This window comes from Musca autumnalis, unplaced genomic scaffold (genome assembly GCF_047663935.1).
Source record: "Musca autumnalis isolate F117 unplaced genomic scaffold, ASM4766393v1 scaffold_3, whole genome shotgun sequence".
Classification (NCBI taxonomy): domain Eukaryota; kingdom Metazoa; phylum Arthropoda; class Insecta; order Diptera; family Muscidae; genus Musca; species Musca autumnalis.
This window is the reverse complement of record NW_027411866.1, coordinates 56,617,428-56,761,606: the sequence shown is the minus strand read 5'-3', so window position 1 is coordinate 56,761,606 and position 144,179 is coordinate 56,617,428. Positions and strand designations below refer to the sequence as shown.

General features: G+C 35.7%; 4 protein-coding genes and 2 long non-coding RNA genes across 20 annotated transcripts; 3 read left to right on the top strand and 3 right to left on the bottom strand.

The window, feature by feature from the left end:
- Window positions 1-5,756: 5,756 nt before the first annotated feature.
- On the top strand, window positions 5,757-23,470 carry Rab18 (RAS oncogene family member Rab18). Its single transcript, XM_073978637.1, has 3 exons — window positions 5,757-5,897; window positions 22,620-23,052; window positions 23,126-23,470. The coding sequence occupies exons 1-3, from the start codon at window positions 5,836-5,838 to the stop codon at window positions 23,222-23,224; spliced, it is 594 nt and encodes a 197-aa protein (XP_073834738.1). The 5' UTR covers window positions 5,757-5,835; the 3' UTR covers window positions 23,225-23,470.
- l(3)neo43 (cytochrome c oxidase assembly protein COX16 homolog l(3)neo43) lies at window positions 5,777-21,042 on the top strand. The gene is made up of 4 exons (XM_073978638.1): window positions 5,777-5,897; window positions 11,753-11,925; window positions 11,993-12,200; window positions 12,278-21,042. The coding sequence occupies exons 2-3, from the start codon at window positions 11,807-11,809 to the stop codon at window positions 12,162-12,164; spliced, it is 291 nt and encodes a 96-aa protein (XP_073834739.1). The 5' UTR covers window positions 5,777-5,897; window positions 11,753-11,806; the 3' UTR covers window positions 12,165-12,200; window positions 12,278-21,042.
- Window positions 23,471-33,328: 9,858 nt separating the features above from the next.
- LOC141399593 (RNA-binding protein 25) lies at window positions 33,329-37,351 on the bottom strand. Of its 2 annotated transcripts, none has more exons than XM_073978635.1 (10): window positions 37,186-37,351; window positions 36,866-37,125; window positions 36,670-36,802; window positions 36,503-36,611; window positions 35,521-36,429; window positions 35,286-35,466; window positions 35,116-35,225; window positions 34,342-35,051; window positions 33,812-34,278; window positions 33,329-33,730 (listed from the first exon to the last, which is right to left on the bottom strand). In XM_073978635.1, exons 2-10 carry the CDS (start codon window positions 36,926-36,928, stop codon window positions 33,638-33,640), a joined length of 2,775 nt encoding a protein of 924 aa, XP_073834736.1. In that variant the 5' UTR covers window positions 36,929-37,125; window positions 37,186-37,351; the 3' UTR covers window positions 33,329-33,637. The 2 variants fall into 2 exon arrangements, with proteins under 2 accessions (XP_073834736.1, XP_073834735.1); XM_073978634.1 differs by having other exon boundaries at window positions 36,866-37,128; window positions 37,186-37,325.
- Window positions 37,352-62,068: 24,717 nt separating this feature from the next.
- Window positions 62,069-78,257, bottom strand: sol (calpain 15 small optic lobes). Of its 14 annotated transcripts, none has more exons than XM_073978626.1 (12): window positions 78,179-78,246; window positions 76,059-76,499; window positions 72,520-72,757; window positions 72,228-72,453; window positions 67,867-69,016; window positions 67,308-67,552; window positions 65,031-65,321; window positions 63,424-64,964; window positions 63,163-63,369; window positions 62,834-63,100; window positions 62,625-62,767; window positions 62,069-62,565 (listed from the first exon to the last, which is right to left on the bottom strand). In XM_073978626.1, exons 2-12 carry the CDS (start codon window positions 76,379-76,381, stop codon window positions 62,388-62,390), a joined length of 4,809 nt encoding a protein of 1,602 aa, XP_073834727.1. In that variant the 5' UTR covers window positions 76,382-76,499; window positions 78,179-78,246; the 3' UTR covers window positions 62,069-62,387. The 14 variants fall into 14 exon arrangements, with proteins under 14 accessions (XP_073834727.1, XP_073834732.1, XP_073834734.1 ...); XM_073978631.1 differs by lacking the exons at window positions 76,059-76,499; window positions 78,179-78,246 and adding exons at window positions 72,811-72,882; window positions 75,524-75,785; XM_073978633.1 differs by lacking the exons at window positions 76,059-76,499; window positions 78,179-78,246 and adding exons at window positions 72,811-72,962; window positions 75,555-75,785.
- An 18,687-nt stretch (window positions 78,258-96,944) lies between these two features.
- LOC141397696 (uncharacterized) lies at window positions 96,945-99,534 on the top strand. Its single transcript, XR_012411481.1, has 3 exons — window positions 96,945-97,106; window positions 97,202-97,350; window positions 98,991-99,534. It is a non-coding gene; the product is annotated as an uncharacterized lncRNA (long non-coding RNA).
- Window positions 99,535-112,046: 12,512 nt separating this feature from the next.
- LOC141399591 (uncharacterized) lies at window positions 112,047-118,506 on the bottom strand. Its single transcript, XR_012411878.1, has 3 exons — window positions 117,822-118,506; window positions 113,166-116,743; window positions 112,047-113,113 (listed from the first exon to the last, which is right to left on the bottom strand). It is a non-coding gene; the product is annotated as an uncharacterized lncRNA (long non-coding RNA).
- Between the last annotated feature and the right edge of the window lie 25,673 nt (window positions 118,507-144,179).

The window sequence follows — 144,179 nt, the reverse complement described above, 5'->3', positions numbered from 1 at the left end:
AGAATTTAACTCTAGTTTCTCTTCCATGCCCTTAGAGATTTTTCTAGAGTTCTCTTCTAATTTGTCCTCTAATTTTCTGGAATATTCTTCGCTCATTCGACAATTTTCTGCTTTCATTTTCCATCATAAGTTTGGAGGTTTCTTCGCTCATTCGACAGTTTTCTGCTTTCATTTCCATCACAAGTCTGGAATTTTCTTCGCTCTTTCTGGAATTTTCTTCCATCATTCTAGAATTTTCGTCCATTTTAGCATCTAATTTCTCCATCATTTTGGAATTTTCTTCACTTTTCTTATTCATTTCCTGCATAATCATAGCCAGCATTGATTTCAAATCGTCACCCCTGGCAGCTACCGACGAAACTTCCTCAACAGTGGATTCGCCCTTTGCCGGTAACTCGACTTCCTCCTTACCGTCGAACTCATATTCATCGATGTTCATTCCACGGCGCTCGAACTCTTCCAACAAGCGTTTTTGTAGTTCGGCCTTGTTGCCAGTAGAACACAACTCCAACTTACTTAGCTCCTTCTTCAAGTCTTCCACTCGTAGATCCTTAAACTTCATTGTAGGATGATCGTAATCTCACTTCCTGACACCAATTGTTACGGAATTAGATTTAACTTATCTCCGTGTAGACGTTGTTTTATTCCCCGATACGATTTGTACCAAATAAAACAGGGTTCGTTTTAGATTACGTTTCTACAATGCTTTATTTACTTTATTACACTTATTCAGAACCGACTTTAATTACAAAGCACACAGCAAGTCTCTAGTTAGCACGCAGCTCTTATTTAACCGATCTGTTCAGTTCAACGCTTAAAACACAACTCATTTCGTCATTGCCAGTTCCCCTGTATTTATACCCCAAAGTCTCCTTGGTCTAGAATTATCCAGAAAGTCTGGCAACACCTCGAATCTGTGCAACGAACACACAGACGCACATTCGCACTAAGCGAACAACCATACTCACATACATACATGGGGGGAATACAGGCGGACGACAAGCACAGTAATGACGTAATTACAACAACAAACAGATGCGAGAAATAAAGAAGTGACAAACTAAACAATAATTGCATGACTATGGCAAAACAAAATAAAAGCACATTAATGAAAGGTAAAGTAACATCCAGAATAATGAAGAGAGTTCTACATGGTAGTTGTTGTTGCTTAAATAAAGTAACTGCGTAATAAAAACTTTACGTTACAATTCAAATTTTTAAATTAACGGAAATTAAACTAAACTAACTTAAACCTATCAGTTACATTCGTAACAATATCAACGCTGGACTTTGGTGTCGGCGTCGCCCTGTTGTTGTTTTTTCTCAACGCCCAACAAAAAAACTTTACTCAAACGTCGGATGTGTTTTCAGCTTTAGTGGACGAATATTCAAAGAGAAGTGAAGTACAAAGTAACGAATAAGCTAGGTGTTTCCATGGTACAGTAAAGAGGTAGCCAAGTATGAAAATCGCTGAAAAAAATGTTGTTGCTTAAATAAAGTAACTGCGTAATAAAAACTTTACGTTACAATTCAAATTTTTAAATTAACGGAAATTAAACTAAACTAACTTAAACCTATCAGTTACATTCGTAACAATATCAACGCTGGACTTTGGTGTCGGCGTCGCCCTGTTGTTGTTTTTTCTCAACGCCCAACAAAAAAACTTTACTCAAACGTCGGATGTGTTTTCAGCTTTAGTGGACGAATATTCAAAGAGAAGTGAAGTACAAAGTAACGAATAAGCTAGGTGTTTCCATGGTACAGTAAAGAGGTAGCCAAGTATGAAAATCGCTGAAAAATACAACCCTGCAGCCACGGCTGAAAACGTCAAATGGCATGGTACAATAACAATGGTAGATTTATCTGCATAGCTAGCCCGTTTTACAAAAGCATATGGAACTTAGAACTTCGCTGTTTATGTCAAAAGTACCGAATAGAGTAAAAAATAAAAATTACTTTAACTAGGCTCCACAATATTCTTGCTGGAAAAGTATTCCAAAAAAAGCAAAAGTTGTACCCAAACTTATGACAGTGAACAAATTTACCCCCCGTTTACACATGTAAGTGACAGTTCGAAAAATACCAATACACTCACACATATTCACTGCCGATATTTCCTTGTCAGTAATCAATGTAAAGGCCTGCGTACATAAGCTGCCTTGCCTGATTGCCGAGCAAATTTTGAACTGGGTTGCCTTTTCTTTTTTATTCTTTTATCAGATGCAAGCAAGGTAAGTGCTTTGAAAGTAAAGGCCTGCGTACATAAGCTGCCTTGCCTGATTGCCTTGCATTCCTGCTTCATTTCTGACATAATAAAAATAAAAGAATAAAGAAGGCCGAGAAAATTTCGAACTGGGTTGCCCTTTTCTTTTTTATTCTTTTATCAGAAGCAAGCAAGGTAAGCAGGCAAGGCATCTTATGTACTCACCCCTTAACTTCAATTTTTTCCGAACGTTTACACATGCAAGTGTCAGTTCGAAAAATTGAAGTTTCGACTATATCGTTGGGTTAAAGTTTATAGCGTATGGACCATGGCACAATTACCCAGGTAGTGGTATCGTAAAATCTTGAATATTGTTACGAATGTAACTGATAGGTTTAAGTTAGTTTAGTTTAATTTCCGTTAATTTAAAAATTTGAATTGTAACGTAAAGTTTTTATTACGCAGTTACTTTATTTAAGCAACAACAACTACCATGTAGAACTCTCTTCATCATTCTAGTTGTTACTTTATCTTTTATTAACGTGCTTTTGTCATGTAATTATCGTTTAGTTGCTACTTCTGTTTGTTGTTGTAATTACGTCATTACTGTGTTTGTCGTCCACTTGTATTCCCCCATGAATGTATGTGAGTATGGTTGTTCGCTTAAGGGGTGTTTACACTAACTATGAATGTCATATGAGTTATCAAATTTGCTACCTGTGAATGTTGCACACATAGTGTGACCACTATGAAAATTTCCATCTATCAAAATGATGTGGCAACTCATATGTACATTTTTCATTTAGGGAGCGCTCTATTCGGCCATGTATTTTCGTATCCAGTTGAGAAATGAATTGTTAGAAGAAAACAATTGTAGCAAAAAATTAAGGCAATAGGTAAAGAAAACAAAAATGCGAGTCCGATTAAAGTTTTTAACAATATAAATTGTGTTATTTCCGTGATTTATATTTTGTGGTCATATGAAATTGTATGCTAGTGTGAACACAAAAACTAAAAGTGGTATGGAATTTGACAAACATAAAGGATGTCGAATGGTTAAAAGAAGTGACAGTTCATATGACATTGATAGATAGTATAAACACCCCTTAAAGCTGAAACCACATACAACGTTTGGGTAAAGTTTTGTGTCGTTTTGGCCGTTTTTACACTGTTGGGCATGATGCCGAAAAATTCAAATCCATTTGAAATATATGCCGACAAACAGATAAACGCTGGACTTTGGTGTCGTCGTCGCCCCGTTGTTGTTGTTTTTTTCTCGACGGCCAACGCAAAACTTTAATCAAACGTTGTATCTGTTTTCAGCTTAAGAGGGATTTTGCTCTTTGATACGAAAATAGAGAAAACAGTAAAAAGACAGCATTTAGGGGTAGTTTACACTATATGTAAATGTCATATGACATGAATTTTCCCATCGTTATATATTCGCTAATATGTATAATATTGGAGATTTTCCTTACGCGATTTACTCTGTGCATCCACACCAGCAAAAATGTAAAAAAACTACGTCTCCACATTGCCTCCTTGGGTAGATATGGAATATTTTTATTTCGTGTCATATGACATTTACATATAGTGTAAACTACCCCTTAGTAAACTTTAGCAAAATAACAGTTGATAACCAAAACAAAAACATTGACTCCAAAGCAATAAAAACCTTCAATTTTAAGCAAAATAAATAAAAATAATTAATATGTTAATAAAACAATCAATAAATATAGCTAAATCGTAATATTTATAATATTTTTCCACAAAAATAAGATAAACATTGAGCAGCTGACCATTGGCAGATGATTAAAAAACAGCTGATCGAACTTGCTAAATGTTGCAATTTCTCAGCAAACAACTTTCAAAATTGTTCTCTCACTTCGGTCTCTTTTACTGAACTTTTGTGTAAAAAGACAGCATTTAGTTACATTTCGTAATAATTATTACGAATTATCACGTAAAAAGACACACCTAATGTATTCATGGTACATACAAAGGTAGATGCCTCAGCCCAGCTGATCGAATCTAAAACGTCAAAAAACTTGGAATTCGCCATGAAAAATCAAAACAAAAACCCATGGCACAATTAATTGTATCATGCAAAAACCATATGATTCGGTAAGTAAGAGATAGCATGTCTACTCTTTATAGACAAACTCAAGCGATAAAAAGAGACAACAAGAGACCATTTGGCGAAAATTTGACAGTTTACATTACAAAAAAAGTTGCTTTGTTGTAGCAATTCGCCGATGCATCTACCTTTGTAATTGTACCATGAATGTATCATGGTACAATTACTTAGGTAGATGCCTCAACCCAGCTGATCGAATCTAAAACGTCAAAAAACTAGAAATTCGCCGTGAAAAATCAAAACAAAAACCATATGATTCGGTAAGTAAGAGATAGCATGTGTTCACTTCACTGTACAACATGGTACAATTACTTAGGTAGATGCCTCAGCCCAGCTGATCGAATCTAAAACGTCAAAAAAACTAGGAATTCGCTATGAAAATCAAAACAAAAAACCATATGATTCGGTAAGTAAGAGATAGCATGTGTTCACTTCACTGTACAAACACAAGCGATAAAAAGAGACAACAAGAAACCATTTGGCGAAAATTTTGACAGTTTACATTACAAAAAAGTTGCTTTGTTGTAGCAATTCGCCGATGTTTCTACCTAAGTAATTGTACCATGCTGTACAAACACAAGCGATAAAAAGAGACAACAAGAAACCATTTGGCGAAAATTTTGACAGTTTACATTGCAAAAAAAGTTGCTTTGTTGTAGCAATTCGCCGATGTTTCTACCTAAGCATGGCACAATTAGGAAGGTAGATGCATCAGCCCAGCTGATCGAATCTAAAACGTCAAAAAACTAGGAATTCGCCATGAAAAATCAAAACAAATAACCATATGATTGGGTAAGTAAGAGATAGCATGTCATCACTTTAAAGACAAACACAAGCGATAAAAAGAGACAACAAGAGACCATTCGGCGAAAATTTTGACAGTTTACATTACAAAAAAAGTTGCTTTGTTGTAGCAATTCGCACAATTACACATTTAACACATTTTGAAATTTTTTCCCCGAAATGCGTTCCCGTACACCAAAAAAGTTGCAAAATGTTCACTTCTCTTTGAACAAAAATGGCGCTGAATGGCTTTCTCTTTAGAAACTTTTTACACGACAAATTAGAGCGAGCAAAAAAGTGCAACATGTTTGCGGCTTTCGATTGGCTGACACGCCGACTTGGACATTTGTTCCAGATTTTTTGACGTTTCTGCCATTTTTCCGTTCCCGTACATTATGGAAAAATGTGTGCGTTGAACTCATTTTTGACAGTTTTCTCTTTTGAACATTTTACCTTTAAAAAAGTACTGGAACGAAGCTATTTTTTACGTTTGGCCGTTTTTACATGTTTTTTGTTGACGTTTATAAAAGCGTTTCGAAGACGACTAAAATGGAGGAATCACAAAACCTTGAGGCGAGAATGCTGGAATCAAGGAACTCAGCAGCGAAGATAGCGGGAATGGGGGAATCAAAATCAACTTCTATCCACTGACAAAATCAAAATAAAGTGAATTGATGAATAAATAAGTTAATAAGTTAATTTAAAGCCGAAAATGCTCAGCGACAAAGCAATAAAACTTTTAGTAATTGGTGAAAGTGGTGTGGGCAAATCAAGGTGAGAACAAATTATGAAAAATAAAGAGGAATAACAAAAAGGAAGTTGTCATCCGAACTATTTTGCGTATCTAAATTCAGCAAGTACTATTGTTTTCTAAATATGTACAAAGTTCGTCATCCATACTTCTGACCCATGAAAAGGTGGGAGCCTCTTTTTTTATTCACTTGTACTTGTGGGGGTTTATATTAGAATATTTCGTGGTTTGTTTTACTATTTGACATCACTTCTAATTACCACGTAATCCATAAATGGCACGAGTATCTTCATTTTCTATGTGCGGGTTTGTTGCATTAAAAATAACATTTGGTACATTTAGTAAACTGGCATACAAAAATGATAAAAATAAAAATATAAGCGAGTCAAAAGCTACAAGCGAGAATCACCAATCTTATAGCAATACAGTGAGGATGTTGGTCCCTGTTAGTTGAGGAATGACAATGCCCAGACGAATCAGAATTATTTTGGGCTCCAGAAGTAAAATAAACTAGCATATACAAATATGCCCAACGAATTTTTTGATTCTTTGTCACAAGAGCTATCCCAAAACATGTATCCATATTGACCATTTTAAGCCGACAATTTTGCTAGATCAGATGTGCGCTTTCATTCAACAGGTCGATCTAGCAGAATAAAATACAGAATTGGTGGCACAGCGCATAACTGGAACAGGCTATATGTTGTCTGCAATGCAATATCGCTCTACTTGAATTTTTGAACATTTTATTGTATTTTATTCTGCTAGATCGACCTGTTGAATGAAAGCGCACATCTGATCTAGCAAAATTGTCGGCTTAAGAAAAGTTTATGGACTGATCGCGGATTACTTTGTTATATATGTATACTGGTGGTAGGAATATTCTCCATTCCTACAGACTGTCCTATTGCGTTTTAATCAACTTTCTGAAATTTCACGCGCTCTCGGAAAGCCTCGACTTATACAACATACGCAACATTACCTGCCGTAAAGTGTAGTGGTATCTTCCTCCTCCTCTTCCAGACGATCCCTCGGTGTATCTGTCACATATACGCCCGTTAAATAGAACAGAAATCCAATGATTCTTTTCCCCAGGGATCGTCATACACGAGGATAACTTAAAAGCGGTACCGTAATATGTAGCATACTTCGAATAAGCAACAAAAATTCTATTATTAATAATGGGCATGCAGGGCAGAAAGTTATCTAACAACATATTGCATAAACTTACAAGAAAGTCATATGAACATAAGCCTCGCCGGCTCATATTCTTGCACCGCTTCATTTCTGGTATCCCTGGTGCAATTGTAAACACGCCCGCCTTGCTGTCTGTATGTACGGGGTTCGATTCCTAGGCCGGACAAAAAAAAACAACAAAAATCATAGTTTTCGATGGTGGCAAAATACCCCTCAGCGTAATGTAGGCGACATTTCCTGAGTATTCCAGCCATGAAAAACTTCCCTATAAGTTACGGTGACCAACCATCGTGCTCTCTATATCTTTAACGTACTCTATTTGTCCTCTATTTTCATTGGACGTACTCTATGTCCTCTTTCTGTTCATTTTTAAACTTTGGAGCAAAAAAAAAACATTTTTCATGCATTTTTTACAAGTAATCTACCAAACTTCAACTACGGTTGATGTTTTCAACTACCAAATGAATCATTCATTGAATCGTTCATGTGTTTTGAACTTTTTCGTTTTCTATCTGTTGTTGTGGAATTGAGAACTTTTCGCTATTCGTTTCGTTCGCACTCACGGATGTAAACAAAACGAAACAAAAAACCGAGTTCGGTTTATGTTTCGTTTTGTATTGTTTCCAGCGTACGTAAAAATACTTTATGAAACAATTGCAATAGTTTCGTTTCGTATTTTCCATAGGATTCGTTTGGTGGTTGAAAAACATCCAAGTCTGTTGATGTTAGCTTATAGGGTTGTTAAGCAATCAAATGTGTGTGTGGCTGAGTGTCTGAGTGAGGAATTGATCATTTCGCATAGCAAATGTTTGCCAAAATTTCTTTTTGTTTCGGTGGTGAATGAAACAACTCGGCATATCATAGCCGAAGTACATTTCAGTAATCGTGCGGTTGTTGTCTTTTTGCATTGAAAAGCTTGTGTTTTTGTTTTGTTTTGAGAGCGAAACGATTCAGAGAAACTGAAACGTTTGTGACTTTGTTTGATTGGTACGGGAATCGTTTTGTTTATTTGCGTTCATTGATTGTTCATATGGAAAATACGAAACGAAACCATTGGAAATGTTTCATAAAGTATTTTTACGTACGCTGCGTTAGACAGGCCGTTCGCACTCGGCAATAAAAAGTAGGCCCCATATCATTGATCTAATATGAATCGGCGTGCACTCATTTGCATTTCTTCAAACTGAATTTTTTGAAATGTGACACTCTTTATCTAAATGAGCGATATGTACAGTTCGACAACAAATGTATTTCAAAGCCCAACATTGTAAAATTTTACATAATTACTCTTCGTTAATAGCAACAAATTATGTAAAAACTATACGGATTTTTGTGCAAACCTCTTGCTATTGGTACTCAAAACAATATTCCGTCAAAATATACAAAATTTATTTGCAATTTATAACAAATACGGACTAAAATAAGAATTACCTTCTACTTTTAGGTGACAATAAATGTATTACAAAGGGAAAATTCGTACTATAATACTTAGCATTTCTGTAAATAATGGACTAACAGTATTGAATGTGATAAAGTTTATTGATAAAAATGCCGTTATGAAGGGTCTTGATACAGGTAAAAAGCACTTGAGACCATATTAACAATAAACAATGATGAATCGGCCACAGACAAGTATGCAAATAATGAATATTTGACTCAATATTTGTTGTCGGAAAATGGACCAAAGTAAAACAGTCTGATTTTCGCTTTGAAAACATCCAAATACCTCTGGAAAGTATATAGAAAAATATACCCTCAGTGCAGTATTTTGAAACGACCTACAACAGAGCTCTATTTTCTCTCTCAATAGTATTGGAAGAAATATGGCAATTGAACCTGTTCTTCAAAAGCTGGAGTACCGAATTTTTGTGTAGTATATTCTTTATCAAGCAAAAAAAGTATGCAAAATCGGGTTCACGGACATAATAATGATTGGGAAAACATCCCTACTCGAAAGAAAGCTCGTAAAAAGATCCTCCATCAAAGGATCAAGATTTACTAAAAATTGGGGAGCCAGTATCCTTAGAGAGTGGAACATGTCGACCCTTAATTTTGCCCAAAGTGGATAAACAACTTATTGAGGAACACTTCTTTGGTAATTCTCCAAGAAACTATAGATTTGGCAGTTCTTGCAATTCTTTTATTGTCACCCCAAGTAGTAGATAATGATTTATGTAGTCCGCATTTGTTATAAATCGCAACAAAACTTTCTATATTTCGTCGGAATATTGTTTTGAGGACCAATAGCAAGAGATTTACACAAAAAAACCATATAGTTTTTACCATGGCACAATTACCCAGGTAGTGGTATCGAACATTTTGAATATGTTATGTCAAAACTTTCTTTATCTTGTTGGGGAAATTACAACAAAAATATTTTTTATAAAGGGATTTGACACTTCACATTCGAACAGCTGGTGTGATGCCACTACCTTGGTAATTGTGTGAAGGTTTTTACATAATTTGTTGCCACAACCGAAAATTTTATATTACATTGTTTACAATGTTGGTCTTTGCAATACATTTGTTGTCTAACTGTATGTTTACCATTTTTACCACTTTTACCCTTAAAAAGTAAAGGAACATACCAAATATTTCAAATAGTTTTACTGCAAAGGGTTTGACACTTCATATTTCAGGTCTGTTCGATAACTTCGCAAGTAAAAAGTACTTGCAAGTACTCAGCAAATTCTCAGTAACTTCTCTCAATGAATTTTACTCTCTCGAAGCAAAAAATTTGCAGAATGTTATCGAACAATAATTTGCAATCACTTGCAAGAAGTCAGCTGATTTGACGAAGAAGAACTATTCAACTGCCCCGCCAAGCCTACTCATCTGACTCCAGTGGATCTGTGGTTACATCCCATCGAAGTAGTCAACTTCCTGGAACTGGAGATAGACCCAGAGCCAGATTGAACAGGAGAACGAACATACAAACATAAGCTTCGCTCCAGAACTAAAAAGTTTTTACACATTTTGAACATTTTTTCCCGAAATGCGTTCCCGTACACCAAAAAAGTTGCAAAATGTTCACTTCTCTTTGAACAAAAATGGCGCTGAATGGCTCTCTCTTTAGAAACTTTTTACACGACAAATTTGAGCGAACAAAAATGTGCAACATGTTTGCCGGTTTCCGATTGGCTGACACGCCGACTTTGGCATTTGTTCCACTTTTTTGACGTTTCTGCCATTTTTCCGTTCCCGTACATTTTGGAAAAATGTGTACGTTGAACTCATTTTTGACGGTTCTCTCTTTTGCACATTTTTCCATTAAAAAAGTACTGGAACGGAGCTATAATAATAAAACACTGTTAAAACAACAACAAGAAGAAGTTTGGCGGAAAAGATTTAATTTAACAATTAAAGGTTGTTAACGAAAATTATTTGATTTTCCTAATTTTCAGTGGAACAAAAGGAAAATAGATCTAGTGTGTACTCCAGTTACGTCTACATGGTGTACCTCCAACTCCACGCTTTTGCTGGGATTTGATACCTTTAAAATAAAAAAAATAGTCTTCACAAACTACAAAATAAGTTATTTTATTTACCACCTCGTATTCCATAATTTATTTATTTATTTCTTCCCTTTTCATCTTGAAATTATTTTAATAACCAAATTATTATTTATGTTTTTTGGCAAGAATTGCAAAGTCCGCCACAAAACATTCGAACTTAAATCAGCTGATCAAACTTGCAAATTCTTACAAGGAAAATTTTGCTTGCAAAAACTTGTAAGGGGCCTAATTACGACATTCGATACACCAACGGTACATTTACTAAGGTAGATGCATTAGCAATTTGTTATAACAATGTCAAAAAGTCTTACAAAAATAAATCATTTGGTACAGTTTTCTTGCACAAATTATTATCCATATTAATATTCAACGATTTCAACAAATATTTACATTTTTTCATTAATAATTCTGTTTTTTTTTTTAGTTTTTGCTTTTAAATAAACACATTTTTAATTTTGGTTTTTTTATTCGACCTTTATAAGTGTTTGAAATGAAATAAATTGATCAAGCTCGAGGTCTAGATTTGATAAAATATTTTTATTTATAGATATTTCGCAATTACATTGAATTGCATCATCAGGATTATCAGTTTCGCATAAATACGTAAAAAACTAACAAAAAATATTCACTTAAAACTAGAGTAGCATCACTACCATCGTCATCGGCTGTAAATAAAAAATTGGGTTATCGAACAGACACCACTACCAATATGTAGAGTTGGCAATCTAGTTCCTGAAGCGGATCGTTCTTTCTAGTTCCTTTTCCCAAAAGGAACTAGTTCCTCAATATAGTTCCATAATTCCAAATAGTTCCGAGAGCGATATAGTTCAATGAATCCTCTTTCATCGTTCTTTCTTTCGTTCCAAATAGTTCCGAGGGATGGATGTGATTTACGTTTATTTAAGAATGTGGTCGCATCTGAATGATGAAGGAACCGAACGTGAAAGATTGAAGTAAGTGTGAAATTAAAAAAATAAATTAAACAAATGAAATGAATTATATGCACGGTTGAAACTATATGAGCTAAAGGAACTAAAGTTCCAATAGTTTTTGTCCGGAATAGTCCCTTGGAACTAGTTCATTCCGGAACTACACAACTCTACCAGTATGCCTTGTTTCCAATCGTTCATTCGCGAGAATAGCTTATTTGAACTAGTTCATTTCAGACCTACACATCTCTATTAGTAACTTTATATAAAATATCACATTTTAACAATTGAATGGCTTTAATTCAAAAGTGGAATGCGTTGAAACGCAATAAATCCTTCAAATACGGCATTCCATTTCTAGTCTTAATGGTTGGAGGTTCATTTGGTCTGCAGGAGTTCACAAAGCTAAGGTAAAAAATCGACGTTTTGAAAATGGGTCTGCATTGCTAACCGTACATAACTTTGCTTCGAATGTAGATATCAGTTCTCTAAACAAACGGTCATAACCCCAGATGAGATGGAACAACATGGTGTTAAAATGAAGAAACCAGAAGAAGTCACAATTGAGAAGGTTTATGAAACAGTAAAGGACTTGAATATTGACGATTGGGAGAATAAAAGAGGCCCCAGACCGTGGGAAGAAAAGTGATGAAAATACACAATGAACGTAGTACTAATATTGTTTGTAAATTTTAACGTTGTTTAGAAAAGTGTAATACATCTTTACTACTTAATTCAATGTTTGCTTATTTAATTTTTTAGGTATGTTTACAGCAGAGCCTAAGGGGTCGATTATGGATAGCAGCCCAACTCCAGTTGCGGTGCCGACAGCTAATTTATTTTTTTTTTAAATGAACGTTCCCACCCCTGTCGACCGAGGGGCGACCTCCCTTTCACGTAGGGATCGCGTACACACCATGATTCGTATAATGATGGGGTATGAGAGGGAAATCGAAAACCAGCTACAGAATCTACTTCATCAGCTAGTTAGTTAATTACTACATCATGCGTATACACTATTCATTTAAAAACAAAATTATTTTAGTTTTTATAAGGCTCATGGCAAAGTCTACATTACAGTATATAGAATTAAAATGAACGCACATTTTCGTTAATAGGGTCTCCCATAGAATATTTCGTGCGGTGGAAGTCTATATAAGGGTTGATAGTTTCTACTTGCTCTAAAAGGAACATTTATTCTAATAGTTGAAATTAAATATCCGAAGGAATATAACCATAACCCATTAAATTTTTTAGCACAGGTAATCGAATTAATTTTAGCCTGCTTGTGTATAAAGGCAATACAAAATCGCTGTCCCAGTTTCAACCTCTCAGTGCAAAAAGCAAAGTGTTTCTGCACTGATTCAACTTCATCGAAATAAATTGCGTATTGAGGATCCCATACAACAGAACCGAATTCTAATATAGGTCTAACATGAGATAAATAGCTGTTTTGTTATATAGGAATCTGAAAATTCTTTGGCCCATCTTTTTATAAACCCTAAGACTCCGTGAGCTTTATTAACAATAGAAATTACAGCTTATCTTTCCTTTACCGACCCACCTCAGAAGATTATGAAAAAAATACCACAAATAGTGCTTTTTATCCCGATTCCAACCATGTATAGCTTTTGTTGCGGAAATGTATACATCCCGAGATATGGGCCTCCAAAGTTCCACAAAGGCCCTTGTATAAAATGTTGGCAAACCACCGCATAAAATTATGAAAAAAATACCACAGATAGTGCTTTTTATCCCGATTCCAACCATGTATTGCTTTTGTTGCGGAAATATATACTTCCCGAGATATAGGCCTCCAAAGTTCCACAACGGCCCTAGTCTAAAATTTTGGCAAACCACCGCAGAAAATTATTAAAAAATTACCACAGATAGTACTTTTTACACCGAATCCAATAAAAATATTTAATTTAAAAGAAAATGTTGTTCCCGTTCCCGAGATTTGCACCTGTCCATAGGAGAAAGTCGTAAATCCCGGCCGAAGGCCGGCTATTTAGAGAAAAATATCTAATATAAAATAAGATTTTGTTCCCAATCCCGAGATTTGCACCTGGCCATAGGAGAAAGTCTTAAATCCCGGCCGAAGGCCGGCTATTTAGAGAAAAATAGGTTAGGGCCTTTGTGGATCTTTTGAGGCCCATATTTCGGGAAGTATACATTTCAACAAATGCAATACCTCGTTGGATTCGTGTAAAAGCACTATCTCTGGTAATTTTTTCATAGTTTTCTGCGGTGGTTTGCCAAAATTTTAGACTAGGGCCATTGTGGAACTTTAAAGGCCCATATCTCGGGAAGTATACATTTCCGCAACAAAATCAATACAACGTTGGAATCGGGATAAAAAGCACTATCTGCGGTATTTTTTTTTCATAATTTTCAGCGGTGGGTCGGTAAAGGAAAGGAGTTCCGAAATTACATGATTATAAAAATTTAATTTTTGATCCATCAAAATGCCAAGATCAATAAAAGATTCTAAAGTTGATAATTGTATTGCCTTGTTAAAGAAGAAGATCTGGAATAGCACACATGTTTACATTTATTTAAGTTTAAATCCATACAGTTGATTTTGCACCATTGAAAAATTCTATTTAAATCACTCTGGAGTAGATCGGCTTGCTTTTCCGAATTGTGAGTAATGAATAACTTGACATCATCACCGTACATTAGCAATCTTGATTGTAGTATTGAATTTGGCAAGTCGTTTATAAATAGATGAAAGAGAATCGGTCCGAGGTGACTCCCCTGCTGAACACCCGATGGAACGTTAATCGATTTCGAGAGACATCCATCAAACAAAACTACCTGTGATCTGTTTTGTATGTAAGAAAATATCCATTTTGCTAAATTATACAACAAAAGCTTATGGTTAACCCTATTAAAAGCTTTGCTGAAATCTGTATATATTGTGTCAGTTTGACAACGCTGAATAAATCCTTTTATTACAGTCGATGTAAACTTTATTAGATTTGTTATAGTTGAAAGACACTTCGGAAACCATGCTGATACGGACTTAGAATGGGTTGAATTTTGTGGGAAATTACATTAGTAATCATTTTTTCGAACAAGTTAGGAATAGCACTTAACTTTGCAATTCCTCTATAATTTGATACATTTGTCAGACTACCAGACTTATGTAAAGGTACAATATAAGATATTTTCCAAAATTCGGGGAAATAACCGAATTTAAGGGAAGTGTTGAGTTAAAGGGATTGATAATGTATCAGAACAATGCTTAAGAATTATACTAGGTATCCCATCAGGACCTGGGGCTCAATTCTGTTTCTATAAAAATGTGAAATAGAAACTTTTATAAAGGAAAAAACTGTCAAATGAAAAAAAATTATAAAGGAAATATTTTTCATTTCAAATTTTCATAGAACAAGAATCCAGCCACTGGACTTTTAATGGATTTTAAACATCGCAAACTTTTGGAAACTTCTTGGTAGCGTAAGAAAGGCATATAAATTTCATCAATCTGAGATAACTTATAAAGATATGTATCTCTAATTTGATAAGATGCACTTGAATAAGTTGTAGCAAACAATTTTGCAAAACATTGAATTTTAGTAAAGAGGGCTTAGAAGAGGTTTTTCTTTTCATAGTTTTTCTTTTTCAAAATCATAGAAGGATTTGGTATTGGATTTAAAATTGGATTTACTATATAATCTACGAGATTCTAGCGTATACTTAGACCTAGCAACAGAATAATTGGCGTAGTCAATCGAAGAACCTGATTTATTATATTACCGAAAAAGTTTGTTATTAGAATTTTTTGTGGTTGATAACTCGGGAGTAGTCCATTGCTCCATGGATATTTATTAGAATTCGTAACTTTAATACATAGTTGGAACACATTCCAGCATAAATTTATTTTGTATATCATAGAATTTCTTTATTTTAAGATCAAGATCAAAATTACTGTTACATAGACATACAGATGTCCAGTTAACAGAAGAAAAAAGAGAATTAAGCTTCCGAAAATCTGCCACTTATCTACATATTAAAATCACCTAGAACCAAAATTCGATCAGTTTCATTCATCTTGTCAACGATTGAACTTATTGCTATATATATGCTTTTTATATACATATGTATGTCAAGTTGTGAGGAGGGAGCAATTTATAAATATGTAATTTAAAATTGCTTAATTCAATGGATATACTCAAAAATTCAATATCAGGAATATTATTTAATTCAATTAAATTAGTGGAATAAAAGGAGTCAACTGCAATAAGGACTCCGCCACGCTTTTTAGCAACACGATCTTGATATTTAGGACATAAAATTTCAGTATTTAGTACAGATTTTATTAACCAAGTTTCACATAAAACAATTACATCATAATCAAACCCGAAGCTATCAGTAAATAAGCGAGTTAATTTTGTGTTTAAACCCCTTACATTCTGATAGCAAATGGAAGAGTTATTTAGTTTTTTGAGACTGTTGCTGTTCGAGGAGGCAAATGTGCTAACTTATCGGTTCTTTCCAGAAATTCCTTTACAAAAGCATTTTCAGGCCAAAATTCTCTCGATATAATCTGATTAAATTAAAATATTAGCTGATGAGTAACAATCTTGAGTGAGGATTTACTCTCCGAAAATGCCGAACGAAGTTTGTAACATTTAAGGAAGTAATCGCCTTGAATTCTTGACCTTATATAACTATTAATTTCGTCAGCCGTCGTTGTGGGTTCAAACCTAACCGCAAACACCATTCTCATAGTTGGAGCCATAGATAATGGTCCCTGCACTGGCTGTTGGGCCTACATTAGCAGAGGAGACTCCTGAAGAAGCAATGGACAAAGAAGCTGCCGATTCCCGAATGCCTTGAGCAGATTGTGAAGTCTTCTCACAACTAACACCATCAGTACTCATTAATTCAGGAGTCACTACCGCTTCCCACCAAGACCCCATCAATACATTGGTACATAACTGAGCTCGACCAGGTTCAGTTGTATACGAAATCTGAATATCTGATCGTACTTCAGTATCCCCAGAAACACTAGGTTTACGATTAGGAGCAGTTTTACCTGCACCCTTTTTCGCTGACCTTTTGCGTTTCTGCCCAGTAACCGATGGTTACGATGCGAATTCATCCAAATCCGGTAATTTACTAAAAAAAATTGGAGATTTTATCAAAACGGGAGGAGACTATGGAAAGTTCCTCGTTTATTGAATCTAATTTGGAACGTAAATCCTTTGCAAAATTGTAGAATTCAGCAGAGATTTTTCTACAATTTAGACAGCACCAATGTATTCCGTTATTTTCTCTAATAATGTCAGTAACTATTGTCCTCATACGAGCACACTTGCAGTGCTATTGATTTAGACAGAACCAATAAGTAACACGAACTTCACTATCATCACGAATATTACATATATCATAAGAACAGGTCGTGATTATATTGTTTATTAACGAATTAAAAATTACAGGAGATTTTGTAGCTGGATTTCTTAATCCTTTACTTATAATATAAAAAAACAAATCGTTTCATAATAGAAAATTCCGCTTCTGCATTGAAAGTCATACTTTTTTTCAGTTAAATAGCTGAAGGTTCAAAACGCTGATGTTGAATGAATTTGATAAAAATTTCTGTCGTTTCACTCATTTTAATATTATGATTTTCTAATATGACAATGCAACTACAGTTGAGTTGCAATCCATAATTGACCCATAAAACATCTGTTTTAGGGAAAAGTTTGTCTTGTTTAACAGTTAACCTTCTAAATTATGCATACTCTACTAACCGTTCTTTTATATATAATAATTGGTCCACTTTTTACTCGAAATGCCGAAATGCAGGTCATCATTTTTACTAATTTTGACTGCTTTACTTTAAAAAGTAATGTAACGAACCAAGCCTTAAATATCGCGTTTTGTTTAAACCCACTTGAAGAAAAAACCCTTTGCCATGGTATATTATAGTACGTTGGTACTTTCAAAATCCACTGGATTTCAAAGGTCAATTTCATAGCTATTAATCAAATAAAACCAACTGGATTTAAACGCAATGGGGAATTGCTTACCTTCAGCGGAACCTAGCGGAAATACTTGTCATTGCCCCCACAGGTAGTCCTTTTTGTCCTAATTCCAACAATATATAACTTTCCAGGAAATGTATACTTCCCGAGATATAGGGCTTGTAGTTTCCCAAAAACCCTAAATTTGTCTTATGTGAACATATTTACTAAACTGCAATCGTATCGAAATTTGTTATTGCAGTTAGGCCTCCTCCCCCTGATCACACTATCGGGCATGTTCTGGCATTCACCTCTGCACCTCACGTGTATCGAACACACCTAAAGCTGTTCTGCAACACACTTTACGCCTAGTTGGGGTGTATTCCTCACACTGTAATATTGATGGCGAGAGCTGAGTGAATCCTTATTTTTTAAAGAAACCGATTGAAATTTTCTACAAAAAAACTGCATAGGACTAAAATTTAATGTGTTCTCTATAAGCAATAGAAAAATATTTAATTTATTATTTTGTCCACTTTTTCTCCCATCGGACGCCTCCCCAGGTGGTGGATAGGGGAACGCTCATCAGATATGATGGGTACCGCAAAAATAAAATATGCGGGGCGAAACAAACAAAAAAAAAAAAAACAAATGAAAAAGGCAGCGTCTGACCAAGATTTAGCGGCAGCAAACAGCGTCTGTACTCCATGGGAGCGGCTGAATATGTAGACGGAAAACAATAAACCCTTCAGTAGGCAACGGGAAACTACTGAAGTATTTTCCCTTGAAAATTATACAATATGGAAACAGCAACAGAAAACACACGGCCCTCAGTCTCCGGCTCAAAGAGGGTGTTAAGAATCCCCGGAAGTAAAACAAAACAGAAAATGAAGATAGGAACATGGAATATTAGAAGTCTATACGAAACTGAAAAGCTGAATAACACCATAAGCGAAATGAACATATTAAATATTGATATACTTGGAGTGGGTGAATCATGGTGGACATGATGTGGAGATTTTAAATCAGAAAACACTAGAGTGTTCCATTCTGGAAATAGAGGACATCATAGAAAAGGAGTGGCGATTATAAATAAAAATCATATAGGCGAATGTGTAATGGGATATTATGTTCCGAAGTCAGACAGAACAATGATGATAAAAATCAATGCTAAACCTCTTAATATAAATATAATACAGGTTAACGCACCTACACATGACTCCAGTTCGGACGAAATTGAAGAATTTTACGCTGAAATTGATGAATTAATAAAAATGACCAAACCTCATGAACTAACCATCATACAGGGAGACTTCAATGCAAAAGTTGGGAACGACGAAGTAATAGGAATTACTGGAAAACATGGACTCGGAGTTCGAAACGAAAGAGGTGACAAACTGGTGCAATTCTGCCAAGAACAACATCTTAAAATAACAAATACCCTATTTCACCTGCATCCTAGAAGATTGTACACTTGGAGATCACCGCAAGACAATCGAGAAAATATTGTAAGAAACCAGATTGATTACATACTAATAAATAGACGACGCTATTGTTCATGTGTCACAAAATGCACAACGTATCCTGGAGCGGATGTTCCCTCGGACCACAATCTTTTAGTTCTTAATCTCCTTACAAAATTAGCAGTAATAAGGCGAAAAATTAAGAAATCTAGATTTGATCTGCAAAAAATGAAGGAGCCAAACGTGAAAAGGGATATTAAAGCGCAAATTAATTACAAACTTGATGTAATAAACAGTGATGATCTGGAAAATTTATGGGATAAGCTCGAAACAAACATCACCACCACCACAAAGGAATGTCTAGGAAATACGGATAGAACCTCGAAAGAAGAATGGATCACAAACGAAATAAAGGAACTGCCGATACAAAAATATCAACTACGAAATGTACTGGGAAATAAATAAGGAAATACGAACTGCTACAAGGGCTGCAAAAACCGATATACTTAATAAAAAATGCCAAGAAATTGAATCACTACAGAACCTGCATGATCATTTCAACCTACAAAAAAAACTAAAGGAAGCAGCAGACTTCTACAACAATATTATTTGAAGAAAATAATAAAGCTATTTTTGAGATATCACGTATATGATACTGGAAAATACCCGTTAGGTTGGCTTAAATCAAGGTTCATTACTATACCAAAAAAGACCAACGCCAAAAGATGCGAAGAATTTAGACTAATAAGCATTATGAGTCATGCATTAAAAATATTCCTACGCGTAATACATAGACGTATATATTCCAAGTGTGAACTGTCAATGGGAGCCACTCAGTTCGGTTTTAAGGAAGGAATGGGAACTAGGGAAGCTCTACTAAGCATTCAAATATTAATACAGAAATGCCGAGATGTACATAAGGATGTAAATATGTGTTTCATTGACTATGAAAAAGCCTTTGATACTGTCCTTCATGATAAGCTAATGCACATCATCACAACCAGTGGAATAGATGATAAAGAAATGCGATGTATAAAAAACTTATACTGGAATCAAACGGCATATGTTGACATTGATGGTGAATTGACTGAGGAATTTTCAATTTCAAAGGGCGTCCGACAAGGTTGCATAATCTCTCCGCTACTATTTAATATATATTCCCAGATGATATTTATGGAAGCCATCGAATCGAAGAAAATTGGCATAAGCATATACGGAACACATTAATAACATGCGATATGCAGACGATACAACACTATTAGCTGGTAGCATATCTGGACTTCAGAAATTAATCGACCATCTTAAACATGTAAGTGAAACGTGTGGACTTAAAATCAACACTAGGAAGACTAAATACATTGTAATAAGTCGAAAAAACTTACCTAGCAACTTCAATTTAAGGATTAACTCCGAAATTGAAAAAGTCAAAAACTTTAAATATCTGGGAATCAATATAAACGACAAATGGAATATATCCAATAAAATAAAGTGCCATATAAAGATGGCGAGAGACGCCTTCTATAAATACAAAGTACTAACGAGTCACGACATTGGTATCCAAACAAAACTCAGATTTATAATATGTTACATGTGGTCTGTTCTTTTATATGGCGCAGAAACCTGGACGCTAAAAACAAGCGACATGAATCGAATCCTTTGAGATATGGATATACCGAAAAGTTTTAAAAATACCGAATGAATAATAACGCAGTTTTTAGGAAACTGAATGCGAATAGGGAGCTAATAAGAACTATCAAAAGCAGAAAAGTGTCATATCTGGGACACATCATGAGAAATAACAAATACAAAATACTGCAAAACATTATCAAAGGAGTGATTGAAGGAAGACGAATCAGGGGCAGAAAAAACTCTCCTGGCTGAAAAATATCCATACCTGGACCGGTCTCCAGGCCGAAAGAAGCCTTCTAAATGCTGCAAGAAATATAGATCTTCAATTAATATGAAATGTTCTAAAATATATATTCACTTTATCACTTAAAATTGTAAAAATAATGTATAATCGCATATATCCGAACATCGGATGTGCAAATAAAGAAGAAATAAAGAAGAAGAAGAAACAAAATATGATTTAAAAATGTATTTTTTTTTCTTAAAGTACCAAATTCAACATGTTGCTCTTGTAGACGTTCGTTTGTTTGTTTACGTCTGTTTCGTAAACAATCAAACGAAAAAAGCGTACATACCCACACACGCATGTGTATTCGTTGATGCGCCAACACAAACTGATATTTATACCCTACACCACACTGTGGTAAGGGGTATTATATGTGTGTTCGTTTACTCAAAATTTGTACAAATTGTTACTAGATGTTGTTCGTTTACTCTACAGTACAATGCAAAAGAGCTTAGTCGATTGCAAGAAGTTACTGGACTTTTACAAATTTGTACAAATTATTGAGTAAACGAACACACCTTATGTCTTTGTGCATTTGTATGGAACATACAAAAGGAAACGAAATAGACCCATAGTTCCTTTTGGGGATATACATATAATCACTTTCTGAGTCGATTTATGAATGTCCGTCCGTCTGTCTGTCTGTCTGTCCGTCTGTCCATGTATTTTTGTTCGCAACGTACAGGTCGCTTTTTTCCGATTCAGCTGAAAATTGGGGACTACATGTTTTTTAGCCATAGGAAGAACGCTATTGCTTTTGGTGAAAATCGGTTCAGATTTGGATATAGCTCCCATATATATTTTCGCCCGATTTCACGTATTTGCTGCACCAAACTCGCTATATACTTCCAATTTTGATTAAACTTTAAATGTGTGACTAAATTCGGTCTAGAATCAAGTGTGCCAAAGTATACCGAAATCGGTTCAGATTTGGATAAAGCTCCCATATGTATATATTTTCGGCCGATTTCACGTATTTGCTGCATCAAACAAGCTATATACGTCCGATTTTGATGAAATTTGGAATGTTTGACTCAATTTGGTCTAGAAATAAGTGTGCCAAATTACTTCGAAATCGATTCAGATTTGGATATAGCTCCCATATATATTTTCGGCCGATTTCACGTATTTTCTGTACCAAACACGCTATATATTTCCCATTTCGATGAAATTTGGAATGTGTGACTGAATTCGGTCTAGAAATAAATGTGTCAAATTATATCGAAATCGGTTCAGATTTGGATATAGCTCCTATATACATTTTCGACCGATTTCTCGTATTTGCTGCACCAAACAAGCTACATAACTCCGATTTCAATGATATTTGGAATGTGTGACTTAATTCGGTCTGGAAATAAATGTGCCAAATTATATCGAACTCTGTTAAGATTTGGATATAGCTCCGATTTATATTTTACATATTCGCGGTGGTGTAGGGTATCATTTAGTCGGCCCCGCCCGACTTTGACCCTTTCTTTACTGGTTTTTCATTGTTAATGATAAAGTTTGAAAGCTCTAATAAAGCTTTTCAAAGTTCTTTCGTCAAATATGAAAGCTCTTTTCACGTGAAATACAGAAACGCAATTGCTTTCACAGGTGAAGTGCATGTGTGATGTGAAATGGATGCACGGTCAATTCCAGAACATGCCCGAATAACTTGATTATAAATATAAATAAGTATTATTTTTCGTTTATTTATTTACATATCCCTTTAACAAAAATAAATAAACATTTGTTCTAAATTTTAGCCTTATTCGTCGATTTGTAGAAAATAAATTCGATGAAAGTCATGATGTCACAATTGGTATGGACTTTAAGAGTAAAATTATGAATATTGATGGCGTAGATTATAAACTGGCGCTTTGGGATACAGCTGGCGCAGAAAGATTTCGCAGTTTAACACCCAGCTTCTATCGGAAAGCACTAGGTGCAATTTTGGTGTATGATATTAAAAGCAAAGAATCACTTGTTAAATTGGAATCATGGTTTGATGAACTTGAAAACTACAGTGACAATCCAAATATTGCCACAATTGTTGTTGGGAATAAAATTGACGAAGAACGTGCTGTAAGCCGTGAAGAAGGCCTTAAATTTGCTAGAAAACATCGTTCTTTGTTTTTGGAAACATCGGCTAAAAATGATAAATTTGTTGCCGATGTCTTTCGAGATATAGTAGAAAAGGTATGTTTTATATGAATGACAAGTGTACAATCCGTATATTTTATCATCTTTATTTGTTTTTCCTTGCTTTTAGATTGTCACTTCAGGTAATTACGAACAGTATAATAACGGGGACCGAATTGATGTACGCAATGATGACGATGAAGCAGCAGCATCATCGTGCAGATGTTGATTTTTGATACAATGTTTTCATTATTTTTCAATTGCATTTGTTTGTGTCAGCCTTCTGTATGTTTCTAACGCAATATTGAAAGAATTATTATTAGTAGTCTTAATCATTTTTACAACGTTTGTGTTATTATCGTATTTATATATGAATACTGATAGTGAAATGTAGTATTTATTATGTAATTGTGTACCAGCAGAAAACTATGTCATAAGACTAAATAAATCATCACTATAGGTTTCTACCTAAAAAGTGTACTCGTTTATTTTCAATATTAGAGGGGCATCTATTTTCATTTCATTTATTTCATACATAGTAATGCATTAGCCAAACATAGCCAACATAATTTACATTACAATATACTTAACCATTTAAATAGCAACTACTATAACAATATTAAATTCGCAATACAAAATTAATTATAATCCTAAAAACAATGCAAAAGGCATAAAGAGTGGTTCCCCAAATGCATAAGTAATATCAGAATGATTATTACAAAGAAATAAAAAAATTCAATGAATTTTTTTATATTATAAGAACTACTCTGGAAAAGCTGTTAATCAAACAGCAAATTAAATTCGATTAAGGGCAAATTCAGCATATTTTCTTGCAAATATATGGACAGGAATTGCGAAAGTACGTAATAGCACGGGAAGTTGGTTCCAACGCACCCAGATGCGAACTCTTGGTGGACAAAATCTTCCACCCAGACCCTGCTTCAGCCAAAGACTCAAAAGAGACTGCGGTGACAAGCAAAAAGGTGGAGGTGAAGCCTGTTGCTTCTGGCAGTAGGTTAGGTTTGGGGATGTGTAGTCAATATATATATATATACAGTGTTGGTCACAGAATTAGCACACCCCTTTGGTGCAAAATGATTTCAGTCAGCTAAGAGTTTTGGACAAATTGAAATATTTTCGTAAACAAAATCCTTTTCTATAATGTATTTAACAGATTTAATGATATAAGTGAATAGCATTATCAGTGGTTTTTTGAAAATAAAAGTTTTGTGAAGACGCCCAAATTATCAAGGGGACATTTAATTAGCACACCATAAGATTTTTTAATTTAATTCAGTTAATATACAAAAATTAATTTATATTGATGTTAATTCATATTCAAAACGTATTGAACAAATCATTTTTTGAAAGAAAAAATAATTTATCACCCCGGAATCTCAAAATATATCCCAATAGCGGACCATTTTTTGTAATGTACACTTAAACGTCAGAAAGTCGCCAAAACTTTAAAAACAAATGTACAATTGGATCAGAAATTATTGGAATTGTTAACCGATTACCGAAATTTAAATAAAAAGTGCAAAAACTATTCAAAAAGTGTTTAAGGTCGATGATTCATTCAAGAAAATTTTTGATTTGGAAGGGGTTTATAGAAAGAAGATCAATAAAATGCACCCTTATGTGAAGAAAAATCAACTTATAACACCATTTGTAATTCGAAATTACACGTCTGAATAACACCAAGGACCTATCATTACAAAACTGTCAATTAAGCACTAGATGAACACGTGGCACGTGGGTATGTTTAAAAGTATAACCCCTTTCTGACCATAAGGGATTTTGAGGTTTTGTGAAATTGGTTAAAATCCATGAAAGTAGGCATATACTATTGAAGATAAATGTTTTCTGGATTATTGATTTCAAATTTAATCGTTTTAAGCTCCGGGAAACATATTACCTTGCGTTCTCACTAGACTATCTCCCATTTGCCTTATGTTTAGAAAATTATTAAAATTTGTGTAGGTCCCATAGAGATGAACATAGGTTTATCGTGACATACATCATGACATATCGGTAAAATTCAGTCCAGATGGATAAGTATTTATAAAATCAATAGCTCAACGCATCATATTACAGTTTTTTAATGAAAATTTTTGCGTCAAACGGACTTTACAGATGCACACTGCTGGTAGGTACATCCCACTATTCGCAAATTTACAAAGATGAACATGAATACGATGTTTTATTTGATGTTTCTATGAATTACTTGCCTCAATGAGTTTGTTACATGTGAAAAAATCGATAAAAAACACTAAAAAAACTGACATTTCCATCAGTCCTTGGGACCCAAGGTGTACCCCATATAATTCCCTTCTGGCACTAACATTTCGGAGACTGGAGCAGAGTATAACTAGCAGACTGGAACTTATTCCCAAACGAAAGGGATTTAAAACTGAATATGGACAAAAATATTGAAACTATTCACAATATTAGTGATTCTTTTAAGGTGTGCTAATTACGTGTCCAGTGAATTTAGGACATTTTTTACATTTTTGAAGGTTATTCAAATTGACAATTATGTTTCAGTTTCTGTATTGCGTTGTATTCTTTAAGCATACTACTGAGAATATATTAGCACAAATACTTTATTAAATACAACTAATTTTGAAGGTATTTTTAGGCAAAATAAATGTTGGTAGTGGGGTGTGCTAATTGTGTGACCAACACTGTATATTGACTACGCCACTCGGAGACCTTTCGGTCCATTGTGATCATCCATAAAAAGATGTTCAGAATTACCTGAAAAGACAAGAGAAGAGAAAAGAGAGAAGAATAAAGAAAAGAGGGTGTGGTTTGGAAAGTAGTAATAAATGAATTTTTAAAAAGAAAAAATGAAGATATAATAAAGAAAGAGAGGGTGGTTTATTTGGTGATGGTGGAAAAAACTGTCAGAGAAGTAGTTACGCTTATGGGTCGCGCCGTCCCAGCCAATTCAAATTTTTGATGATGTTGTTTATGATTGTTGGTTCCATGTTTGAGTAGAAGGTTGAGCTTGGAGGAAAGCATATTCCTGTTAATCTATATCGCTTTCGAGTTAACATCGAGCAACGACATTAAATATGGTCAATCGTCTCCGTTTCCTCCTCATCTTAGCAGAGCCTGCAATAGTCCACGCCATCAACCTGCCATTTGCCGATAAAAGCTCGGATGTTGCAATGACCGGTAATGACTCCCGTCAATACCCTGATTTCTGACATACTCAAACTTAAAAGTGAAGTTGTTCTCTTTGTTGAAAGAGTCGGCCAAATGGCCCTTGACACGTTGCACCTTGGTTCATTATGCCATAGTTCCTTGGCTTGTTCTTCAAAGAACGTCTCCACCTTCCGAAAAACGTGACATATGGGTGGTTTGATAGAATCAGTGATAGCTTGACTTGTTGATTGAGATCCATGTCTTGCCAGTTCATCTGTCTTCTCGTTTCCCACAATGTCACAGTGTCCCGGTACCCAGCAGAGTCGGACAGCGTTAGTGAGGTTCGCCAAAGCAGTTCTACACTCAAGAACGGTCTCAAACTTGATATTGGGGGATTTGATGGCTTTAAGAGCCGGCTGACTATCAACGAAGATAGTCACCGGTTCAAAGATTTCAGCATCAAGACTTTTTATCAACTCTTTGATGCTAAGTCTCGTGGGCAAGAGGTTTAGCATCGCATTCAGAGCTGCTTGTGGCGTACTTCTAAAAGCTCCAGTTATCAGGATCGAGGCTGCCCTTTGCACCTTGTCTATGTTGCCAGAGTTCGATTTATGTCGAAGCGCATGCCACCAGACAAGACATCCATAGGATAGGATGGGTCTCACAACAGTATTATACAACCAGTGTATAATAGCTGTATTTAATCCCCAACTTTCCCAATCGAATTCTTACATGAATAGAGTGCGATCATACCTCTCTTCGTCCGTTGCTAGACGTTCCTTTTCCATCTCAATTGAGAATCCAGGATTGTACCTAGGTATTTGGTCTCAGGAGATAGATGTAACTGCACTCCATCCAATGTTGGTGGCATGAAGTCGCCAAGCTTACGCTTTCTGGTGAACCTCTAGTTACTGTCTTCCTTGTTGTCAACTCCCCAATGCTGGAATTAATGATCCTGCTCTCCAGCATTCTCTTTATCCAGCAGATCAGGGTTTCCGGGGTGTTGACCGCTCTAAGCGAGAGATGAATGGATTCAAGTTTTACGTTGTTAAAGGCTCCTTCTATATCCAGGAAAGCCGCCAAGGTAAAGTTTGAATTCTCCATATTTCTCTCAATGAAACCCACGACCTCATGAAGAGCAGTTTCGACAGATTTACCTTTCATGTAGGCATGCTGCGAGTTGCTCAGCGAGGCAGTGTCTACAAAGCTCCTAATCTCCAGATCGATCAGTCGTTCGAGTGTCTTGAGGAGAAAGGAGGATAGGTCTGTAGTCTTTCGGTGCAGAGTGACTGGCTTTCCCCGCTTTGGGGATGTAAGTTACCTTTACCTCTTTCCACAGATCTGGTACGCAGGAAAGAAACAAACAGGCCCTATAGATCTCCTCCAGAATTTGGTATATATGCGGTGCGGCAAAATGAAGCATCGCTGGAATTACTCCATCTGGACCAGGTGACTTATAGGGTTTGAATGTACTTACTTCCCGCTTTATTTTGTTTCTGCTTACAACCTTGCCAATGAGGCTTTCGTCCACTGACTCTTGGACTTGGAAGTTTTCATATTCAATGTGAAGGTTACTGGCGTCCGTGCAGTCAGGGAAGTGGGTCTCAGTTAGAAGGTTTAGAGTCTCAAGACCTGAGAGTGTCCACGTGCCGTCCGGTTTTTTGACACTAGAAATGGATTTGGGGTCCTTCGAGAGTATCTTACGGAATCTGGCAGCGTCGTTTACTCCTTCTACAGACTCACAGAAACAAACCCATGACTTCTTTTTGGCGCGCTTGATTTCACTCTTGTATTTGATGAAACTCGCTTTATACGATTCCCAGTCACTGTCAAGTTTCGTCGAGTGCGCCCTGTTGTACAGCTTTTTGGTGTTTTTCCGCAGTTCGCCAAGATCCTTGTTCCACCACACCGGTTCTATCCTTCCGGAGAGTGTCAGTTGATGCTGCTTCTGGCAGTAAGGTGGAACCCAAAGCTGTTCCGAAGCCGACCCCGGATCAGAAAGGACTGGAAAAGGGTAAGGGGCATAATCCGACACCAAAAGACTCTTGTAAGGGTAGTCAACTGGGGAAGGTGACTGTCCCAAATCCGGATCCTACCCCAACTGACGAGGGTAAAGCAGATGAACATAAGGTTTCTGAGATCCGCGCAAGCCACTCAGGAGTAACGACGGGTGGATCGACTGGGATACCATCGATTTCTGAGAAGGCGAACAAGTCCTCGCAGCCAAAGACTGTGAAGCGGGTTCGCTCTTCAGAAGGCCTTCACCAGACGGTCAACACGGCGGACTCCTATGCTGGTGTTCTTGATCGCAAAGCCAAGGGAAGTCGCACCAGTACTGAGAAGGCGTCCACCTCCTCAGGAAAAGCTGCTACCAAGGCCCGTGATCAAGAGTACCTTAAGAAGCCCGTTAATGGCTTTGACGACCTTTGGGAGGGGGCAAAAATTGCTGCGGTCTCTGTAGCGGAGATTCCATCTAGGAAGGTATTCCCAGCATGGGTTCCCCTACCTCCCGTGGACAAGGAACTTCTCCTGAGGATGCTGGAGCTCCAGAACCCAGGTCTCCTTACTAAGGACTGGACTGTCATAAGTCTAACCCCTTGTAAGGAGAATGGAGGGATGGACGTTAAGATGGCGGTAGACTCCTCAGAAGAGGAGTACCTCAAGCTTCGTGAGGGAAAACTGAATTTTGGTTCAGGATGGGTTCGGTTCCGACTGAGTCCACCTCGCGAAAATCAGTAGGAGTAGGTAGGCGGCAGGTGCTACGCATTTTGCAGATTGTAAAGCAGCTGCCACCGAACTACTCCTGTCCCTCACGAATTCAGAGGTGGACATTGTTCTAGTCCAGGAACCTTGTATATACAAAAATAAGGTCTCTGGACTCAACAATGCCAACTTCGAGGTCTTCGCATCGTCCGAGGGGGACAAGGTGAGGACCTGTGTGGTAGGTAGGAAGAACCTTAATCTAATCTTTCTATCTAATTATAGTAATGGAGACATGTGCACGGTGCGACTGGAGAACGGTAGAGAGAAGGCCACTCTCCTGTCCTCAATCTACATGCCATATGAGGACCCTGATCCACCAAATCAGGGGGTACACAGGCTGCTAAAGGAGAACCTGGGCGTTTGTAACGTAATCCTTGGATGTGACGCCAACGCCCACCATTTCCACTGGGGCAGTAAAGATACAAACCCTAGAGGTGAGTCAATTTTCAATTTTATATTATCTCACAATCTAAGAATATGTAATAAAGGAAATGACCCTACCTTTACAATCAGAGACAGGGAGGAGGTCATTGATCTAACTCTGTCAAATTTAGATGATTCTGTCGTCAAGAACTGGAGAGTATCCAACAAATGCTCCTTTTCGGATCATATGAGGATATACTGGGGTAGGTTCACTGATCTGACGCACCATCAACTGACACTCACCGGAAGGATAGTAACAGTTGCTGAGCTTAACAGTAAGGTGGGCAGTAAGTACATTCAAACCCTATAAGTCAACTGGTCGAGATGGAATAATTCCTGCAATGCTTCATTTTGCCACACCGCAGATATACCTAATTCTGTTGGAGATCTTCAGGGCCTGTTTGTTTCTTTCATGCGTACCAGATCTGTGGAAAGAGGTAAAGGTAACTTACATCCCCAAAGCGGGGAAAGCCAGTCACTAGCCTATCCTCCTTTCTCCTCAAGACACTCGAACGACTGATCGATCTGGAGATTAGGAGCTTTGTAGACACTGCCTCGCTGAGCAACTCGCAGCATGCCTACATGAAAGGTAAATCTGTCGAAACTGCTCTTCATGAGGTCGTGGGTTTCATTGAGAGAAATATGGAGAATTCAAACTTTACCTTGGCGGCTTTCCTGGATATAGAAGGAGCCTTTAACAACGTAAAACTTGAATCCATTCATCTCTCGCTTAGAGCGGTCAACACCCCGGAAACCCTGATCTGCTGTATAAAGAGAATGCTGGAGAGCAGGATCATTAATTCCAGCATTGGGGAGTTGACAACAAGGAAGACAGTAACTAGAGGTACTCCCCAGGGAGGTGTACTCTCACCGCTGCTGTGGCTACTTGTGATAAACAATATTTTGGCGGAATTCGACAATCAGGGCATCAAGGTTGTCGCATACGCGGATGATGTGGTTTTACTAATTACTGGCAAATTCTTGTCCACAATTTCGGAGCTTATGCAAGGAGCCTTATCAAAGCTGTCCCTTTGGGCCCCACAAATGGCCTTGGTGTAAATCCAACGAAAACAGAACTGGTATTGTTCACCAGAAAGCGTAAGCTCGGCGACTTCATGCCACCAACATTGGATGGAGTGCAGTTACATCTATCTCCTGAGACCAAATACCTAGGTACAATCCTGGATTCTCAATTGAGATGGAAAACGAACGTCGAGGAACGGACGAAGTGAGGTATGATCGCACTCTATTCATGTAAGAATTCGATTGGGAAAGTTGGGGATTAAATCCAGCTATTATACACTGGTTGTATAATACTGTTGTGAGACCCATCCTATCCTATGGATGTCTTGTCTGGTGGCATGCGCTTCGACATAAATCGAACTCTGGCAACATAGACAATGTGCAAAGGGCAGCCTCGATCCTGATAACTGGAGCTTTTAGAAGTACACCACAAGCAGCTCTGAATGCGATGCTAAACCTCTTGCCCACGAGACTTAGCATCAAAGGTCAAGCAGCACGTAGTGCCCTAAGACTACATGAATTGAATCGTTGGCGTGACAGCACCTATGGTCATGCATGCATTCTTCGGGAGCTAGGACCAAACCTTAGCTTAAATCTGCAGGGGAAATTCAGCGACTACTTATCACCAATCCAAAGATTTGAAGATTTTGAGGTCGTTATCCCTAGCAGAGATGACTGGATCCGTAGTAACCCTCCTCTGGACGGTCTGGTTTTCTACACAGACGGTTCCAAGATGGAAGAAGGTACCGGAGCTTTGTCTCGAATACTCATATAGGTTGAACAGCGACTGTAGTGTTTTCCAAGCAGAAATCTTGGATGCAGAAATCTTTGAACCGGTGACTATCTTCGATGATAGTCAGCCTGCTCTTAAAGCCATCAAATCCTCCAATATCAAGTCTGCGGCCGTTCTTGAGTGTAGAACTGCTTTGGCGAACCTCGCAAACGCTGTCCGACTCTGTTGGGTACAGGGACACTGTGACATTGTGCGAAATGAGAAGGCAGATGAACTGGCAAGACATGGATCTCAATCAACAAGTCTAGCAATCACTGATTCAATCAAAGCACCCATATGTCACCTTTTTCGGAGAGTGGAGACGTTCTTTGAAGAACGAGCCAAGGAACTACGGCATAATGAACCAAGGTGCAACGTGTCAAGGGCCATTCGGCCGACTCTATCAACAAACAGAACAACTTCACTCTTAAATCTGAACAAGTCAGAAATCAGGGTATTGACGGGAGTCATTACCGATCATTGCAACATCCGAGCTTTTATCGGCAAATGGCAGGTTGATGGCGTGGACTATTGAAGGCTCTGTGAAGATGAGGAGGAAACGGAGACTATTGAGCATATTTTATGTCGTTGCCCGATATTAACTCGAAAGCGATATAGATTAACAGGAGTATGCTTTCCTCCAAGCTTAACCTTCTACTAAAACATGGAACCAACAATCATAAACAACATCATCAAAAATTTGAATTGGCTGGGACGGCGCGACCCATAAGCGTAACTACTTCCCTGACAGTCTACCATCACCAAATAAGCCACCCTCTTTTCCTTATTACATCTTCATCTTAAATAATCTACTATTACTTCCCCAACCCAACCCTCTTTTCTTTACTTTTCTCTTCTTTTGTCTTTTCAGGTAATTCTGAATCTCTTCTTTCTGATTTATGGATGATCACAATGGACCGAAAGGTCTCCGAGTGGCGTAGTCAATATATATTGATGGTGATTGGGATGGCTCTCACGGTAACACCCAAGCAATCACTGCAACGAAAGCATCTCATTGTGTTGCTTTACTGGAAGAATCTTTGCCTCCTCATGTAGATGGTACACTATAGATTTAAGGAGGCACCCTGTTGCTGTTCTCAGGGCTGCGTTCTGACATATTTGAATCTTATCCCACTGCGTGTCACATAAATTCGGGGACCAAACTGGCGCCGCATAGCTTACCACAGACCGACCTATCGCGTTGTATGTGGTCAACAAGATTTCTTTATCTACACCCCAAGTGTTGCCGGCTAGGGACTTGAGACCTTGTTCCTACTTTTCAGTTTGTCGCAGACAGCTGTGGCATGCGCGCACGGCTTGAGAGTAGTGTTGTAGTGTGTGCGTGTTGTAATCAATCCTTGCGCAAAAATAATTGAGACGGCTGTCGATGACGCTACTATAGATGGCGGCATTGACTTAAAGAACTGTATTCTCACTATTTTCCGGCAAAATGTTCGGACTTCATTTGGGTTCCCAGTGACCAAGAAATTTCTCCACCAGAAATTAAGGACATATAAGTCCACGTTTTCTTATAGCCCCCATATGACGGTATCGACCGATTTCAGGTATTTTGACCATTTTAGCTACATTTTCTGGCCGAATTAGCTATAGTTTGACATTTGGGTCATTTTTGGTCAAGTAACTTCTCCGGCTAAAATCGTGGGCATATTTACATTCGAAACAGAAAGGGACTAATAATTCCATTTTATCTCAGAGTATTTCATTGTGGAGGTTATAAAAAAAAGTTCGGGCCGAACTTAACGCTTTTTAACTTATTATTATTATTTTTTTTTTTTTTTTTTTTTTGAAAATTAGTTTCTGCTTTTCTCATGGTATCTCTATGAAATAATGTGTAACTATTGAGAATTGGATTACCCTGAATTGCACATTATTCTCTTCCGGTGGTGGTCTATAGCACTTAACAAGGGAAAAGTTTTAAGGAGTGGATCTTACCTTTGCGCTCACACAATCTCAAAAAAAGGACCAAATATATTGTTTCAAACTTCAATCACACGACAGCGTGTTCTTTTGTACCGGATTGTCCCGAAACCATAGCATTTCGGCCAGCGGCTTTTCATACTGCTACAACAACAACCAAATATATTCTTCCATTCACCAGACAAAAAAAAACTATACATCGCCTGCATTGCCTTAAAAAAGGCAGCCACAACTTTCATTAATTACAAGAAAAAACTACTATTTCTTTTCAAAGGATGGACAAAATACAATCCTTGTTTTATTTTTAGCAATATATTTTGATTTGTATGTATGTTTTTGCATTTGCTAACCGAGTAGCAAATTTGCTACGGGTAAACTAATTTCTATAAGTTTTTTTTTCACAATATTTACGTTCACATACATATTAAGAGCAATCCACATTTGTTTTTTGTTTGTTTCATTAATCTTGTTTGTTACGTTTTTCTTTACTATTATGTTTTATTTTGTTTTTCTTTTGCAAATATGTAATTATTTAATACACAAATTAAAGAATGTTTTAAAAATAAGAAATTATTTACCTAAACCGATCTTTTTTGCATCCACTTCGTAGATGAGAAGTCTCCACATTTTGACAACAAAGACCTCAGCTTCTTCGTCAAGTACCTGCAGTTTTGTTTGGGCGATAAGTAAAAGAGACAAACAGTTAAACAGATGTTTAAACATGATATGACTGTGAACAGTTACCATTTGCACATCATCCAGAATACTTTGAGGTGAACTGCCAGCTAAGACTTTAGAGCATATGAAATCGACCAATGTTGGCTCGGGCTCTCCAATATATTCGATGATCTTCTTGTTTATCCAAGGACGTATTTTGCGTTCCATAAGATTATTATCGATCTCATTGCGATCGAGTTTATAGTTAAATAGATCCTCCTTTTGGGTTGGTATCCTGTCAATAATGCTTTTTATGTGGCGTCGTTTTTCATCGTGTACCTTTGTACCACTACTTTCATCCTTTTTGCTACTTGCTGCTGCTGGAACAGCATTTGTATCATTCTTACCGTGTTTTTTATTTGCCCCTGAACTTCCTCCTCCCTTTTCGACGGTTGATACTGAGGCAGGTCCTGATGTACTATCGTGCCTATCGCTTGTATTCGCTGCCGTTAACCCATGAGAATTCTGTTGTTTCGCCTGATTGTCATCGTAATCTGAAATTACACCAACTATCCTGTCAGTAGTTTGTATTTGATTTTATATTAATTCATATTTACCTAGAGGTACCAATTTCCGTTTTTTCGAATTGGAAACGTCATCATTGTCGTCGTCTGCGCTAAACACACCAGGTGTGTTCTCTATTTTCTTCTTTTTCGCATTGACACCCAAATTCAAACTGATTCCAACTGTGGGCATAATCGGAGGTGTTGACACGGAATCGCTGGTTTGTGCATGTGCAAACCCTTGAGGTGTGGCAGGAGACATTGATTCTATATCATCGGCATTTGTGTAATCTCGAGACTCGGAATCATGCCGGCTATAACGACTGCTGGCATTTGACATAGTTTCATGACCAGATGCATCATCATTAGATATGGAATCGATTGATCTGGCTTTTGATGTGGGTCTTGTCGGTCTACTAACAGCACCAGCTGTCGGTACTGTATTAGCACCTACACCACCATCTTCATTTCGATTGAAAACGTCACGCTTATCGGAAGTACTGATGTGCCTTTCGCGACTTCTTTCCCTCTCCTTTTCCTTCCTTTGCATATTTTCCATATTAACATCTATTATAATTTGAGGTTTGTAGAGTCTTTCATGTTCCTTTTTCGCTCTCTCATATTCTTGTGTTGGATTATCAAATTCTCCACTGAAAATTTTATTTTTTAATTCATCCAATTCCTCTTGTTCTTTGTTACGGTCTTTGGCATCTAGGTCTGCCTCACGTACACGTTCAGCCAAGCGCCGTTGTAGTTCTCTTCCCCTGAAATAGAAATTAACGCCCGTTGTTGTTGTTATTGTAAATAGTTTTTCACTTTTTTACTTACTTGTAGTACTTAACGTCATCTCTTTCATCGTCATAGTCTTCTAGGAACTCTTTAAGGCGCTTTGCTTCCTTTTCGCGCTCTTCTTGCTTGACCTTTTCTTTAAGACGAACCTAATTCATATATATAACTTTATGATGGAATGGAACTATAGATATTTTTCGAAAACAAACCTTTTCATATTCCTTAGCTTTGCGCTTTTCTCTTTGCTCCCAGTTCATTAGCCGCTCCTGATAAGCCTCTTCTTTTTCTCTGGCTTTCTTTTCAGCTTTCTTGCGTTCGCGGATTTCTTCTTCCATTTCTTTTTCTCGCTGAACGTCTCGAACATTTTTTGTGATTTTTTCATCGCGTTCCCTGTAGTTCGATTTATTACAATTGTTTACTTAATAAAAACAAATAAATACTTACCGTTCTCTTTCCCTGTCACGCTCTCTCTCGCGTTCCCTTTCACGTTCTCTTTCCCGTTCACGTTCTCGCTCTCCTCTTTCGCGTTCACGTTCTCTTTCGCGCTCACGTTCTCGTTCCTTTTCTCTTAGTTCTCGTTCCCTTTCCCTTTCGCGTTCACGCTCTCTCTCACGTTCCCTGTAATCGCGTTCACGCTCCTTGGTTCGGGAAGGGCTTCTTTTGCGGCGAGGTTCCTTGACGAGTTCTGGCTCTTCTTTAATGCGTACAGGCGATGATATAGTGCATTTAACAGTGCCGTTTTCATGTTCGTCAGCATCCCAATCTTGTTCGCTGTCACTATTAGCTTTGCGTTTTTCTTTATCTTTCTGTTCACGATCTCTATCGCGATCCCGCTCTCGTTCTCTTTCTCGCTCCCGTTCCCTTTCCCTCTCTTTATCGCGCTCCTTTTCTTTCTCTTTTTCTTTCTCTTTTTCCTTTTCCCTTTCTTTCTCCTTCTCCTTGCGATGTTCATCAGCTTCCGCTCTTTTGCGAAATTTGCCAATCTCACTGCTAATGAGATTTCTCTTATCCTCTTCCAAATTAGTCTCATTAAGTGCTTTGGGAACTTTCACTTCATCCACACGCCCTGGTTTTATTTTGCCACTTCGTCCACTAAACATGTCGTTCCTTGCGTTAGGATCGAACTCTTCAATTTCTTGACGGTGCTCCTCAATTATCTGGCGCATTAGACGGAGGGCATCTTCGTCATTATGTTTCTCATTTTTTTCTTCGATGGCACCATTTTTACGTTCCTCCTCTTTAAAATTGTCCAACAAAAGCTTATTTTTCGCATCAACTTTAGCAACCAGTGTCTTGCCGTCTACTTCAATTTCGCTTAGAAGGCGTACGGCCCGCATGCCAGCCGTGGGCCCGCTGAAAACAAAAATTGCATTAATTTATAGTATGTTATTATGTATTTACATAAGTAAAGTCTTTAAATACATACTCGTATTCGCAGAAACCAAAGGTGGACACACGTTTCCAATTGACTACAGGTCCACAAGTTGCCAAAATACGCTTTATAAGTACCTCTGGAACACGTTCACTAATATTGCCTACAAATAAGAATCAACTATTAACATGTGCTTGTGTGATGTTGTTGCAAAGAATTACCAACAAACACCGTTATGATTGGTCCTTGAAACTGTGGAACTGGGTCCGGAGGCCTCTGATACACAGTTGGTTGTGAACTAATAGTTGCCGAATTTCTATAAACTCGTGATGGCGGTGGTGGATGACCCATCATCTGTTAGAAAGAACAATATAAAACATTACTTTGACATCTACCGAAAAGATATCTCAAACTCACATGTGGCGGGGGTATGGATGGATTCATGTAGGGAGCCATTGGTGGGCGTGGTGGATAAGACATTTTACCGCTTAGTATTCTGATTCAAATTTTCCAGTTCAATACAATAACATAAATCCAAATGGATTATTTTTTATTGCACACCACTTTCTCGCCGCGCACTCTGTGCAATCTTTATACTGTGAACAGTAATCAAGCAAAGCAAGCCGATTTACTTTGCGGCGTGTGGAAGTCAAGTCGGTCGCTGTTTGGTCGTCGGTCTGCTGCAAAAATTAAATGCACCAACAACACACACTATTTTCACTCGAACAATTTCTTACTTCTGCTCCACTGTCTTTTCTGCCACATTAGTATAAATCCCCATCTGTCATAAATAATTCCAATTAAATAACTTTTTTGGTTTTTTTGTTAAAGAAACAAAACAACTAAACTCGCATTGAAAACTATGACAAGACGACAAGACAAAGATGGCGAGCAAATTAGGGATCTGTAAGCGGGTTGTCGATAATTTGAAATTAAGAAATGCTATGCTGCAGGGCAAATTGTCAAATTTAATGCCTGGTTTACATTCGACATTGTTTCGTGATTTCGCGCGAAATTAATAGCTCTGTTCCAGAACAAAAAAGTTTTTACAATTTTTACCACTTTTAGACATTTTGCGTTCTCGTACACAAAATTTATACGAAAATCGTTTACGACTTTTACCACTTTATGAAGTACGGGAACAGGCCAAATATGCTTTTTACATTAAGTATAGTACATGGTACAAATACACAGGTAGCCGCATCGGCAATTGTTGGCAACATAAGATGTCAAAATTTGACATAAATTCAATGCAATTGACACATTATGTTACCATCAGCTGGCATGATAATGCTACCTGTATTATTGTACCATGGTATAGTACACATTGACAAGCAAAACTGGCAGTCATCGAGGTTTATTTCGTGAATAGCAAAGCCTAATTGAAAAATTTCTTTTATAATCTCTAAATAATACCGTAAATATTGTATTTCAAACGTTTTTAGCTAAATAAAATTTGTTATTTGCCGGAAAATTGTCCTTAAATTACGTTGACTGTCAGTTTTGACTGTTAGTGTGTACTCCCCTTTAGGCCTGTTCGATTACTTCGCAAGTAAATAGTATTTGCAAGTGCTTCTCATTCCTCTTTTACTGAACAAGTTTGTTATCGAACAGCATTTTGTAAAAGTTTGAGCAAATGTGTACAAACTTTTGAGTTATCGTACAGACCTATTAGAACAAAAATCAGGTTTTAGGGCTGTTTCGTCATTTATTTGCTAAAACAGGCAACATTTTTCGTCATTTACCATACAAAAATAAATTAGCCTTTTTGTCATAAACTGCCGAAAAATGCAACTGTTTTATGTTGTTGTTGTATGATGGAGAAAAACAAAAGTACTTAAACAATAAGAAAAGTGAAAAAAAGTGATTAAAATAACTTGCAAAAATTATGTTTTTTGTTTTTGAATTAAGTCAAATTAGTTAATAAACATTTGTGTTGTGAAATTCCTGTTTTTTTTTCTATTTTCTAAATTATCGTGTCTGTGTGTTGCGTGCGTGTGTATGTGTAAACAAATGACGCAAAAAGCAAATGTAAATAAACTTCATTTATTTCTAGGATTTCGGTCCACACTAGCGTGAATTTCATTATGAAATTTCATAAAATTAGGTGTTCTTAAATCGAATTCCCCACTACAGCAATTTTACGATTTTACTTTACTATGGAGGTCGACCTAGAGACGCATAATTTCATGCAATTTTTTCAATGAAATCACTCTAGTGTGGATCGGGACTAAAACGAAATCATATAAGCTTTGTTCCTTTACTTTTTTAATGGTAAGGGTGGTAAAAGAGAAAAGTGTCAAAATTGCTCTCTCATGAACATTTTTACCAGAAAAGTAAAGGAACGAAAAATGGTAGGTCTGGCAGCAATGTCGAAAAGAAACATAAAAAATCAATTTTCGTCTTTTATTTCACAGTTTTTAATTTAGTTTTATCAGCGTTCGACTTTTTCTTCTGTTTTGCGTCTATTTTCTTTTTCATTGTGAAATAATCGTCAAACAAAAGTCGAAAAATCAGTTCTGCCATTTTTTACCTGCAGAAATTTTGCTGGTAGCCTGTAGTATAAGAGAAAGCCATTTTCGCTCTCTCTCCACTCTCCCTCTCTTAAAAATTGCTTCCAGTTTTGCCACTTTTCGGGGTTAAGGAACGCTTTGCAGGTTAAAAATGGTAACCTCAGGTAAGTAAAGGAACACAGCTATAATGTGCTAGTATAAAAAGGCTTTAGTACTATGTTTACATTTACGAAATCCACTCGATGAATCAGATGAATTTTCATTTGACGTATACACAAAGGAATTGACAGATGAAATCGAGTGGATTTCGTAAATATAAAAATAGTATTAGCAAAATTTACAATGATTTTGCATGCAAAAATGAAATCATCTCATTTCGTGATTTCAGCGAAATCAACATCAAAATCACAGTAGTCATGATATACAACCCTGTTTTAGCCTAAAAAGTACCAAAAGTTGCACCACTTTCCACGTATCACAATAAACAAGGTAGATGTCGCATTGCTGCAACAAAAAAATTTTAATATCAAAATTTGTAAACAAAGTAAAAGATTAATTTTTCATTGTATTCCCGTACTTTTTTCGTGGTAAAATTAGAAAATGAGCGAAATGTGAAATTATACTTTCCTATGTCCGTGTTTAGACACAAAAATTTCTCGGGAAAGTAAATTCAGTTTTTAGGCAATAAGGGTAGGAAAGAGTATTGAGGAGCTCTTTCCTCTCCGCTCTCCCCCAAAAAACTCAATTTACTTTCCCGAGAAATTTGTGCGTCTAAACACAGACTATACAAATTCGTTCAAACAGTGCGGGAACGGAAAAATTGCAGAATTTGCAAAAACTCTAGCAGAAATGTCAATATATGGTCTGTTCCTTTACTTTTGAAAATGGTAAAACTGGCAAAAGTAGCAAAAGTTGTAATCTACTTCCAAATGAATTGTATGGTGTCTGAAGTAAAGGAACGCTTTTCGAGTAAAAAGTTGTAAAACTTGAAGATTCTTGCACGTAAAGGAACAGGGCTATAAACGTATCAGGCAGTCAGATGACAGCAAACAAGCTGCTAGTTAGGTTAGGTTAGGTTTTAGGATGCGTAGCTGCTGTGATAGCAGCCACTCCACTCGGAGACCTTGGGGTCCATTGTGATCATCCTGAAGGTTGAAACGGATTGTGGTTGTGATATATATGGGAGATGTGGATGTGTGATAGTAGCTGTGGGTAGACGGAGCTTGCGAGTGATGTGGATTGTAAAAGCGTAGAATCCAATAGTTCAGGTGTGGTGGTGATGGTATTGAAGGTGATGACGGGTGAGATGTAGTGGTGTGTAGGCGATGTCTGCAGATTGGGTGTGAATTTCGGATGCAACTATAGGAGTAGAAAGAGATTGTAGATGAGAGTGTAGATATGGAGGTTAAAAATAGAAGTAGTGAAGTTGTAGTTTTGTTAATAGAAGTAGTTTGTAGCTCGGGCGTGGTTGACAATGCTACTATGTAGGGATAGCGCTTGTCCTGTTCTCAGCTCTTTGGAGCCATTTTAGGCCTTTTGCCATGTGTAAAAGATCCGACGGCTCTGCTTGGCAGAATGCTGTAAGAGCATGGATGGTGTGCACACCCATGGTGCGTTGTCTTCTAGAAAGGAGCATAGGACAGCGACATAAAAGGTGCTCGATCGTTTCTGTTTCTTCCTCATCCTTGCATAGCCTGCAGTAGTCAGCCGTGTGGTCTGCTTCCCATTTGCTCATCATGGATCCTATTCTACAGTGACCCGTGATGATCCCCACTGCTAGTTTGAGGTCTGATTTCCTCATTGAGAGCAGTGAGGCGGTTCTCGACTTGGACGGGATTGGCCAGATTGCCCTTGATATGCTGCAGTTTGGCGTGTTTTGCCATTGTTGGCAGAATTTCTCCCGACATTTTTTCTCTATTGTTTTCCTGAAATGGCACAGTGGTGGCTTGATGGAGTAGTCGATTTCAATGGTTTGTGACTCCGATCCACAGCGTGCCAGTTCGTCGGCTGCCTCGTTACCTTCGATGTTGCAATGCCCTGGGACCCAACACAAGGTGACGGTTGATTTTAGTGGCTCCAAAGCGTGTTTGCAGTCTAGAACAGCCGCGGACTTGATGTATTGGGATTTGAGTGATTTTAGGGCCGCTTGACTATCAACGTAGATAGTCACCGGTCCAACTATTTCCCCTCTCAAGTTGTTTATCAGTTCCGCGGCCTTTCTTATCGCAAAAACTTCGGCTTGGAAGACACTACAATATTCGTTCAGCTTGTATGATTGTCGTAGACCAAGGGATTTGCTGTAGACACCTGCCCCTGTGCCTGTTTCCATCTTAGAGCCATCAGTATAGATCTCTATACCGTCTAGAGGTTGGCTACTGTGTGTCCATTCATCCCTGTGGGGTATGTGCACCTTCGTTGCCTCGAAGCACATTTGTGGTGATATATAATCACTGATGTTCCCCGAGGCCGTTGATGCCGGATGTAGATCCAGTAGCACATTCAGGGCAGCTTGTGGAGTGCTCCTCATGGCACCAGTGATTAGGACTGATGCCGCTCTTTGGACGCTGTTCATTTTGTTTAAATATGTCGTCTTATTTAGAGCATTCCACCATACCAGAGAGCCATATGTAAGAATTGGGCGTACAATGGTCGTATATATGTATATTCCTTTTCCACGAGAGTTGCTGGTCTAGGATAATGCCGAGGTATTTGGCTTCCGAAGAGAGTTCAAGAATAACTCCGTCCAGCACTGGTAGGGTAAATGGTCTGACCTTCCTTTTGTTTGTAAATAAAACTAGCTCAGTCTTTGATGGGTTCACTCCGAGGCCATTGTTGAGTGCCCATCTTGATAACTTGACCAGAGCTCCTTGCATAAGTTCTGATAGTGTCTGCGGAAACTTCCCGCTAAACATGATGACAACGTCATCAGCATATGCGATTGTCTTTATACGCAGCCTATCAAAATCCTTAAGTATTTCATTTATCACCAGAAGCCACAGTAGTGGTGATATAACACCACCTTGGGGTGTGCCTCTGGTGACATGCTTCCGGATGGAACTTCCACCGATACTTGAATTGATTATACGACTGCTAAGCATATTGTCAATCCAATCGACCAGCGTGGACGAGACACCTAGGTTTATCAGAGACTTATGTATGGACTCGAGCCTAACGTTATTAAAGGCACCCTCTATATCAAGGAATGCAGCTAGCGTATAGTCCGAGCCCTCCATATTTCTCTCAATATATCCTACTACCTCGTTTAACGCTGTTTCTACCGATTTGCCTTTTTGGTAGGCATGTTGGGCGGAACTTAGGTCTGTGGCTGAAAGCTTGGCTCTGATGCCAAGATCCAGCAGCCTTTCTAAAGTTTTCAATAAAAAGGAGGAGAGACTAATTGGCCTGTAGTCTTTTGGAAGTGTGTGACTTGACTTCCCCGCTTTAGGGATGTATACCACAGTTACTTCCCTCCAAAGAGCCGGTATGTATGATAAGCATAGACAAGCCCTAAAAATAAGTTCCAGGTGTGGAATCAGTGACTCCAGTGCGTTGTGTAGCATTGCAGGTATGATTCTATCTGGTCCAGGTGACTTAAAGGGCTTGAATGTGTTTATGGCCCATTTTATTTTTGGTTGACTAATGATTTCCTCTATAACACTCGCATCTACGGTGGTGTGGTCGTGTATCCTTGGAACATCAGGGTGTTCTGATACATCCACACAATTAGGGAAGTGAGTATTAGCAAGGAGATCAAGAGTCTCTAGGCCGGAGTTAGTCCATGTGCCGTCGGCCCGTTTGATACTACCAATGGTTTTCGGGTCCTTTGATAGTACCCTACGGAATCTGGCCACGTCCTTTACTCCTTCAATCGTTTCACTAAAGCAAATCCAGGATTTGCGCTTAGCCTTCTTAATCTCACTGTTGTATTTATTGAAAGATACTTTGTAGTTCTCCCAATCGCTTGACAACTTTGATTTGTTGGCTTTATTGTAAAGCCTTCTGCTAATCTTTCTTAGATTGGCGAGATCTTTCGACCACCAGACCGGTTGGCTTCTCCTGCCAGGGTGGGTTAGTGGGCAGGAGGCCTCGTAGCTATCCACCATAACCTCTGTTACATGTTTCACTGCATTATCGACCTCTTCGGCTGTTGTGGGATAGTAAGGAACCCTCAGCATTGAGGTTGTTAATTCAGTAAACTTGCACCAGTCGGCCTTCCGTGGATTCCTGTGTGGTGGTTGCCGAATTCCTTCAACAGAGACCTTGAAGAGTATCTTCCGGTGGTCGGAAAAGGAGCACTCTTCGGATACCTTCCAGTCAGTGATATGGGATTCGTCTTTATTAATGAGGGTTATGTCGATAACTTCCTCCCTGATGCTGCTTTTAAAAGTACTTTCATTTCCCCTGTTGCATATTCTCATATTATATTTTAGTATAAATTCGAAAACGGACTCACCCCGGGCATTCGTGTCACTGCTTCCCCAGTGGAAGTGATGGGCGTTGGCATCGCACCCCAGGATGATGAGGCAGGTGCTGCCCATCTCTTCAACGAGTCTCACTACGTGTTGGCCAGGTGGGTCAGGGCTCTCATATGGCATGTAAATTGACGCAAAGATGGTAGATTTTTGTGACCTATCTTGCATTTTTACAGCCGTTATATCTCCCGAGCTGAAATTGGAGAGATACATTAGATTTAAATTCTTCTTGGCAACTATACAGGTTCTTACCTTGTCATCGCTGGATGTGGCAAAGATGGTATAGTTGCTATCGCTTAGCCCAGCAACTTTATTTTTATATAAATAAGGTTCCTGGACTAGAGCGATATCAACTTCAGACTTCGAGAGGGAGAGTAGAAGTTCAGCAGCAGCCGCTTTGCAGTGATGCAAATTGATCTGCATAATGCGAAGCGGCTGCTGCTGTCGTTCCTTTACTGTCTTTGACCTAGACGGAACCTTATCCATCCTAGGCCAAAGTGCAGTTTACCCTCACGAGCCCGCAGGTATTCCTGCCCTTGTATGTCAATTGACACCCTTATAGCCATACCCTCCCCCTCCGGACTGTGGCTGACGAGCTTCCATGAGCTAGTCTGGAGGTTAGGGTTTTGTCTACCGAGTATTGTCAGTATCCTTGTTGGGTCAACCGCGGGCGGCGGCACCCATGCCGACAATACTCTTCTGCTGGGAATCTCATTTACACCCACAGCCGCCAATTGGCAGCCCTCCCAGAGTTCACCAAGTCCATCTATTGTGCTAACAAGGAAGTTTAAAGATTCCTTGTTCTCACAGCAGATGATCTTGATGCCTCTGAAAGGAGCTGCACTGCCGAAGTGAGTATGTTTGGGAGGTTCCCCTTCACCTGCAAACACTATCTCCCGCAGTTGATTTTCAATCAGCTGCCTGTGTTTGTCACTGATCTTGCCTTCGGGATCAGACTTGTCGATGACCGCTATGCGCAGTTCATCAGGCACCAACGGTCTGTCCGTCTTCTTCTTTTTTCCCCTCCCGCTACTCTTGGGAGGAGAGCGAGGAGTCACCTTGTGACTTAAGTCGGCCTGGGAGGCTGCCTTAGTAGCGGTTGACTTCTCGCTCTCGTTCGTTTTGCAGCGGGCAGAGGAGGTGGATGGCTTTGAGTCCTGTCTCGGGATGGGTCTCTTGGCCTTAGGGTGTGGTTCCTCCGTGGATCTAACCCTCTTGACCGGGTTCTTCGCTGAAGAGGGGTTGGAAGGTGCCACGCACCCAAGTGTAGGGACCGTAGCCGGTACAGGCATCCCAGTTCTCCCCTCCTCTGAGTTTTGGGGTCTCTTACCAGACGTTGATGGCTTCTCTGGGAGCTGGGTCAGGTCACCATCCCTCGTTGTTTGACCTTTACAGGTAGTGGGAGTAGATGATGGCTCTGACGACAGCAAGATCCTATCGACCATCTGGATGAGGGAGAGCCTATCAATCTCAGGATTTCTCTTGGGCAGGTGAGGATACTTTTTCTCGTATTTACTCACCGCCTTGAGATTGATTTTGATTAATTTGCAATCCCTCACCGAGATAGTCGATGGTTCCCTGCCGATGCACTTCTTGAGGTAGTGCAAGGACCTTCGGTAGCCCCCCTTGTCTTTTGCCAACCGATCTGCAGTTGTGCTTGAGGTGGAGGGAACTTTGTCGTCCAAGGTTTTGGTCGTGGTTTCCTCCACAGTGGCAATCTGTCTCTGCAGGTTTGGCCTATCGGCTACGGCCGATGTACCGATACCCCGGGTTAATGGTGATCCCGTGTCCGCAGGTTTTGTAGTTTCCGCTGAGTTCGAGGACAGTTTATCCGCAACTGCAGCTGCTGGAACAACTGTGTTGTTGAGTTCGTCGTCGGATAAACTGTCCTCGGCCTCGTCAGAAACACATCTCCGACTAGGGCTCGGGGAAACCATCCGCTCCAGCATGGCCAGGAGCTGCCTACTTTGCTCGGCAAGACTGTCCTCAACGAGTAGAACTAGTCCGTCCCCTCCCGAAGATCTTTTCCTATCAACCGTAGGTTGAAACTCGTCAGATATGGTCGTGGTAGTATCATAGTCCATGGGCGTTGCGGTTTTGTTGTCATCATTGGGTTTTGGATTTTGGGGGGTTTTTGTTTTGTTTTTGTTTTTTAAATTGTTCGGATCCATGTGTCATTGATTAATGGGGGAATGGAGGTCGACCATGGCATAGCCCTCCTGTACCATGGCAAGGACTCGTCAACTAAGTCTGTACTACATTGATGCGCCCAGGTGTTCAATGAGGCTCCGTTCTAATACAGTTGGTACCCTAACTGCAAACCTTGGAACACTGATAGGCACGGATTCGCCTGACACCCCGGCGTTAGGGGATCTCTGTTACGTAGGAGATCACTACGTGGGTAACCTTTGGTCGACCACAATCTCCTCGGCCCAAGCTTCCAGAAGATTGGGTGGGGGGGATTGTGACCTTAAGCCCTCACATCGCGTCAAGATTGTTACCCCTGGCGAGGGAAGCTGCTAGTTTCTACTCGGCCAAATTTGTATAACAAAAAATTTGATTCTGCTCCATTTTTGTTTAAAGGGAAGTGCGAGTTTAGCACGGGAACGCGTTTCTGGCACAAAACCACACAAAAATAGTGCACATGACAAGACAGTTGAGTTCATGTATTGATTGTCAAAAACCTAAAACTTGCCTGTGTGACATAGGCGTCCAGACAACTGCAAAAACAGTTGTAAAATTATGAATGAAAATCAACGTTTCCTTTTTGTTCTCCGTTCACATATTTTGTTTTTGTAAATATTCTTTTGTCAACACATTTGAATTATCATCTCATTTCTTTTTCACGACATAGGCGTCCAGACAACTGCAAAAACAGTTGTAAAATTATGAATGAAAATCAACGTTTCCTTTTTGTTCTCCGTTCACATATTTTGTTTTTGTAAATATTCTTTTGTCAACACATTTGAATTATCATCTCACTTCTTTTTCACTAAAATGTCAAAAATTTGTTAACCCGACTGTCTGTGAAAAAATGATGGACAACTCATGGTACAATTATTACAGGTAAAAGCAAGTGCCAGCTGATTTGATTTTGCCGTAATACTAGTGTCAAAGTCAATCTGAAGTTTTGATATTTTTGCTTTTGTTTCTTTGTCAAATTACTTATTTTGTTTTTTTTTTTCTGAATAGGATGAAAATATTTTTGTTACAAACATATATGTTTGCGTTTTAAAATTATTGGTAATTGATTAAAATAACAGTTTTGAACATTGGTGGCTGTGTTTGCCTCAGCCTCATAAAATCCAAATTGTTTGAAATTGCAAAAAATGGATGGAAAAGCTACAGATATTACATGAAATAACGCTGTAATGAATTTATGCCCCTCCGCTGTCGAATATGATTGATCAGATTCGTCCAAATACATTGTATGGTAGACGTTATAGGAAATGTCTCTTCGAAGAACTTTCAATAAAGGGGAACAGAGATAAAAATTTCTAAATGAGTCGATCTTCCATGTGAGATAGAATATGTCATTGCCCACCGTTTCATAGCATGATAATGATTACAATGGTTATGTTTTCATCCATAGATGCTACCACATTCCTTTACTCAAGCCTAAAGGAAAACAATGAATCAAGAGTTATGTGCTAACACAGGTTTCATCTAAAGCTTTATTTTAATTATATTCTACTTCCATAAATAACCATCTCCGTCTTCACAGGATGAACACAATAATCTCCAAATGGCAATAACCAGGTCATGGCAACAATGGGGTTCGGAAATTATGCAGTATTTAATGAAGACTACTTTATACAAGCACTACTAACAAAAGTGACCAATGTGCAGAAGTTAGCATGGATGTAGATAGTGGGTTCCAATCGCCCACAAGACGACACAACTTGGTTCCAGATCCAGAGCATTGGGTTTTAAATAGACCTGTAGTGGGATTCTGTAACTCATTTTTGCTGTTACCGACAAAAATCGGTAAAATTAAATTGCAAAATTATGACTAAAAACATAAAGAAAAGTTGGCATCACTGTTTGTGTCGGTAGAGGCTAGCGACTACTTTTTATTCATCGTTAACTTACCGAAAAATTTCGTTAATTATCGAAATTATAAGCATTTTAATTTTACCGACAATTATCGATAACAGCAAAAATGATTTAAGCTGGGTACACATTGTCAGTTTTGAATGACAGCTTTGTTGTTGCTTGCTAGTGTGGCCGTTCATTTTTGTCATTCATCATGCAACCACAAAATGTTTTGTGGTTGCTGGACGGTTTGACAGTTATCGATAATTGCGAAATATCGACATTCAAAACTGACAATGTGTACTGCACTTTACGGAATCCCACTACTGGACTGCATTATGTGGTTCTTGTGTTATTTCTCTCTTGTACTTCCAATAAATCTGTTTGAGAACGATTTTAAATCCTGATCTTCAGAGATTCCATCAAAACAAATAATTCTTTTTCATTCTGGACATGTTATTAACAGTAAAACCTACCGCTAATACGAATTCCCGCTAAGAAGACAGGTAGAAAAACGTTAAAATTACAAACTACAAAGCGTCTTATTAAATCTCTTCAAACAATTATATTAAAAAAAATACTAAAAACAATATTCGTAAAACTTCAAAATATGTTGACGTTTCATATTTTTATTTACTTTTTGGATGGAAAGGCTTTGACAGTTGTATTACTTCCAACAACAAATACCTATGTGGTTGTTGTTACGTTTGTTGTACAACAACACTTGCTTTTACCTGTAATAATTGTACCATGTGGACAGCTGGAAGACTGCCGACAAATGTATGTATGTGTTAGTAATTCAGAGTTGTATTTGAAGACAAGCTGTCTGGTGTAAACGCTTTGTTAGTACCCAGAAAAAAGTTTTGGAGTTGTGCATGTGGAGTTATGATTTCACAACATCCTTCGATGTGGTTATGAAAAATGCACTCCGTTGGATACAATTTATATGCAGTTGCTTTAGAGATCCCTACAAAAAAAAAAAACAGTTGATTGATCCCTACCCGCCGCTAGTGTATACATTACTAATAGTAAGTTTACATTTACGAAATCCACTCGATTTCAACTGTCAATTCCATTGATTAAACGTCAAACTAAATCCAATGGATTTCAGATGAGTTTTCATTTGACGTATACGCAAAGGAATTGACAGTTGAAATCGAGTGGATTTCGTAAATGTAAACCAAGCATAAGAATTTGTTATAAAATAAAAAAATTAAAACTTAAGTAGCGAACATTTTTGCGGTTATTCACGAGACGGAAATTTTTAATGAAGAGGAGTTGGAGCCCCTGTCGAAAGCTGCATCCGCGGATGCAGTTTAATCACTACAAGTGTACAGTACAAGTGCCGTTGGAGTACATCTTTTTCTATGAATTCACTTATGAATTTTACAAGAGAGCGCGCAGCTAGGATGCACTCCATTTTGCTTCCACAGCACACATCTAGGATACACTCCAATTTCGATCCAAATCACAGATTTTGATGCAGTGCTTTGGATTGGATTTAACGTCATTCTTCGGATTGCATTTTAATCAATCTGAGCATGCAATAAAAATGCTAGATATTGCGAAATATCCAAGAATAAATAAAATGCATTTATTATTTGTGTAAAACAAGAATACAATAAACTTTATTATATAAACACAAATTAAAAAGTTTCCATTAAATTCAATCACATTTCAGCTTACTTCCTCCGTTCTCCCTTTAATCCAAGCGCATCTGATTTTGCTTTATCATCCTAAAGGTTTTTTATGTTGCGTTCATATCACTCACGGTTTAATAAGAAAGGTTAGCTAATAGCTCACTTATATGCCATTTAGATATGACACCATTAGCCGGATTTAGCCCATTTTCAGGTTTTATTTGCTAAATCCAGCCAAAATCTACCAGATTTCCCATACAAAAATAAATCCTCCTATTGAGTGGATTTGTTTTAAATCTGGCATAAATCCTCGTATACAACTCTGTTTTTTGCAACATGTTGCTAGAAAATACTAAAAGTTGCAAGCTGGCACAAGAAACAAGGTAGATGCATCGGTGAATTGCTACACTAAAAATAATTTAAAATGTAAACATTTGTAAACAAGGCGGAAAATTTTAATTTGTTTTGATGTACAAAGTTGATTTTAATCAACCAAGACTAATATTTATGATGTCTAAACGATAAAATAATTCGTTTATATATTTTAGATGGGCAAACTGTGATAAAATAATGTTTATTTGCTCTTTAGTCAGCATTAGTAGCATAATGTGCTAACATTTTCAGTATTAAACAATAAATTTGTAATTTGACGTATGTTTTTTGAGACGAATTCAATTTACAAAAAATTCTTTTGACGTTTCAAATTCGATCAGATGGGCTGAGGCATCTACCTTGGTAATTGCGCTATGAACAAGAATCAGCTGATTGCCATTTAAATCCTTCAAAATGTATATCTAAATGCAATCAGATTTGTACTAGATTTATTAAATCCAGTCGAGGATTTATGGCTAGTCTAAATGAGCTATTACAATAGCCATAAATCCTCGACTGGATTTAATAAATCCAGTGCAAATCTCATTGCATTTAGATACACATTTTGGAGGATTTAAATGTCAGTCAGTTGTCAAATTTATTATTTAATACTGAAAATGTTAGCACATTATGCTACTAATGCTAACTAAAGACAAGATCTATTTAACAGGTCACGTAAGTAGCACAACAACAACTCTATTTTGGCCGAAAATTCTTCAATATGTCAAAATATTTGTTTACGTTTTCATACAATTTATTCACAATAACAAAATATTTGACAGATTGAAACCAATCAGCTGGCCGTTTTACGCCACCTTATAATTTCATCATGACTAAAGAGCAAATAAAGAATTATTTTATTGCAGTTTGCACATCTAAAATAAATAAACGAATTATTTTATCGTTTAGACATTGTATATATTAGTCTTGGTTGATCAAAATCAACTTTGTACATCAAAACAAATTTAATTTTTCCGCCTTGTTTACAATATTTTACATTTTAAATCATTTTTTTAGTGTAGCAATTCACCGATGCATCTACCTTATTTCTTGTGCCAGCTTGCAACTTTTTGTATTTTCTAGCAACATGTTGCAAAAAACAGAGTTGTATACGAGGATTTATGCCAGATTTAAAACAAATCCACTCAATAGGAGGATTTATTTTTGTTTGGGAAATCTGGTAGATTTTGGTTGGATTTAGCAAATAAAACCTGATAATGTGCTAAATCCGGCTAATGAAGTCATATCTAATAGTACGGTTACACTAGAGTTTTTTGCCGGGTTAACACACTTCGAGAGGATTTATTTGACATTTGCGCTATGGAATTGACATTTGAAATCCAGACCCACTGGGTTAATCCGGTTAAGTGTAACCGGGGTATAAATGGGCTATAATACTATGTTTACATTTACGAAATCCACTCGATTTCAACAGTCAATTCCATTGCTCAAACGTCAAATGAAATCCAATCGATTTCAGATGAGTTTTCATTTGACGTATACACAAAGGAATTGACAGATGAAATCGAGTGGATTTCGTAAAAGTAAACATAGTGTTATAGTGCGGTTACACTACAGTTTTTTGCCGGGTTAACCCACTTTATGAGGATTTATTGCTTAATCTGGTCAAATCTGACCAGATTTGCCATACAAAAATTAAATCCTCTCACGACTGGGTTTATTTTAAATCCGGCACAAATCCACCAAAAATACAGTGTTGTATTCGGTATTTGTGCAAAAAAATCCAACTCTACTCAAAAAGTACCAAAAGTTGCAACTGTTTTTGCAACAGAGTTTGTCGTGTTTTACACGTTTACGATTGGTCGCATGAGATTTTATGGAGTAAACAAATCTAAAGTTATTTGAAAATCATAAAATTATTTATTTTTTTACATTAGACACTTTTTTAACAAAAAGTACGCTTGATACCTTGATACAAAAATGTATCCCTGTGTGTAAAATATACCAATATGAGCAAAGAGGGGACGATATCTCATGCGAGAAATTGTAAAAGTGTTAAACACGACTTTATTAGTTATTTTGTATGTATACGTAAACAAACATCAGCTGACAGTTTATATCCTCGAAAAGCTAAGTGTAACCAGCAAAGATTAACCCACTGGATCTATTAAACCCAGTGGGTTAACCTTCAATAGTGTAACCGGGGTATTAAGCTCTCTATCAATGCAATTTTTTTCTTTCATGGCCAAACCTATAACTCTGCGTGTTGCGTGTGCGTTCAAAAATACAAAAACAAAATGAATGTATTTAAAATTGAAATACATGTATTTTGTTTTTGTATTTTTGAACGCACACAATACACACAATATTGACAATCAAAAATCATCAAGTCTAGTTCCACGTGAAAATTAAGAACAACCCGATGGGTGTCATCATAAAATTCCTGCTGTTTAATAAAGTGATTTTCATTGGTTCTGTGCCGTAATGGGGTTTCTACACGGTATGTTTTTTACATATTCATGCATAGCAACTGTCACTTTTTTCGCCCATATGTAATTCCTTCTGCACGACAAAATTTTATTTTTCATTCGTTTTCTGTTGTTTTCTTTATTTATATCGCGTACAAACAAAACAGCTATTTACCTTTGGTTGTACAGACGAGAATAGAACGCGTTCTATTCGAAAAATATACATATATATGCACATAACACTCTGATGCATTGAAATTGCTTTGTGGTTCACACCATGTGTACAAAATTCAGATATGTAAAAAGTGACAGTTGGTATGCACAAATATGTAAAAAACATACCGTGTAGAACACACTTAACATTATTAACAACACTCTCAACTGATAACATAAGATTTTGTGAAACATTAACCTGCTTTGTTAAGTACACTTCATTAAGAAGTTGGAGTAAACAACACCATTCTCATGCATTTTATATCCACCTCTCTATTTGCAACAACGTTCTGTTAGAACATTCTGTCCTCCGTCACCACATTCATCTATAATGAACTGTCCCAATTGTAGACCATAAAGGCAATAAATAGCTGTTATAGTCTTCGACAATAGTCAACAACGGCAGTGCTAAATATCATCAAAATTATTTGGCCACAACAGAATTCTACAGCAGCGATCGTCATCAACAAACAACATCACTCATTTTATTCATAACAAAAGCAACAGTCAACAAAAACAGTGTTAGCTACCAGCAAAAATATCTCGTCGGAACTGAAGTCCACACTACGCAGTCAACAACTGTCCAACAACATCAAGTCCACCCTACCATCGCACATAGGTAGATATTGAGTAATTAGGCGGCCAAAAGTCCAAAATTCTAAATACTAGCTAGGCGCAAAATATTGAATTCTAGGTATAGTAAACACTTCCGCGAATTACCCCCCTTTTTTCCTAAACCAGACTTAACCATTCCGTGCAGTTAGACGCAATCTGTAGTGCGATTCTCTAACTCATTCTTTGAGTTACCGACAATTGTCGATAAAATTAAAATGCTTATAATTTCGGCAATTGCCGATGTTTTTCGTTAAGTTAGCGACGAATAAAAAGCAGTCGTAAAGTTCTACCGATAGCAAGAGTGTTGTCAACTTTTATTTGAACTTTTCATTCATAATTGTGCGTTTTAATATTAGCGATTTTTGTCGGTAACTCAAAAAATGTGTTAGAGAATCGCACTACTGATCGTTGACTTGATACGTATTTCTATTTGGGCGCCCAAATTATATCAAATTTCGCAATACGCATATATTTTTATTTTAAGTTCTGTAGTGAAGTGAAAGTGTTAGTGATTCCTATAGCTCACGTAAGCTTCTATAAAATAAATAATAGTTTTATCCATGGTAGAATAAAGTAGAGGTAGGCCAGGTATAAAAATCACTGAAAAATGTCATCCAGCAGCCATGGCTTAAAACGTCAAATGGCATGGTACAATAATAATGGTAGATGTATCTGCATAACTATCCCGTATTACAAAAACATATGGAACTTAGAGTTTCACTTTGTCATATAGAGTAAAAACCACAGTCTATACAGTCGGACACTCAGCCCTGACTATTTAGTTTGCTGTCAATTGCATTATTGTGACATAAAATACAAAGGAAATCAAATCACAATAACGAACAATCTATTATGTTTGTTGTCAAAAGTTGTTAACAGAAGACTGAATGGCCGACCTTCTGTAGGCCTTGGTAAAAACATTTCTTTAGCTAGGCTCCAGAATATTCTTGTTGGAAAAGTGTTTCAAAAATAGCAAAAGTTCTTCCCAAACTTATGACAGAGAAAAAATGTCATTCACTTATTTTCTACTTGACAAGTTTGGCTAATCTGACATCGTGATTGCTGGCATCCGATTTGCAGATAAATGTCAGCAGAATTTTTACAAAAATTGTAATTTTTACATTCCCGTACAAATTTTAATTAATATCAATATTTGATAAATCGTTCATTCGTAAATGTTGCTAAAAAAAAATCAACAAGTTTATTTTGCCACGCGAATACACATTTTTTGTCCTTGTTTTCAATTTTAAGATATAGTGTTACAGCAGAAGTTTTTTGTTGGAACAATTCAGAGATGCATCTACCTTTATAATTGCATAATGTCAAAAATAGTACAAAAAGTCAACCCTGCTTTTGACAGATTAGGCCATAAAAATAAAAAATTGTAATCAGCTGTGGCCTACCTTTACTTTATTCTACCATGCCCTCACCTTTCAATTGTTTATTCATTAAATATTCGCTTTGTATTAAATATTTACAAGTAATGTTAATTTTTTTATGTTCATAATATCCTTTTTTAATAGGTGACAACAATGTGTTTCAGCAGATATTTGCCCTTGTTTGCTCTTACAAAACTTTTGTAATGTTTGGTTTACATTTACGAAATCCACTCGATTTCAACTGTCAAATCCATAGGTTAAACGTCAAATGAAACCCAGATGAGATTTCATTTGACGTTTGAGCTATGGAATTGACAGTTGAAATCGAGTGGATTTCGTAAATGTAAACTTAGCATAAGACCAAATAAATATTTGCACAAAAGAGTGAAAAATATTTGCTCAAGAGTGTTCACATTATGGGGAAACTTAAAAATTTTTTGTTTGCTTGCAAATGGTTTTGTTTCCCCAAAATCAGCTGTTTTCTTGTTTGCCCTTGAAAAATATTTGCTGGTCAGATTGAAGCAGACAAATATTTGTCATTTTTCGGCAAATATTTGCCTAATGTGACCCTACCTTTACAAGAGCGCGTACATGTTGAATTTAGTATTTCAAGAACAAATACATTTTTAAATCATATTTTGTTAAGAAAATAAATATTTTTTAAATGCTCATAGAAAACAAATTAAATTTTAGTTCTATGCAGTTTTTTTGTAGAAATTTTCAATTATTTTCTTTAAAAAATAAGGATTCACTCAGCTCTCGCCATTAAAATTTCAGTGTGAGGAATACACCCCAACTAGGTGTAAAGCATGGTACAATCATTACAAAGTAGGACACAGCAAACATATGATTACAATTTTTTCCTGAGGTCCTCCTATTGTGTCAAAACTGTTTTGACAAATGACAAAACAAATTGATTGAATATAAAATAATAAAATCAAAATATAAATAAAAGTAGGAGACAATAAATACATTATTCGGAAACAAACTTGATTTCAACATAAGCGAGGAATCCTTTTAAGCAATTGTGGCAGTTCAGCGGAATATGCTGTGGCTATCTGTTCTGATTGAAATTTACCGATGTCCAACCACATTGTTATCAATTTGATTTGGTCTGGAGACAGCCAGGTGCCCTTATGAAAGGGAAGATGCTTGAATCTGGTGCTGTTATCTATCGTGTGTTTTGTCGATGCGAAGTCTATCAGCCTAATCCGTAGTCCGATGCATCATTGTGACAAACCGAATTTCCGGAGTATTGGGTCGAAAATATTCTGCTTTTAAATTTTGGCATTAAAATGTCCTAGAATAATTTTAATCCCATATGCAGGATGCTGGTCATATGTTTTTTCTAAGCACTCGTAAAATATATCGTTGGTCCATTCGTCCATGTCTTTAGTGAGAGCTTTCGAATTTCAAATAAAATTCATTTTGAAAAACTTAGCCTTTATCCAATTGCAGCAAGACTTTATTCAGGGGGAAGCTGGATACCAGATGTTTAAACCTCCGAACAGGTATAAATCCGCAACCGAACTCATGCTTTAGGTCATTGTATATGATACAGTGCGTATCCTTTGGGTGTTGTTGTGACCCCTTTCCCTATCCATTGTATTTCCTGTATGCAGTAATATCGGCATTGTTTTTTACAAACATATTTGCCAGTGCATAAAGTGCACCTTCTCTATGAAGAGGTACATATTCGCAGATCGTGGTCGTTAAAAATTCCCGAGTCATCAACTTTAGATGGGGTTTGTTTTTCATAGTACGATGTTTTTATAGGGTGGGTTACTAGCCCAACGGCCAACCCAAGTGTTTATAGATCTTGTGGATGGATCAGGATCCACTTGAAATGGAAGAGGCACCATGATAAGTCATGGGCATAATCATGGTAAAGCCGGTTAAAACCGTTGCTTTTAACTTTCTCCCCTATGTCACCCTCACCATACAAACGCTTTTTTAACCTCTAGAAACACTAATGCCACCTTCAATATTCCTAAAAGCGATGCATCGTGTTATATGGCGGATATACCAAAATGTGGACTAATATAGCCAATTATCAATACAAACAATATAAAGGCCTACAATACATTTGACCAACATCCACAACTTCAATCCTTTCGGACACTAGAGTACGGACGGACATACGGACGGACATGACTATACATACATATGTTTATTTCATGTGGGAGCGTCAATAAATGAAAAAAATAATTTACATATATTTAAATTAAATGTAAACAAAACAAACGTTGACATTACTTCCAATAAACAAAACTTGTTGCTTTTGTTATTAGTAATTTTGAAGTTATAAGCAAACTGGCTTCAGAGTTGTTTTTTTCATAATTTTGTCAACCTGCCCAACCTTCTAATAATTGAACCATGGTGTAAAGTGTGTTGCAGAACAGAGGCTCAATTCTGTTTATATGAAAATGTGAAATGAAAACTTTTATAAAGGGAAAACTGTCAAATGAAAAAATTATAAAGGAAATATTTTTCATTTCAAAATTTCATAGAACAAGAATCCAGCCCCAGCTTTAGGTGTGTTCGATACAGGTGAGGTGCAGAGGTGAATGCCAGAACATGCCCGAATAATTTCGCATATACAGTCAACCAAAAAAGTCTACATACACCCTATAAAGCTCGAGTTTTAAGGGTAAGGAAGCATTTTTATGAAAATCCAAGTACATAGTTCTATTTCATATCCCTAATAAACAATATTACATACAACAAAAATATATTCCATAATACGAATAACGGTAAATTCTATAAAAATTAAAAAATTAATAGGGAAAAAGTGTACATACACCCAATGAAATATTAATATTACCGTACAATTTATGGAATGAGTAATACAAATTTCACATTTTATTGCTTTATCGAATGTCTCTGGTTGTCTGTGATATATTTTAGACAAAATAGGAACATATTTGTGCTTTAATTGACGTTATTTAAGGTCAGACTTCGCGTATAGCTCGTTAAGGCGGACCCTTGCAGATATCTTTGAGTTTTTGAAACCCCAGGAAATACAGTGGGACTAATTATTTTGAGATCCTACAGCGCTTTGAAGTTGTTCTTATGGATAATATATGCTCCTGAGCTTCGCTAAATATGCGAATTCCTGAGTTTTTCATAAATTTTATAGTCTTCACAGCATTTCAAGGGTCAAATTACAAGCAAGAACCTTGGAATTACCTTTTAATAAATTTTTGGACCTTAACTCAATCAGAAATGTACAACATTATTATACAAACCCGCTCCTAAAGTTCCCAAAGTATCAAAATAAAAGCACCACCAAATAATGCATGCAATTTTTTTGTTTGTTTTTGTTTTTTTTTTTTTTTTTGTATGAAATTTGCACTGTTAACTAGTATGCTCTCGTATTATGATCGTTAGGGTCACTAGAATCGCTATAAATGTCGGATACTTTTACATTGCTTGTTGTTGTAACAGTGTTTTTGTTATGTTTATTTGTTCGTTCCTCTGTTCAATCTGGCTCTGGGTCTATCTCCAGTTCCAGAAAAGTGGCTGCTTCGATGGGATGTAGCCACAGATCCACTGGAGTTAGATGGGTAGGTTTGGCGGGGCAGTTAAAAAGGTGGCGCGATCGATTTCCGCCCAATAAGAATTTAGGCGACTGCAATATCCCGAGCGTAGTTGAGCCAAAACTACTCTAGTTGTCGTGGCAGCTGACGCTCCTCAGCTGCGGTAGATGGAGGATGTACTCCGAGTACTTTATTCACACTATAATTGCTTAAGGCCTTGGCAACTGCGTCCGTGTGAATGCTATTCAATCCTGCTTGATATGCTTGTTGATCTAGGGGTTCTCTCCTGTATCGTTGGACCTCTCCCTCTAGAGCATGGATATCCTTCCTGATCTTTTGCCTCCTCATGTAGATGGTCCACTGAAGATTTGAGGAGGCACCCTGTCGCTGTTCTCAGGGCGGCATTCTGGCAAGTTTGAATCTTTTTCCAGTTCGAATCACACAATCTCGGGGACCAGACTGGAGCCGCATAGCTTACCACAGACCGATCTATCGCGTTATATGTGGTCAACAAGGTTTCTTTATCTGCACCCCAAGTGCTGCCGGCCAGGGACATGTACATGTTTACATTGCTTATTCAATGGATGCTCGAGGATTGTACCAGACCTTATTACAAGGTAATTCGAAGGCTTCTGCATGTAATTTGCCCCTTGAAATGTTGTGAAAACTATAAAATTTATGAGAAACCTCAGGAATTCGTATATTTAGCGAAGCTCAGGAGCATATATTATCCACAAGAAAAACTTCATAGCGCTCTTGGATCCCAAAATTGTTAGTCCCACTGTATTTTCTGGGGTTTCATAAAGTACTAGACTGAAAAACTCAAAGAAATCTGCAAGGGTCCTCCTTAGCGAGGTATACGTGAAGTCTGACATTAAATAACGGCAATTAATCCACAAATATGTTCCTATTTTGTCTAAAATATATCATAGACAACCAGAGGCATTCGATAAAGCAATAAAATGTAAAACTTGTATTGCTTATTCCATAAATTTTACGGTAATATTAATATTTCATTGGGTGTATGTACACTTTTTCCCTATTATTTTTTTTAATTTTTATAGAATTTACCGTTAATCGTATTATGGAATATACATAAAACCCGAGATTTATAGGGTGTATGTAGACTTTTTTGGTTGACTGTATTTCATTGGGTGTATGTACACTTTTTCCCTATTATTTTTTTAATTTTTATAGAATTTACCGTTAATCGTATTATGGAATATACATATATGGAATATACATATATTCCATAATACGATTAACGGTAAATTCTATAAAAATTAAAAAAATAATAGGGAAAAAGTGTACATACACCCAATGAAATATGTATTTTTGTTGTATGTAATATTGTTTATTAGGGATATTAAATAGAACTATGTACTTGGATTTTCATAAAAATGCTTTCTTACCCTTAAAACTCGAGATTTATAGGGTGTATGTAGACTTTTTTGATTGACTGTATGTAAGTATTTACGTTTGTGTGATCGTTGTGTCTGAAATTTACGAATATGATCAAAGAGGAGACAAAATCTCGTACGAGCAATCGTATAAATGTAAAACACCACTATATTTTATGGTCTGTTCCAGTACTGCAAGAATCTACTAATTTTTACTATTTTTTTCCGATAACATAAAGGAAAAAATGTTATCGTAGTAAAAAGTAGCAGCTTCTTACAGGTTCTGGAACAGAGCATTAATAACACTGCTCAACAAAATTGAAAAAGTTGAATGTTTCAGACGAAGTTGCAGTTGTTTTAGATGAAATCGGCGAGTTATTTTCAAATCCGGTCCCGGTTTTTCTCCATCAGCTCTTGTTTTTGAGATATAGCCCAAAATCGGTTTTTATGAGTTTAACCCAGACTTTCATTATTTTCGGATACAAACAAATATTTTTTTGTTGGGTTTTCCACATTAATATATTAAGGAGATGTTGTACGCTCGATACAAATCGTTTTTGAAATAGTTATGGTGAGTACATATCAAAAAATTTAGAAAATAAACGACGGACCTTGAAAAAATTGCTTATTTTGAGTACTTTAAGCTGTAACTACGTCATCGGGGGAAATCATAGGATCTTGATATGGCAATGCGGATATGCTTAGGGTGTCTACTATATAGTCCAGTATTCAAATATATAATATAAAGTTCATAGCGCCCATGCTTCGGCCATAACCTAAAAATCATCATGAAGACTGCCATTGAAAAGTAATTGGTTATGTGGTAATGATATCACTGGTAAATTATTTCCCTTTAGCAGTCTTCATGGCGATTTTTAGGTTATGGCCGAATCATGGGGGCTATGAACTTTATATTATACATTTGAATACTGGATTATATAGTAGACACCCTAAGCATATCCGGAGTACCATATGAAGATCCTATGACTTCCCCCGATGAAGTAATTACAGCTTAAAATACTCAAAATATGCAATTTTTACAAGGTCCGTCGAATATTTTCTACATTTTTTTGATATATACTCACCATAACTATTTCAAAAACGATTTGTATCGAGCGTACAACATCTCCTTAATATATTAATGTCGAAAAACCCACAACAAAATATATGTTTGTATCCGAAAATAACGAAAGTCTGGGTTAAACTCGTAAAAACCGATTTTGAGCTATATCTTAAAAACAAGAGCTGATGGAGAAAAACCGGGACAGGATTTGAAAATAACTCGCCGATTTCATCTAGAAACAACTGCAACTTCGGTTGAAACAAAAGTCCTGTTGACCAGTGTAATCATTGCCATTTTTTTTTTTTAATTGATATGTTTTTATTTGCTGTGCGGCTTAATAGAATTAACCATGACTCTTTTTCTCGTATTTCAATACATAAAAAAACAAATTCTCTTTTTAAGCCAAGAAATCCGTCCTCGAAATGACGCTAAAATTACACCAATTGTCGTAGTATATAATTTCCCTTAATATAAGAACCCAGCAAAATAAATTGGAAGTATGTAGTTCAATGTGGGCTAGTTCTTTCACGGCATGTTTTGATGCAGTTCAAAAGAGTCGTGAAAAGGCACTCCATTCCTCACATTTTAACTGCATTTGGATGCAATCCAAAGAATCACATCCACTTGTCGCATTTTAACAACATCCGGATGCAGTTCAACGGAGTCCTGAAAAAGGTACACTCCTCTCAATTTAACAGCATCAGGATGCAGTCCAAACGGAGTCGTGAAAAAGGCGCTCCGTTCGCTACATCTTATTAGCAGTTATTAGAGATCCCTACAAGTACATAAATCAGTTTGTACACCTCTACAGACAGCGGCATACATTTTCCAAAAAGACATAAGCGTGTTAACATTTCCAAAAATTTTTTAATATAAAATAAAAATATTTAATTTGCGAACATTTCTTCGGTAATAAATTTTCCCAATGGAGTGCTGTTGGAGTACATGTCGAAATTTTAACTGGTGGTGGGAAGACAATATCAAACTCAATTAGCAGATGAAGCAAGAACAGTTCGGCTTGGATTAAATGGAGAGCGGAGGAAACACGCATGGTTGCGATTGAATTTAATGGAAAATTTTCATAATTTGTCTTAATGTAATAAAGTTCTTAATATTTTTGTTTTACACAAATAATAAATGCATTTTATTTGTTCTGGCATATTTTGTAATGCCTTGCACACATTCCGCAGAATGTATCAAAACACGTGCTTTGGACTTTATCCTATTCTACCCCCAAAGGGTTAGTTAAAATGCAATGCCAAAGGGTCAGTTAAAATGCAGTGCCAGAGGGTCAGTAAAAATGAAGTGCAATGGAGTGCATCTTTCAGTAGTCAAGCTCTTGTAAAAATCATGAGTGAAAATGCATAATTTGATGCACTTCCAAATCACTTGTACATATGATTACCTGCCTCTTTGGAGGCAAACTTTTTGCTGGGATTATGCAAAATCCGAAGTCTACTAATGACACATTTTACAGTACATTTTGTATGCTTTTTTAAGCAAACATCGGGAATAACAATCTTGGAGCGATATGAGGGCTTAAGTGTACAGTTTCTCTCTTTATCCAGGCAATGTGCTTTCACTGTATATTTCTGCATTTAAGTACATTGCCCTGATTTATAGGAAGCTGTGCACGACCAAATTTGCAGTAAACATCAAAATACAATATGGCCCATTATTACATCCTGTAGTTAAATTTTGGCCGGTATCGGACAGATAACCCATTTTTTGTTCTTACATGTTTCCATTAATAATAAATGTCAGATAAATTAAAAGGAGGTCTGTGTTCCTTTTAAAATTTTTTTTAAAAATTAAAGTGAGAGTGAGTAAAGACAATATGTAAGAACGGGCCTAAGTATTCAAAATGAGAGCAATTGCAATTATGGTCAATCATACATTAAATCCTGTGACAAAGAGTCATTTTCCAGTCGAATTCAAAGACAATTCAAATTTGTAGAATACGTACTTAAGATAATGTACTTACAACTTTCTTTATTAATTATTTAATGAACTAAATCACTTTAAATAATAATCATATCATAGAGCGTAATATACCTACATTTAATAATTATAATCAAATACATACACTAATTACTTTCTTCACCATGTAGTTGATTGGTTTTTTGTTCATTTGGTTTTTGGTTATTCTTGCAAAAATTGGTTGGTGATTGGACATGGGCAGGAGGGATATAGGGAGTGATGTGAGCAATGAAGTTTAAGGACTAGATGATGTGAAATGATTTCATTTGGAGTAATGTAACCTATCGCTTTATGTGATCAAACGTGGAGCATGTAGACCGTGCACATTTTCAATTGGTGGACAATGCGTTGCACCCGGAGGACCCCAATCATGAAGACCTCTTGAATTGGCCAAACGATGTGTTAGACGGTGGGCAATACTAAATCCTCCACTACCTTCCAGTTGTGTTAGAACTATAATGACTTGCCTAAAGGATACAAAAAAGTGTGAGTTATCGCCTAATGGAGTCCAACAAAAATACTCTACCTTTGAAGTGGCGGTACAGAGTCAACGGTTTTCAATTCACCTCTGGTGGAAACAACATTGTAACTCTCCTGGCAGTCGCATTTTACATGTATCCATTTATTTTCATGCCGATTCTCAACCATTACCACCAATCCAGCCCATCCCTGAAAAGAAGTGAAGTTATAAAAATTTGAATCTTGTTTAATGTACTTGGACACCATCTTATTTACCTTAGTTAAGTAGTATGCTGTCATGCCTTCTCTACCTTCATGGCGTTGTCCTTTGGTAAGCGTTAAACTAATTATGGCATCTGCTAATAGATGTGGTGGGGGCGTTATCTGCTCTACAAGTAAACGTTTTGAGCTATGTATAGCTAAAATACAACGAGGATATTGGTGCGGATCCTCGATACCGGTATGCCAATGATTAAATGCTAAACAAACTAGTAAATAAATATCACGTTCCAACATTTTATGACAGCCAACAAATCCCCGAACCTATGCGAGTAATACTTCATTAGAAGATTGTAAAAAGATGATAGACATTGATAGTTAATTACCTGTCGTTTACTGTGCTCCACCAACCGCCCAATTTCAGGAGACGCAGGAGAACGTGTGCGAAATATTACCACACACAAGTCTAGCTGTGAACGTTGAGATTTCTCTGAATTCCTTTGTCCTTCTTGGAATAGAGTGAATTCGGCTTCAGTCGGTTCGAGTACAGTAAGTAGAACACAGGACATGGAACATAAGGGCTGAAGAGTACCCTAAAATTACGACATCATTATAAAATCATGTCTTCAGTATGTTACGCCTCTTACCTTCAGGCGCACTTCATTCCAACCCGAGCGTACTTTACAAATGTCTATGCAGTCAAAATAGTTAAGAACATCTTCAAATGATATCCAGAAAACACCTTCTGATGCTCCATGGGGCATTAATGCTTCGCGCAGTTCATCTGTCCAAAGGTCAGAATCGTCAGACCAATCTCCACGCCACGAAAAGTGTCCCCAGGGATTCCGCAGTTTCAAAAGTCGATGACCGTGAATATCTTTGACGTCAAGAACTGAATAGGCGTGACGTGGCCTAAGACCCTTTCGATGATATTCGTCTTCATCGACTTTCATATTTCCTCCACCACAACTGGCACCCATTAGGAAACGTACACCTCGTGAACTTAAAAGCTGCGCCCAAATGAGATCTTTGTCAAGTTCATCCTCACTGGGCATAGGCAATGAACTTGCCTGCAACGGTATACTTTCGCAAGGTGCACCTGTCAATGTCGCCAATCCCTCTATGGCTCTTCCAGACACCAGAGCTTCATAGCATCCATGAATTTTTGCGACGGCCTTCTCTATGAGGGGAACCCACAGCTGTTTTCGCTTAGCTTGTGAATAGACTAGATGACCACGCTTATCGCACGGTAATAAATCATCAACTAATACGGTAGTCCATTTTCCATCTTTACATAATCGAACTTGATACGCTCCCTGGGGACATATTTCCTTTGTAACTAAAACTTCCCTTACAAGATCTTCACGTTCGGCTAGCACGGCTAGAGCGCTCAAAAGCCAACAATTCCCCAAAACGCCCTGGCATATATCGGAGGGCAATGGAGTGCGGAATACCGCCCAGGGAGGAAAGGCGCCTCCGTCGCAGTTGATTTCATGTGGCCTTCTCCATTGTACCACCGGATTGCCTTCTGCCAAGCTCTGTTGTGGATTATAGTAAAGACTTTTCGGTGCCGGAGGAAAGGAGTCATCAACGAACAGTTCATTATTGTCACGACAGTACTGAATTATGTTCTCCCATTTATGCAATGCTTCTGCCTCTTCTATCCGACGTAGATTTTCCATTAACTTGCTCTCCTGTTGCAGTTCAGCGGAATGGCGATTGGTTTTATGTAACAAGGCCATTTTTGTGATATTATTCACCAAGCCTCTGGGACTGGAACACATTTCACAAACAACCGACGCAGAGCAATTGTCGTAGGTGCAAGCCGGACATTGCCAGGTCTTTATTGCTCCACCAGCGGTTCCACTCGAACTATGACGATGTTGCGATGACACTTGTTGACTAGTACTGCTGATGACGTTGTTGCTGGCGGAAGCCACTACAGTGCTGTTACGTGATAGTATGCCACCTGAGCCACCGGTACTATGTCGCTTTGGTATGGCCCCGGACGAGGAACGATTTTGTCGCGGAGAGGGGCTTCTTGAAGTGCGTATTGCCGGTAGTTGTAAGTTCGTAGTTAGGGTAACGTTTGTCGCCGATGTCCGGTGATGTGGGCCCACTACACCAGGTGATATGACTTCGGGAATGAAAACACTGCCTCCACTGTGATTACCACTGCGGTGCATTTCTAAACAAAGTAGAAAAACAAATTGAGATAATAGACAAATTCTTAGAGTTTGGTAATTAGTTTTACCTTCCGGAATTGGGCACACCATATGTTCTCTGTCGCTTTCGATTGGCAGTGTTCGAACAGCCTTGCAGGCACTGCACACCCCGGTTGCAAGAGAGTTTTTCAACGTACACTGGGCACAAGTCCAAAATTCTCCTTTTCGCAGCGTCATATCCTCTACAGACGATATACTTTTCAACTTTGACCCTCCACACACAATACATGCATGATCTTTGATGGAATTGACCAGTGTACATTTCTTGCAAGTCCATGTTGTTGCAATTGGAATTGGATCAATAGATCTCGGTAAGTTATCTAAAAAATAAGAGGAATAGAATACGTTGTGATAATTATCAAAAACTTCTTCAGTGGGTAAAAAATTATCTTCTTAAGAACTGTCCAATTCATTGGGTTTTCAGCCATTCTGGAATTTAGCGGATGCAAAATGACGGATGTGTTGTGGAATTCTGTAACCCATTTTTTGAATTACCGACAAAAGTCGGTAAAATTAAAACGCTAAATTATGAATGAAAAGTATCAATTTAGTTGAATTTTACACAATTTTGAATGAATTTTACACAATTTTGAATGAATTTTACACAATTTTGAATGAATTTTACACAATGCAAATGAATTTACTAATTAGTAACATTTTTATAATGAAATTTACAGTTAGAGTAGTTGTCATTTAAATTTTTAGTTATTCATACTTTAAATTGTATTTAAATTGTTGGAGTCTAAAAATGTAGTTTTTATTCAATTTAATATTTTTATCCATATTATTAAAAGTTATTTAATCTTTTCAAACTATGTATTGATTGTAGTAGAATAGCCACATATGGCCATTTGTCTTGGCTTTGAAATGAATAAATTTAAATAAAAAAAAAAGTTGACAACACTGTTGCTATCGGTAGGAGTTAGCGACTACTGTATTTTGGTTATTAACTTACCGAAAAATTTCGTTTGTTACCGAAATTATAAGCAATATAATTTTACCGATTTTTGTCGGTAACCCAAAAAATGGCTTACAGAATTCCACTACTGATGAAAAATCGACAAAATGAATTAGCATTATCTGGAATGCCGAGATTGCTTCGCTGCATCAGTTTCATACAGATATAACTACCAAATCAGCCAAAACGAATTGATATGCGGATTTGTGAAACTTTTCTGGTCGTATATAGCATCCCAAAACTTCCTCCTCCAAGTACAGTCGAAATCGCTTATAACGTCGGTCAAGGGACCAACGGAATTTGTCGCTATAACCGATATATAGTTATAAGCGATAGGGCTATAAAGGGCCCCAGAGATTTGGGACTTTTAGATATCGACGATATGACGTTATAAACTACGACGTTATAGCGATTTCGACTGTAATTGTAGTTGGCGCCATATGGTAGTGTGAGTAGCAAGTAGATACGATGGATTATCTACTTTGCAACAATCTAAAGCGCTAACCTACCTTTTAATGATAGGCCCAAAAGTAGAGTATTAGTTTTTCACAAGAATTCAAAATTTATTATGTACGTCATCGAAATAATGGTTTTAGGCTGCAAATATGTTTGGACGAAATCCGTTTCTGGCAATTTGGAGTCGATTTAGCGATATCCGTGTCTATAATTTATCCAAACTTAGAATAGGGCCATTATAGGTACACCACCTCGAGTACCTCCGTCACTGAAGTTTACATTTTTTTCCTAAAATGGTGCGCACAATAGCTCATGAGGGGATTCGAATATGAACTCATAGATCCACCACTCCTTCCACACAAAATTTCAAATTTTTTGGAAAAATTCAGTTAAAAGCCAGCTCACGAAACGCCTTGCTTTTTTTTTGCAACAAGTTGTCCTCACTACCCCCAGTACCAGTTTTTTTCAGGGGCAGGTCCATTCTTCCTGAGAAAATAGCCCGAAAGCTGTAGGAACCCCTATGTCCACTATTTAATCGGTGCCCACGACTTTCGAACCGGGTACGGAGTTCCTCTAAACTTTGCATATCGTAATATTTCTGCGAATCTTGCTAAAGTTCGAAGGTGGACATCGGTTCACTCTTTAGGGTGCCACGCGGCCTTAAGTTCAAACAATTTCGAAGCAAAAATATTCTCATCTATCATCACACCGACCGAAACAATTTGGTCCTCTTTAAACCACCACATAATTTAATATAGCTCAACAATTATACAACAGTAGTGACCTTCTACTTCTAGGAAGATTTCGATAAGTTTTCTAACCCATTACCAATATTAGCATCCTCTTTTGCTTATTATAATACATATTTTACAAAAAAAAAAAAATTACATACCAGTCGTATGAATATCAGTTTTGTTGGTAACAGTTATTAAATTGGGTTGTGTCAAAGATGGTTGGGAACGCAAATTTTCGCAGATTTCGCAACGCTCAGTCCACATACGATTGTATGCATAGGAACAGTTTGTACAAGTCCACATTCTACGGGAATTTGGAATTGAATTATTGTCAGTACGTGTAGCTGCCATTGGTGTGGCGATGTTGTCTCCTCCACGAGTAGAGGCTGCTGGAACGTTGGATCTAGAAAAAATTATTAAAAACCATCAATAAAAACTTCGTAATAACAATTTTATATAAATGTTAAATAAATTATTGTTAGAGGTTTTCTTAATACAACAGCCAATTTATATGCATACATGTGTGTGTGGGTGGGTGTGTAAGTAAAATAACTAAAAATCAAATAAAGAATAACAAAATATGTATGTAATTAACAAAAATAATATTTGGTTTATTTGTGTCCGTCTTTTTAGTAAGATTAACAGAAGAGGAAATTAAATAAAAGAGGAGTTAATAAACAATATATTCGAATATAATCTGTAAATAAGATTGCATACATTTTGGATTCACTGGTCTTGCGGGGACCCTTCCATACTTTAGCATATATGGAATGCTCAGCATTGCTATCACCTTTTAACGCATCTGCGGTTATAGTCGTTGTTGTCGTCATTGGATCAAATTTATTGGTAGCTTGTGGGTTTTGTGTTGTTTTGTTAGCAAACTGGCTTTGGGAGTGATGGTGTTGATGATCTAAGCGTAGGCCACTACTACCACCACTTACATCCAATATGGTTGTATCGGCTTGCAACATATTACCCATGATGTCGGATCCACTACAAGAGGAAGAATTCGAAGAACTGGAAGGGTGACTGTTATTGCCTCTCAATTTGACATTTCCACTACTGTTATTGCCGTTATTGTAATTATGGTTGTTGTTATTCAATAAATGCGTTGTTATTGCTGATGCGGCTGTTGCGGTTGCTGCAGCCTTTGCTTGCAGATCGTTTATAGTCTGTGGTTGCTGCTGTTGTTGTTCATTTGATTGTTTATTTTTTGATTTGTTATTTTTATTGACCACAGCATAGAGGGGATGATTTGAAGCAGTAGCATTAGTGGCAGTTGTATTATCGTCGGTATCAGTAACCATCCCACATGCCCCTCGACCAAAAATCGAGGGTCTTTGTATAATGCAATCATTTTCATATATATGTTGTGACTTATACATGCCCTTGCTAAATGTGGCATAGCATGTGGTGCCAGTCTCATTTGAACTTCGCCGCTGAATAGGTCTACGTTCAATGCTGTCGTTTCTATCGGAATATTGGGGCAGCGATTCTGCCTTTATCACCGGCTGACGATATCTCTGTCTTTCATCACTTCCTAATCCACCACCCCCACTGCTGGCACCATTGCCACCAGTGACAGTATGCTGCTGAACGTTGTTAGTTGGGGTATCCGAGTCTTGGGTAGCCCAGCAATCATTGACCGCAATAAAGACACTGTTGCGTGGAATGGTAAATTTCTTGCTCGTATCATCTACTTTGTTTGTACGAGACAATGTTGTAATGGTAAAATTACACTTGGGTTCGCGATTCTGATTCTGAGTTTGGTTGTGCTTTCGACAAATTGTGTCTTTACCGCCTACCAATTGATTTAAACGCCTTGATGACTGTTGTTGTAATGGTGGCAGTTGTTCAAACGTTCTTCCTACAGTATTGAAAGATTACAACAATATATATATATATATGTACAATATGTTACAAATGTTTGTTTTATAACATTATTATTTAATAGAACGCTTTAAACAAAATCAAAGAAAATCGTTATGAGTAAATACAAGTACTAAGTGAAAATCAAAGGAAGGAAAATATAAAAATATTTTGCAAAAAGAATAGAATTAATCCAGAAAGGTTCATAATTTGGGGCGGCTAAATAATACACTACCATCACATCGGGTGTGTGCTTCATATATACCTTACACCACTACCACCGTGCGCATAAGCTTTTTTATAGATCAACATTTCTTTATGGGCTAACTGAAGCAAAATAATTGCATTCGCAGTATCGAAATCAAGGTATTTTCATTAATGTACATCGTTTACTTAGAAAACTCGAAGAACTAGTCCAACCAAATCGACACAATCTATATTAATTTAAACATGAAATTCCTCTGAAAACTATGACAAAATAATATGGAGTTGCACGAAACTGTGAAGTCTTGATTCTTCGAATTCATCAAATGAAATGCAAATATATTGTAAACCATGTAATGAGCAATGTCCAATCTATTAAAATTGTCAAAAAAAAAAGCAATTAATATTAAAGGCCAAAAATCGAATATTGGAATAGCCTTTTGCTTTTTATGTTTTTGCGTTTACAAGGGTATACATATACACCAACATGTGCCTCATCGAAATAATGGTTTTAGACCCCAAGTATGTTTGGACGAATAGCCTTTCAGATAATTAGGAGTCGAATTAGCAATGTCCGTCTGTCTGGCTGGAGCGCACGATAACTCTCGAAGGCAGTAACCGACTTGAGCCATACTTTACACATCTTAATATTTCTACGAGACATGGAACAGGTTTTAAATATAGACTATATCGGGTACCTCCCACACACAATTTCGAAATAGTGCAGTTTGAAGCCTTCTCGAAACGCTTTGATTTTTTTGCAGCTACTTGTATTCGCTGCGCCCATTACGATGGTGAAAGTTTTTTTCAGGGGCAAGTCCATACGTCCTGGGAATTGCTCGAAAGCTGTAAAAACCGCTTAAGGCCACCGTGTGTAGTGGCAGGTGCGCACGATAACGTTTGAAATGGATACTGTGTTGGTCCAAACTTTGGATATGGTAATATTTTTGCCTATCTTATCGAAGATAGACATCGGTCCACACCTTCGGATACCGCTACCTCTTAAATTCAAAAATTCGGAGCAATGCAGTAAATGCCGTAAGTGAGTCATATTGGTCCACTCCTTGAGGTAGCTCCCCCACAAAAGTTAATCAATGTTCGCTAAAATAGTGCGCAACAAAAATTTCGAAAGGGTAACCGATTTGATACAAACTTTACTCATAGCTATATATCTTAAAAAATATAGATCAGGATGAATGTCGGTCTAATACTTCAGGTACCTCCTACACAAAATTTCCTATTACGACGGTAGAGTTTTTTATAGGGGAAAGTTCATACTTTTTGACATAATGGACCAATTAAAATGACTGATGAGCACGATAACTTACAAATGAGTATCCGTTGAGTATACGATTACTTAAATGGCAAAAGTGAAAAAGATGATGTCGTAAAGTGTTTTTACATATCGCCAGTTGAGTTTAATTAAAAACTCGAAGACAAAGTGGCAAGGAATTATATTTAATTTTTATGGAATGGTCTTCTAGTGAAGCAACTGTCGTACATTCGAAAATCTAACTAACCTAAAATTTAATGCGAATTAAAATGAACAACAAATAAGAATATTTCATATATGCTTATCTTCCTTCTATTTCGGTGTTATGCCAAAAATGCATATCTTTACCCACTAGAATATTGTTATCCTAAAAATTTTCGGTAGTTTTCCGACAGCATGGTTGGTGACCGAAAGGTCACACAACAACCATTATGCTACGCGTTTCACGGGTGGTTCAGCCCGATCATCAGGCATATTAGATGTTATTTTTAGTGGGTAGAATTAAGGCCACACTTGTAAAATAGCATTTATACGTAAATCATTCGAAAAATGCATATACGAATTACAGTGGTTTTAATCTGGCGTGGTAAACTTATTCAACAATCTTCTTCTTGAGTATCTTTCCTAACATTTGTATTTTTTATCAATGATAAATATGTTTATACGACGTCACATATCTTGAGTGTATTTAAGACATTTAACTCTAGTTCTATATTTTTATCTAACTTTTGTATGTTGACACAATACACCACATCAAAACAGTTTTATTTGAAATACTAGCCATTAACAGTAGGTTCTTACAGAACACAGCTAATTTGGGAACAAAGTCATTAACCCACATTGTTTATTGGGTATATTATTTGTTTAATTTGTCTATGAATTGAAGGGAGTCGATTGAATTACAGTCGAACTTCTCTGTAACGAATACTACTCTATAACGAAGTTGTTTTTAAGACTCAAATGGAGTAATTCCCCGGTCCCGAGTGCTTCGTTATAGAGAAGTTCGACTGTACTATCGAATTTTTACTTTGATTTAAAGCAACAATGAATGAAAAATATTTAAAAAAATAGTATTTGGGGGGAATATTCCTTTTACCTTTTATAGAATCGAAAAAATGAAAGAAAGAACCAGAAAATATTTAATATTAGGTTTCCTATTATACGTAAGAATTGTTATCCTATTTCGTTCTTTATATTTTTAAAAGATATTTTGGTTGTTATCATGAACGGCAATTCCCCGTAAATTTTTTCGCTTTCTCCCTTAAGTTGCAACGGCGGAAAGACGAAACTCACGGGGAAATTTCATTCATGATAACCCCCATTGTTAAATATGTACTTCAATGTAAGTTTCATTAAGTCATCAACATTACGTTTGTTATCTGTTAACTACCATCAATCAGTTGTGATAATCGAATTCTAATGACTCTGTACAGGGTACTGGTATTAATAAAATAACATAAATGAATAGGGGAATACAGGGGTGAAAGCGAAATTGGTAGTAATCGAATAAAGTAAAGCCAAAAGTTACACTAACAATTTCTAAATAAAGCATTTTAATTAAGTTTTCCCTCGACTGAATAAATATTATGTATATAAGAAAGCAACAAATAGACGAAGAAAACAAAAAAGGAACATCAGAAACAAAAAAAAAAAAAAAACACAAATTACAACAACGAAAATAACAATAAATTACAGTATTTAAATGTAAGTAAATATGCATAATATTGCTCACCAAATAATTCATTTGAGCTTGAAGCTCCACTAGCAGAAGAATAATTATGCATAAAGGTTTCGGGTAAGTTGAAAATATCTTTTCGGGTATTGACAAAGCATATATGACAGCTGCGGCAAGAAAACGCCTTTTCCGATGTTAAGCTTTGTGTACGACGAAAATATGGTGTTCTCTTATCATTTCGCTTTGATCTGCCGTCGAGATTTTGTCCACTGTCGAAACTTGACTGCTTACAATGTGGCAATTTTCTATGGTTAAGAGTCTCCTTGTAAATGGGCGCCAAATAGCTTACCGTATCGCAGATTAAACAATGCCAAGTAACCGAATTATTGTCCGTGTCACATTTATCACAAATCCAACGACGGTTAAGCGAAGGATTCGAAAAATGATGAAACAGTTCTATTGAATTCTTCACGTATTTCCTAGTATTTTCACAGTCTATGCAATTAGCCGGTAGATTTTGTTGGTTGCGTTGCGGTCGCTTGAGGCAACCTCTTAGCAATGATTTATAGACACGCTTGTATTCAGTCCTGAAAATTAAAATTCCATTATATTTTGTATGTACAATATAAATATCTAATACCATTCTTTGTTTATGTGTCTTTTAATTAGAAGTCCGGTAGATAAGAATTAAAAACAAATATACTCTAGGTAACTAAATTGTACATAAAATACCACAATAAAGACATATGTATGTAATTATGTACTCCAAGCTATGAATCATTTTGAATGCCTCTGTTGGTAAACGAAAAATCGTATACATAATAAAAATAATAATAAAAAAATATAAAATAATAATAAAGGGCGAACTAGATTTTCTGGCAGCAGTCACGATAGGAAATTTAAAATGTAGCTAATAAATAAATTCGTCCAATAATAAGCAGAATTTAATGTACGGTAAGATCGATGATCTACAAACTTTAAAGCATAGTACACACGGTCCGACAAAACTGACAGTCAACGTACTTTTACGGCAATTTTCTGGCAAATAAAAAATTTTTGTTAGCTAAAAATGATTGATATACAACATTTAAGGTATAAATTAGTGATTAGGAAAGTAATTATTCAGCTAGACTTTGATATTAACGAAATAGACCTCGATGACTGTCAGTTTTGTTGGTCCGTGTGTACTATGCTTAACGCAAACATTTTATGTCAGATTTGACAATTGATCATATCGTTGACGTGACTGAGCGTAGTATCCAACAGCTCAATAAACACGGCTGCTTCAATTATGTAATGGAAATGGAACTGAGAATTCCATAAACAGCAAATCGTCATGTTTATGTTATTGTTTAAGATTAAAATTTACCCTGCGTTTACACATGACAGGACAGTTGAGTTCATGTATTGATTGTCAAAAACCCAAAACTTGCCTGTGTGATGTAGGCGTCCAGACAACTGCAAAAACAGTTGTAAAATTATGTATGAAAATCGTTTGTTTTCCATTCACATATTTTGTTTTTGTTCATGTTCCTTTGTTTTCAACACATTTCAATTATTATATCACTTATTTTTACAAAAATGTCAAAAATTTGTTAACCCGACTGTCTGTGAAAAAATGATGGACAGCTGGGAGACAGCCGACAAATATATATATGTGTTCTTGGATAAAAACAAACAGTCCTGTTTTGGCAAGCCTTGTCATTGAACATCTTCCCCATTATTTCTCATCTTCATCTTTCCCATGGGGTCTTGACATATCGGAAATGTCTTACTTTAACACCATTACCTGGTTATGGGCACCTTTCAGAGCTGAAGTTTTTGCCATAGATAGTTCTTGGGACTGTGATCACAACGATATATAGCTTTCCCTATGGAATGCCATAAGAAGTAAAAGAAAATTGTAATAGTTATTAGATATTATCGAGTTCGTGGGCATCATCTTCACATATCTCGGAAAGTATGGACCATATATACTTGTGATAAGGTCCCAAGGACTACCTATGGTAAAATGTTCAGCCCTATCCGAGAGGTGCCCCTAAACAAGATTTGTTCTAAATTATTAAGACGAAGGTTATTATTTATGAAATTTTGTTTACATATTCCACTGACACTAACTTCACAAATTGTAGTTTTTGTGAATTGTATTTGGTGTTTATCTTCTGAATTATTATTTAAAAATTTCTCGGCTCTGAAAAAGTGTAGTAGTTATACCCTGATTATTATAAGTCTTCTTTTGTTTTAGTTTGCAGATTTATAGCTTTCTGGTTAACATAAAGTTAAAAGTGATGATTGAATTTCAAGGAGGAGCTTCTAATTTTCAATGTACAAATTATATTTTAATGCCTCTAAATTGGTTTATTTGGCGTTTTCAAATCCATCAGATAGTAAGAGAACACATATAATAATGGCCCTAATACCTATGCTGTTTATATTATAGCTTTTTGCAGGGTTAACCTTCTTTATAAGGATTTGTTTGAAATAAAAGCAATGGAATTGACATTTAAAACCCAGCCGGTTTGTTAAATCCGGTTATATATAAACGGGGTATTAGAATGTTAAAATAAAACGAATAATATAAATCTCTCATTCGATATTATTCAACAAAATGTTAAGTTGATATCATTGTTAAGATGTTATTGTCTTCGATAAGTACATACTACCATTATCTATATTTAGCAATGAATAAAGCAAAATTGTATTATTTGTAATTTTGGAACAAAAAAGTGTGTCAACTTTTTATATAAGTATCAAAGATAAAAGAAGTTTATTTAAGAGCGCTTATTATACATACAACATTGTACATACATATATGCAGATACTACATATGCATATACAATGACACCTATGGAGGGCAAACACATATGTAATTTAAAGCAAATAAACCAATAAGAATTTACATACAATTATTTTTATGAACAAGATTATGGAAGAAATTACTGTCAAGATTTGAAAATGTTTTTTGCATTAACGTGCACAATCACGGAACACCACTACTAATTGGGGGTTTTCCAAATACGTATCTAATAAATGATGACGTGAAAATTCAAGGACATTTGTTGTTAACGCAATACACTTGACTTGAACGACCTACCGAACCAGGAATTTTATTTGGATTGCAAATGTCGAGATGGTATGGAATTGATATGAATGTTTCCGTCGTTTTCCAGGAGTTATGCAAACGCTCACATTAGTTTTGTTATGTTGAATTTAGACAAAAAACCTTTAAACACTGTTGAGATATACTTTTTCGCTATTATGGGACAATACAGTTTTTTCTTATCATTTTTTTATTTACACATAGATATACGGAATTATAACAGTAAATTATCTAAAACGATGTTTTAACAGACAGAAGTTGAAAGTGATCTGGAAATGCCTCACCACCGAAAAACCAAACACAAAAACACGCACGAAGCTACCAACAAACAAGCCTGACGTTTTAAAACTTAAAATTGATTTAGCCCCTTTATATGAATGTTTTCTTCTGACTCTGTCCTTTGCGAAGTCGTTTTGACAATTGTTCGTAGAAAAGCTGCTTTGTTATTGCCCAACAAGAAAAAAATCAATAACAGTCGTGTAAACAAAAAGGAAAAAGTTAGTTGGCACTCGAATCGATTTTTTCCATTACTTGAATGGCAGCTTTAGAAACACACGAGAGCCACGAGCCTCTAACGATGATAAAGAAACACAAACAGAGAGAACAAATACAAACAAATTTCTCTCTCAATATATATGGACAAAGGACAACAAATGCACATACGCGTGTATAGGCCATAAAAATACAAAATAAAACTACTGACCACTTTCTAAAGAGTTATGTGGAGATCGTGGGAACAGCTTGAAAGGACTTCTAAACAGCAGTCTATAATACAGTAATATACAAACCTGTTGGCCAACGTTTCCTCACGTCCAGTTTCAAGTGGCTGTTGTGGCGGAGTTGGACTGGGTTGACGCTGTTGTATCTGTTTGTTGTTACACAATGTTGATGGCGACTTGTTGTCTCCCAGTGTCGTTGGTCCTTTAGCCCCGCTTGCTCCTCCCGAAGAATGTTTACTGTCCAATTCGTTATCGCTGTTTTTAAGAGTGCCGCCATCACACACCTTGCGCATTGAACCACAGTTTAGACATTTTATGGATTCCGTCGGATTGATAACATTGCAATTTGGATTTGGGCATTGCCATTGGTACACAGAAGCTATTGTACCCATCCTTATCAACTCGACTATCCCGATTTTTGTTTTATTTAATGATTATAGACGGTGAAATTTCACTATTTTTGACCCAAGAAATTCACCAATCCATCCAGTAGACAATTCTCATTCATTTCTTTTTAAGCAACCACAAAATGTACAGTTAGGCAAGAAAAGTATTGCAAAAACCAAAATTGAAGAAAATTTCATATTAGTTGTTCGTTTATGGCAACAAATTATGTAAAAACTATACGGTTTTTTGTGCAAATCTCTTGCTATAGATCCTTACGACAATATTCCATCAAAATATGCAAAGGTTATTTGCGATTTATAACAAATACGGTCAAAAATAAGAATTAACTACTACTTGGGGGTGACAATAAAAGTATTGCAACGGGAAAATCAGTACTATAAAACTATAAATTTTTTGCAAATTTTTGAGGTCATTATGCATTTTTATGACTTTTGCGGCTAATAATAAACTAACAGTATTGAATGTAATAAAGTTCAGTGATAAAAAATGCAGTCATGGAGGGTCTTCAGACAGGTAAAAAACGCATGGGGCCATATTAACAATAAACAATGACGAATCGGCCACAGGCAAGTACGCAAATAATGAATATTTCACTCAATATGTATTGTAGGATAATGGAGCAATGCAAAACAGTCCGATTTTGGTTTTGAGAACATCGAAATACCTCTGGAAAGTATATGGAAAAAATTGACACCAGTGTAGTATTTTGAAACGACCTACGACAGAGCACTATTTCGTCTCTCGATGGTATTGATATGATTTAATTTTTACTAATTGGATAGATATTATCCTCTGCTATCATAATAAACCCAAAAAATTGCGCCAAATCCAATAAAACCCATCAAATGTGGAGATTAAACCGCTACTGTAGAAGCTGGAATACCGAATATTTGGGTACTATATTCTTTACCATGGAAAATAGTATGCGAAACTGGGTTCACGGATACAATAATGATTAGGAAGACATCCCCACTGATATAATTAAGAAACATTTAATAGTCATTAGTCTGAAAGTCAGAAAAATCGATCCCGAAAGCTCCAGCAAAGTCAACTACCACCATTACAAAGACCAGATAATGACACGTTAATCTTATTTGTGTAAATTGCCTATGTAATATAACAACACAAAACTCTTGAATACATCGGGCTAACATCCTGATATCAACCCTCATAAACATCTGGGTCCAATTTAAGAAAAAACTTCAAAAACATCCTCCAACGAAGGATCAAGATCTACTAAAAATTGGGGAACCAGTATCCCTAGAGTGGAACATACCGAGCCTTAATTTTTGGTTTAACTGAGCTCATTAATGTTCCAATGTAGATAGACAGCTCATTAAGGGACACACCTTTGGTAATTCTCGAAGAAACCATCGATTTGGTAATTTTTGCAATACTTTTATTGTCACCCCCAAATAGTAGTTAATTCTTATTTTTGACCGTATTTCTCATAAATCGCAAATACCCTTTGCATATTTTGACGCAATATTGTTGTAAGGACCTATAGCAAGAGATTTGCACAAAAAACAGTATAGTTTTTACATAATTTGTTGCCATAAACGAACAATTAATATGAAATTTTCTTCAATTTTGGTTTTTGCAATACTTTTCTTGCCTAACTGTATGTCCACCCCCTTTTTCGAAAGCGTCATTCAATCTTAAAAATCCATTTCAGGTTAATATTTTAAGCCATTTTTTAATGACGATGACTTGGTTTAGGATGCCATTTTCGTTTGTCCAAAACAAAATTTATTTAATTTGTTAGAAACAAATATATACACCTTTTTTTACTTTTTTTGCACAAAAAACAGGCGAATGTAATTTGGCGAACACTCTTAAAATATCGATTAACCGAAAATCGAGTTTTATATTTTAGAATAAAAATCGAATAATCGAAAACCCGATTATTGCATTTCACTACGTATTCCTTAAGCGGCTTTTACACGGTCTGCTTTTTACATATTTTATGATCGACATCCATGGTAGAGCAATATCATAAAATTGTAACAACCGCCTGTGTGTCCACCGTCATCATTCAAGTACCACCGGATTTTTTTGATGTTTTGCTCGGCTGTCGGTAGATGGCGTTAAGTTCTAGGTACTATGAATGTGACACGGCTGTTAGCAAAAAATAACAGTAGCTGGAAGCTAAAACTGAAACCTGGCTGAAACAAACTTGAGAAGAACTAGAAATATTTAGAAATAAACGGAGAACCACCAAATGTTAAATAAAACTGATTGTTGTGTCTGCGACTCTTTCTCTAGGAACGATAGATGAATAAGTTCCTGGTCACCCTCCCCAACCATGGTATCACTTTGACTATTTTAAGGATACCCCTAATCGACTACACTGACGGTTTTTCACCCACTCACTTACCCGTAATTCTCTCTATTCCATGTTTACTGAAAACACTATCTATTTGTGGAAAACGTTATAATTCATTTCTTTATTCATGTATTCTTAAGCTAGCCTAGCACAGTGTGAATTAAAATTTGGAAAACTAAATCTAACGAAGGTTTAGAGAAAAAAACTAAACAAGAAAATCGAAAAAAAAACTATTTGACATTGGAAATTAACTGAAATAAAAAGGTTATTTACATGTCGCAAATTGAGCGAGAAAAAAAATTAAAGCAATATAAATGAAATAAAAAATACAATAAAGTTAGTATGTTAGAATGTTATATTCGACAACATTAAGTTCAAAATATGTTTTAAGATAAGGTAAGTTTTTTTTTTAATTTCCTTTTAGATTCAATTGATTTAAATTAAGGTAAGTAAATTTTGTGTTCTTTTCCTTCATGCTTATTATGTTCTCTTTCAGGTAAGTATAAATCAAAGGTAAGTTTATATAAATCGAAAGTAAGTTTATAAAAATCGATAGAAGTTTTCTTGTATGTAAATATGCTCAAAATTTGTAGGTATAATGGATATGAATTCTCTTTTTCTAGGTATGATTGATGTGTATTTTAATTTACGATGTTTATGAATCAACTGGAAGTTCTCTTCCAGAATTTATTAACTTCCCTATCTCTAGCAATAATTTTGGTTGGAATATTTTATCTTTGTTAAAGTGAAATTAATCTTTATGTCGATGGTCACACTAGCGAGTTTTTGTTACGAAAAATGGGAAGAGGCAACATCATGAACACAGAAAACCATGTACAGAGGTTTCACTACCTCATACCCCTCGCCTATAAACTCGAAGTCGCCATGTTGAAACGGCGCTAGTGTGACCTTCGACTACCATGCATGGGAAAAAATCGATCGACTTTTTCTCGTAGGATATAAAATTAACAAGCAAAATCAAATTGATTGCTGTACACGTTATCAAAAGAGGAATAATCTATTAAGGATCTTAAGTAGATGTTAGTATTTATAGTTAAATTCCATTATGCCAAGTTTACACTTGCGCTCTAAAATCCACGGGATTTCACGAAATCCTGAAATACATCCCGGTGTTTTCACTTATTTTTTTTGTTGATTTCAAACATATCACAATGACCAAGGTAGATGCATATGCGCAGCTGATCGAACATGAATTTTCAAAACAAGTTGTTGCAAATTGAATTAGTCATCAAAAATATACGACAATATAGAACTTTACAACTTTATTTCGAAAATTATCGTAAAACTATCTATATATCGTATTGTGTATAGAACCCGTTCCCGTACTCCGAAGTCTAGCAAGACTTACACTTCTCTTTAAACAAAAATAGCGCCGAATAACACCCTATTCTCCTGTTTTCTGACATACAATAGCTGATACGTTGATTTGCTGCAGTTTTTGCAATTTCCGTCATTTTTCCCGTGTTTTTTAAGAAATTTGTATTTGTATAACATTACCATTAAAAAAGTACGAAACGCAATGAAAAATAGCATTGTAACAAAGTAATCTAATATTTTTTTCACATTGTTTAAAAATTTTGATTCTAAAATTTTTTGTTGCAGCAATTGACCATCATCTACCTTGTTTATTGTGATACGTGAAAAGTGTTGCAACTTTTGGTACTTTTTCAGTCACAAACAGGGTTGTATATCATGTGTCCTGTGATTTCGATGTTGATTTCGCTGAAATCACGAAATGAGATGATTTCATTTTTGTATGCGAAATCATGATAATTTTTGCTTGATTCCGCGCGAAATCACGAAACACCTTCGAAATCACGAAAAGTCGCCGAATGTAAACCAAACATTATTAAATGTTTTCTTTGGTTATAAAATGGATTTTTATAGAAGGTAAAATAAACTTCCTTTAAATTTACAACTTGCTCATTATATATTTATGATCCAAATGCTCTCCTTAATTGCAAAGATTGCTTTAAACATTAGGATAACTAAAAGGCAAAATAAACCTACTCAAGAAAATCCATTCAATAATAAAAGAAAAGTTTTAATAATGATTCTAGATCTAATAAATATAATTAAGAATGTAAAGATCTGGCCTTGTTCGGTTCCTTAATGTTGTCAGCAGGATGGTTTGATGATTTGTGCTGCAGATTCGTTTCTCGGCATGATGAGCAGGATAATTATTGCAGGAATATTTTGTGGATGGATATTCTTTTGCACCAATTAATATGGAAGGCAAACACACACGTGTAAAGTTCACAAAGTTTTATTATGGAATGACAAATAATTTTCGTATCGATATAAAAGTTGTACATACAAAATACAAAGCATACTATGTTTAAATATATAAACAAAAACCATAGCATACTTTATAAAGATATTATAAAGTAATAAAAAGTTTGCATAAAGTTGAGTGAATTAGATTGATTCTCCAACACCCTTCCTCAATCGAATTCAACTCCAATAGATGATGTAAACCTTCCCAAAATTCGTGCTGGCAATGGTTTCGTCATCATGTCAGCTATCATCTTTTCGGTAGGACAGTAACTGCAGGTAACAAAATTTTTGTCAGCATTATCCTTGACGAAATAACGTTTTGTATCTATATGCTTTGTGCGATTGCTTAGCTTTTCCTCCTTTATGATACGTAGACAGCTTTGATTGTCCTCAAAGATGACAGTAGGCGTAGTTTGTTTGATTTGCATGTCTTCTAGTACTTTTCGCAACCATATATCTTCTTTACATGCCTCTGAAAGCGCAATAAATTCCGCTTCTGTGGAAGATAATGCAACACAAGTCTGCTTTTTACATGACCAGCTTACCGCGCAACCATTAAGCAAGAAAACATAACCAGAATTTGATTTTCTGCTTTCTCTACACTATGCAACACTGAAAATGCAAACAACTTCTAGCATGGATTTTTTGAAAGTACATATTTAGACTACAAAAACCCTAGTTGGGTTTTGTCCTGTCAGATCCAGGTCCGAATTTATGGCCTCATCTAAACCGGGCTAAATCTTCACTTTTTTGCATTTATCAGGCCTTTATCTCAGAAACGAATAGGAAATTGGCCTTGCTGTCTTTAGCAATATTGTAGCCCTAAACTAGTAGAACTTATCTCTTGAAGAAACCACATAAGAAAAATGCCATCTAGGGCATCAAAATCTATAAAATATATAAAATTTTACATAATTGCTGAAATTCTGGTCAGTATCGGCTAAACTATTGGGAGTTGAACCAAGTAACCTTTTGCAAAAACCTTCCAAATAAAGTTCTCAACAATTCTTTGGAACATTCTGAAACTCTAAAATGCTTACTTCATGTTGTTTCAGCGGTATTTTGCATCATATCTTTTACAACACGTATTTCAAACACAGTTTACACCAAGAGTTTATTCTCGCATTTCGGATTTCACCACATTATTGACATTTTTATTAAATCGTCGTTGAAAAATGTTCTGAAAACAACGGCGTAGAGGCATTTTACAACAATGACATGTTCTGAAGAGTTGTGTACTACATTCCAGGGAATATTTTTCCAAAACAAAATATTCAGAAAAAATTAACGGTTTTGGAGATACGGTGCGAAATGTATAAAAATTGTGGACTTTTTGCATATATTTTGAAATTTGAGGCAATAAATGTAGTTTTTCGAGTTCATTATTTCTCCAAATATTTTATACTTGTCCTTATCTACAAATTTGCTTCAGAGGTCAGAAGAAGATTCGCATTGGTTTCAGAGATATAGCCCCGAATTTCTTTAAAAACTCAATATTTAGCCATGTTTAGATGGGGCCATAAAATCCGAGCTGGATCTGACACAACAAAACCCAACTAGGGCTTCTTGTCGTTTGGGTCTGTGCTTTCAAAAAATCCTCAGTTCGAAGTGTTTGCACAAGATCACCTTAAAAATGTTGCACAGTGCTATCTGCTGCCCAGTTTGCATCAGCGTAACCTTCTAATAAATTGTTCTTGTCTTCCGATTTGCTGAGTCTGAGAAAGTAGTCTCCTGTGCCTTTTAAATATTTTAAGACTCTTTTCAACTCGGTCCAATCCTCTTGACTTGGTTCGCTAACTTTTTGCGCCAAAATTGACACGCATGCCGCAATATCTGGCCTCGAGTTCACGCTTATGTACATAAGAGAACCTAGTAGTTTTTGATAGTTATCATTATTCAGAAGTTTTTCAGACTTGTTCTTTCCATATCCAGGATCCATCGGATACTTAGATGGCTTTGCCTCATTTAAACCGTATTGATGTAACAAATCTCTAATGTATCTTTTCTGACGGACACAAAAATTTGACGTAGAATCTTTGAAAATTTCTAGGCCTAAATAAAAATTCACCTCTCCAAGGCAGTTTGTCTCAAAATTACGTTTCAATATCTTTTCTGCTTCTTTGATATTCCTTTCGTTTTGACTAGCGATCAAAATATCGTCAACGTGTACTAATATATAAAGCATCCCTTCCTCGTTGACGTGTTTTGTGTATAAACATGGATCTGAATTTGACTGCTTGTAACCGGCCTTGAGAAGCACTTCGTGTAGTGTCTTGTTCCATACGTTCGCCGATTGCTTCAACCCATATATACTTTTTCGAAGTTTGCAAACAAGATTTCCTTCACCTTCTTCAAAACCTGGTGGCTGCTTCATGTATATATTTTCCTTCAATTCTCCGTTTAAGAAAGCTGGTTTTACATCGTAATGAACTACTTTCATGTTTTTAGTACCTGCAACGGATAACAAAAGTCGTAAAGTTGAATGCTTGACTACGGGTGCAAAAATCTCATCATAATCCGCACCGTACTTTTGAGAATATCCGCATGCAACTAACCGCGCCTTGAATTGCTTTACTTTACCTTCAGCATCACGCTTTATTTTATAGGTCCATTTACATTTCACGATATTCGCATCCTGAGGCGGTACAACCACTTCCCATGTTTCTGAATTTTTCAATGACGCAAACTCCTCTTTCATTGCGTTTACCCATTGCTCTTTTTGTTCCGATTACAAAGCTTCATTATAAGTTTTAGGCTCAATGAAATCCTCTGACATGACACGATATCCATACTTTTGTGCAGGTTTACCACGAGTAGCACGTGTCGACTTTCGTTGTATGTTAGAAGTTTCTGGTTCCGCTTCCACATTGTCGTTTATACTTTCAAAGAAAATATCTTCGGAATTATCATCTGAGGGTATACTCACCGTTTCCAAATTTTCATGAACAGATTGCTTTTTCAGTAAATCAATTGCAATATCATCGTTTCTTACATTTTCATCGGTCTTACTTTCACCTTGAATGAACTTGACATCTCTACTTATTGTTATCTTTTTAGTTTCCGGGTCAACCATTCTATATCCCTTTGAGTGTTCATCATATCCGTTAATAACTTGCTTCTGTTGTCTAACTTCCTTCGTTTTTCATTTGGATGAGAACATATCCTTTTGAACCAAAAATTTGTAGGTGTTTCACATCAGGTCGTCTCCCTTCCCATAATGCATATGGGGTGGTATCAATAGCTCTGGAATATGCACGATTTTGAATGTAATTAGATGCCATTATTGCTTCCCCCCAGAAAGTATTGGGTAGCTTCCCTTCCTTTAATAAACATCTCGACATCTCAACAAACGTACGATTTTTCCTTTCTGCAATGCCGTTTTGTTGTGGACAGTACGGGACGGTATATTGATATTGAATACCTTTGTTTTCCAAATATTCTCTGATTTTATGTCCAGAATATTCACCTCCATTGTCAGACCTCAAAATCAATGGGTACATTCCAAATTTGTTCTTTACCAATTCGATAAAACATTTTATCTTGTTAAAAACTTCATCTTTCGAATGCAACAGGTACACAACCGTGTATCGAGTCTGATCATCGATGAGGGTCATAAAATATCTCTTCTTCCCAGGTGTAACCGTTTGCATAGGGCCGCAAACATCCGTATGAACTAAATCCAACGCTTGTGTTGTTTTCTTTTCAGATTTTTTGCTAAACGGCTTTCTTGTCATTTTGCATTCAGTACATACCTCACACACTTTTTTGATTCCACAATTTTCAATATGCATTCCGTTTGTCAAATTCTTTTTATCCATTTCTTTAATTGCATCAATGTCTCTATGGCCTAATACTTTGTGCCAAAAGTGTTGACAATTCGACGATTTGCATACAGCAGACATAACCTTTTGATGTTGACGAAGCTGAAATAGACCTGAAAATTGCTCGGCTATGGCAATTTCCCTTCCTTCATTGGTTTGGATACTTGCACTATTATCTTTGAACACAACTTGAAACTGTTTCTTTAGAATTTTATTCACGGACAATAAGTTACCTTGGACACGGACAATAAGTTACCACGGTATGTAAAGCACATCCTCAATTGTAATGTTGAATTTCTCGTTTTTGGAATTCATCACTTCAATTTTACAATTTCCTTTCCCAGTTGACTCAATTATTTGACCATTTGCTACTGTCACTAGTTCCTTACAAGATTTCAATGATGAAAATTTTGATCGTTGGGAGCTTATATGACAGGTTGCACCAGAGTCCAAAACCCAAGCCGATGTATTGTTAAATGTTGAGAAACAGAAGTTTTCACTATCCCGTTCTTGATCTTTTGCTTCATTCACTTGATTCCTGGTATCATACTTACTCTTCGTCTTTTTAAATTTCCAGCAATCCTTCTTAAAATGTCCTTTACCTTTGCAGAAATGGCATAGTTTTTCGGATTTGCTGTCGCCAGATTTGTAACTCTTCAAAACAGAATTTGTAGGCACATCCTTCTTATGACGTTCACATTCCTCTATCAGACAAGCTTCAACAGTTATCATGGTCAGTTCTTCCACTTTTCGAGCTTCCAACGCTGTAACAAACATGTCAAATGATGACGGCAAACTGCTGAGTAACATGGCTACGAGCCAACGTTCTGAGAATTTTTCCCCAATCGCCTCCAGTTTTTCAAATAATAGTTTCATTTCCATTATATGCTCTGATATATTTGATTCCATTGTGTATTTCATGCCGCAAATTTGTCTCATTATCCTTACACTGCTTCCTAGTGTATCCTTTTCAAAATGATTTTTGAGAATAATCCATGCATTGTGTGCTGTTTTTGCTTTCTTTATAAGCATAAGCTGAGAATCCTCGACCGAAAGTCCAATAATTACGGTTGCATCCTCGTTTTTCTTGTTCCATGTCGCATCTGGAGCATTTGGAACCGGATCGACCACACATTTCCATACGCCTTCTTTCCGCAAGATCAACTCCAATTTATATTTCCACAGATGATAGTTGTCTGCATTCAATTTAGCAAATGTAGTCCTTAAAATATCCATGGTGAAGAGCCCATAACCTATTGCAGGAATATTTTGTGGATGGATATTCTTTTGCACCAATTAATATGGAAGGCAAACACACACGTGTAAAGTTCACAAAGTTTTATTATGGAATGACAAATAATTTTCGTATCGATATAAAAGTTATACATACAAAATACAAAGCATACTATGTTTAAATATATAAACAAAAACCATAGCATACTTTATAAAGATATTATAAAGTAATAAAAAGTTTGCATAAAGTTGAGTGAATTAGATTGATTCTCCAACAATAATGTGTTGACAGGATTATGTTTTGGCAAGACGGATGACGTAGATAAGTTGTTGGTTATTAATTTCTGACGCGAGGTGGCTTTGGGTGATATTTGGTGCATTAGGTTTGTATTGGACTTATTTTTGTTTGTTTAATGTTTATGATTTTCATTTAATGGTTTATAACTTCCGAAACTGTAAGCTTTCTTTAAGTTTTTCTCTCTTTTCAGGTAAGTTGTCTTTTTATCTCTTTTCACTAAACACTTTAGGTTAAACTTCTTTTAAGTTATGTGTTCTATCCTTTTGTGTTCTTTTAGATTAGGTGAGTTTTATCTTTTCTTTTCAGGTTATGAGAACATTCCTTTTCAGGTTATGTTAACTTTTTTCACGTTAAATGTAATTTTTTACTTTTTAGGTTATGCAAAATTTTTACTTTTTCTCTTTTCAGGTTATGTAATTTTTTTACTTTTTAGGTTATGCAAAATTTTTTTTACCTTTCCCCTTTCAGGTTATGTAAGTTTTTACTTTTGTACTTTTCTTTTTCCTTTTTTTTGAACTTTTCACCACATGTTTGCTGGGATGTATTGATTCGGTGAATGATATGTGTGTGTAGAGCAACTGACCACACTTTACATGTAACAGCTATACCTAATTTAAGTCGTGACGTACAAAAAATATTCACCTACCTACCACAACAACGCTCTCTGAGCGTCCGTATTACCCAAATACGTTGAATCCGAAATCCCATTTAAAACACAAAAACCGCGACAGAAACTTTATTAAATGTTTTCATTCGTAAAACAAACATTTTTCCTTTGCAATAAATTGTATTTCATGTTTTGTTGGGCTTTTGTTTTCAAAATACAAAACACACACATACATACATACAATAACATATCGTACGTTCTGTCAAAGTTGGAAATGTTCAACTTAAAAAAGTATACGCTAGACGTATTTCGGTAGTTCTCATAAGAATAGATGTGTTCTACTTTTTTCACCTCATACGTTTTTGGAATACGGTCGTATTTAGGCATAGCAGCTAAGCCTGCGTAACCCAGCACACTTTTTATCACTGTTTTGTTTGTATATTATCACCGATTTAATAACAACTATTTTTGGAAAATATGGCTGAAGGCAACATACTTTAAAATGTAATTTAATTTTAATAATTTAAAATGTAGCTGTGACTTATAAGTTACCTTGGACACGGACAATAAGTTACCACGGTATGTAAAGCACATCCTCAATTGTAATGTTGAATTTCTCGTTTTTGGAATTCATCACTTCAATTTTACAATTTCCTTTCCCAGTTGACTCAATTATTTGACCATTTGCTACTGTCACTAGTTCTTTACAAGATTTCAATGATGAAAATTTTGATCGTTGGGAGCTTATATGACAGGTTGCACCAGAGTCCAAAACCCAAGCCGATGTATTGTTAAATGTTGAGAAACAGAAGTTTTCACTATCCCGTTCTTGCTCTTTTGCTTCATTCACTTGATTCCTGGTATCATACTTACTCTTCGTCTTTTTAAATTTCCAGCAATCCTTCTTAAAATGTCCTTTACCTTTGCAGAAATGGCATAGTTTTTCGGATTTGCTGTCGCCAGATTTGTAACTCTTCAAAACAGAATTTGTAGGCACATCCTTCTTATGACGTTCACATTCCTCTATCAGACAAGCTTCAACAGTTATCATGGTCAGTTCTACCACTTTTCGAGCTTCCAACGCTGTAACAAACATATCAAATGATGACGGCAAACTGCTGAGTAACATGGCTACGAGCCAACGTTCTGAGAATTTTTCCCCAATCGCCTCCAGTTTTTCAAATAATAGTTTCATTTCCATTATATGCTCTGATATATTTGATTCCATTGTGTATTTCATGCCGCAAATTTGTCTCATTATCCTTACACTGCTTCCTAGTGTATCCTTTTCAAAATGATTTTTGAGAATAATCCATGCATTGTGTGCTGTTTTTGCTTTCTTTATAAGCATAAGCTGAGAATCCTCGACCGAAAGTCCAATAATTACGGTTGCATCCTCGTTTTTCTTGTTCCATGTCGCATCTGGAGCATTTGGAACCGGATCGACCACACATTTCCATACGCCTTCTTTCCGCAAGATCAACTCCAATTTATATTTCCACAGATGATAGTTGTCTGCATTCAATTTAGCAAATGTAGTCCTTAAAATATCCATGGTGAAGAGCCCATAACCTATTGCAGGAATATTTTGTGGATGGATATTCTTTTGCACCAATTAATATGGAAGGCAAACACACACGTGTAAAGTTCACAAAGTTTTATTATGGAATGACAAATAATTTTCGTATCGATATAAAAGTTATACATACAAAATACAAAGCATACTATGTTTAAATATATAAACAAAAACCATAGCATACTTTATAAAGATATTATAAAGTAATAAAAAGTTTGCATAAAGTTGAGTGAATTAGATTGATTCTCCAACAATAATGTGTTGACAGGATTATGTTTTGGCAAGACGGATGACGTAGATAAGTTGTTGGTTATTAATTTCTGACGCGAGGTGGCTTTGGGTGATATTTGGTGCATTAGGTTTGTATTGGACTTATTTTTGTTTGTTTAATGTTTATGATTTTCATTTAATGGTTTATAACTTCCGAAACTGTAAGCTTTCTTTAAGTTTTTCTCTCTTTTCAGGTAAGTTGTCTTTTTATCTCTTTTCACTAAACACTTTAGGTTAAACTTCTTTTAAGTTATGTGTTCTATCCTTTTGTGTTCTTTTAGATTAGGTGAGTTTTATCTTTTCTTTTCAGGTTATGAGAACATTCCTTTTCAGGTTATGTTAACTTTTTTCACGTTAAATGTAATTTTTTACTTTTTAGGTTATGCAAAATTTTTACTTTTTCTCTTTTCAGGTTATGTAATTTTTTTACTTTTTAGGTTATGCAAAATTTTTTTTACCTTTCCCCTTTCAGGTTATGTAAGTTTTTACTTTTGTACTTTTCTTTTTCCTTTTTTTTGAACTTTTCACCACATGTTTGCTGGGATGTATTGATTCGGTGAATGATATGTGTGTGTAGAGCAACTGACCACACTTTACATGTAACAGCTATACCTAATTTAAGTCGTGACGTACAAAAAATATTCACCTACCTACCACAACAACGCTCTCTGAGCGTCCGTATTACCCAAATACGTTGAATCCGAAATCCCATTTAAAACACAAAAACCGCGACAGAAACTTTATTAAATGTTTTCATTCGTAAAACAAACATTTTTCCTTTGCAATAAATTGTATTTCATGTTTTGTTGGGCTTTTGTTTTCAAAATACAAAACACACACATACATACATACAATAACATATCGTACGTTCTGTCAAAGTTGGAAATGTTCAACTTAAAAAAGTATACGCTAGACGTATTTCGGTAGTTCTCATAAGAATAGATGTGTTCTACTTTTTTCACCTCATACGTTTTTGGAATACGGTCGTATTTAGGCATAGCAGCTAAGCCTGCGTAACCCAGCACACTTTTTATCACTGTTTTGTTTGTATGTTATCACCGATTTAATAACAACTATTTTTGGAAAATATGGCTGAAGGCAACATACTTTAAAATGTAATTTAATTTTAATAATTTAAAATGTAGCTGTGACTTTTCCATCAATCTTTTCTTTTCGGTTAATGTATGCGAACGGTATGTTTTTTTCTTCTTTCAGAGTACAAATCGATATCATATAAATGAAACACAAATCGGGTAAGTTTCTTGAACTTTCTCACAAAATTTAACTTTTTCTTTGTCATTTAGTAGGTCATAAACTGGTATGTTTAATTTAATATTTTTTTCTTTCTTTTCAGGATATTTGGCGAGTTTACCACTGACGAAACCGTGATTGACTTGTTTTCTTTTCGAAATATTTTTACCTCTTTCTTTCTTGCAGGTTTTACTACATGGTTTAACATTGGCAAACGGTAAGTATATTTTTGCGTAAGTATTTGTATTTTTCTGTTTCCTTTCTTTTGCGCATTACACTTTTTTACAATCTTTCTTAGATTTCTCTAGAATTTTAGCATTTTTCCACTCCTTTCAGTTTTTTTATTTCAGCGAATGATATTTGTTTCTTCTTTTCAGGTTATATTATTTTTTCCTTTCAGGTTTTTTTATGTTTCTTTTTCAGGTTTTATTTATTTTCTTTTACAGGTTAACTTTGATTAATTTTTCTTTGCAGGTTTATTTTCTTATTTAGATTTATTTTAATTATTTTTTCTTTCAGGTTTTAATTATTTTTCCTGCTTTTTCTTGAATTTTCATTTATAGTTAATATATTCTTTTAATAAATTCACATCGATATTTTAACTTTGTTAGCACTGTTCTTTCTTTTTTTCACGTACACCAACTTTTTCCTTATTCATCACCACCACCTTACCTCGTTACGCGTCCAAAAAACTGAATTCAAAGAGAGAGAGAGCTTGGGATTTTGCCGCTTTTATAGCTGCTGTTGTTTGGTATTCCTTTTTGAAGGATACCGTTATAATTTTGTCTACTTTATTTAAGCTCCTCCCATTCAGTGTTGCATTTTTGATTGATCGATGTGTGGTTGCCACATCGTTTGGCCGCCGCCATAATTTTCTTGCCGCCGTTGGTCATACGCTGTGTATTACGGCGTTTACACGTCACAAAATGTGGTCTGTTCCTTTACATTTAAAAATGGTAAAAGTGGTGAACTGCTCTCATATAAATTGTATGATTTTAAAAGTAAGGGAGCACTTTGCGGGTAAAAAGTGGTAAAAACTGGTAACCTCAGGCACGTAAAGGAACACGACTATGGTTGTAGTGGGGAATTCGATTTAAGAACACCTAATTTCATCAAATTTTTTAATGAAATTCGCGCTAGTGTGGACAGGGAAAACCAGGTAAAAGCTTCGTTCCCGTACTTTTTAATAGTAAAACTCGTAAAAGAGAGAACTGAAAAAAATTGTTCTGACACACAAGTTTTTTGAAATAGTTCGGGAACGGAATAAAGGGCTCGGCATATACGATGCGTTGAGCGTCGCGATACAACAACCACATGAAAAAAGTGTAAGTGATGCCAAGTTTTTTGAAAAACAACAATGTGGCTGACGCATTAAAGTTAAACATAATTTAACTGTTTTGGGACAACGCGTTTCCCAACGTGTCACTAAACGGACCGTATGTGTCGAGGGCTTTAAGCGCTCGCCACATACGATGCGTTGTGCGTTGCGTTACAACAACCACATGAAAAAAGTGTAAGTGAAGCCAAGTTTTTTGAAAAACAACAATATGGCTGACGCATTAAAGTTAAACATAATTTAACTGTTTTGGGACAACGCGTGTACCAACGTGTCACTAAACGGACCGTGTCATTATAATTTAATAAGTATTATTTGTTGTTTAGTATTTCTTAAATGAATTTGTGTTTGCGGGACAATGAAATTCTCAATACTTATTTCAAAATGAGTAATATTTACATAAAAACGTATATCACATAACAAAGTCCCAATTTACATTAGGCGAGTTTACTTGCGGCAATTGTCAGTTTGATGGAGAGAGAGGTGAGGCATATGGTAACTCTTTGCCTCTCAGCCCCCTCTCTCACCTACAAACTGACAATTGCCGCAAGTAAACTCGCCTAATGTAAATTGGGACAAAAGAACTGTTAGCGCTCCTCCTACATCTTGCATTAGTGAAAGTAGTGGTAGATTTCCACACAACCCATGAGGTACTACCTTTGTGCGTTGCCATTATTTTCGTTGGCGGCTCTCCTGTAGGCCTACAACCAACCATCAATATGATGTACTAGGTACATTGCTTAATCCACTTATCCACAATAAGACATACACAGGATCCACGGTTTTTTGTAGGTTACACTTTTTGGGAAATATCTATTTTAAAAAATATCTCTTGAATTTATTAAATGTTTTTTCTTACCTTGCGTTTTCCTCTAGTTTGGATGAACGTATAATAATTATTCCTGCAAAAATCAGTAACTTGGTATTATTGTCTTAAAAAATTAAAATCATTCCAAAATAACTCTGGTTCTATTGATTGTAAGACATTGATCACGGCATCTGATCTTGCCTTAATGTACTCCAAATCTTTTAGACTTAGAGTTGATGGTATACGTCTTCTAAAAAAAAAAACTGTTACACTCATTCTCTCTTTTATACCAACAGTTACATGTATGTAACTGTGTTATTTGTTTTTCTGTTACAAACAGTTCCACCAATGCAGGCCTTTAATCTGGAAGTTAAAGAAATTTTAAAATTAATCATAAAATAGTGAAAATCTTTAAAGTTAAAACAATTTATATAAATTTCAATTTTCTCTTTTCGCTGAATTTGTATAGTTTGTAATTAATTCATCATATTGTAAGGGAAGAATACCAGGTTTTAACAAAAGGCAAAGAGTGTTACAATAGGATTATCTAGTATCAGGGACGTACGCAGGATTTCATTTCGGGGGGAGCCAACTTGACCAAAAATCATGAAATTAAAAAATGTTGTGTAGCGTTACGTAAAGTCATTTTAATAGGTTATGGCCACTTATAAGAATCCATTTGCATGCATTTGTTTAAGAAATCTATTCTATTTTTTTTTTATTTTTTTTTTGTTTTTTTTTGAGAAAATCTTTCTGACAATTGCCCGCCTATGAAGCACTGTTTTTACTAAAGCAGTTCACGGTACCCACTGTAGTTTGAAAAGGAATAAACCGATCAGCATATATTTTTGTGGGATCATTACAAACCTAATAATCTTGTCTATTATCGAAATGGAATTAAAAAAAAAAAACAATTTTTAAAAATTTTGAAAAGTTAAAATCGAAATTTCGATTTTAACAAAAATAAAAAACTGTAAAAATTTGATATTTTTGTTGGACTTCGTCAGCAGTTTTTTAAAGACTCTCTCGGTTAATCACATGCTTTATGTGTATAATAGTCCTACAAAAAGACCGGAGCATCCGTTTTCGAGCTACAGTGGGCACCGCTTTCAAAAGTGCCTCTTCGAGGAAAAGACGTTTTTAGTTTCTATCCTAGATACAAAACACAATAAATGTTTCTCTTCGAAATCTCATATCTCGGTAAATTTTTGTCCGATGGACTGGAGATTTTGACCCATATTCTATTCTACATGTACTTTAAATTGAGCCAAAAAAAATTAGATTTTTCGAATTTTATATGAAATATTGATACATAGCATATAAATTCAATAGAAAGAATTCATAATATTTAGGATACAATTTTAAATATTTACAGAGTAGGATATTTAGAATTTAAAATAGAATATGATCATATAGGTCCATGGAATTCGCATTTGATAGTGGAATGATATGACATGAAGAAGTAATTCAGATTTCATTGGAAGTTTCTCTCAAAAACAGCATACAAACAAAAAATTTTCAAATATTTTCTTACAAATCTTGTTAATGATGAACATTTTCTGTTCAGAAACTTAAGCAAAGTATAAGTTTTAATTTGAAATCTTCAAACATACAAACATTTTTATGAGAAAAAAATATAATAAGTAGTTACAGTAGCTTAACAAATTTTGTTCGACCAAACCATTTCGTACCCCCCCTGCGTACGTCCCTGTCTAGTATCCTTGTTAAATTAATTTTTGTGCCGATAGGTTTTGGCGGCAAAATACCCAGTAAAGAGAGATCTTTTGTTTCACTGAGGATTTAAGCCACTATTATTTTTATGTGTTCTTTTATATAGTATATTTTGAGAATTTGGTCCACATAAATAATTAATTAAAACTAATAAATTAAGATGTTATAATGTTTATAATGATAATCATTACAATGTTGTGTTATGGCCTGTTCCCGTACTTTATAAAGTGGTAAAAGTCGTAAACGATTTACATATTGTTACGAATGTAACTGATAGGTTTAAGTTAATTTAGTTTAATTTCCGTTAATTTAAAAATTTGAATTGTAACGTAACGTTTTATTATGCAGTTATTTTATTTAAGCAACAACAACTACCATGTAGAACTCTCTTCATCATTCTAGTCGTTACCTTTTGTTAATGTTCTTTTGTTTGTTTTGCCAAAATCATGTAATTATCGTTTAGTTTGTTACTTCTTTTCTTGCATTTATTTGTTGTTGTAATTACGTCATTGATCATCCCCCATGTATGTGAGTCTGGTTGTTCGCTTAGTGCGAATGTGCGTCTGTGTGTTCGTTGTACATATTCGAGGAGTTGCCAGACATTTTCTAGAGGACTCTCGAACAGGGAAACTTTGGGATATAAATACAGGGGAACTGGCAATGACGAGTTGAGTTGTGTTTTAAGCGTTGAACTGAACAGATCGGTTAAATAAGAGCTGCGTGCTAACTAGAGACTTGCTGTGTGCTTTGTAATTAAAGTCGGTTCTGAATAAGTGTAATAAAGTAAATAAAGCATTGTAGAAACGTAATTTAAAACGAACCCTGTTTTATTTGGTACAAATCGTATCGGGTAATAAAACAACGTCTACACGGAGATTAGTTAAATCTAATTCCGTAACAATATAAATTTTGTGTACGTGAACGCAAAATGTGTAAAAATGGTAAAAATTGTAAAAACTTTTTTTTTCTGGAACAGAGCTTTAATTTGTGTAACTTGGGGAAATTTGCGGTGAAGTAAGTGTGTGAGTCAATGTGTGGTTTGCGGGGGGTCCAGACAAAAGAAGGTATGGACATTCGGGATACAGGAAGGGTGGGCTAGTGCGGGATCACTTGCATCAAGATCACTTTTATATGTTGTGATGTGTCATAAAAAAGTCAATAGAACGTACCCTCATTCGATATTAGTGTGTTGGGTTCGATTGGCGGGTTGAGTACCCTAGCCCTGGGAGTATGTGTAGTTGGAAGGACAGCCTAATTTCTCTAATTTTTTTTCGATAACAAAGGAAACAAATTCGTACAGGTTCTGGAACAGAGTATATCCCAGCAAAAAGTGTGTATCCGCGGATGCCGTTTAGCCACTGCAAGTGCACAGTACATGTGCCGTTGGAGTAAATTTTTTCTATAAATTCACTAATGAACTTTAAGAATCAACTAACTTTTACCATTTTTTTATAACATGATGCCTGTTCCAGAACTTGCATGAATATACACATTTTTAATACGATAACAATTTTTCCTTTACCTTATCGAAAAAATAGTAAAAATTTGTTGAGTTCTGGAACAGACCAATTGTGAAATTGTTATCGTAGTAAAAATCTGTAGATTCTTGCAGGTTCTTGGACTAAATTCTGGCTGACTTCCGAAACGTCAGTTGCTTCGTATTCGTGCAAGAAACTAGGGGTTTTTAGAGTAATTTTATGAAATTGCTTGCAGTAGTGGGGAACTCGATCTAATACCCCGTTTATATATAACCGGATTTAACAAACCGACTGGGTTTTAAATGTCAATTCCATTGCTTATATTTCAAACAAATCATCATAAAGAAGGTTAACCCTGCAAAAAGCTCTAATATAAACAGCATATAAGACCCCTGCACGAATACACAGCAACTGACGTTTCGGAAGTCAGCCTCTGTTTCTTGCAGGTTCTGGACGAAGAGCATGTGAAATGAAAACTTTTATAAAGGAAAAACTGTCAAATGAAAAAAATACTTATAAAGGAAATTTTTTTCATTTAAAATTTTCACAGAACAAGAATCCATATACAGTTTGTCAAGTAATTGTTTTCGAACCATGAAAACTAAAATTTTTCTGTAATAATTAATGAAAAATGGCTGATAATTGGGATAAAAATGTCGGGATTTTTTGCAAAAAATAGTTGGTAGACTTATCAAAGACAAGATAGAATGTATAAATAAAAAATTGACCCACGTAGGCCAACACAAAATAACGAAAACCCATATAATTCAAGCTGTCAAATAAATGTTTTTGAAATTTAATGGAGGTTCCAAAATAACCCATATTTTTGGTAAATTGAAAATCATGACCTTTTATGAATGTTATACTTAAACAGGGTTAACTACTAACAAGTACCAACAATATTAGGCATAGAAAATCCCTACTAGGAGGGTTACCATATGGACCATGGGAGTACCAGGTCATATTACACGTAAACAGGGTCCTATAGGTCTAATACCGCGAATATCTGAAAACTAAGGCGTTTTATGATTTTTTTCGTTCACCAGGATGGACTGCTATCAATTACAATAAATATTACCTACAGAATAATTAGATCAGGAGGGTTGCCAGATCTACTAAAAGGTGCCAGGTTATATAAACAGTGAACGAGGCCTTACTTAAGTTCATATGAAGGAATAATTTACAAATGAACTTCAGGATATTTTCTTTCAGTTTATATACTTTCAAATAAAAGCTAAAAAATGTCTCGCGGAATAATGGTTTTGGCACAATTAATTAGAGGCCAAGAACATTTCTCGGAAGAACAAAGAAAATTTTTAATTATTAGGGCATTAGGTGGAAGGAGTGCATACGAAATAGTGGATCAATCATGCTTAAGTGCCAATTTTCCACCATTCGATGTAGTGGAAAGTTGGTACACAACAGAATTAACTTGGGTTGATGCTTGTCAACTAAGCATCAACCAGTACTGTTGTTCTTGGTAAGAAGTCGTTCTGTTTTACTGAATTCAATAAAGAAGAACCATTACTGTTCTTATTCCAAACCTCTCATACATCGCATTTTCTTTCCTTTTTTCCATTTCCATATTTCCTTGGTGGATGAATCTTGAGGAAAATATTTCCATTACTGAAATACTTTCGAGGCTTACAGCAGAAACCCAACCGCCCTTCTTTCTGGTGAGAACACCCACAATTGGCGTTTTCATTTTGACATTTACATTTGTCAATTGGCATTTTGCTAATAACAAATATATTTTTCTTCTTCTCCCAAGTCCAAGAACACCATCAGAAAGTGATATTCGTGGAAGCGTGGGCAAAAAGAAAAAGCCCTACACGGAAGAAGAGTACAGAATTGGATTATACCTATGCCACACAGGCCAATGCTCACTGATTAGCATTTCAGATGTGTTAAAGATTCCACGTAAGTCTCTTCTACATCATTTATATCAGTTTGAAGGAGGATACTACTCGAAGACTCGTTTCGTAGAAAGTGCAAAAAGGGCAAAATACAGAAAATTTTCAGAGAAAGACATAAACTTCGATGAAAATGACATTAGAGTCAGAGTTGTCAGAAGAAGAGTAGAAATGCTGGAAGCTACCAAAAAAAAAAAAAAAAAACAAATTAACACTCCACACATCAAATGCTAGTTCCTCCAATGGACTACCAAATGCATAGATTTTGTATATAGTTATATATATAGTTTTAATTTTTATAAAGTTTTTGTGTTTTCATTGTATAAACCGAATTTAACAAAAAGACTGAAATGTGAATTCCATTGCTTATATTTCAAACAAATCCTTATAACGAAGGTTAACCCTGTAAAAAGCTCTAATATAAACAGCATATTACTAATATGGTTTTTGGTTTTGTATATAGTTTTTATTTTTTTTATAATTTTTGTGTTTTTATTTGCCATTTCATTGTATAAACCGAATTTAACAAAAAGACTGAAATGTGAATTCCATTGCTTATATTTCAAACAAATCCTTATAACGAAGGTTAACCCTGTAAAAAGCTCTAATATAAATAGCATATTACTAATATGGTTTTTGGTTTTGTCTATAGTTTTTATTTTTTTTATAATTTTTGTGTTTTTATTTGCCATTTCATTGTATAAACCGAATTTAACAAAAAGACTGAAATGTGAATTCCATTGCTTGTATTTCAAACAAATCCTTATAACGAAGGTTAACCCTGTAAAAAGCTCTAATATAAACAGCATATTACTAATATGGTTTTTGGTTTTGTATATAGTTTTTATTTTTTTTATAATTTTTGTGTTTTTATTTGCCATTTCATTGTATAAACCGAATTTAACAAAAAGACTGAAATGTGAATTCCATTGCTTATATTTCAAACAAATCCTTATAACGAAGGTTAACCCTGTAAAAAGCTCTAATATAAACAGCATATTACTAATATGGTTTTTGGTTTTGTATATAGTTTTTATTTTTTTTATAATTTTTGTGTTTTTATTTGCCATTTCATTGTATAAACCGAATTTAACAAAAAGACTGAAATGTGAATTCCATTGCTTATATTTCAAACAAATCCTTATAACGAAGGTTAACCCTGTAAAAAGCTCTAATATAAACAGCATATTACTAATATGGTTTTTGGTTTTGTATATAGTTTTTATTTTTTTATAATTTTTGTGTTTTTATTTGCCATTTCATTGTATAAACCGAATTTAACAAAAAGACTGAAATGTGAATTCCATTGCTTATATTTCAAACAAATCCTTATAACGAAGGTTAACCCTGTAAAAAGCTCTAATATATACAGCATATTACTAATATGGTTTTTGGTTTTGTAACTTATATAGTTTTTATTTTTTTTGTAATTTTTGTGTTTTGCTTTACTTGTTATTGTTGGTGTTACTAATAAGGTTTTTGTTTTTTGTTATTGTTATTTATATAGTTTTTTTTGTTGAATTGAATAAATATGACATATGTTTGCTTTTAACTGAGTTCAAAATGCGTATTTTTCATGTTTTGATGCTTCTAATACTGCACAAAAAATTTATTTATTTATATATTTTATTTTCTATCTTTTAACAGCGCATAACACAGAAGCACATAAAAAGCTATTTATAGCTAGCACAAACAATAGCCGCCCCACTCTCACCGGAAGTGATAGCCTACAGGAAAGGGACTACGATCGGCGACCGATAAACAACGTAACAGTAGTTTTGGTGGGGCAGTAGTTCAGGAGGAGCAGCTAGTGGAAGTAATACAAGAGGTTTGTCTGGTTACCATAAAATTTGTAACAACTTGTACCAATTGTTGCTGGAAGTCGTCTGTTAACACAAAAAACCAGCAAAATAGAGCGATTCGAGAGAGACATTTTGACAGTTCTTTCACTGAGAGTTTGCAAATTCTTGCTGGACAAATTTCTTCTAGCAATTCTTCTTCTTCCTGAAAACAGTCAATCACCTGTTTTTAGTTTTTTGTCGATTTATGTTTGTGAAAATTAAAAACTATTTTATTGTGGAAATAACATAGTCTAATTGTATTGTTTTATGGAGAACAAATTTGTAAAGTGGAAAAATACTTATTTGTTTCATTTGCTTTTTTATTTTTAATAAAATACAACGTGTTTGCTTTCTTTATTGGCGGACAAATTGTTCTGTTTTGCAAGCCAGCTGATTGCTTGCTGGTTTTTGCTGGGAAGGTGTCTGATTACTTTTTACAATTTTCTAGCAAAAGAGAATAAAAACCCCTTACTCTCTGAGAAAGTTCTTGCTGGACAATTCTTGCTGGGAAAGTAACCAGACAGACTTAATGTAAGAGAAGACAAAATTTGCTATGATTTGAATGTATATTAGTCGTTAAACAGTTTAGTTTTCATTCATGCTTTGCAGATTTTCTAAAAATGTTTGGGTTTTTAATAAATTTTTAATTTTTCCTGTCATAATTATTTTATTTCGATAAATTCTCTCATTTGTTAGAGATGGGACATATTTTATCGTCGTTCTGAGAGTAATTTAAATTGAATAATGTACAAAAATCGTTGTTCGTTCTCAAAATTTTGTATGGGAATTGAAGTACATAGTTATATTGTAATTTGGATTCGAACAACGAATAGAGAGCGAATTAGTCCCAATTTACATTAGGCGAGTTTACTTGCGGCAATTGTGAGTTTGTGGGTGAGAGAAGGTGTTGAGAGGCAAAGGGTTACCATATACCTCACCTCTCTCTCCATCAAACTGACAATTGCCGCAAGTAAACTCGCCTAATGTAAATTGGGACTTAGCCTTAGTATGAACAAGGCATAAAACGTCAATACAATTGGTCTGTTCCTTTACTTCTGAAAATGGTAAAACCGGCAAAAGTAGTAAAAGCTAAAAACTGCTCCCATATGAATTGTATTGTGTCTGAAGTAAAGGAACGCTTTTCGAGTAAAAAGTTGTAAAACTTGAAGATTCTTGAACGTAAAGGAACAGGGCTAATATATGGTCTGTTCCAGAACCTGCAAGAAGCTACTATTTTTTACTACGATAACATTTGGTGTGTTCCAGAACTGCAAGAATCTACTAATTTTTACTATTTTTTCCGATAACATAAAGTAAAAAATGTTATCGTAGTAAAAAAGCTTCTTGCAGGTTTTGGAACAGACCAATTTGTTCCTTTACTAGGCGTTTACACTGGACAGTTTGTCTTCAAATACAACTCTGATTTACTAACACATGCATACATTTGTCGTTTGTCTCTCAGCTGCCCATCAGTTTTTCACAGACAGCCGGGTTGACAAATTTTTGACATTTTTGTGAAAAAGAAGTGAGATTATAATTCAAATGTTCTGAAAACAAAAGAATATGTACAAAACAAAATATGTGAACGGAAAACAAAAAGAAATCGGTGATTTTCATTCATAATTTTACAACTGTTTTCGCAGTTGTCTGGACGCCTACGTCACACAGGCAAGTTGTGGGATTTTGACAATCAATACATGAAGTCAACTGTCCTGTCATTTGTAAACGCAGGGTTATGTTATCGGAAAAAATCATGGTAGAATAAGAAAAGGTAGCAGCAATACACAGCTGACTGAACTGGGTTGTAACGTTAGTGTCAAATTTCATATGACATTTTATACACTTATTTCTATTTCGATGTACATTAGAGACATATATTTTTTGGGGAAAAAATATATCATTCGAAAAAAACCATTTCCCAGAAAGACTTCTTCATATAAATGATATGTAACCTCCTCCAAGTTCGAACGATAAGCCGCGCAGTAAATCCCCGCTTGTAGAGGCGATACAACGTTTGTTAATATGTGAGGCATTTTGTTAAAATTTAAAAAAATAAAGCCCTAATAAACATGTGCTTCTTTGATTTCTAAAACAAAACATTGAAACAGCTTCTCCTTTTTCTATGAATTTCCAGCGACCCCAAACTTTTCTGCAAGAATTCTACTTTCTGCGAGAATTTATGCATTTAGTGGAATGATGTGGAAACATAAAAATTGAAAATGTAACGAATTTTCATTCATGTTTTCCAAATTCCAATTTTTTAAATTCCAATAATTTATAGACATTTCCTTGTTTTGTTTACAAATACAACTGGCAGTAACGTTACAAACAAAAACCAATTCCTTTGTGGTTGTTGTTCGAGTTGTATTTGTTGTAGTATTAACTTTACCTTATATTTGTTCTACCATGGATATAGGCGTATTAGCCCGAAACAAAACAAAATCGACCATGGGATCTTCGAAGACGAGACAAATCCAACTAAAGTTGTTCAAGAAAAGTCGAATCATTGTGCACCATGACAATGTGAGCTCTTACACATCGATTCAAACCAACGCATTTTTGACCGATCATGGGTCATCCGCCGTACAGCCCTGACTTGGAACCCAATGTCTTCATTTGATTCCCGCACATTAAGAAAAATGGTGTGGTCAACGATTTTCGACGCTAGAAGATGTTGTTAAAGGGTTCAAAAACCATGTTTTGGAGATGTCTCATCCGGTGTGGAAAAAGTGCTTGAGCGCTGGAAAAAGAGTATAAATCATGATGGAGAATACTTTAGAAAACAACAAAAATATTTTCGATGATAAATATTTGCCTTTTCATTACAGAAACTTTTATAGATCTTTAAGAGGGCTTATTACATTATAGATGAAGATTGGAGTAGATGAAGCGAATTAAAAAAAAAATATCTTCTCCATTATATTTTTTTTTTTTTTGAAATCGTTATTCCACTGTTTCAGATAGCGATGACGATATTGCAATTGCGTTATTGTAACAGATCTTGCTTTGCTCTTCTTACTGACGGCTTGATACGTCAGTGAAAGGAGCGAAGCAAAATCTGAAAGATACCGAGGCTATTATTTCAGCATGTGATCAGGAAATTTTAGCTAAGACCCTGAAATTGTGTTAAAAAAATTGTTAATGGTGATTTGGTGCAAGTGATTACTCAATTCTCCAATGACTATATCCCAAACATAATAAAACTACATTTGTCTTTTGCATACGTTTATACCGAGTGTACTACATGTAGTACGGCCTTAAAATCCAAGTTAGAAAATAGTTTTCTTTGTAATATTATCAGTCAGAATAACACTATTTTGAAAAATCAGGAAAATTGCTGCATTATGCTAAGTTTACATTTACGAAATCCACTCGATTTCAACTGTCAATTCCATAGCTCAAACGTCAAATGAAATCTCATCTGGATTTCATTTGACGTTTAACCTATGGATTTGACAGTTGAAATCAAGTGGATTTCGTAAATGTAAACCAAGCATTAGTTTGCCCGTCGGCATATCCGGGTTAAAACAACATTTATCAGATTTTTTCAAACAAAGTACTAAAATATCTTAGATTTCGTGGATAGAATAATGCTAAATTAATTATTAAGAAATGCCAAGAAAAATGCTAAATGGAAATTTTGCGGCTAAATATAAAAAAAATAATACTCCACTCAAGCAATCGAAAATGAGATTGAATCTTCAACAATAAACAAAACAAACAAAAAACAGCTGAGGCACGGGCGAATGGAGCTTTGTTAAAAACAAAAAAACAAAATTCCAATAACAACCTCACAGGCAACTGTGTTGGTGTTCTTTTCAACTCACAGAATTCGAAGAATTCTTAGTTGATACGTGCTGACATGTTGCAAAATATTTTGATTTTGGTGTTTCTTTGGAAAAGCCGAAAAGTGAGTGTGATTCTCATTCATATGAGAATACCAGATACTTAAAGAGTTCGGTTTTTCGCTAAAAAGGCATCATTTCAAATAACTGAGAAGCCAATTGATAATTCCCTTCGCCGGGATGAAATCATGATATTGGTAGCGATCAGTAAAATTTTGCAACATTGTCAGTTCGTTTTGAAAAACATTACTCTCTGTAATAGAGGGTAATAAATGAAGTTGAGCCAATGGGGGAATACTCCACTCAAACAATGGAAAATGAGATTGAATCTTCAACAATAAACAAAACAAATAAAAAAATAATGCTAAATTTAGCTGCAAAAATGCTAAAATGGTCACACTGGTTGTCGTTTTAAGCCTCTCACACACATTTACTAGGCGTTTACACCAGACAGTGTGTCTTCAAATACAACTCTGATTTACTAACACATGCATACATTTGTCGTCTATCTCTCAAGCTGAAAACAGATACAACGTTTGATTAAAGTTTTGCGTTGGGCATCGAGAAAAAAACAACAACAACAGGGCGACGACGATACCAAAGTCCAGCGTTTATCTGTTTGCCGGCATATATTTCAAATGAATTTGAATTTTTCGGCATCATGCCCAACAGTGTAAAAACGGCCAAAAACGACACAAAACTTTACCCAAACGTTGTATCTGTTTACAGCTTCAGCTGTCCATCAGTTTTTCACAGACAGCCGGGTTGACAAATTTTCGACATTTTTCTAAAAAAGAAGTGAGATGATAATTCAGATGTGCTGAAAACAAAAGAATATGTACAAAACAAAATATGTGAACGGAAAACAAAAAGAAATCGGTGATTTTCATTCATAATTTTACAACTGTTTTCGTCACACAGGCAAGTTTTGGGATTTTGACAATCAATACATGTACTCAACTGTCCTGTCATTTGTAAACGCAGGGTTAGGGGGGTTCGGTAGATAACATGATTTCGGTCTATGTATGTGTATGAATTTGCTTTACTTTTAGTTTTTCTTTTCTTATTTTTCTAAACATAGCACAGCACGTGAAAACGAGGAAGAAGATACAGATAAAAAAGCAAGAATAATTTGTTGAATGAGATTTTCCCTTTCATTTGGAAAAAGAAAACTAGTTTAATGCCAAGTTTACACTTGCGTTCCAAAATCCACTGGATTTCACGAAATCTTGAAAAACACCCCGGTGTTTACACTTATTTTTTGTTATTTCAAACATATCACAATGATCAAGGTAGATAAATATGCGCAGCTGATCGAACATGAATATTCAAAACAAATTTTGTAAATTGAATTAATCATCAAAAATATACGACAATATAGAACTTTACAACTTTATTTAAATATATATATATATATATATATATATATATATATATATATATATATATATATATATATTATCTATATATCGTATTAATTGTGTATAGTACTAAAAATGAAAAAAAATTATTTTATCGTTGAGACATCATAATAATAAATTTTGATAGATAAAACTTGTGCTCAGAACTTGCAAAATATTACTACTTGCTGCAGTTTTCCCGTTTAGTGCTAAAAATGCGTTCCCGTACTCCGAAATCTAGCAAGACATGCACTTCTCTTTAAACAAAAATAGCGCCGAAGAACACCCTCTTCTCCTGTTTTCTGCCATACAATTTTGGCCTAGTAGAAACTAGCAGCAATCATGTTCGTTGGCATCTAATCATGATGAAATAATAAGGTGGCGTAAAACGTCCTGCTGATTGGTTTAAATCCGTCAAATTTTTTGTTATTGTGAAAAAATTTTATGAAAACGTAAACAATCATTTTGATATATTGAAGAATTTTCCGCCAAAAATGAGTTGTTGTTGTGCTACTTACGTGACCTATTAAATAGATCTTGGCATATAATATGATACGTTAATTTTGACATTTATGCTGTAATTTTTGCAATTTCCGTCATTTTTCCGTTCCCGTATTTTCTAAGAAATTTGCATGGGGAAGCAATTTTTGACAATTCGCTCTTTTTTCTAACATTACCATTAAAAAAGTACGGGAACACAATGAAAAATAGCATTGTAACAAATTTAACATTTTCTTCAAATTTTTATACTAAAATTTTTTGTTGCAGCAATTGAACATCTACCTTGATTATTGTGATACGTGAAAAGTGTTGCAACTTTTGGTACTTTTTAGGCAAAACAGGGTTGTATATCATGTGTACTGTGTTTTCGATGTTGATTTCGCTGAAATCACGAAATGAAATGATGCGAAATCATGATAAATTTTGCTTGAATCCGCTCGAAATCACGAAACGCCTTCGAAATCACGAAACGACGCCGAATGTAAACCAAACATAAGAGCTTTTTCAGACGATAGGGTTTGACTGCTCAAAAACGTGGTTTCCGTTTTGACTCTCATTCGTAATTTTTACATCTAGTGTTGCGTTTTTGAAGTCATTTTATACAAGCGTACTTTTTGATCAAAAAGAAGTACGGTTTTACATAAATGTACCAAAAAGGTTTATGTGTGTATTGTCACTTCTTACAGCATTTAACACAAAAATGATTATTCGTTTACATTAGAGTTGGGCAATCTAGTTCCTGGAGCGGATCGATCTTTCTAGTTCCTTTTCCCAAAAGGAACTAGTTCCTTAATATAGTTCCATAGTTCCAAAAAGTTCCGAGAGCGATAAAGTTCAATGAATCTTTCATCTTTCCCTTTTATCGTTCTTTCTATTTCCTTCGTTCCAAATAGTTCCCAGGCCGATATAGTTCAATGAATCTTTCTCTTTCGTCGTTCCTTTTATTTCTTTCGTTCCAAATAGTTTCGAGAGTGAAGTAGTTGAACGAATCTCATTTTTTTCATCTTTTGGTGGATGAATTGAAATAAAAATAAATTGAAGCGATGTACCGAGGTGTGATTAACGTTTATTTAACAATGTGGCCGCGTCTGAATGATTAAGGAAACGAACGTGAAAGATCGAAGTGAGTGTGGAATTAAATGAAGAAAATTAATTTAATAATACAAATGAAAGGAATTATATTATATGCACGGCTGGAACTATATGAACTAAAGGAACTATATAAATGCAAGAGTCAGATATAGTTCCAATAGTTCCTTGTCCGGAATAGTTCCTTGGAACTAGTTCGTTCCGGAACTACACAACTCTAGTTTACATTTTTATTCTTACAGATTTCGCACACACACATTTTTAATTTTATAAAAATATGTGAGGAAACAGTTATTACTTATACCATGATCAGATTTACATCAGGCAATTTTCCTTGACGGATTTTTTCGCCCCCTTTTATACAAACAATTCTGTTCGAACATTTTTTTATTTCAAAACATTTAAAATAATCTCAATTACGAAAACTATAAAAGAAATTAATTAAAATATCATAACATGTTTTTGAAGTAATGTTTGTACCTATAATACAAAATAAATAAAAAATATTTCATGAACGAATTTATCAAAAAAGTACTTTATGTACGTTTTCGTTCACTTACTTCCACATTTTGTTTCAACACTGGCACAGTTTGCGATTGAGAACCAAAACGGACAACGCGTTTTTGAGCAGTCAAACCCTATCGTCTGAAAACGCTCTAACTCCATTTTCCATAATTAATGTCTAGTAGAAAAAAAATCGATTATGATAAGACATTTAAACATTGCACAATGGGTAGTTTTTTGTTAATTAACGTATTTTAATGAGAATTCCATTTGAAATATAAATCCTTGTAGGGTATTTTGATGAGTACAGATCACAACGTGCATTGAAACTGAGGACAATTCTGAGGGAGGAAAATACCTTTGTTTGAGAATGAAGCCCTAGGTTAGTATACCAAAAACCCAGAAGAGGGCAGATTCGCCCTGAGTCGAACTCTTGGGATATGACGTGATACATTTTTAACTTATGATGTTTTATGTGGTAGATTTATATCGTTGATTAAAACTATTTTAGCATATTTTTGACATAGCGGTCAAATCTAATAACGTTTTTTTTGTAGACCACTGTGTCTCTCTATCTTAATTCCTAGATTGCCTTTTCGACCTTTGTTTTTCTTGGTACCGTTCTAAAGGAGCTATACTAAAACGTGGACCTACACCGACATTATGTGCAGCAATTCGTTGCAGCTCCTCCAACATAGACTAAAAAATGTGTATGAGAATAATGTGACTAAAGCCTTCAAAATACCAAAAATTGGGATTACCCCTTATAGATGCTGGGATATTCGCTTTGGAAAAAACGTCGACTTTTTCTCCAAATAAGTTTTTTGCCCATTCCGACCCCTAAATATTATCCGACTATCACCAAAATCTTCCCCTTCGGGATCACCATCAACAGCCGAACTTTGGTAACGATCCGATGAAAATTGCGACCTGCAGCGTGATTACAAGGTTTAGATTGAGGGACGGACACACATAGCCAAATCGACTCAGCTCATCGAAACATCATTTTGGTATAAGTATAGGTCTACGACCGTTATTTCGATGCGTTACAAACTTTTTGGCCAAAACCAACCTATAATGCCTTCCCCACATAGTGGTGTAAATCCGCCCGAGAATTGTGCAACATAACCACAAGTTTTCATCAGGGGCTAGGAAAAAGCCAATGCTCTCCCAGCAAAATATAGAGATACGATTCAGATTTGATGCAAAGAACATTTAACGCCCACTGGAATGACGTTATATTTTCTGATGATACCAAAATTATGTTATACTATCACGATAGATCCCGAAATATAACCCTCTCAGCCCTGGAAAACAAAAATTTAATATTAAGTTCGGAAAACTGACAGATATGGTAAGTGGGTTGCATACAAAGCAGAGGCGTCGGTAATATTCCGATTTTGGAGGAAGTAATGACAAAGGATGTTTGTTTGGATGTTTTAAACAATAATTTAACCGACAGGTTCAAGAAATTTGGATTTGTTGACCCTGAAAATGCAAACAAATTGTAAAATAAAAACTACCAAGACAACGCTCCTAAACATAAATCGTATTTATGTAGGAATCGGTTGTTATACAACTGCACCAAAGTCGTCAACACCCCAGCCTAAAGTCCTGATATTAACCCCATCTAAAATTTGATAATAGGAGCGAATTAATAAAATACATTAAAGAAATATCATTGGAATATGACATTCTGGAACTTATTCAATTCCGAGTCGTTTACAAGCTGTTATTGATGCCCGAGGTGGGCATCAATGATGGCATTGGCAATCGGGTTGGGATATATACCTAAACGTGGGCCTGTGTTGAATATTATTTGCGAGGGGGTATTTTTTCACTGAGAACACAAAATGCAAAATTACAGACAAATTGGTTAGAAAATTTGGCAAAAATCGTCAAAATACCAAGCATCTGACAGTACCTTTATATGGGGCTATACGTAAATTTGGACCTATATTGAAAGTTTTTTGCAATGATGTAGGTATATTATTCACTCGAAACTCAAAATGCAAAATTACAACCAAATGGGTTGGAAAATTTAGCTAACATTCTCAAAATACCAAAAATCGGGCGGTACCTTTATATGGGGGCTATACCCAAATGTGGACCTACATCCACTAAATTTATTTATTTTCGAGGCGGTAGCTTGATTAGAACTATCTTCGACACTCCTTTCCATACAAGTGGGACCACTGTGTACTCCGCTAAAGGGCCAAATACATACGGTCCGTTGTGTGACGCGTTGAAAACAACAACCACGTGAAAAATGTGTAAGTGATCCAAAGTTTGTTCTTGAAGTTTTCATGTGGTTTTTGTAACGTGACACTCAACGGACCGTATGTGCGGGGGCCTGAAGAAACCGGTTATTTCTTTATAGAGTTCCGGTTTAGTCATCGCCATCATCAGTTATTACAAAGACGGCTTTCACACAGTGTCGTTTTGACGACACCATTTCACAGTTTCCGTTTTGATGTTTATTCGTAGATGTTGTCAGGGTGGGAAAATGTAGTGAAGAAAACGTACGAAAAAGTACTGTTGATGTAAATTCATACACAAAATAATTATTTTATTGCACTCATTTATTATGTTTCTTACCTGCAATGATGTTTTATAATCAGAATCAATATATATGTACACATATTTTGTAATCTCTATTTCAACATATTTCATTAAAACATTTTTGTACATTCGGTACATAAATCCCGCAAAAATGCAACCCTGCTTACAAAAAATACGAATGAAGCGAAAACGGAGAGCAAGAAATGGCGTCGTCTCCGTGACGAAAGTACACTGTGTGAAAGCCGACAAACAGATTCACATATCGGTTCGGCGGAGCACGCGGTCATTAGACGATAACAAGGAAGGGTCTCTTTTAAGCCCTCGGCACATACGGTCCGTTTAGTGACACGTTGGGACACGCGTTGTCCCAAAACAGTTAAATGATGTTTAACTTTAATGCGTCAGCCACATTGTTGTTTTTCAAAAAACTTGGCACCACTTACACTTTTTTCATGTGGTTGTTGTACCGCGACGCTCAACGCATCGTATGTGCCGAGCGCTTTACAACATATTTGTTTCTAAGTATTGACAAACGTCAGCGTGAAAATCATCAATCATCAAATCGCTCGATGTTAATTGGAAAAATATTAATTTTTAATGTTCGCATGGTTAGTTAGGTAGGTAGTTAAAGCATACATATGTTGCTTGCTCTAGTCTAGGTATTTCCAAAAACAAGAGAAAAAACCAAACCATAATAGTCGTGTTCCTTTACGTACCTGAGGTTACCAGTTTTTACCACTTTTTACCCGCAAAGTGTTCCCTTACTTTTATAAGCATACAATTTATATGAGAGCAGTTCACCACTTTTACCATTTTCTGCCATTGTTACCATTTAAAGGAACAGACCAAATAAAACGCCAGCCAGGTAGTATAAAGAATATAGATTCGATTCTGGCTTGCTCTTTCATTTGGGTATTTACATTCTCTTCTCTAGCATTTTTCTGATGCGATAACACAACAAATAAAAATAAATTAAGCAAAACACATACACAAAAACAGCAACAACAACAATAGAGCAAAAACTTGTTAAATGGTTGTTTGTATAGTCAGTCGGGTTAGTAGTTGTTTGACTGGAGCTGGTTGGTTAGTCAAATGTATAAAATTCGCGTAACATAACACCACCAACACCATGATCAAGCTGACACAACCCTGTAGGAAGTGTGGGGTAGAGTTGTGTAGTTCCGGAACGAACTAGTTCCAAGGAACTATTCCGGACAAGGAACTATATCCGGCTCTTTCATTTGTCTGTGTTTAGACACACAAATTTCTCGGGAAAGTAAATTGAGTTTTTGGGAGAGAGCGGAGAGGAAAGAGCTCCTCAATACTCTTTCCTACCCCCTATTGCCTAAAAACTGAATTTACTTTCCCGTGTGTGTAAACACGGACTTTATATAGTTCCTTTAGTTCATATAGTTCCAGCCGTGCATATAATTCCCTTCATTTATATAATTCATTTTCTTTCTTCGATCTTTCACGTTTGGTTCCTTCATCATTCAGATGCGGCCACATTGTTAAATAAATGTAAATTACATCCTTGTTACATTGCTGCAATTGATTTATTTTTGTGTCAATTCATCCACCAAAAAATGAAAACAAAAAGAAAGAGAAAGATGCGTTAAACTACTTCATTCTCGGAAATATTTGGAATTAAGGAAATAAAAAGAACATGGAACGAGAAAGATGCATTGAACTATATCGCTCTCGGAACTATTTGGAACTATGGAACTATATTAAGGAACTAGTTCCATTTGGCAAAATGAACTAGAAAGATCGATCCGCTCCAGGAACTATATTGCCCAACTCTAGTGTGGAGTCATGTGTTGACATGTCGCCACTTTGTCTACTAATATGGTGACAAAGTCAATACTTTGTCACCAGGTTGTCAACTATTGATACCTTTACCTTAATAAGAAGAAGCATTGTGTATATTGACAGATGATAGCCCAACGAAGCATCTTTTTTTAATTTTCTTAATTGTTTGGCGTAAAATCAGTTTTGCGGTTGGTGAAAAAAGTGTTTTTGTAAAAATCAATAAAATATCGTGAAAACTTAAAGCATATATTTTCAATAACAAGTATGAGCAAAAGAAAATATAAAAGACATGTGAAAAATAAACAATTCTATAGCAAAGTACGAATTCTGAGGCGACATTTGTGGTGAAATTTCGACAATTAGACATTATGTGGAACCTTTAGAAAAGATTGTGGAGCCTTATGTATATATTGTCCCTTCTCGCTGGAAATGCTGAATGCAACTAAACATAATAATGAATTACAATGTTGAAGAATTATTTGGCAGAAAATCGATTGTGAGATTTTTCCAATGTTATACAGCTGTAATAGGCAAGCAAATTTAAGGACATATTTTTTATTTATGTATGTTTATTTATACATGTTTATTCTTTTCAATTCCTAGATGTTATATCAACATTCAGCGAATCGCCTGATAAAACGTTAAGTGCAACAGAAGAAGACTATTTTAAGCAGACAAGTCATTGGTGCGACTTGGCCAAGAAAATAAAACGAAAACGTGTTTTATTATTTATATGTTAAAATGTTTAAGCTGCCTTGAAAACATTGTCTTTATTTACTAATTTTTACTTATGTGGAATCTTTGGCTTAGCCATTTAAAAATATAAAAATACTGTAATACGCAATTAGTCCGGTCAAAATAGACATGCGTATAAGGGGGAAATAGCAAAAATTCCCACAAAGCTGAATTTTGGTGGAGAGCTAGGGTTGGCCATTAGAAGCAACGTCCTAAAAGTCCCCATCGATCCCATGTGTGCAAAACAAGTTATTCGGGGTCAAAGGTCATTTTTGGAGGCATTATTCAGTTTTTTTAATTTTTCTCAAAAACGGTAATACTTAGCAAAAGCCCGCTAAAGTAAAAGTTGTAGATTCAATAATTGTCTACAAGATTGGTCTTTATGATTCTTAAAAAAGACTTACCATTTTCGAGATATCTCGATCTAAAGGTCAAATAAAAAATTAGCCGCCTAAGTACATTATGAGGAGAACCGGTTAAAGTAACGACACTATGTGTTAGATACTTCCGTAAGCTTTCAAACGATATCCACTTTGCAGTAATCGGTTCAGTAGAACCGGGTCTAACCGGTTTTTTAAATTTGGGCTTTCGGGTCTAATAACCGGCGAACCGGATCCGCAACCTTTGAAAATTATACATATCCGTAATCAGCGCAACAAACCCTACCTTCGGACAAAACTTGAAAAAAATCGGAGAGCTTTCGTTGGGGTCGTTCCCGTTGGGCTTTCGATTATACATGTAGGTTAAATGGGCTATTCTTTGCATAAAATGACTCTAACATTGAATAACTCTACTATACACCCTCCGATTTTGTTGGAACTTTTTTTTAGAAGATAGCTATAATTTCGCTCTTCACGAAAATATATATTTTTTTGGGGGACAGACCCGATTACTTCGCTTATTTTAGCCGGTTTGTCTGAATATGTGCATATTTCCCTTATAAGTGCGTAAAAATCATGTGTTTTTTAGAACAGCTATATCTCAAGAATGGTTCCTTCTAAGAAAAAAATTATAAGAGTCAAACTTGTAGATAATTTTTCTGTCTACAATATTTACTTTAGTCACTTTTTGATTAGATCAACCGTTTTCAAAAAATAAATGCGAAAACCTAAAAACCCTTAAATTTTGACCTTTGACCTCGAATAATTTTTTTTTCACACATGGGATCTATGGGGACTTTTAGGACGTTGCTTCTAATGGCAAACCCTAGCTCTCCACCAAAATTCAGCTTTGTGGGAATTTTTGCTATTTCAATGTCTATTTTGACCGGACTAAATTTGTACATTTTTAGCATTTTCAATATTATTTGTTTTATTCTTTAATGAAATAAAGTATTTAAACAAATGTGTAGCTTCATCTTCTTATTAGACGTACTATATAGCAGTTTTATCTATGAAAAGTTCCAAATAAGCTAAAAAATTTAGTATTGAAAATCTGGTACTATTGACTAACTAACTCCAATGTCTATACTGACTTACTACCTCCAATGTCTATACTGACTTACTACCTCCAATGTCTATACTGACTCACTACCTCCAATGTCAACACATGGTTCCTCAGGAACTACTGACTTACTATTGACTTACTAGTTCCATTGTCAGTACTGACTTTCGAATGACACGTTCATACAAAATGTCTATAGGAAATTACATTAGTTGTCTACAGTTTGTCAGTAGTACTGTTGACAATGTCAGCAGTAAGTCAGTATAGATTCACTATTGACATTTCCTACAGGGAACCAACAACCTAAACAAAAGATAAGGAGAAGAAAAACAAGATAGCACCACCACTCATCCCAGCGTTGTCAGTATTGGGGATTTTTCCCCAAATTGGGGAATTTTTATTTGAAATGGGGAAAAAAATTTCGACTTGGGGAATTGGGAAAATGTTGAGGAAATCTGAAAAATATTTGGGGATTTTTGGGGAATTTCCATTTGACTACTTCAGATTATCTGATCTTTTTAATTTCAGTACGTGAATAGTAGTAGAGCACGCGTGACGCACAAATAACATGCATCATATACTAACTAATCGCATCTGTAATAATTTATGACAGATTTGAAGTGTTATCATGCGGTTCGATGACTGACAGCGTACTAGATCAGTGGGTTGAATTGAAATAACATTTTCCACCGTTTCTACGGCTGAAGTGGACTTAACTGCGGAAATGATTTCTGGATTTATTTAACATTCATGGCTCCAATTATAAAAGAGATAAATATGCTTAGGCCCGTTATTATATTCTTTTTGTAGTTAAATGTTGGCCAATATCGGACAGATAACCCGTTTTTTATTCCTACAAGTTTGCTTTAATAATAAGTGGCAGATGAACTAAAATGAACTTTGTGTTCCTTTTAAAATTTAAAGTTCGCCCAAAAACAAGAAAAATTTGAGAGCATATTCAAATCAACCAATCCGATTTGAGTAAATTTGATGTATACAGACTGTTTTGCTTGAAATGGAATAGAAGATGTAAAAACAAATCCCTGGCTCCCATGAGGAGCCACGGATCTAGGCTTTAATTTTGACTTGTACTTTTTTGACTAGACAATTATTAAAGTTAAAAAGACCAGTGCCGAATATCTTAAACGCTGTTAATACAAATGCTGAAACCGATGCCTACAAATATGCAATTTCTTAAATTTACAAGCAATTTTACCCCAATATTTGCAGCAATTTACTGGGTCAACACAATTTTAGCTATATACGAACCTTTTTAGAACCAGTCAACACAAACATCTCCACCGATGTTTACGAATCGCAATGGAGAAAGTTATCATTCGTAAATTGGAGATGGTATTAAATATGCTTTCCGTTCCTACAAGTAATTATTAAGTAGAAAGAGTCTTCTATTTTGAACCATATTCAGAAATAAAATGCAGTACGAGTTACTTGAATAAATAATCAATTTTCTAACAACTCCATTTGTTGTAGAAATTTTGAACCACCTAAAGACTTGTTACAACTCTTTCATTATAAAAATTCACATAAATCCAATGAGACTAATGATTCTGAATCACTTGAAAGTGAAGTTTTCAATATCGTTAGTTTAATGCATATATAAGTGTATAGAATACTTTACAAGTTTAATGATATGAATTTCAATAGTAAAATAAAACTACTTTTGATTTTTTTGTAATTATTTGTTAAAAAATTTATGGGGATTTTTTTGAGGAAATTCAATAAAATCTGGGGAATTTTGGGGAAAAGTTTTGGACAAATTGGGGAAAAGAGGCTAAAAAATACTGGCAACGCTGACTCATCCGCACACTGCATGATGTTGCTCTTGGCTCACTGGCTGGCTGGCTGACTTGGATATTTGATCCGTCCCGCAGTCCTCCAATACTTTAATGGTATGTTGCTCAACATACGTACATACATGCTATTGTACCCATCGTAACACTGAAAGTTATTTAGTGCGAATTGCATTTATTGTTGTTGCTGTTTTACTTTATCTTGTGTAGTTGTTGTTTTGTACAATTTTCCCTTCTTTGCGACACTGTGAACTTTGATCGTCACTTTGATGTAAACAACGCATATAAAGCAAATAGTATTGTTACGGAATTAGATTTAACTAATGTCCGTGTAGACGTTGTTTTATTCCCCAGTACGATTTGTACCAAATAAAACAGGGTTCGTTTTAGATTACGTTTCTACAATGCTTTATTTACTTTATTACACTTATTCAGAACCGACTTTAATTACTAAGCACACAGCACACGAATCTGTGCAACGAACACACAGACGCACATTCGCACTAAGCGAACAACCATACTCACATACATACATGGGGGAATTAGAGTTGGGCAATCTAGTTCCTAGTTCCTTGTACCAGTTACAAAACGTATGAGTAACATCATGAAATATAACGTGTGATAGTAAGTATACGCAGTTTGTTCAAAGAAAAAATGTGGGCCGTTGGAACTGCGAAAGGAACTAGATAGTTCCAAATAGTTCCTTTGGCACAACTCTAGGGGGAATACAGGCGAACGACAAGCACAGTAATGACGTAATTACAACAACAAACAAATGCAAGAAGGAAGTAGCAACTAAACGATAATTACATGATTATGGCAAAACAGACAAAAGCACATTGATAAAAGGTAAAGTAACATCTAGAATAATGAAGAGAGTTCTACATGGTAGTTGTTGTTGCTTAAATAAAGTAACTGCGTAATAAAAACTTTACGTTACAATTCAAATTTTTAAATTAACGGAAATTAAACTAAATTAACCTAAATCTATCAGTTACATTCGTAACAGTATTTTTTACAAAGACCTTAAGTCTGTCTGGTTACTTTCCCAGCAAAATTGTCCAGCAAGAACTTTCTCAGAGATCACTGTTGGGCAGAAATGCTCGGCCTCATACACAAAAGTGTAAAAAATACATGAGTCTCTCGCAATTTGCCCACCATTGTCAGAGATTAAGAGGTTTTTATTCTCTTTTGCTAGAAAATTTTAAAAAGTAAACAGACACTTTCCCAGCAAAAACCAGCAAGCAATCAGCTGGCTTGCCAAAAACAAAACAATTTGTCCGCCAATAAAGGAAGCAAACACGTTGTATTTTATTAAAAATAAAACAGAAAATTAACCAAGAAAAGATTTTTCCGCTTTGCAAACTTGTTCTCCAAAAAAAAAAAAAAAACAATACAGTTAGGCTTGTTGTTTCCACAATAAAATTGCTTTTAATTTTCACAAACATAAACCAACAAAAAATTAACAACAGATGATTGATTGTTCTCAGGAAGAAGAAGAGTTAAAAGTTCTTGCTAGAAGAAATTTGTCCAGCAAGAATTTGCAAACTCTCAGTGAAAGAACAGTCAAAATTTCTCTCTCAAATCGCTCTCTTTTGCTGGTTTTTTGTGTTAACAGACGACTTCCAGCAACAATTGCTACAAGTTGTTACAAATTTTATGGTAACCAGACAAACCTCTTGTATTACTTCCACTAGCTGCTCCTCCTGAACTACTGCCCCACCAAAACTACTGTTACGTTGTTTATCGGTCGCCGATCGTAGTCCCTTTCCTGTAGGCTATCACTTCCGGTGAGAGTGGGGCGGCTATTGTTTGTGCTAGCTATAAATAGCTTTTTATGTGCTTCTGTGTTATGCGCTGTTAAAAGATAGAAAATAAAATATATAAATAAATAAATTTTTTGTGCAGTATTAGAAGCATCAAAACATGAAAAATACGCATTTTGAACTCAGTTAAAAGCAAACATATGTCATATTTATTCAATTCAACAAAAAAAACTATATAAATAACAATAACAAAAAACAAAAACCATATTAGTAACACCAACAATAACAAGTAAAGCAAAACACAAAAATTACAAAAAAAAAAAAAAATAAAAACTATATAAGTTACAAAACCAAAAACCATATTAGTAATATGCTGTATATATTAGAGCTTTTTACAGGGTTAACCTTCGTTATAAGGATTTGTTTGAAATATAAGCAATGGAATTCACATTTCAGTCTTTTTGTTAAATTCGGTTTATACAATGAAATGGCAAATAAAAACACAAAAATTATAAAAAAAATAAAAACTATATACAAAACCAAAAACCATATTAGTAATATGCTGTTTATATTAGAGCTTTTTACAGGGTTAACATTCGTTATAAGGATTTGTTTGAAATATAAGCAATGGAATTCACATTTCAGTCTTTTTGTTAAATTCGGTTTATACAATGAAATGGCAAATAAAAACACAAAAATTATAAAAAAAAATAAAAACTATATACAAAACCAAAAACCATATTAATAATATGCTGTTTATATTAGAGCTTTTTACAGGGTTAACCTTCGTTATAAGGATTTGTTTGAAATATAAGCAATGGAATTCACATTTCAGTCTTTTTGTTAAATTCGGTTTATACAATGAAAACACAAAAACTTTATAAAAATTAAAACTATATATATAACTATATACAAAATCTATGCATTTGGTAGTCCATTGGAGGAACTAGCATTTGATGTGTGGAGTGTTAATTTGTTTTTTTGTTTTTTGGTAGCTTCCAGCATTTCTACTCTTCTTCTCACAACTCTGACTCTAATGTCATTTTCATCAAAGTTTATGTCTTTCTCTGAAAATTTTCTGTATTTTGCCCTTTTTGCACTTTCTACGAAACGAGTCTTCGAGTAGTATCCTCCTTCAAACTGATATAAATGATGTAGAAGAGACTTACGTGGAATCTTTAACACATCTGAAATGCTAATCAGTGAGCATTGGCCTGTGTGGCATAGGTATAATCCAATTCTGTACTCTTCTTCCGTGTAGGGCTTTTTCTTTTTGCCCACGCTTCCACGAATATCACTTTCTGATGGTGTTCTTGGACTTGGGAGAAGAAGAAAAATATATTTGTTATTAGCAAAATGCCAATTGACAAATGTAAATGTCAAAATAAAAACGCCAATTGTGGGTGTTCTCACTATAAAGAAGGGCGGTTGGGTTTCTGCTGTAAGCCTCGAAAGTATTTCAGTAATGGAAATATTTTCCTCAAGATTCATCCACCAAGGAAATATGGAAATGGAAAAAAGGAAAGAAAATGCGATGTATAAGAGGTTTGGAATAAGAACAGTAATGGTTCTTCTTTATTGAATTCAGTAAAACAGAACGACTTCTTACCAAGAACAACAGTACTGGTTGATGCTTAGTTGACAAGCATCAACCCAAGTTAATTCTGTTGGGTACCAACTTTCCACTACATCGAATGGTGGAAAATTGGCACTTAAGCATGATTGATCCACTATTTCTTATGCACTCCTTCCACCTAATGCTCTAATAATTAAAAATTTTCTTTGTTCTTCGGAGAAATGTTCTTGGCCTCTAATTAATTGTGCCAAAACCATTATTCCGCGAGACATTTTTTAGCTTTTATTTGAAAGTATATAAACTGAAAGAAAATATCCTGAAGTTCATTTGTAAATTATTCCTTCATATGAACTTAAGTAAGGCCTCGTTCACTGTTTATATAACCTGGCACCTTTTAGTAGATCTGGCAACCCTCCTGATCTAATTATTCTGTAGGTAATATTTATTGTAATTGATAGCAGTCCATCCTGGTGAACGAAAAAAATCATAAAACGCCTTAGTTTTCAGATATTCGCGGTATATGACCTATAGGACCCTGTTTACGTGTAATATGACATGGTACTCCCATGGTCCATATGGTAACCCTCCTAGTAGGGATATTCTATGCCTAATATTGTTGGTACTTGTTAGTAGTTAACCCTGTTTAAGTATAACATTCATAAAAGGTCATGATTTTCAATTTACCAAAAATATGGGTTATTTTGGAACCTCCATTAAATTTCGAAAACATTTATTTGACAGCTTGAATAATATGGGTTTTCGTTATTTTGTGTTGGCCTACGTGGGTCAATTTTTTATTTATACATTCTATCTTGTCTTTGATAAGTCTACCAACTATTTTTTGCAAAAAAACCCGACATTTTTATCCCAATTATCAGCCATTTTTCATTAATTAATACAGAAAAATGTTAGTTTTCATGGTTCGATAACAATTACTTGACAAACTGTATATGGATTCTTGTTCTGTGAAAATTTTAAATGAAAAAAATTTCCTTTATAAGTATTTTTTTCATTTGACAGTTTTTCCTTTATAAAAGTTTTCATTTCACATGCTCTTCGTCCAGAACCTGCAAGAAACAGAGGCTGACTTCCGAAACGTCAGTTGCTGTGTATTCGTGCAGGGGTCTTAGATCGAGTTCCCCACTACTGCAAGCAATTTCATAAAATTACTACAGTATGCAAAGTTCATATTCGTACACCCCTAAAAAATGAATAAAATCGTTATTAATTCCATATTTTATGTGCAAATATGAAATAATTGATGGGAATTACCATAACGAAGAAAGATTTAAGAATAACAAAACAAATTTTGAATTTATTCCGTCATTTAGGTATAGATGGCGCCTGTGTGGGTGGCAAAGTTCGTATTCGTACAGCTAAAAGCAATATAAATTTGGAGTTTTTAAGGATTTTCAAAGCAAAATACAGCAGATTTTTGTTCTTTTCTTCTTTTGGAATGCCTCTGCTATAGAAATATGTACAAATAACGGTAATTTTATTAAAAATTTTGCATGAATAAAAAGTAGGACGAATATTTGAAATAATTAAGAAAAATGTGCTAGATATGATTAAATATTGCAATTTATTACCGAATTTTGGACGAAAATAGCTAATAGCAGTCCTTCTGTACCAATATTCGAGTTCTAATATGAAAATAAATGTTGTCAGCGTTTGGAAATGCAAAGAAACGTAATCCGGGCTTAGGTAAAGTAAGCACATTTTTGGTTTTTACTTGGTGAAAATCGCACGTTTAGTTTTATATTTGACATTAAATGTATTGAAGTGTTAGAATACGGTTTCGAACATCATTTTATGTCAAGACATATCGGAAATTAAGAGGAATAATAATTTTTTAAGGATGAAAATTTCCACGAAAATAATGCATTACTTTAAAAGGTTACCCCACGTTCTTTCCTGGACAATTTACTTCATTCTTTTGACATTTTTGCACTCATTTTGGATCCTTCGGTAAAGAAATATAATTTTCAAGAAGTAAAACCCATTATTTTCGCAATTTTGGCAGCCATAACCCTCGTTCATAGTAAGCGTAGAATTTCAGTTGTATGCGGACAGTATGAAAACTTGTACAGTTTCATTTTTCTTCATAATTTCTCACAGTTTTTGACATAAAATGATTTTCGAAACCGTATTCTAAAACTTCATTACATTGAATGTCAAATATAAAACGAAACTTGCGATATTCACCAAGTATAGACCAAAAATGTGTTTTCTTTACCTAAGCCCGGATTACGTTTCTTTGCATTTCCAATCGCTGCCAACATTTATTTTCATATTATACCTCGAATATTGTTACAGAATGACTGCTATTAGCTATTTTCGTCCAAAAATCGGGAAAAAGTTGCAATAGTTAATCATATCTAGCACATTTTTCTTAATTATTTCAAATATTCGTCCGACTTTTTATTCATGCAAAATTTTTAATAAAATTACCGTTATTTTTACATATTTCTATATCAGAGGCATTCCAAAAGAAGAAAAGAACAAAAATCTGCGGTATTTTCCTTTGAAAATCCTTAAAAACTCCAAATATATAGTGTTTATAGGTGTACGAATACGAACTTTGCTACCCAGACAGGCGCCATCTATACCTAAATGGCGGAATAAATTAAAATTTTGTTTTGTTATTCTTAAATCTTTCTTCGTTATGGTAATTCCTATCAATTATTTCATATTTGCACATAAAATATGGAATTAATAACGATTTTATTCATTTTTTAGGGGTGTACGAATATGAACTTTGCATACTGTATAAAAACCCCTAGTTTCTTGCACGAATACGAAGCAACTGACGTTTCGGAAGTCAGCCAGAATTTAGTCCAAGAACCTGCAAGAATCTACAGATTTTTACTACGATAACAATTTCACAATTGGTCTGTTCCAGAACTCAACAACTTTTTACTATTTTTTCGATAAGGTAAAGGAAAAATTGTTATCGTATTAAAAATGTTTTTTCATGCAAGTTCTGGAACAGGCATCATGTTATAAAAAAATGGTAAAAGTTAGTTGATTCTTAAAGTTCATTAGTGAATTTATAGAAAAAATTTACTCCAACGGCACATGTACTGTGCACTTGCAGTGGCTAAACGGCATCCGCGGATACACACTTTTTGCTGGGATATACTCTGTTCCAGAACCTGTACGAATTTGTTTCCTTTGTTATCCAAAAAAATTAGAGAAATTAATAGATTCTTGCAGTTCTGGAACAGAGCAATAAAGGCCTCGACACATAAGCGGCTGGCTTTCTGGCTGAAGAAATTTCTGGTAAAATACTAAAGACCAAGTTCGACCTAATTCAAATGTGGTTCTGACATTTCATTATTCCTTTTCCAGAAATGACTTCAGTTAGAAAGCCAGCCGCTTATGTTGCTAATGCGGCTTTCGATTAGGCTGTCCTTCCAACTACACAATCGAACCCAACACACTAATATCGAATGAGGGTACGTTCTATTGACTTTTTTATGACACATCACAACATATAAAAGTGATCTTGATGCAAGTGATCCCGCACTAGCCCACCCTTCCTGTATCCAGAATGTCCATACCTTCTTTTGTCTGGACCCCCCGCAAACCACACATTGACTCACACACTTACTTCACCGCAAATTTCCCCAAGTTATAGGCCGTTTACATATAACCGGGTTAACCCAGTGGGTCTGGGTTTCAAATGTCATTCCTCGAGCTTTTGTAACACATTTGTTTTGAAAAATTCATTTGATTGTGCGTGTTTAGAAACATTGAATATATTTAGAAGAAATTTAGTTTTGTTTTCCGGTTGGACAAAAGGATAAATTTTTGTTTTATCAAATACATCTTTGAATTTGTTGTATACTAGACCAAGACTGGTTTTGTTTGTCGCATTTGAGACAAATTTACTGTATGATTCATTATGAAACATTTTGAATTTTAAGAGTTCTTTTGCAGTAAGATATAACGATCGTTGTTCGGGAGGTAAAACAGCTGCCAAAGCATATATTATATGAACTGGTGTTGATGGGGTTAAGCCAAGGTTTTTTCTCAGAATTTGATTCTGGAATGTTGTTATTTTTATTGATATATTTGGGCATATGAGCCATAGAGGAAATTGAATTCTCAACTTTAGAAAAAAGCAGCGATTTAGCGAGATTAATAGAAATACTGGGGTGTACCCCTCTTTTCTTTGCATTAATCATTTTTAACGCATTTAATGTAGTTTTACAGGAGTCTAAAGCTTCATCATAATGATTTTTTAGTGTGAGGCTATTTTTTATATGCCTTCCCAAAAATTTGATTTTCTCTACAGCGTTGATTGATGATCCGCGTATGGTAATCTGAGGAATTGTCCTAGGTCCCTTTGCCACATACATCACAGCAGTTTTCTCTACGTTATATGTTAGGTTTAATGATTCCAAGAGACTGCAGAATTGATTGGCTTTTGCTTGAAGCGTGAGATTTGCAGCATCAAAGTCTTTATGTGCAGCCAAGATTATAAAATCGTCAGCAAATTGAAAGATTTTCGTAGACTGATCATTTATTCCGTGCAATCCAAGAGTATATGTATATGTTAAACAGAGTGGGACTCAGGCAACTTCCCTGCGGTAGACCATTATAAATTACCAGATTTTCTTTACCCATAACTGAAGTTCGTTGTCTTAGAAAGTGTACAATCCAATTTGTGATCTCATTTGGACATTGAAGTTCATTTAAAATTTTGTAAAGTAGTTCGATTTTTACGCAATCGTATGCTTTTGAAATATCCAAAGAAAGGATGATCACTTTTTCGCCTTTTTCCTTGTGGACATTGATAGTATATCACAGATTGTTTATACACATTGATGCTGACAGGTGCTTTCTGTACGCGTAAGTATTGTCCGGTAAAATATGATTGGTGTCAAGGAAAAATTGGAGTCTTTCCTTTACCATAAGGTTGATTGTTTTGGCAAATACAGGAATGAGAGCGATAGGCCTAAAATTTATTTATTTATTTATTTTTGTTGTTGCGAAGAAGCCATTTGGCCTATTAATATCACAACATGCAATAACTACAAATGTGGTCTTCGAATCAGGAAATGTATCTTAAAATATTACAATTCAAATCTTATAACTATAAGTATAATTAAATGTACATATGTGTGAGCGCTAAAAAACTACAAGGCATGAATAAGGCTCCCCAGCCAAAATAAAAAAAGAGTTAATATTTGCCTATTGTTGGTAATAACAAAATGAATCAATGCACCAGAATTCCAATACAGTAGACTCTACAAAACAAATGACAAGTTATATTCGTGACAATAATATTACATCAGCCCAACGTATTATTAACTGCAAAGCTTTCAAACCTTTGTCGAAATATACTTCTGGAAAACGAAAATTTTCGTAGCTCTGCAGGAAGATGATTCCATAAACGAAGAGAGCGAACAATAAAAGATCTTTCGTATAATGATGTTGAAAAACGTGGAAATGTAAGTTGTGTGTTTCTAGTAGATCTAGAGAAAGCAAGCCGATCTCGCAGGAGACCGGGAAGTTCAGAAATTACCGATTTATAAAGAAATGAAACAACTCGTAGCTGAACAAAAGTATTAAACGGGACTCCTAGGAAAATCATTGCCTGCTCCGAAATATGGTCATATCGGCGCATGTTATAAACATATCTTACAATCATATTGAACAGCTTTTCTACTTTACCAAAATGTTCATGCGTTGTACCCGATATAACTTCTATGCCATAAGAAATGATAGATATTAACATAGAATAAGCAAGATTTTTCTTGACAAAGAGAGGCAAATACAATTCAGTAGAATACAATTTCCGGAGAATATTAACTACTCTAGGGTATAACGCGTCTATATGCGCTGAAAAATCAAGTTTTGTGTCGAGTATAACTCCTAAACATTTTAAATGATCAACAAACTCAATCAACATTCCATTAAGTTGTATATTAATACCATTATTCAGGCGACATAAGGGACCCAGAACTATAGCTTTGGTTTTAGAAACATTCACTACCAAATTATTGTTACCTAACCAACGTGATATAGAGCACAAGGTAGTATTAATATCATGCTCCAACTGAGCGCTGGATTTACCTTTAAACAGTAAATGTATGTCATCAGCATACAAGAATGGACGACAACTGCTATTACATAAAGAACTACCAATGTCATTGAGGTATAAAATGAAAAGAAGGGGGCCTAAAATGGAACCTTGAGGTACCCCACCATAAATATTACATCTGCTGGAAATAACACCGTTAAGGGAAACGTACTGAGAACGTCCTGACAAATAGGAACAAATTAACTTACAAGAAGTGCTATCAAACGCATAGTTACAGCGTAGCTTCTCAATTAACCTCGAATGGTCTACACAATCAAACGCCTTGGACAAATCAAGGGCAACAAGAACATTACTCTCACCTCCATCAACAGTCTCCCTAATCAGATCCGTTAAATCTACTAACAGAGAGGTGGTACTAAGTCCACGCCTGAAGCCATATTGATAATTATAGATAAAAATTGGTGGGAACCTCTAAGTCTTTGCCTCGCTTGGGTATTGGAACAATTTTTATTTTTCTCCACTCATCTCTAATTTTACACTCTTTCCAGGAATCGTTCATAGCAGTAAGCAAATTGTGTTTGGCTGAAATTGATAATTGATTGACCATCTCGTAAGTGTAACAGTTATGTTATGATTTTGTGTGTGCGAACTCACCCTACCATAACAGAGAGAAACAGTTGTGTGTTGTATAACAACAAAAAACTGTGGTACCACAGATATTTTTCAAATACTATAAATACCATTGGTGGAACAACTGGAATTGTGTGATTTATGGCTACTTATGCATAGCAAAAAACATAATACTCGTAGAAATTGGAAATTAAGGGATATTGGAAAAAATATATTAATATTAATGAAAATAATTAAAAACATTGTCAAGTAATTGTTTTTGAACCAAGAAAACGAAACTTTTTTGTATTAATTTATGAAATGATAAAAATTTCGGAGCATGTGCAAAAAATAGTTGGTCGACTTATTTAAGACAAGATTGTATGGATAAATAAACAATTAATTTAAAAATTAGATCCGTCGATTTTATTTTTTTATCTATGAACATTGTAGTTTGAGGGGTTACCCCTAGTTGTACAGGCCAAAAAACTTAACTTTCATCAAGGCATTTTTATACAAGGTAGAAGTGACAATCAGCTGTATTCTTACTTTTTTTGTAAATTTAGTTTTCAAAATGTTATAGGGTCTACTCACGAAATTTTTAACTTCGAAATTTGCTACCACAAAATTCGTCTTTTCACAGTAAACGTGTAATAACAATGACCTACGACAGTTCTGAATGCTTTATATTTACATTTTGATTAAAATGTGTTCTAATTTAGAGGATTTTCAAAATGTATTTATGTTTTTCCTGAACAAATTTTTGGAACGACCCTATTATTCAATATTTATCTTTGACAATTAATTTTCAATAACAACAATGTTGTTTTTGTAAATTTGTTAGTTGTTGTAATTCATGCATTTACCTTATATGAATATGCCTTGATTTTCATAATTTTTTAATGGGGAAACTATCAACATTTTATGTCATGTTCACACGAGCGTTTCAATTACGTTGTTCGTCTGTCGAACGACGTACACGAATTAACCCGTTTCCACGACACTATTCGTAATTAACAGAAACATAAACAAAATTTCCTTCATTTTTGTTTCCTTGTTTTTACGAAAATTTGAACCGAAAACACATAAAATATACATTAAATGAACAGGAAAAGCAATAGACTTTCCTTCAAATGTATCTTCTATATTTAACTATACACATTTCATTCATTTTTTCCATCAATTCCGAATAATTTTGTATTTTCAATATATTTTTATATTTTTCTATTTTCAAAATTAAAGTGAGAGAGACATGTCAAAACAATGTTTGTGTGTACAGACTTTCAGTTATTTGTTTCCTTTTTCTTTCTGATTTTTTACGCGATTTTGAACTAATGGACAAGAAATGTGTGTGGAATTAAGAAGGAAACACAACCATCTTCCTTCTGCTTCTTAATAAAATGTTTAGTTCATTAATTTCCATTCATCTTTTTCCTTTTTTCTAAAAATTTTTGTGTTTTCAACAAATTTTTCTATTTTGAATTTAGACATGTCATAATTAATTTATTTCGATAAATGCTCTCATTTGTTAGAGATGGGACATATTTTATCGTTGTTCGGAGAGTATTTCTACTTGAACAACGTAGAAAAATCGTCGTTCGTTCTTAGAATTTTGTATGGGGAATCAAGTAATTTATTCGTATTTGAGGGTCGAACAACGAATAGAGAACGAACGACGTACCGTGGAAACGGGCTATTAAAGTAGATATTTTTTCATATGAAAGAGCACATCTTAGAGTATCTGTAGAATTTTTGTTGCTGAAAAATATTGCACAGTTTTGTGGTAAATGGTTACCTGCGAAACCCATTTTTTGTAAAAGAGTTTTGCGGTGCCAACGATATCACGAAAACGAATGGGCCGATCTTCATATAGTTTGGTGCTAGACAGAATTTTAAAAAATCTACTTTGGCAAAAAATTTGACCTGTAAAAGTCAACATTTCGATTTTAACGAAAAAAAATTTTAAAAAAAAAACTGTCTCGCTTAAAGACAAGGTTTTTATGTATTAAATAAGCTCCCCAAAATATACGAAGATCGGTATATTCGTTTTCGAGCTATCGTTGGCACCGACTTCAAAAAGGGCATTTCAAGAAAAACGCGTTTTAAGTTTGTATTCAATTTATATGAATAAAACATATATTTTTGGTAAATTTACAAGGACATCTGGAAATGAATGACTGACAGTCCACATTTTTATTCATAGGTAACAAGTGTACTAATTTCAGGGAATTCCCAACAGGTAGCCATTGTAAGGTATATTAAATTATGGAAAAAGAAGTGGTATAATAAACCAATAAAGTACGCCCTAAACACACTTTTAAAAGTCATATCTCAGCCAATTTTGCTCCGATCGACTTTTGGCGTCATAATCTATATTACCTTTACTTCAAAATAAGACCATACAATTTTTTTTTTCGATTTTTCGAAACTACCCTACTACCATGGTACAAATACACAGGTAGCCGCATCGGCAATTGTTGGTAACATAAGGTGTCAAAATTTGACATCAATTCAATGCAGTTGACACATTATGTTACCATCAGCTGGCATGATAATGCTACCTGTATTATTGTACCATGCCTACTACCCTTTTAGAATGCGTAAAAACTTCCCACGTGTAAGCTCCTTTCATTTAAAGTTGGTTCAAAAGCACCGTGTTTCTTTAGGGATCGAATAAAATATTTTGTTATACTTCTTTGCTTATGTTTGTCCTTAAAGGGTTAAATTATACGTTTTTAGCTTTGTTCCTTTACTTTTTTAATGGTAAGAGTGGTAAAAGAGAAAAGTGTCAAAATAGTTCAAAATTGCTCTCTCATGAACATTTTTACCAGAAAAGTAAAGGAACGGAAAAATTGTAGATCCGGCAGCAATGTCAGAAAAAAACATAAAAATCAATTTTCGTCTTTTATTTCACAGTTTTTAATTTAGTGTTGTCAGTGTTCGACTTTTTCTTCGGTTTTTCGTCCATTTTGTGAAATAATCGGAAATTTTGCTGGTAGCCTGTGGTAGAAGAGAAAGCCATTTTCGCTCTCTCTCCCCTCTCACTCTCTTAAAAATTGCTTCCAGTTTTGCCATTTTTCGGGGTTAAGGAACGCATTGCAGGTTAAAAATGGTAACAAATGGTAAAAATGGTAACCTCAGGTAGGTAAAGGAACACAGCTTTTGTTATACTTTTTTATTTCTTTATTATTTATAAATAAAAACCATTTTTATGTCATAAACAAACATGAAATATCTTAGACATCTTGGATTAAAATTATTAAAAAATATCGAGGCAGAATATGGAATTGTTTTGCAGTATTTCTTCACAACAGCTTGAAACAATCAACCACCCTTTCACTCTGACAACGCACAACAGATACCTGTGGTATCACCACCAGTAATTGTTTGTAACAGTTTGGGCGAAGCAGATGGAAGCAGATATGTTAGAGGGTTTTCAGACGATAGGGTTTGACTGCTCAAAAACGCGTTGGCCGTTTTGGTTCTCATTCGCAAACTGTGCCAGTGTTGAAACAAAATGTGGAAGTAAGTGAACGAAAACGTACATAAAGTACTTTTTGATAAATTCGTTCATGAAATATTTTTTATTTATTTTGTAGTATTATACAACAAATTGTTCACGTACATAAATGTTATGATTTTTTATTTTTGCGTTTGGTGGACTTTATGTAACTAGTTATTCAAGAGAAAAATATGCATATTGTGCCATACATACAACACTAGCATGTAAGATATTATCTACCTGTTTCATCATATTTTTTACAAATAAAGGTGTTCTTCAAAACAATATGACTTCTATGTACCTGTAATAACAAAGGTATATTCCTATTTCATAAAAATCTTTCTTGAAAAATTTACACTGTTAACACAGGTATCATCTTACCTTCAGGTGGTAAGAATTATTACGTTATTTTTTACATGACATGCGCATATGAGGCAACAATTTTAACAACCCATACATTTTACCAGGGATGGAAAATTCAGTACAATAGTACTTTTTTCAGTACCATTTCACTATAAAAAGTACCGAAGTACCCCCGCAGCCAATTAAGTACCATTTATGTGGAACTAAAAATGCTAAATTCAAGGTAAGTTTGCTAGAAATTTTAAAAATCTGGATATATGTTGGGAACATACCAAAATATATTGATCATTTTCTTTGTGGAGTTCTTCCACTCTTTGAGAATCCGAAATATCAAGTTACAGTCACAACGGTATCAATCATTTAGAAGACTTCACATCGAGCGGTATCGAAGTACATTCCAATACATGGTAGAACAAGAAAAGGTAGCAGCAATACCCAGCTGACTGAACTGGGCTGTAGTGTTAGTGTCAAATTCAATACGACATTTTATATATTTATTTCTATGTTCGATGTATATTAGGGATATATATTTTTTTGAAGAACAAATTTATTCATCAGAAAAAAACTATTTCCCATATAGACTCCTTCATATAATTGACATGTAACCTCCTCCAGGTCCGAACGACATGCCATATACTAAAACACCGCTTATAGAGGCGGTACAATATTTGTTAATATGCGTGGTATTTTGTTAAACTTGAAAATAATAAAGCCCTAATAAACATGTGCCTTTTTGTTTTCAAAAGCAAACCATTGAAACAGCTTCTACTTTTTCAATGAATTACCAGCATTATGCATTTAGTGGAATGATATGGAAACATTAAAATTGAAAATCTAACGAGTTTCCATTCATGTTTTTCAAATATTCAATCAAATGTGAAAAATTATTAGTTTTTTAAATTCCAATAATTTATAGACATTTCCTTATTTTGTTTACATGTACGTTGACACTAACGTTTACAAACAAAAACAAATTTCTATGTGGTCGTTGTTGAGTTGTATTTGTTGTAGTATTTACTTTACCTGGTTTGTTCTACCATGATTCCAATATGAGAATCTGCAATATCTCTTCTATGGGGGCCATATTGGTTCTACAAAACCAAGACAGTCTGACTATCGTTTTGATTACTGACGAAAAACAAAGTTTATATCGGCCACCAAAACTTTTTTGGACTATCTGTCACGAATTATTTAAAAAATAATTTGTTTAGAGTTCAATATAAACATGGCTTTACGACAGCGATCAAAGCGATAGTCAAACTAACGATAGTTTGCCAGCTCTAGGCTATTTAAAACGTGCATCTATACCCACATTCTCTATAGGAGTGTTTTATATCCATATCGAATACAAAGTATCAATTTTCAGTTATTTCGATGGGATAATGAGCCTTTGTTGTTGTTTTTTTTTACTGAATAAAAAATTTTTATTTTTTTTCCTAAAAAAATATTAAAAAAATACATTTTCAATGAAAAAAGTACCATTTTAGTACTGTTTGAATTTTTTAATTTTCCATCCCTGCATTTTACCCAATTTTATGGGATTCACAAGAATTACTTTTGTAAATGTTCAAATACAATACACACATAAACCTTTTTGGTACATTTATGTAAAACCGTACTTCTTTTTGTTCAAAAAGTACGCTTGTATAAAATGACTTCAAAAGCGCAACACTAGATGTGAAAATTACGAATGAGAGTCAAAACGGAAACCACGTTTTTGAGCAGTCAAACCCTATCGTCTGAAAACGCACTTACTCTCTTTCTCTCTTTAATAACTGTTTGAAAGAGTAAAAATAACAACCAGTAACATAAACTTGACAACACTCATCAATACTCACTGGCAGCGTGACCGCTGGAAATTTTCAAAAAGTGTCACAAAAAGGATCATTTCTAGAAAAAAGTGGCACATGTATTTCGAAAAAGAAGCACAAAAAGTGGCACACATTTTTCTTGTTATTAAAAACGGAAAACAATTGTTCTATTCCAGAACCTGCAAGAAGCTACTATTTATTACTAAGATAAAATTATTTTCTTTATGTTTATGAAAAAAAAAAAAAAATAGTAAAACAAAGTAGATTCTTGCAGTTCTGGAACAGACCTTAACAGCACAATTAGTATTGTTACGAATGTAACTGATATGTTTAAGTTAATTTAGTTTAATTTCCGTTAATTTAAAAATTTGAATTGTAACGTAACGTTTTATTACGCAGTTATTTTATTTAAGCAACAACAACTACCATTTAGAACTCTCTTCATCATTCTAGTCGTTACATTACCTTTTGTTAATGTTCTTTTGTTTGTTTTGCCAAAATCATGTAATTATCGTTTAGCTTGTTACTTCTTTTCTTGCATTTATTTGTTGTTGTAATTACGTCATTGATCATCCCCCATGTATGTGAGTCTGGTTGTTCGCTTAAGCCGCCATCAGACCATCTGTATTTTTCGTATGCTATGTAGCTTTTCATATTCACATGTAAATGCATATGTACTACAAAACTGTCATTTTACATGCAGTTTGTGACTTTTGCTATCATACGTGGTTATGTTTTTTTGTAAGACATAACCTAAAATGTAAACAACAGCTGACATTTTGTTCGCCATTTGTTTACATTTATTACATGCAACAAATTTTATCTTTATCCATCTCCGCTAATTTTTCAAGAAACAAACAATTTTTGCAACTTTTACAAATTTTGCCAAACAAAGAAAAACAGCTGTTTCCTTTTATGTTTGCAGACGAGAATAGAGCACGCTCTAATCGAAAAATGTACATATGTGTTGTCATCTCATTTTGATTGATCAAAATTTTTTTATGTATTACACGACGAGTAGTACTTACAGATCTGAAAACAGATACATAATATACGAAAAAGCAGATGGTCTGATGGCGGCTTTAGTGCGAATGTGCGTCTGTGTGTTCGTTGTACATATTCGAGGAGTTGCCAGACATTTTCTAGAGGACTCTCGAACAGGGAGACTTTGGGATATAAATACAGGGGAACTGGCAATGACGAGTGAGTTGTGTTTTAAGCGTTGAACTGAACAGATCGGTTAAAGAATTGCTGCGTGCTAACTAGAGACTTGCTGTGTGCTTAGTAATTAAAGTCGGTTCCGAATAAGTGTAATAAAGTAAATAAAGCATTGTAGAAACGTAATCTAAAACGAACCCTGTTTTATTTGGTACAAATCGTACTGGGAAATAAAACAACGTCTACACGGAGATTAGTTAAATCTAATTCCGTAACAGTATATAAATAGTAAGTCCCAATCCACATTAAGCAAGTTTACTTGCGGCAAGTCTCTGTTTGTAGGAGGAGGGGATAGGAAAAGGAAAAAATTACCGTACTGGCAATTATCAGGATATTTTTTTATATTTTTCGTTATTTACATTGTTTGCCGGAACATAATTGCTTGTATAAGAGGCAAGTTTAAAAGGAAACGAGTAAAATTCCGCAAGGAAAATTGCCTAATGTAAATCGAGACTAATTAATATACAATATATTAAATACATTCTAAAAACATTCTTTGAACTGCTAAGGACTACTAACCCAAAAATAATATTGAATCACAGTTATTTTATAATTACTTGCAAAATATTGGTTATTTTCCCTCTAATAAGGAATCCACACAACTTTTTTTCTTATTGTACTGAATGAATTATCCGTAGAAATTCCCACAAAATTATTCCACGGAAGGTAATGACACTATAATGTAGATAGGATAACATTGCAAATATCTTCACTTGATAAGAAGTGTCTTGAGTGTACCCGTTATGCGGATCAAACTGCCTGACTACCATTACCAAACATTTTTGTTTGCCGCATGTTGCATCAACTCCCTAATTCCGAATCGTTTAGTTCGACGCTTTTTCTACACTCCCTTGTGATTAAACTTGAGATTACATTACAATATATCTAATTTAAAAAATAGTGGCACAAGGTATGAAAAAGTGTCACAAATGTTCAAAAAGTGGCACATTTGGTATCGACGTAAAAAAGTGGCACAGAAGTATCAATGCCGAAAAAAAGTGTCAAAATTGATACTTTAGTGGCACAACGGTCACACTGCTCACTGGTTTCTGAAAAACATCAAAACTGTTGCATTCAGTTGTAACTGTGCACGACTTTATTCCAGATTTCCGCAGACTCGGCTGCTTGATAATGCCCTTTACAGACGTTAAGCACAAAATTCACCAAAACGCCAAGAAGTAACGCATATCAAAATGCGTACAAAAAAACCTACGATAACAGCATAGAAAACTGTGTACGAAACATATATAATGGACAACACAACGGTGAGATACCTTCTACCTGGTATTTTATGTTCAAACAATTGATTGGCTTATTATCTTGTTTCTTACAGCTCACGCCATTGTCCCGGTCCACACTAGCGTGAATTTCATTAAAAAATTTCATGAAATTAGGTGTTCTTAAATTGAATTCCCCACTACAGCAATTTTAGCTTTGTTCCTTTACTTTTTTAATGGTAAGGGTGGTAAAAGCGAAAAGTGTCAAAATTGCTCTCTCATGAACATTTTTACCAGAAAAGTAAAGGAACGGAAAAATTGTAGATTTGGCAGCAATGTCAAAAAGAAACATAAAAAATCAATTTTCGTCTTTTATTTCACAGTTTTAAATTTAGTTTTGTCAGCGTTCGACCTTTTCTTCTGTTTTTCGTCCAGTTTCGATAATCGTCAAACAAAAGTCGAAAAATCAGTTCTGCCATTTTTTACCTGCAGATATTTTGCTGGTAGCCCGTGGTAGAAGAGAAAGCCATTTTCTCTTGCTTCCAGTTTTGCCACTTTTCGGGGTTAAGGAACGCTTTGCAGGTTAAAAATGGTAAGAAATGGTAACCTCAGGTAAGTAAAGGAACACAGCTTTTATGATTTTACTCTACTGTGGAAGTCGATCTAGAGGCGCATAATTTCATGCATTTTTTTCAGTGAAATCACTCTAGTGTGGACCGGGACATTCGTGCTGACAGGCGAAATTTTAAACGCCACAATTATCTTCAAATTGAGTTTCTTGAATTAAGACAACAGCAGCGGTTTGGGATGAAACGAAGACGCACCAAATTATGGGTAATGACCAGCCCAGTCCGGCTCTATAACCATTAATATATTTGCCCTCACGTCCAAGAGGAAAGTAGCCGTTTCATTCACCAAATTATTTCCACACCTACAGGAATTCTTGCGCCAGCACCGCTGCTTTATCTCCTGCCACCGAGGAAAAATTGACCTCTTGCCGTTGTGTATCACAAATACGTCCAACCAGCAGTCCCTTGTTGGACGACCATTGACAACTAATCGATTTTGTCGCGTTTCCGTGTTCGTTTTGTGCATTTACCCTGTTTTTGAAATCGAGTGGATTTCGTAAATGTAAACCAAGCATAAGCCGTTGAAACTTTGTTGCTTAAGGTAAGTTTACATTAGGCAAATGTTTGCTCCAGCGACCGGCAGTGTGCGCTTACTGAGAGCAATTGAGCGCAAATAATGCATTGAAAATTATGCTCACTTGCTCTCAGTAAGTGCACACTGCCGGTCGCTGGAGCAAATATTTGTCTAATGTAACCTTACCTTTATTCTCTTTTCTGATATGTGTTGATCATGTGAGCTGCAAAATATGAGTATGCGTGTCCGATGCTTTTTTATTAAAGCGACAATATCAAATAGCATCAGCATCGCTAGCAATATTTTTGTGAAATTTGTTGCCACATGTTGCCGTTGTTCATTGTTGCTAAACATATTTCGAAGAAATTTTAGCAGGCAAAGCTGCAAATATTCGTTGCTTTTGCTAATATGGCGTTAGCATTTTAAACCCTGCTTACAGGGTCTCTAGCAAAAACTTCATCACGCCATAACGCGGAAGTTCGACTCACGGCGGATCTGTCCTTCGGGGTTCTTAATATACTCACCAAGGGCTTTCTTCCCCAAGACTTTCACCTCCATTTTGTTGCACAGTGTAATCAACGCCTAGGCGAAACGGCTGAAGCTAGAATCTTAAAATTTTGGGTGAGGGTTAGGCGTGGGGTGTAAGCGCGTGATAAGGCTTTGTGTTTGGAAATTTGGAATGAGAGTCTCTGATGGCGTACAGGATAGTTCGTGTTGTGTATTTAAATTGAAAGTAAGCACGCGTTGATTAATGTTTAAATAATAATGCTTTATTTAATAAATAATAACAACAAAGATTAAAGGTTGATTATAAAAATGGAGTCGAACGTTTTGATCTGTTTGATGGTTGAAATCGAAGTGAACAAAGATTGTAACTAATAAAAGCAAAATGGCAGTTACTAAAAATGTAACGAATACTAATTAGTACAAAAGATACTTTGATTAAAGAGAGAATTTATAACATAGAAATAGAGTTGCCATGTGTATGAAATGTAATAATGGAATACACTACAGTCTCCCAGGCTTAAATAAGGACTTGGTCCGTCAGGAGAGCAGTAGGTTGTTTCCTTAGGCTTGAACTTCTTATACATCAGGTGCAGCAGAGAGGGACTGTTGACTGTAGTGATGACACGGCACTTTATTGAAAACTGGATATGATTTTGATGGCAGAAAAGAAAAATGTTGATGATGTTGATTTTGGGGAATTGATCATTTTGAATTGTTGCATTGATTGTGTGTGTGTGATTTTTTTCCCAGGAATTCGCACTCTTTCTCCCAGGCTTAATTTGTGCAAGTATTACGGTCCAAATCGATGTCAGAGAAATTTATATTCAGGTGTCGTATCCAAGTACGACCTAGCACTGTGGCACATTTTGAATCTACAATATACATTTGTTCGATTGATGTTTTGTTTTTGTATATCACTCGCACGTCCACAACACCCACAGGCACAATCACTTCTCCGGTGTATGACCGAAATGTAATTTCCGGTTTTCGTATTTGATTGTTCACATTTAATTTTTTAAATTGATATTTCGATATTAACGTGTGGCTCGCACCCGAATCCACCTCGAAAATTTGATTTTTGTCTTCTATTTGCACTTTTGCATAAAATTTGTCTGCATCTATTGACGTTTCTTTTCTGTTTTTGTTTTGGTCGATATCGATAATTTTGTTGATACCAAAACAGTCATCGATGGGGTATGTTCCGTGAATTGAATTAGAATCATTTTGAGAGAACAGCTGGTTGCACTCATCGATCGATTGGGTATGTTCATTGATTGTTAATTTGTTTTGATTCATTTTCGCTTGAATGCATACCTTTTGAACATGTCCGCTTCTTCCACAATATTGACATTTTAATGTTTGCTTCTTTACCTTGCACTCACTTGCTATGTGGTTTGATTGTCCGCAGCGCACACACATACCATCCAAACCCAATTCGCTGTAATTGATTCTTGTTGTTTGGCGGTTTTGACTACGGCTTCGATTTTTGTTTTGGCGGTATTGATGAATTTGATGTACTGATGTTGATGTATTGTGAGAAATTATGTTGCTGTCGATTTTTGCCGCTTCTAGTGTTGTTGCTTTTTGAACTATTTGTGTGAAAGTCAGTTCTGGTGTTTGTAATAGTTGCTCTCGTATGTGAGCATCTCTCAATCCTCTTATAAATTGAGAGCGTAAAAATATCTCGGCCACTGACTTTTTGCACTCACACACAAACATACATGCACTGGCTCGTTCTTGTAAAACTGCAACGAAATCTGAGATATTTTGGTCTTCATTTTGAATTTCGCACAGAAACTTATGCTGTTCAACCAAAATATTCTTTTTGGGGCAAAAATGTGAATTTAGAATTTGAATTATTTCCTCGTACTTTAACTCGGTAATTGTCCTTGGTGCAGCTAGTGTGGTTAGGGTTGAATATACAGGTGAACCGATGTACTGCAACAAAAGCTTTGCACTGGTAGCCTTGTCGTCAAACACCCCTTTTAGCTGCAAGTGGAGCTCCAAGCGTTCCTTGTAGGTTTTGAAATTTTCCCTTTTTGGGTCGAAAGCATCGAAATTTGTGATGATTTGAACACTGTTTGTTGTGGAAGTAGAAGCTGCTTGCTGATTTTGCATGGCTGTTGCCATTGTTGTAATGGCATCCAACAGTTTTGCCAATTGATTTTGATCCATTTTAGGTTATGGATTTTGTTGAAGTTGAAAATAGATTTTTTTCACAAAATCTTATTGAGAACTCTTTGAACTTGAGTTTATCCTCGTCGCCAATTCTTTGTTGTGTATTTAAATTGAAAGTAAGCACGCGTTGATTAATGTTTAAATAATAATGCTTTATTTAATAAATAATAACAACAAAGATTAAAGGTTGATTATAAAAATGGAGTCGAACGTTTTGATCTGTTTGATGGTTGAAATCGAAGTGAACAAAGATTGTAACTAATAAAAGCAAAATGGCAGTTACTAAAAATGTAACGAATACTAATTAGTACAAAAGATACTTTGATTAAAGAGAGAATTTATAACATAGAAATAGAGTTGCCATGTGTATGAAATGTAATAATGGAATACACTACAGTTCGTACAAAAGGTTTTTGGAAATTCGAAGAAAAAGAGTACACAGGAGTACTAAAGGTACTAAATTTTGCAACTTAATTTTTTTATGAACAGATAGAACGGAAATCTAAAATTCTGAAATCTGGTCATTGAAATCTGGGTCATTGTACTAAATTTGATATTGGATGCAGGAATACAGCGGGAATTTTGAAGTTTGGTATAAAGATCACTGTTGGTAGGGGTGAGATAAGGAGGTACTTTTGAAAATATATTATATATGTACGTGTACGACCAGTATACATGGTGCAAAATGTGGTACAATTTGATATTACCCAGCAAAAAAATTGGAAGTTGTACAATTGGAGTTAGTCCAACAGAGTTATGAAAAATGTACTCCGTTCGTTACATTGATTGTTGTTTGATTCCTTCCCGTCGCTGCCGACATAATTTCTTCAAAAGAGAATCAAGTGTGAATATACTTCGAAGAATTTGTTATAAAATAAAAAAATACAAACTAAAGTTGCGAACATTTTTGTGGTAATTTACGAGACGGAAATTTTTAATGGAGTGGAGTTAGGGTCGAAAGCTGAACTAGTGTTGGGAAGGCAACATAAAAAACTTTAGGATGATGAAAGAAAATCAGTTGCGCTTGGATTAAATGGAGAACGGAGGAAGTACACTCAATTGTGATTTAATTTAGTGGAAACTTTTTTAATTTCTATTTATATAATAAAGTTCTTTGTATTCTTGTTTTACACAAATAATAGATGCATTTTATTTATTCTGGGATATTTCGCAATAGCTTGCATTTTTATTGCATCTTTAGATTGGTTAAAAACACGATCCGAAGAGTGCCTTTAAATTCAATCCAAACGACTACATCAAAAGCTGTGATTTGGATCGATAACGGAGTTCATCCTAGCTGTGTACTGTAGAAGCAAAATAGAGTGCATCCTAGCTGCGCGCTCTCTTGTAAAATTCATAAGTGAATTCATAGGAAAAGATGTACTCCAACGGCAAATGTACTATACACTTGTAGTGATTCAACTGCATCCGCGGATGCAAACTTTTTGCTGGGTAGGTAAAGGAACAGAGCTGGGCCGCTACTAGTATGTAGAGTAGAGTTGAGAAGCTCGCTTTGGTATAGAAGGATAGACCTAGAATTCTGAAATTTGGAGCGGTGTTTTGAAATGTGTACTCATGTGTTCGAAACGTGCTAAATAGTACTAAATTTGGTACAATGTGGATAAGGGATGAAGCTGGAATCCTGAAATTTGGACTGAATATTGTTGTTGGATTGATTGACATATGGAGATAGTTTAGGAAATTCGTACTTATGTTTACGAAAAGTGGTATTGGGTAAATTAAAGCAGGCATTTTACTCGCAATAAATAAAGGAATACACTTATATGTAGTCCAGTTATAGAACCACCACATTGAGAAATCAGCATCAAGAGAAAGATCAAGAGTTTTGTTTATATATATGTAAGCTATATTGTCGGAATATGTCGAGAAATTAAAATATGGACCAAAACTAAACAAAAGTTATGCTTGGTTTACATTTACGAAATCCACTCGATTTCAACTGTCAATTCCATTGATTAAACGTCAAACGAAATCCAATGGATTTCAGATGAGTTTTCATTTGACGTATACGCAAAGGAATTGACAGTTGAAATAGAGTGGATTTCGTAATGTAAACCAAGCATTATGGTCAGTTTCACCCACTAACTACTATCCGATCATCATCTAAAATTAATGTCACCTTCCTTTACCAAACTACCTAAGTTACTACCTTACTTACTAAACTGTTCGTAGATATTTTTATCCTTTTTGAACTAGGGACTGTGTGTCAGTTAATGTCATCTTATAAAGCCGAATGAGCTTTGCGGTAATACCAAATTATTGGAATATCTTTGACCTTATAGGGCTGTCGAAGGCTGCTGTGTAATCCACAAAAATATGGTAAGTGTCGAGCTGCATCTCTCTTAAGGCCTGAGTACATTAGCTGCCTTAAAGGCCTGGGTACATAAGCTGCTTCGCCTGGTTGCCTTGCTTTCCTGCTTCATTTCTGACATAATAAAAATAAAAGAATAAAGAAGCCGAGCAAATTTCGTTGCCCTTTCTTTTTTATTCTTTTATCAGAAGTAACTCTAAAGCCATTGTCGGAATATGTCGAGAAATTAAAATATGGACCAAAACTAAACAAAAGTTATGCTTGGTTTACATTTACGAAATCCACTCGATTTCAACTGTCAATTCCATTGATTAAACGTCAAACGAAATCCAATGGATTTCAGATGAGTTTTCATTTGACGTATACGCAAAGGAATTGACAGTTGAAATAGAGTGGATTTCGTAATGTAAACCAAGCATTATGGTCAGATTCACCCACTAACTACTATCCGATCATCATCTAAAATTAATGTCACCTTCCTTTACCAAACTACCTAAGTTACTACCTTACTTACTAAACTGTTCGTAGATATTTTTATCCTTTTTGAACTAGGGACTGTGTGTCAGTTAATGTCATCTTATAAAGCCGAATGAGCTTTGCGGTAATACCAAATTATTGGAATATCTTTGACCTTATAGGGCTGTCGAAGGCTGCTGTGTAATCCACAAAAATATGGTAAGTGTCGAGCTGCATCTCTCTTAAGGCCTGAGTACATTAGCTGCCTTAAAGGCCTGGGTACATAAGCTGCTTCGCCTGGTTGCCTTGCTTTCCTGCTTCATTTCTGACATAATAAAAATAAAAGAATAAAGAAGCCGAGCAAATTTCGTTGCCCTTTCTTTTTTATTCTTTTATCAGAAGTAACTCTAAAGCCACAAGCTGAAACTTTCATACGAAACTTTCCCATTATTTTAGCATTCTTATTCCGTGTTTACTTACTTACTTACTTAGCTGGCCCATTACAGAACATTTGTTCTATAGGCCGAACTAAGAAGAGATCTCCATTCCTCTCTATTTGTTGCTTTGCACACTGGAATACCGCGCCTTGTCATCTCATCATCCACTTGTTTGCGCCATCTATTCCTTGGCCTGCCAATTCTGCGTGCACCGCCATGTGGCATGTATTCATACGCCTTTTTAGCGGGTTCATCATCGCTCATTCTTTTGATATGGCCTAGCCAACGCAATCGCTGCATCTCGATACGTTTAACAATATTCATGTCGTTGTATAGCAGATACAGCTCGTGGTTCATGCGACGTCGATATTCACCGTCAACGCAGATTGGTCCATAGATCTTTCGAAGAATTTTTCTCTCAAACACACCAAGCACTGCCATGTCTGCTTGCGCAAGTACCCAGGCTTCGGAGCCATACATCAGCACGGGTAGTATCAGTGTTTTGTAGAGCGTTATTTTTGTTTGACGAGATGTGGCTTTGTTTTTAAACTGCTTACTTAATCCAAAGTAGCATCTGTTGGCCAATACAATTCTTCTTTTTATTTCACAACTGATGTCGTTTGTTGTGTTGACGGAGGTGCCGAGGTAGACGAAGTCTTTTACTACCTCAATATTATAGGAACCAACTTCCACAGTCGGTCCGAGCTCAATGGACGCATTGCGCGTCGACACCATCAACTTGGTCTTCTCACCGTTTACCGCCAGACCCACTTTAGCAGATTCTCCTTCGACTTTTATAAAGGTATCAGTTACTTCTTTTACTGATCGACCCATGATGTCTATATCATCAGCATAAGCAAGTAACATGTGACTATTGGTGTAGATTGTGCCACTTCTTTTGACGTCTGCCTCTCGTATAACCTTTTCTAGCAGGATGTTGAAGAGGTCACACGAAAGGCTGTCTCCTTGTCTGAAACCTCTTTTGGTACCAAACTCTTCGGAGAGGTTCTTTCCTATTTTAACTGAGGACCTCGTGTCAGTTAAAGTCATTTTACAAAGCCGGATGAGCTTTGCGGGAATACCAAATTCAGACATGGCTTGGAATACCTTTGAGCGCAGCGGACTGTCGAAGGCTGCTTTATAATCGACAAAAAGGTGGTAGGTGTCGATCTGCATCTCTTGGGTCTTCTCCAGGATTTGCCGCAGGGTAAATATCTGGTCAATGGTGGACTTGCCAGGTCTAAAGCCGCATTGGTATGGTCCAATAATCTCGTTGACCATTGGCTTTAGTCGTTCGCACAATATCCCTGACACGATCTTGTAGGCAATAGGGAGTAGACTTATGCCCCTATAGTTAGAGCATACAGTCTTATCTCCCTTCTTGTGGACGGGGCACAGGATACTCAGGTTCCAATCGTCGGGTACTCGTTCTTCCTGCCAGATGGTGCTAACTAGCTGATGAATACACCTTATCAGCGTGTCGCCTCCGGTTTTGAACAGCTCGGCTGGTAAGCCATCGGCCCCTGCTGCCTTATTATTCTTCAGCCGATTTATTGCTGTCTTTACCTCATCTTGGCTGGGCGGTATACATTCAATACCATCTTCTGGGATTGGGACTGTGGTATCTTCGTCGTCTTCGCTGCTATTGGATACCAACAGATTTGAAAAATGTTCTTTCCATATCCTGAGTACACTATCTGTATCAGTTACCAAATTACCTTGCTGGTCTCTACAGGAGGTTGTGCCTGTACCAAAGCCATCAGTTTGATGCTTGACTCTTTGGTAGAATTTTCGGACTTCATTCTGGCTCCTGTACATCTCGATTTTTTCACACTCCCGCTTTTCCATCTCTCTCTTTTTCCTGCGGAAAAGACGTTTCTCCTCTCTCCTTTTCTCCCTGTATCTCTCTCGTGCGCTACGCGTTGCTACGGATTGTAAAGTAGCCTTATATGCCGCATTTTTCTCTTCGGTGGCAGCACGACACTCCTCATCATACCATGGATTCCTTGGTGGAGGTCTCTGGTATCCAAGTATGGATTTTGCGGCTGTTTGCATGGAGTGGGCAATGCTTTGCCATTGCGCTGATATGTTATCGGGATGAGGAGGGCTTTGATTAAGCAATTGGGCTAGTTGAGTGGAATATGCTGTGGCTATCTGTTGTGATTGCAGCTTACCGATGTCTAACTTTCGTGTTGTGTCTGTTCGTACTTTGTTTGCTACGTTTAAGCGGGTGCGTACCTTTGCTGCAACAAGGTAGTGGTCCGAATCAATGTTTGCGCCTCGGAACGATCGTACATCCAACACGCTCGATGAATGTCTTCCATCTATCACAACATGATCAATTTGGTTTCTTGTTTTCTGATCTGGAGACAGCCAGGTGCCCTTATGAATATCGAGATGATTAAATCTGGTACTGCTAACTACCATGTTTTTTGCAGCTGCAAAGTCTATCAGTCTCATACCATTGTCAGATGTTTCACTGTGGAGACTGAATTTCCCGACTGTTGGGCCAAAGATATTCTCCTTTCCAATTTTGGCATTAAAATCGCCTAGAATGATTTTAATGTCATGGGCAGGGCAACTGTCATATGTTTCTTCTAAGCGCTCGTAAAATATATCTTTGGTCTGTTCATCCTTTTCTTCAGTGGGAGCATGAGCGCAAATAAAGCTGATGTTGAAGAATTTAGCTTTTATTCGAATTGCAGCAAGTCTTTCATTCACTGGAGTGAAGCTGGATACAAGATGTTTTAGTCTCCGACTAACTACGAATCCACAACCAAACTCATGCTTTACGTCATGGCAGCTATAATACAGTGCGTCACCTTTAGGTGTTGTTGTGACGCCTTTCCCAATCCATCGTATTTCCTGTATGGCAGTAATATCGGTCTTGTACTTTTCAAGTACGTCTGCCAATGCGAAGACTGCACCTTCTCTATAAAGAGTGCGAACATTCCAGGTGCAGATTCGCAGATCATGGTCCTTAAAACGTTTGCGGGGTTCGTCAACTTTAGAGGGGTTTGTTTTTCTTTTCTTTCGTTTTTTCATAGTAGGCTGTTTTTTCTAGGGGAGGGTTACTAACCCGACGCCCAAACCCAAGTTTTTAACGTTCTTATGGGTGAACGCGCGGCACATGTTAGCTCACTACCTTTAACGGGTGTTAAAGGCAGTTCCCCAGGTGACACCACGGGGAGGTCAGTGTCCACTTGGGATGAAAGAGGGACCAAGATAAATCCTGGGCTTTGCCATGTTAAAACCGGTCAGGACCGTTCCTTGGTATCTTCCATCCCCTACGTCACCCAAAATATTTACTTTCCCGAGAAATGTGTGTGTCTAAACACAGACTTAGGTCGAGTTCCCCTATACAGTAATTTCATAAAATCACTTTAGTTTCGTATGAAAGTTTCAGCGTGTAGCTTTAGACTTAGCAAGGTAAACAGGCAAGGCAGCTTATGTACTCTGCCCTTTAGGCAGCTTATGTACTCTGCCCGTATTCTACGAAAGGTAAATATCTAGGCAATGGTAGATTTGCCTGGTCTCAAGCCGCATGGTTATAACCCAAATATTTCGTTAACCACAGGTTTAAGTCGTTCACACAATATCCCAGACACCACCTTATATGCGGCAGGAGCAGACCTTTATTGAGGATGGGCACTGGATTATCTTTACTTTTACTCTTTAGTAGACTTTTCGTACTTTATTCTGGCTCCTGTAAAGCTCGAGTTTTGCACACTCCCACTTTTTCTTTTCTCTATTTTTCCTGTGAAAAATACGTTTCTACTCTCTTTTTTCCTCCCAATACCTCTCTCGCGCGCCAAGCGTTGCTACTGAAGGTAGCCGCATTTTTCTTTTCGGTAGCAGTTCGACCCTCCTACTTATGTATGTATTTTGCGGCTGTTGCATGGAGAGGACAAGTTGTCGGAACGAGGAGTTCTTTCATTAAGTACTTGTGTCAGTTGAGTGGAATATGCTGCAGTAGTCTATTGTGATTGCAGCTAACCGATGTCCAACGTCCGGGTTTTGTCAGTTTGTACTTTATTTGCAACGTGTAATCGGATATGAAACTTTGCTGCAACAGTACAGCCGCAACGATTGTACATAATCAAACACGCTCGATGAATATTTTGCA

Bases quoted from the DNA above. Each gene is read 5' to 3' on its own strand.
- Rab18 (XM_073978637.1), top strand. From the start codon at position 5,836: ATGCTCAGCGACAAAGCAATAAAACTTTTAGTAATTGGTGAAAGTGGT. The intron at 5,898-22,619 runs GTGAGAACAAAT...TCTAAATTTTAG, and splicing joins AGTGGTGTGGGCAAATCAAG to CCTTATTCGTCGATTTGTAG. The intron at 23,053-23,125 runs GTATGTTTTATA...CCTTGCTTTTAG, and splicing joins TTCGAGATATAGTAGAAAAG to ATTGTCACTTCAGGTAATTA.
- LOC141399593 (XM_073978635.1), bottom strand. From the start codon at position 36,928: ATGTCTTATCCACCACGCCCACCAATGGCTCCCTACATGAATCCATCC. The intron at 36,430-36,502 runs GTATGTATTTAA...TTTTGTTTTCAG, and splicing joins TTTGGTTTCTGCGAATACGA to CGGGCCCACGGCTGGCATGC. The intron at 33,731-33,811 runs GTAACTGTTCAC...ACAAAACTGCAG, and splicing joins TTCTGGATGATGTGCAAATG to GTACTTGACGAAGAAGCTGA.
- sol (XM_073978621.1), bottom strand. From the start codon at position 76,381: ATGGGTACAATAGCTTCTGTGTACCAATGGCAATGCCCAAATCCAAAT. The intron at 65,322-67,307 runs GTATGTAATTTT...CTTATTTTTTAG, and splicing joins AACTGATATTCATACGACTG to ATAACTTACCGAGATCTATT. The intron at 62,768-62,833 runs GTAAATAAGATG...ACTTCTTTTCAG, and splicing joins CAGCATACTACTTAACTAAG to GGATGGGCTGGATTGGTGGT.